The sequence below is a fragment of the Betta splendens genome, chromosome 2 (assembly GCF_900634795.4).
Source record: "Betta splendens chromosome 2, fBetSpl5.4, whole genome shotgun sequence".
Classification (NCBI taxonomy): Eukaryota; Metazoa; Chordata; class Actinopteri; order Anabantiformes; family Osphronemidae; genus Betta; species Betta splendens.
In genome coordinates this window covers 2,978,428-3,100,323 of record NC_040882.2, presented here as the reverse complement: position 1 = coordinate 3,100,323, position 121,896 = coordinate 2,978,428, and the positions used below count along the sequence as shown (strand labels likewise).

Sequence of the window (121,896 nt, the reverse complement as noted above, 5' to 3'; positions counted from 1 at the left end):
TGGAATAATTAGCTTCTTGTGACAAATAAGCAAAGTTATACTTGGAAGGGAAAGAAAATCCACAAAATACAGCATAGATAAACAGGTACCTGCAGATAAATGAGGTGGCAAGAATTGCCACAATGTGGTGGTTCCTCAAGTGAAATAGCTTTTTCCTCTGTAAAACTAGAATTGATATTATATTGCACACAATAGAAAATAGACAAGACAGTTGAGTTAAAATTTGTTTAACATTCTGACGATGTAAGATTTGTCATGTTACACCATTAAACTAATATTTGCTACATGAAAAGGTGCGAAATAGCTGAAGAAGGATGTCAGACCAAGCCCACACATGGCTTCAGTGCAGGCTTCATCTCATGGAGCTCCCACAAAAGTCTCAAAGAGCAGTGTGAACCAAACCCCAGTGAGAACAGGGCAATGAAACTGGTCAGATGTGACGGCTCCACCGTGAGGGGACCCCACTCCACAAATGACATTCTTCTCTTCTCAGATCACTTGAGTGTGACTTTGCTCAGTGTGGAACCCATGAGTCCTCGATAACAACACTGACAGGTATTATTGGCATGTCACTGGGTTTTGGAGAGGCCCACGTGCATCCATTCGGCCGCAACAAGTGCTCCCATACATGATGTCAGACATCACAGTCTTCAGAGCAAAACACACTCCCATCTGCAGGCCTGGATGGACACAAAGGAACTTATCTGAAAATCGGCTCAGGGGCGACTGGTGTCAGCTGCTTTAACTGCTTTGTGCAGAGAGTGACGTCTTCGTGTGATTTGAAAGCCAACAGGATTTTACATTTTAGATTTACTATGTGGCTAACGTTTTTACACAGAACAATTTGTGCAGAAAGATACTAAAGAATCTGGGAAAGTACTGTACACACTACACATGCATCCCTCTGAAATTTCTATTCCAAACCCATTCACACAATATCAAACTTTACTGATCCTTTTAGCGTCATACAGAAAATTGTTCAGCTGTAAGTGTTTAATGTTTTTTTGTCTATAAGGCTTTGTTCCTTACCAACACAACGAAATCCAACCACCCAATAATTCTAATAACCACAGTGTGGTTATAATCACATATTAGGAAACTGTCAAAGTGTAAATTAATTAAATAGCAAGCTGTTTGAAGTATAAATACAGGTAATGATAGCAGTGTATGCACATATTTTTATGAGACATTGTTGAATCATTTAATTGTTGTAACATTTAAAACAAAAACCTGCTCAATACTATATGACTTGATGACTTATTGGTGTTTAATATTTCTATATTCAAACTTATGTTTCAGTAATAATATAAATCCTGTAGTTTAGAAGTTGTGTACTGCTGTACACTGTATATTGGAATATGTCTGATGCACTGCATGAACCATTACAGTGCTGTAGGCAGCAGAGTTGAAGATGTGGAAGTGACTTTGCAATAACTGGTGGTAGGAGTTTTTTGACTCAGTGCAGGGACTCAGCAACACCACTGTGATGTCAAGTTACTGCAGCAGTAGAAAACAATGGTCAGTGACGTCAAGACGGACAGCAAGTAACAGCCTTAAACAAATGGAAACTAAAGGAAAAAGGTCATCAACTGATAACGTTTGTGTAGTACAATTCAAAGCTCTGCAAAAAGCCATTTATTGAATCTAGATTTCAGACTTGATAGAATATTCAAGTCCACACTGCTGTTATTTGGAGTTCAGATGGCAGAGATGTCACTGAGTAGAGTGCAAAGATGAATAAACAGCCTCAGACCTGCTGTGTGTGAATGAATCTGTGTCATCAGTTAGACAGCGAGACAGGCAGAGGCGGCAGGGGAGTCTGTGTTGACTTCATTGTCCCGTTGGACAGTAGCTGATGGATCTCTAAAAGACTGACAGGGTCCAATTGGCCCAAGGCCAACAGACACACACACACCGTCACATACACATTTACATACAAGCGGCACCCTGCACCGCTTGGGAACTTTTGGGGCTGCTGGTTACAATGAATGGATGACAGAGATGGAGAAAAGATTGTCGCAGCATTAGCATTGAACATGGGATTCAAAATTTGTCCCCCACCAGCTAATAATGTAGGAAAAAAATGAATTTATTTATTTTGGAATAAAATGTACCTGTAGCGTTCTGTAGTGGAAGTTGAAGCTAACACTCTGTATCTAATAACTGTAGTTTATATATTCAGATAAACACCTTTTATTCTCACAATCACGCATCATCTTGAGACGTGCCATGAAGAGTATGCTCAATGTTAATAGAGACCAAAGAATTTAGGTTACAACCTCTTTCCTGTTAGTTTGATTCTGACATCACCACCCCAGCTATGTGTGCAACATTCATAACTGAGCTGAGGTCTGTAGATGAATCTGATCACCAGAATTAATGTCAATAGAGAGGGCTGGTCAGTCATAGCAAACACAGAGAAAACTGAGCTCCAAATTCATTTACTTAAGAAAACCTTAGGTCAGAGGGTTAAGCAAGAGGTGGCAGATGAGTGGTGTTATTTCACCATTCAGCATATCTGATTTAATACGCATCAGAGCAGGGGAAGAGAGAGAGAAGGTGGGATGTGGCAAATAAACTCAGCGGATATTAAAGGTCACAAGGTTGAAGAACATGTGTTATTCTGAGACTGAAAAGTAAAGCAGATAAGTTGCAGCTGACTGAGACATCACAGATGGGGAAGTCAAAAAGGAGACCTGTTTTTCTCCTGAACCATTTAATCTGGTGCAGTGTGAGAGCACTTCTACCATATTAATATCCAGTAAAGAGATAAAGGAATATTTGCAACTTTGTAATTAGAAAATAGCCTCAATATTGTACTGACAAAACAAATTCCTACTGTGGCTGAAATCCTTCGGGGTTAGACAATTACATGTTCTGTGTTCACAAAAACAGTCAGTCTTATACAAGTACTGTACATCTACTGAAGCTATGAACCTTATCCTCATCACAATATGATCAATTTCTAGATTTTTCCCACACTGGGAGTAAGTAATGTCTCACAGTCAGCCTTGCAATGTTAAGATTTTCTCTATTACCACTGCTGAATTGTTTCCATATGGTGAATGTGGAAAGTTACACAGTATTTTTTTTTTACAGTGACACTTTAACTGATGTTATCTTATTTGTATTTAATTAAAGCAAACTCATATTTGTGCACTTGAGCCAATGCAGACTGCAAATGGTTACTTCTTACCTTTAAAGGTATGGAACTATAGAAGATATAATATATACAGTATTGAAAACAATGCAAGAAACTACTAATAATTTCCAAGTTGTAAAATATAACTGGGTAATATGATTGTGCATGTAAGTTTGTAAAATAAAGTAATTTACAGTAATATGAAAAAAGAAGAGAAGAAGAGAAAAGTCAGGAATGTGAGTATATAAGCTAAATATTTTGAACTGAAGAAAAAAAGCCTGGAATAATAAAGAATAAAGTTGGACATTTCTGAAAGTCAAATGAAAATATGTGGCTTTAATTTGAGTATTTGGAATATAACTACTATAAAAATGCCAATGATGTCTAATTATTCTGAGAATAAAGTAAGAACTTTGTAACAATAAGATTAAGACATTTTTAAACCAAACCTTTTAGCAGTGCCTTGATCTGTAGTTGAAATATTCAAAATCAAAATATACTGAATGAGTTTAGAATACTATAGGAATATTTAACTCATTTATATTTTATCCTAATAACCTTATTATATATAGATTTTGTATGAAGTTTTATTTTTTTATAGCATCTTCTGCATCCTGATCTGTGGTTTCTCATTTAACAATGTTTGATTTAACTTTTCTTATTAAACGCTTTCACCAGCAGGTGACGGTATTACACTATATTCCGGACAAGGGTATTTTTTCTAGATATGTTTACAGCAGGTGACACAGAAGGGAAATTAAAATGAATGCTTTATGAGCATACTTATGCTTACATTGATACTTATTTTCAATATATATTACATGGAAGCATTGTTATTTTCAAGCAGTGTATTTTAAGATAGTAAGAGTTGCAGCATATCTATTAACTAACACTTTACACAGGTAAAATATCAGCTCATTTGAATCTGGGACTGATAGGTAAATATTTTTAAATACCAAGAAACTGCACTAAAGTAAAATAGATGATGAAGTGTTATTTTAGAAAATGTGTTACCATAAAAAGCTACCCAAGAATATGGTGTTTAAAGCATCCTGCTCAGTGCTTGAGTACAACTCTCACTCACTCACCAACTACACATATTAATCCTCATAAAGGTAAAAGGAGGGAGTAAATATTCAGCACCTACATATTATGAAAGGCAAACATATATTACAGAGACTGTAGGGTAAAAAAGAATCATGATTAAAACTTTTTATTTAAAAAAAGAAGTCACATTGTTGCAATAGAAATAACGTTTTGTTCCCTGCTGAGCACATAAAAGTATTGCAATCACGATGTTACTTTTCTTCCCAAAAAGTAATACTCAGATCAATAAATTCAGTTTTGTTTGTATTTGTATTTAAAACAACAGTCGTCTCAGGGCACTTGCAACAGAATTTACAAAACAAGGTTTAAGGCCTTACACAACCATGTAGAAAAGCCACCCAAAGTGTTCCCAAGATAAACCTTAGAAGGCCTTTGTAGCCAAGTGCCTGCATAGCTCCAAGTCTGCCACTAGATGTCAGGATTTCATATGGGATGACTGAATGCGACATGGGACCCAGCTATCGGACTTAGCTACGTAAAGACAAAGCTGAAAGACAACTTACTGTAGATAGTGAGGTTCACTGGAATATGTCGGTTATTTCGAGTAAATACAAGTATGATGCATATTCTCCATCCTGCATCCTTAAAAATATTATTACTTATCCTACAGTATGTGTTCTCTGGCCCCTAATTGGAATTCAATTCAATCTAAAGCAAGTCTACAGCATTATACCATTAACTAACCATATAGTCTAGGCTATAATTTCTTTTAGAGTTGTCAGGTAATATTTCTATATTTATTATTGGGGGCTGGAATCCTGAAGTGTATGTTAAGTAAATGTCATTTACACTATGTCAAGTTGAGAGTGAAGAGAAACGCTAACAAAAAGCAAACAACTGATAAACAATTAATAATAAATATATTTGTTGTTCTCCAATAGGATTTAATGTGATGTTCAAGGTAATTATGTTATAGCTGACCATAACGAGACGAGGAAAAATAGGATTAATTGGATTTTCTAAATTCTATATAACTTGGCGTCAAATGAAACTGAACTGAACCATGATTTTAAAAAATGAACGCAAAACTTGCACAATAATTACGGTACCAAAATCTTTGATTAACTGGTGTCAAGCGTGATTTTAGTAAATGCGCCACACTGTTTTGCAGCATACGTAAATGTATGCTCAAATAAAAACAGAGGCGTGATATGAATATTTACCTTGACAGTGACATCAATGGACTATGTTACATATGCACTTTATCTGTTGGTAAATTCTTACGTCTTATATATACTTGATTGATGTTTTAGATCTTGGTTGTAGTATAAGACTATCTGACAGTCAGAAAGCATAGTCTTATAGTGATTTTTAAATTAGTTCTCATTATGTTCTATTGGTCGTTGTCGGACATTTTTCTTAATCGGTAATAATGGAGAAGTCCCGTGTGAAATCAGAAGGGGGGGGGGGGGGGGTCCGTCAGAGAAGGGGGGAAGAAGTAAAGTGAAGGGAGAGAACTGGGCACAGTGAAAACAGCGCATCCTGGAGTCTCAAAAGCTCTGCAGCATCCCAACAGCCAGCGGTGAAAAAGTTGCGTGTACTCACGTCTCGATTCACACTCCCAGTTTAAAGTTCTCATCCCCGGGACGGACCAGCGATGCCGACGAACGCAGAGAAGTGAACTTCCCCGACTCGTGTCGATGCTCGTCCATGCTGTCTGCACGGCACACTCATTTGGGAATACTTTTCCAAAGTCCGCGCCGCGCTGCTCCTCGCGCTGAACAGTGGGATTTCACGTTTTTTCCAGGAGATTTCTGCGACGTGTCGATTTTGTTTCTTGGTCACTAAGAGGAAAAAAAGTTTGAAGGAAGATTGAAGGAAGAAGGGGACGCCGAGAAGACGGAGAGCTGCCCAGACAGATAGCGGAGCAACTCGGTGAGTTGGAATCGGTGCCACATGACCTCGGGTGAGAGTCATCATGAGGAGCGAGCGAGAAAATCGAACAGAACAACTTATATTAACATTTTCTTTCAGATGATTTGCCACCTTGGTGATACGGTTGTATTTGGTGAAGAATTTAAATTTGTGACACCATCCCTTTTTTCACTGACTTCTTAAATGTGAACTCACTAACTGTTATCGCTTTCTGATCTTTCAGAAAACACAGCACAAAGAATTCATGACGACAGAAAATAAATTTTAGGACGATAGAAAAGTGTAGAACTACTTTTTTAAGGTTTGGAGTGACCCTGGGATTTTAGGAATTGGACTTTGTTATTTTGAATATTCTAAACCATGAAATACAAATTAACTTCTGCTCTATATGCAAAATTTGCATCTTGTCATTATTAATTCTGATAGTTAAAGTAGACCTTTAAAGCTTTATAGTTATTAGAGGTCACTAGGTTGTATTCCAGACCATTTGAATCTCATAATACAAATGCTAAGTAGCTAAATAAATGTTATAAATACATTTTTTTAACATTAACTCAAGAATTCTTGCAGCTTTGCAGCACACCTACAACACCAGGAAGTTTTTAATAAATTTTCTGTGTTGTACATTGTATCTAAATTACCAAAGGAACAAAGTAAAAAATATATATTAATTATAATTAATACAATTAAAAATAGTGTGTAATAGTAAGTCGAACAATCTCCCTCCAAATATTATGCTGAATAAGTGGTTGCATTCATTTGCATCAGAAAAAAGTTTTAGTGCACTTTCTATTGTGCACAGTGAAACGGTACAGCAGTCAGGGAGCAGGAGGGAGCAAAAGAAGTGAAAAATAATGGGGCCCTTCACATTATTCATGATGACACCGGTTCTTCCTCAATCTGTGATGGGGGATGTCACATTTTCTCACTGTCATTGTAACCCTTTTGAATCTTCCATGCCCCATTTGCTCTTAATTACTGATTGTTGCTTTGATTCTCTGGCAGATCTGTAGGTTTAATGACTAAAAGCATGGATTCAGTGAGGAGAGAGCAAAGGAGTCTGGCAGGCAAAGGCAGGGTGGAATAAATGTGAATTGGAAGCGAGTAAAGCGCCCCGCTGTGACGACTCAAAAGTCTCTTATCCAACAAAACAACAAGTCCACACCAATTACACCATGTGGCCCTGGGGCAGTTGTTCTATGTGGGTTTTGTAGAGAAAAGAGCTTGGGAGGCTTTACACAAGCAGAAGAGTGGATCCACGAAACTCTGAGGTTAAAGGTTCCCTGCATCTTTTAGCTTTTACAATCAAAACCTCCAACTTTACTTAAGCGCACAAATTTAATATTTAGGAACACAAACAGAGCAACAGCAGATCAGAATCTCTTGTCATTACAATGTAATTAACTCTTAGTTATAGCAAAAACTAACATATAGATTGAAATGTAGGCTCGTACATGATTAAATTAAGACTGGCCATCCTAATTTGTCTAAACTGACATCGTCCTGTACTGTAAGTCCAAAGTAGCAGAGAAAACCATCAAATTGTCTAGGATGCAAGCTGGAAGCCAGGAATAGTTTTGGTATGTTTCCCCAACTAATCTTTTTAATTCAGTTGTATTTTATTCTGTACCACAAAACATCAACACTCTTCCCTCCTATATACAGTAAAAGCCCCTTTATATATTTTACAACTGAGCTCACCAGGCATCATTAGAAATTAAATCTTGAGATAGGACATTATTATCTTTCTAAATTCAAATGATATTGGGCATCATTCGCAAAATGAAGATACAGTCACTTATAAAAAATATAAAAATGTATTTAATAACTAATAATTGTTTCATCATTTAGCACACTCAAGTAATGTCTAGTTTCAGCTCATGAGTTTGAACTGATATGCTGCAGGTGCATTTTATGCTGATCTCAGTCTTTTGGTGAATACGCTGTATTAGGACTTAGTTGCTGTATTTAGGTTTGTCACTCAAACCACAAAAGGTGCTTGAGGTCATTGATAACCAACCCGTTTTCATCATGCCACACCAGGCCAGCATCCTTGGGACTTTTCTGGACTGCTACCGTCACAGATCAGAACTGTTATGGCTTCATGTTTAAAGGACTTACACTGGCATATCTCAGTGATCCTCCTAATCACAGACTGACAGGTTCCAAGGGATAAAGTTGTACTGTTTGCTTATAAAGTAAAATCATTTCTCACACAAACGCCTTCTCTGTCTGTGAAACTCTAGTCAGTTATTCTACTAGTTCTTAAATGGCACTTCCTCCAACAGAGGAAAACAGCTATCAAGCAGCAGCAATTAAACATGATGAAAGCAGAGCTGTGTTTAATGCAACACGGTCTCACACACACAGACACACTAAAACACACTCACAGAGACCAAGACACATCAGAAATCAAAGGTCCAGGGGTCGCTGGGGGCCTGTAGTTCTTCCTTTTTTCTGTGTACCCAGAGCTCTTTGGGATCGGCTTTGATGCATCTGTTAATTAACTCCTGAAGGGACAAGGGTAGCGCCACGATTGGCCCTGACAGCCGCTGAGCACAGAGCAGGGGAGCTGATGTGTGCCTGTGTAAATGCGAAGGGTGGACGTGAAGGAGGCCCCACGCTGTGAGGAGACACGTCCGTGTTGACATTTTGACATGTTGTGAAAATGAATGATCCCAGATCTCATAGAAGTGTTCGGCTCTCCGACAGATCATCTGTCCCATCCGTCACCAGGGTCACTTTGGTTATCACAGGGTGGTTACCACCAGATCGCAGTACTAAAGCTGACTGGTTGCTTCTTGATGAAAAGTCTCTCCCTTTTCCTCATCTGACAAGCTGAGAATTTCAAAACAAAGCTGGAATCCTCCAATACTTCTTGTTTTTGCAACATTTTAACATGCTGTCCATTTAAGGCCTTGTAGTATTTTTTAGCAAATAATCACCCCCCATTCTTGTCTTTCAGTGAGTTAAATCAGATCATGAGGAATCTGTCTGGACCCTTGAGGTCTACTGTTTATCTTGTGCAATCTTTAGGGAGGGAGGGAGGGCACTTGTCAGAGGCTGGAAAAAGACTTGAAGACTTTAAAGGAAAAGGAAGAGTAAAACTCCAACAACCAAGCTGAGGGCGGGCAGCCGTCTGCCTCGACAGTTGGGGTGAGGAGATAGAGAAAAAAAGAGCAACAAGCAGCAACAAAACAAAGACACATTAGTTCGTGCGACCATACAGTACCTGTAGAAAGGTAGAGAGGTAAAGAGAGAGAAGTGCAATGTAGTGACATGCAGTACAATAGTGGCATGTACTGTAGGTGGATAAAACAAGCAGCGTGAGAAAAAAAGAGGAGTGTAGGGAATCAAGAAGGTCCATCAGCATCTCTAGGAATACCTTCATAGCCAAATCACTCTAAAGAGAAGAAGGTTCGATGTATTATGTTGCATCCTGGTTTGAAATGTTCATACAGGTCATTCCCACTGTATGTACTGTATGCAGGCAGTCACAAAGTTCTGACTTCACAGTGTTTTAGTCAGTAAAGGTTTGATTACAGCGACGTTCAAACCTGTTAGCAGAGACAAATTGATTTGATCTAAAATGGAAATTTTAAGGCTTTGTCTAGTTCTTCTTTTGCATCTCATTGCTAAGAGAGAAATTATGCAGTATACTGTACTGTGTATTTGTGTCAGCCCCATGGGTCATGGGTAGGTCATTTTTTTAACTAAAAGTTTTTTGCTTATACTGAGACAAAAAGTATCTGAGTGGGCAACAGACAGGTCAAAGCCGTCAGTCCCCCTACTGTTAATTTTACACCAAAATATTAGTAAAATATATATTTCGTCTTTTTAAATATACTGTATAGATTTTATTTAATATTTCTTGTGCTGCCTGAATTAAAGCTTAACAGGAAGGTAGTTTAGGGGAAACAGAGTTAGGTTAGAGTCAAAGAGGTTCACACCGGTCAAAGAGCTGAATTATCCCCTAGTGGGCACACACATTCAGAAAGGAAAGAAAGAAAGAATCTTTGTGGTATGTCTGTCTTGTTGGCACCTCCTGTTTATTATTAGCTTAAGCTTTGTAAAATCACTCAAACGATGATGTATCATATTAAATTTGATTCACTTTCATTTATATAGTGCCAAATCACAACATAGTTATCGCAAGGTACTTTACAAGGTAAAGTTTAAGATCTTACACAATAAAACGCAACAATTTCCACATACCGCAAGCCTTTAATTGTAATTAATTACAAATAAAATTGTTTAGTCATACAAATTGTTATTTGACAGCAAAAGTGGAGAAGAAAAACTCCCACTCTAATGAGGAAGGTACCTCCAACAGAATCAGGCTGAATGTGGGCAGCCATCTGCCTCGACCGGTTGGGCTGTGGGGAGAGAGAGAAAAAAGCACAGGCAGGATGGTTGGATCTGCAGCTGCCCATCACAGACACAAAGCTCTGAGTCTGATGATACTTGTAAGTGAGGACAGAGTGGGAGAGAGAGAGAGGGAGCAGGGGAGAAGCACAACTACTGGAGAGAAAGAGACATGGTTAGTTGAACATAGAACAATTATGAGAGGTTATTGGACAGAAGAGATAGAAAGAGGAGGTTAGTGTATAAATTAAGTCCCCCAGAAGTGTATGTCTTTTGCAGCTTAACGAAGAGATGGTTCCTGTGACTAACAATCATTGCCAATTACCTCTCTAATTATAAGCTTTATCAAAAAGGAAGGTTTTAAGCCTGATCTTAAAGGTGGAGAGTGTGTCAGCTTCTTGAACTTGAACAGGGAACTGGTTCCACAGGAGAGGAGCTTGGTAGCTAAAAGCTCTGCCTCCCGTTCTACATTTAAAGAATCTAGGAACCACAAGTAGCCCAGGGCTCGGAGAACGAATGCCCCTTTCCCTTGTGCTCTGCTTTTAGCTTTCAGTTTGAGGGTTTTAGGTCTCATTGCTGCTCTTGACATGAAGAGGAACAGTTCTGGGAAGTGGGTATAAATTCAAATGTCACTTTTAGCCTCTATTTATGCATCCACTCCTGGCACAATAATAACACCCCGATTTTGTCAAAGCTATATTCTATTTTGGACTCGCCACCAACCTGGGTTTCTTTTACGGGATAGCTATTATTCAAAGCAGAATAGGTATAGGGCCCAACCATAAATTCCAGCAAGTGGCCCTGAAAGAGATGCATGCAGAGGAATTGACTGCATGCTCTGTGATTTTCCTTTGGTATGCTGTGACCTTTTGAGTTTAGACAGAGTCATTTGTTTACTTGACAAGAGCTGCTGTAATAATTCAGAGGGACACTGGCTGCTAGTAATATTCAGTGATGTGCCAAATTGTACTCTTGTAAGCCAGCTATATCTAGAAGACAGAGGCATTTGTTTTCCTGATGCAGGGAATACCCGTCTCTACAGGCTGTGGCCCTCTACAGGACTAATATACAGTATACAATACATGTCTGATAGGCTTTAGTTACAGTAGGTTACACTAGTCAAAGACAAGTCAAAGGTGTTTTGCAGCAACTTAATGATATTGTTGGAGCAATTTCTACATGGAGCAATCCTTTGCTTCAAGGGCCTCCATTACTCTCTGTGAAACAAGAACAAATTTAGGTGAATGCATGTAACACTTTTGGCAAAGCAAAAGAGCACAAAGGGGAAACAGAGCATTAAATATAAGTTTTACAGTGTGTTTAAAATAAGAGGGACTGAGAGAGCAAACAAACATTTAAAATGACAATGACATAACAAACAGTTAAAATGTTAAAATGCTTCCAGCATTCACTGTTTAGTTGTTGTAATTTTTATTATTATCATTCTTCTGTGTGTTTTTCGGCACTTCAGACCCGCATGCTTTCAGCTACAGAAACCATTCAACTATCAAAATGTCCAGCTTTTACAGAGAGGGGTGCCGTCATTTTTCTCAGTCATATCTTCAATATGTTTTAAAATATTAAGCTTTTTTCAACTTTTTTTGCCATTAAAATGGATGGAAAACCATCTTCAACTACTCTTTAAGTTTGTCTTCTTTCAGCTTTAACTACGTCAGCATACTTTAGGCTACAGAGACCATTTGAACTACAAAACAATCTATATATTTATGGCATATTAAAATTGCGAGTGTGGCCACAGTTTACACTCCTTAAACTTAAAACTCACATCCCTTGCTTATTGAAGCCTTGGGATTTATAAAGTGAAGTTATTTTTGTGATAACCATTATGGTTTTGCGGTAATAAGCCTGTTAAGCAGGGGTGCAAATCAATTGATCTGTGGAGGTTCCTGCTTTTGGAGAACCGTCTCCATGACAATGGTGCAGCTGCAGTAGATCAGTGATTTGATCAACAATATGACTGACAAGTCAAACTCCTACTGCTCAGTGTCCGCAGCAGCTCTATGCATAGTACTGATGAGTTCATCACATGGTTTAATTATTTAATATTTAAGCACACCCCACCTCTAAATGCTTTCAAAATAAAAGCACTCAAAAAAATCATAGTATTAAGTATTATTATTAAACATTATTAATGCATATGACTAGTTAATGAGACTATTTTTTAACTCAACAATTACCTATACACATTTCCTCCAAATCCATTCAGAATAAGAACATTAATTAAACTCATTTACTTTAATAATCCAAATCCTTTCACAATATTTAGATTCAGCAGAATCATCAAAATCTAATCAAAATCTTTAGCTCAAATTGCACTATTTCTGCTTCTGACAGATTAATTATCATTAATTAATAGACTATTTTACTCTTCAGCAATTATCTGCAGATGCTTCCTTTAAAGCTTTAACCTTTCACAATTTAAATTCAGTTACTCCTTCTTCAAATACATTCATCTATGCTTTAAATGCGGTTACTTTCAGCTTTGTTTTAAATGTTTCAGCTAGTTTCATCAATTATTCATCAATACATTCAGCATGAAAGCATTCGCTGTGCATATTCCCCTGGAAATGCTTTATCTAGTTATTATTATCTTTCTTCCTTAAGTTTTTCTGCACTTAACTAGTCCTGCATACTTTCAGCTACAGAAACAATTCAATCACTATCACTATCAAAATGTTTAACGTCTTAAGGAGTGTGCTATTGTTAACTTTTCATATCTTTCATATTTTTTTCATTTCAATTATATTTTGAATAAATGGGAACAATTTTTCTTTATTCTTCAAGCATTCATCTATTAATTATCTAAAAATCTGTCAAATATCTTTAATAGTTTCTAATTTATAGCAGTTTAAATAATGGGTGATTTTTGGTAGATTTTCAGCTTTCCGTTGCTGTGTATTGCGTGAGCTAGAGTGCGTAATGTCACAGCTTTAGTGTGAGGGCACGTTTTTTTAAGACAAAACTTGTCACTACAGCGACAATTTTTAATATATGGACATCATTTTTTCACTCGTTCGTAGTCATACTCGCCTTCTTTCTAATGATGTGTCTGGTTATCTGTGAGACTTATTCAAAGAAACACAGAAGTTGAAATTGTGACTGTCACTGCCACAATTTTTAGTCTTCAAACATAAAACTCATACCAGTCGCTCATTAAAGCCTTGGCAAAGTAAAGTTATTGTTTGATAGCTATTATGGTTTTGTTGTAACAAGCCTGTTTAGCAGGGGTGCAACTCTGCTTTCTCAGAGCAGAATGATCCTGATTTTCCCGCCTTCTGTCTCCAGCTGCAGCTTTGACAGGTCAAACTCCTGATGCTCAGTGTAGCAACTGCATATGACTGATTAGTTCATTACACTGTTTGATTGTTTAGTAATTAATCACACATTTCCTCAGAATCATTTCAAAGTTAAAGCACCAATCCAAACCTTTAGCTTTATTTGCACAAGTTTTGCTTTTGAATGGGTAATTGTGACTAGGTTATGAGACTTTTTTGCAGTTTAGCTATTAAGTACACACCCCTCCTCCAAATCCTTTTAAAATAAAATCATCAATCCAAACCTTTAGCTTTATTTGCACAAATGTTGCTTTTGAATAGGTAATTGTGACTAGGTTATGAGACTTTTTTGCAGTTTAGCTATTAAGCACACACCCCTCCTCAAAATTCTTTCAAAATAAAAGCACCAATCCAGATTCTTTAGCAATATTTCTGCTTTCAATTGGTAACTAGTTTATTATATGCAGTTGAGTCTATTTTGCAATTTAGCAATTACGTACACACGCTGCTACTATATCCTTTCAAAATAAAAGCAACAATTCAATTCACTAGCTTTTTTTAGTCATCTGAATGGGTTATGACTGCTAATTGATACTACTGTTTTACAGTGTAGCAATTGCCTATGCCTTCTCCAAATCCTTTCAAAATAAATTTATCTAAAAGCTCCTTTTAAATGACTAACAACTATCAACTAATATTGCAATAAGTTAAAAAGAAACTTAACGTTTTAAATCACTCACATTGTTGTTTCAGTATTTTAGGCTACAATCAGTAATATTAAGAAAACCATTACAATTTATTTATTATTGTGACTTTTTCAAGCATTTTTGTCTTTCAAAACAAATTCTTCATGTTCTTCTAAAACAATCCATTATTTTAGAAGTTGTGTCCATCCATTTAACATTAATGATATGGATGGTCTACTTCAAGATGGCCCTTGTCACCTGTACTTTATACTGCCCTTTAACACTGGGATGCTGTGTTATTGCTCAGATTGCTAATCACAAATCTAAATGTACTAAAAGTGTTACTGTAAGTCCTAAGTATAAATGATTGGCAAGGACAGATCAGAGGATTGCAAGTTTAAATAACTGTCATTATAATCCCTTCAACTAAGGGGGCTTTCATGTGTATGTGTTGTGAGGGGCCTCCCATGAGGCTTTATTTCTGGCCTTTCACACCTGTTACACATTTATCCCCAGCTGAGCTGTCAGAACCTTGGGTGCTGAAGAGGCTGTAAACATAGTTTGATCATTCAAGTGTATGACCTACAATGTCTGTTGTTGTATAAAAAAGAACATAGTTACTCTAAGAGGTGTAAAGTCCTTTTAAGTTTTGAAGGAGATGTCTGCGTTGTGTCAAAGTAATAAGTGTTTATGATGCATCCTCACTGCCCTTTCTGATTTAGCACCTCATTACCTCTATACATTGTTTAGTCAGTCATAATCTGTAGAAAGCTTCACAACAGTGCTTGGTCTAAATCCTATCTAACTAGTTAAGGTAAGATAAGATTACGATACAGTAGGATAGGATAAGAATTTACAGTATTAATCGCACGATGGGGGAATTTTTTTTTTGCAACAGCAGCAAAACACAACAGACAAAACAGGACAGAAAAACACAATATTAACTATGCAAGAAAAACTAAAACAACGGACTCAAGTAAATTTAGAATCCAGAAAAAGCATTTTGTGCATATTTACAGCATCTACATGTATGTATGAAAAAACGAGGTATTGCACCAAGTACACATAGTGTAGAAATATAGGAGATTCACATTTGTATTGTGATGTTATTGCGCATTGTAGTTGTTGTATCACTGCATTGCTGTATTGTAGAGCCTAATGGCTGAGGGGAGGAATGACCTGTGGTAGTGCTCCTTCCTGCACTGTGGGTGTAACAGTCTAGTGCCGAAGGAGCTGCTCAGAGCCTCTACAGTGTGGTGTGGGGGTGGGAGGGGTTCTCCATGATGGATGTTAGTTTGACCAACATCCTTCTGTCCGCCATCTCCTCCATGGACTCCAGTGTGCAGCCCAGGACAGAACCAGAACCTTTCTGAACCAGCTTGTTGAGTGTGTTCATGTCTCTGCCTGTACTGCCCCCCCAGCACACAACTCCATAAAGCACTACTGAGGCCTCCACAGTGTCATAGAAAGTCCTTAGCAGCTGTCTGCTAAGGACATCAGTCTCCTCTGCAGGTGGGGGTGGTTATACCTTTGAACAGCCTTAAACCCAAAGATAAAGAAGATAAAATGTGAAATTAAAGCTAATTGTACATGAGTACAACAACAGGAAATGTGATTAAAGTGAAGGAAAAACTTTGTTGCAATCTCCTCAAACAAATATAGATTTTACAAACTCAAAGAACCTAAAGCAACTGTTACTGATTATACTAGTCTCATTTTGAATTAAGACTTTCTTTCCACATTATGGCCCTCCAAATGTTCTTCATTTGTTCAGCATTAACAGCTCCTTTTGTGTTTTTTTTTTTGTTTTTAGAGACCATGGAGACATCAACATCGAGGGCAACTGAGAAAAAGGATAAAATGGACGGCAGCAATTTTGGCAACCTTTCAAAGAAACCCTCACCCTCAGAGTTGAGAGGTAACATGTTTTTAAAAACCTTCTCAGGTGCAGATACTGGATCTGACATTCATGTCTAGCTTGTTTGCTGAGCCTTTGCACTATATCTGAATGAGTCAAGATGTTCAGCTAGAGGGCAAAGGGGAAAGATTATGACCAAAGAAATACACACTTCACAGATAAAATGTCATCTTGGGATCCAGTCCTCGTGGCTCTCCTCAGGTCTGATATAGTACCAGCTGAAGTCAGAGGTGACTTACTGAAGATCTCTGATGGGAATCTTAAATATACCTACGCCTTGAAAGAGCATATTTAATGTATGGTGTGAACAGTCAAGGAGTGTGGCATCATTTCAGCCTGTAAACACTGATGAATGGATAACATGACAAGGGGAGAGGAGGAAGGGTTGGGGCAGGTGAGAATAAGTGTTTGTGTTGTTGAACTAAATGAAGAGTAGCATGGATCCTTTCTTGCCAGGGAAAGGCAGGCGAGAATACATGTTTTAAAGATGTCAGTGAATGTATGATAAAAGCTCAGCATAATGAGATTGAAAGACCTTGCTCTTACCTCCAGAGTATAAAGCAAAAAAAGAGAGCTGGGAATGTCATGGAGCTCCAGAGATTGACAAAGATGCAGACTGATGTGCTGCCTTTGAAATTAAAATGAAGAGTGTGATTTAGTGATATTTTTGCAAGTTAATGCAGGACTTAGTGGCCTGTCATTATAAAAAAACACAAATTAATAGATAAGAAACCAAGCTGAAAACAAAATTGCATTGATACAACCCCATTCCGAAACACCTCCAAGTTTATTACAACCTGTGAGACCGAGTGGAGAGCAAGTTGCTTGTGTGACCTTATTACAATAGCTTATACTCTCAAATACTCTTAAAAGTTGTGTGACCGGTGAAAAATGCAAGTATACAAGACCAATAGATGAACATGTGGAGACCATGGAAAACAAATGTCAATCAGCTTGCAATCCCAATAAATGAGTCAAAGCACACGGCAATTACTGCTCTTGTAAATATATAGTTGCATTCATTGTGTGGCACAGAAGACACCATTAAACGTGTGGGCCATAATTTCATAATAACTTTGGTCATATTGGGATCCTATCAGGGTGGCTGTTCGGTGTGATTAGGCCCTGTGAATTGAGCAGTTAGAATTCATGCATGCTGGAGTAGTGAATGGATGGAAATCTACAGTAGAACCTTTATCCGCAACTAGTGAAACACAAAATAAACAATGAAAAGATAAACAGTACAGCAGGCCTTACTGTAGGTAAAAGGAAGAAACAATGGGGGAGGGGAATTACAATTCAAAGCGAAGCTCCACAGCCTAATGAATTAGAAGCATATTAGAACCATACATAAGTAATAAAGCTTGGTGTTTTCCCCTATAATAAGTCCTTTTGAAGTAAAAAAGAGCTTAGGCCATGATTCGCCCCTTAATTTCTTTTCCAAAGTAGCAAATAATAATCCGCCCAAATCATACCCAAAATTTAATAGTAATCCTCTTGGGCAAAGTCTGTACTGTAAATTAACAAAAACCAAAACACCTTGATGTGAGAGTATGGGAGAAAAACCTTATTCTTATAAACTTTGACCAAGAAGTGGCTAAGATGATGTGGATGGTCAGAACAATCACAAGAATCATGAAAGGGTGCTTGGCGCTTGGCAATATGAATGCAGATGATCTGGTGATTTCCTTGATAGAGATGGCTCTGAATACTGTAAATATAATAATAAGCACAGGTGAAAGGAATCGAGTAAAGGCGTAAAGCTAAGAATTGTGGTATAGATGGAACAAGAGTGATTACCCTTCAAAGCAAAAACCTTAGAGCGGAAGAAAAGCTTCTCATTGTTATAATTATACAGGGGACAATTCTGGACAATTTCTTGCAATGTTTTACTTTTTCAGTCTAAATAAAGGACACCAATACTTTAGCAATTGGTTCCTTAATTTGTCCAACACAGGGTACACTGCCTAGTTCATCACTTGAATGAACCCACGGTTATGTGTTTTTAAGTCTAACAAAGTAGGGTTGAAAATGATAAGAGAACTGTGGGGGTGTATGCTTTAAATGTGACAGTGAGTGTATGATGAAAGCTCTGTCTAATGAGGTTAAAACACCTTGCTTTTACCTGCTCAGTACAAAGGACTGAAAAAAGGCCAGTGAAGCGATGCAGCATTTGAGAGACTGACATGGATATAGAATGACAGGCCTTTTTTGAAATGGAAATCAGGGCAGTGGTTTAGTGACATTCCTTCTCTTTAATGAAAAACTTGGTGGCCTGCCATGATGAAGAAATCAGACATTAATTGCTGATAAAAGAATATCAGTGTAGGACAGTTCTACGTGTGTAGCTGGCATACAGACTGCTTTATTCCTCAACACTATCTTCAATATTTAACAAAGCTGTAAGGCAAGATCTGTTTTCTCCACAGATATAAAGTCCCTATAATACTTTTTACCCAAATTCTGCCCAGTTTCAATTTGATACCCAAGAATACTGTATATAAGATTTATGCAAAATTCCAATTAAAGGATTTATGCGTCAGTCAACAAACTAACATGGCCACCACCTTATTACAGTAAATTGTCAGTTATGTAGTTCTAAAATTTGATGGTTTTCCATCATGACTGGACAAAACAATCTTAATATGCATTAATTTCTGACAATTCAACAATACATCAGAAAATAATGACAGAATATAAAATTTAATTAGCAAATTTAATCAAAATATTTGCCAATTGCAGGGACATGAGGCAAATTTAGATTAATTCAAAAAGATTTATTAACACGTAAAAAAGTAACAATAAAAATAGTAACCAACATGGTGACAGTGGTTCAACACAGCTGTGACACTTAGATTATTAGCCTCCATGATATTTTGCTGTTTAGACTTTGCTGTTGAAACTCTTAAATTTAGGTTACAGTAGATTAAGGGAAAAGGTTTTTGTACACTGAAAATAGCAACATGTTAAAAATGGCTGTGCTGGTGAGCATGGATGAATTAAATCCCTGTGCTAGAGTCTAGGTATGATAAATAGATATTTATTGTTTAAAAGGTACAAGTTCTAAAACATGATAGTGCTGCGTTGCTTTGGAATTTACTAATACTTGCAGTTTTTATACTCAGTTAAAAAGAAAAAAAGAAGGAAAAGAACTAGAATGTGTGGTTCTTCTAAAATTGAATTATTACTACTTTACTACAGTAAAGGACACCAATACTGGGATGTATTCATTTACAATACGAACCTTTTATTTCAGTGTTTTGTTAGAGTCAAAGTTAGAACCTAACCTAGTGTTCAAAATCTATGCTGTTTGACAGTGAAAAAGTACTCAGTCTATTGAAACAGCACACAAATAAGTGTTCGTGACTAAACTACAGGCTCATGTATTGATTTTCATTCCTTTGACCCTAAACGTAACCTCAGCTGAACATCATCTCTGTTGTATAATGTATATTGTTTTTGAGTTTTATCTTCTCATGCCTACAATGAAAACTTTGTCCATAATTCTTCCTCTCTATCAGCTTTGGAAGAGCCATGTTTTTTAACATTAAATAAACAGTAAGCTTAGATTTACAATCTCCACCCTTTCGTGCCTCAACCAGTCAGATATCAACTTCAGAGCCTCAGTTCTAAAAAGCACCACCGTCTGCCACCATGTCGAGACAGAGCAATTACTTATCACAATAATATGCATTATTATTCCTGTTGCCAGCTCCTGATAAGTGAATATGCACCATGAAAGCGAAGCAGATGGGGCAAGGTCCTTGAACCTGAGGGCTTATACAAAAACGAAAAGCTAACAATTCTAATATATTGCCACTGTTCGAGGCTACCTTTTATTGTCAATGTTTTACTGTTGGCTGCATAATTCCTGTCACCTAATTTGTGCCTAGCATGCGATATAACAGCTCGCCCTGTTTTATATTCGCTTCCTCTGTTATTTATTTAGAACAATTTCCTCTCTATCAAAGGACATGGCTAATGTTCAGTTTTAATATGTTATTTACACATAAAAACAAGCTATTTACAGCAGTGTGTGTGTGCAAAAGGGAGGAAAATGAATGGGCCCCCATGCCCCTATACGATCTGTTATATCACAGTTTAACAATCTGGATTGCTAATAGAACCATTTATCATAGAACGGTCATTTATTTTATGTGAGCAACCCAGGTCTCGTTCCCAGAGGCCTATGGAAATGGGGTGTGCATATAATGAAGCTCAAGTGAGAGTCACTTTGTTTAAAAAGTGGATACACTCGGCTCCAAGTCAATTAGAATGGACCCAGGTGCTCCAGTAGCTCCTATCTGCTTCTTTGTGATGAACAGACCTCCTCCCCCTCATCTTTTTGTTTTGTCCACTTTGGGACAAGCTCTGACCTCCTACATCATATTAATTTTTTCTCCCTCAGAGGCTTTAAAAGGAAACGATGTACAATGACTTCTGAGCATTAGAATTATTTTGCAAGGAACAACAGTGGCTGTGCCAAGGTGCTTGGGCCTCTCTCTCCTGCCTGAACCAGAAGTGCCACTGTCCAGTTAATAGATTCAAATGAGTGCTTGCATTTCCTCTGACAGCATGCATCTGTCAGATTATACAGGCTGGTCTACAGTGAGCATATTTTTGCCATCTAAGGGACGTTTATGATTTTCAAATTTGTTCGTAATGGCTAAAAGTACTGTACCTTGGCTTTTTGGTGCATTTGCAGAGTTTTGCTCTGCTGAAATGATGGCCATGGGTTCAAATCTATCCACAGGAGTTGCAAATCACTGACTGTGCTGGTTTCTTTTAAAAAAATGTATTTAAACTAATCTAGCGAGTCTGATTGTTTCTGAGCACTTTAGAGACATTTCTTCAGGATTTCTTCAGGATTGAGAAAAAAAGAGAACGTCTCAACTCAAAATTCTGCTGGTGCAGTAGGTCCTCTGGAGCTCTCAGCCATGATCTTCTACAGTTTTCTCACCTGCTCTTTGCAAGGTCACAAATGAACCCAGAATTGTTCTATATGGAAGTCATTTATTATTGTTTAACAGTCAGGCTCATGACGAGTAATTAAAAGCATTAAGATAATTTAAAAATGAATCTTGACTGAGTAAGGGTAGAAGAAGTCTAAGCAGTTTCTCTACTTCAATCTATTTCTGTAAACTAGGACAAAGGAAACTGATGCCACTTATGATTTGATTAACTGTTTTTCATGACACACATCTTGCTGAGAGTGAGTTGTCATTTGAGAAGAGGTTGATGTGCAGCGCTCAGCAGTCACCCTCTCTCACTTCCCCTCCATCCTTTCCTGAGGACTCCCAAGTCTCTGATGAGTTGGCACCATATATTATTAAATAATTAAATTAGTTAGTATGTCATAGTTTTGGGTGGCAATAATGATAATGTTGGTCTTTAAAGCAGGGAATGATTAATCTTGATAAAGTATTGTCTCAAGATGCAACTTCCGTAAATACTCTCATGTCAATCCTAAAAAAACAGCATTCTTCAGGATGTTTAAAGCCAATAATGGCATGTTCTCCAGTAAAGTAGGTATGGCAGACAGCACAGACGGCTGTTGGATGGGTATGCAAGCCCCCACCACAAGCCAGTTAAATGCACAGGGAGCACTCTGGGTCAGGCCCGCTGGCACAAAAAATGCGAACAAAAACGATTTAGCGTCCACCTCCTACTTCGAAAGGACAACCACTAATCTTCCTGAGAAGAAGAAGAAGGAGGAGAGAGGCGGCAGTTCTTCTCTTTTCCTCTCTCTGTGATACTTAAATGAGGCCCTGCCCATGACGCAGGAACAGAAAAATATCCCCCTGACATTAGCACAGGCATGCTAAAAGACAAAATACCTTTTTACTGTCAGTTCAGTCTTGTTGCTCTGTGCTGCTAAAATTAGTTAAGGTATGTGTAATTTAGCAGAAAAAAGAAAGTGTTTAATGTTTATTCTTTATATAGTAGTTTATTCTTTTTTTATTCTTTGATGTAGTATATAGTGATACAAAAACACATCATAACTCAAAAAAGACACTTTTAAACATCCCAGGTTCTGTTAAGACATTTATAATTACACATTAACCAGCTGTACACTATTGTGCTAATCCTTGGCCTAGTCATCACTTCAAAGTTTGCTTAATTTAGGTATGACATGGCATTTTTGTCTAAACAGCTGGAATGAACAAAACTAATTTTGTTTGCTGTAATCTTTTCGTTGACAATTCAGTACTTGAAAAGATCCCTCAAGTGCAAGTCAAGGAGACCAAAATGCAACATGTCCGTTCATAGGCGGCATTCAGTATAAATACATTGATCACTTTCTCTGGCTCTTTGTATGTTGTACATTTAGCTTGATGACTTTGCAAGATGCCCTCATCAAGTATTACTAGAAGTGGAACTTGGGGAAATAACTGGCGTGAGAAACTTCAAAATTAGAGTTACAAAAAGAAAACTCAGTTTTCCTTTTAGATGTCTATTTAGATAGGTGGGAGACAGATAACTGGAAAATGGTTCACAAAATTCTTTGAACTCAGTTGCTCCTTTCTTGTTAGTTGATTTGATAACGGTTAGTAAGAAGCATTTTAAGAACATGGCCTACTATTCTAGGTGAACTGCAAGTTCAAGACCAATAGCGATACAGTACAAACAAGAAAATTCACTTATTGGTGGGGGGTTGACATTTTTAAATGAAAACCCACAAAGTAGCCTTTACACACACTAAAATGCGACAAAACTCCCACTTTCATTAAATAAAGATGAAAAGAAAGTAGAGTACACAGGTAGAAACAAAGGTTCGTCACACAGACAACCACACAGCAGTGAAAAAATAATAGATAATGTTAGAATCAATAAATAGAGTGTGGGCATCTTTGCTACCTGTTTTTAGGTTAAATCTACTTGCAACCAATGTGTTGGTTTCTTGGTTTGACTTCATAATTTGGTGTTTTCTGTTACGCTGCCTGAATATTAAAAGTGATGTTTCTCTACATTTTTAATCTGACTGAAGCTCTCAGTTAACTCCCTGTCTGATGGTGTTGAAAATGCAACAATCACTGACATCAGCCTCTTAAAACCGTTAAGGATTCCTTGCAGTGATTCCAAAAACAACAGGCTACATTCCAGAGATTTACAACTGTGGGGACTGAAGGGCTGGGAGCGATATATGGTTGTTTTAGAGGATTAAGCCACAACTCCCCCACCTCTTTTTTTCCATTTCTCTTTTTGGTAACCCTCTTTTCCCTGTCTACCAGACTGCAAATTAGTTCTCCTCCCCCTGAGAGGTGGCCTTTGAGGTTTAGGGGCAGGTTCCAGGTTTTTCTGGGTTTAGCACACAGGCACTTGGGTAGCACTACCTCCACAGGCTGCAGATTTAAACATGAGCTCTGTCAAAGTGTCAAAGTCCAGCAAAGACAAAGATTAATTTTACAAAAAAATGTTCATGTTGCGCTGTACAAAACTATGTAATTTAATTGCAGCATCTTTGCCCATTAAATTGATAGATGATGAATAAAACATTGACTGCAAAGGGTGTGTGTGTGCCACAGAACAATGTGACAAAACAAACTTACAGGACATGCTTGTCACGGCGCTCTAGGTAGCGGACCCACACGCACAGCGGAGACAAGGCTCAGTGAACAACAGGGTTTATTCGAGCTCGTGGTCAGGCAGGCAAGGGTCGGTACACAAAGACGGCGGGTTTCAGTACAGGCAAGGATCTGGCAAACGGTGGTCAAAAGACAGGCTTCGGTTGGACTTACGGCAAGGCGGTATCACAGGCGAGGCGGAAAGCAAGGTCAGGAAAACAGGATCGGTAACGAGACAATATGTGAGTTAACGCTGGATTGCTGGCAAGGACACAAAAGACAATCTGGCAAGGTGCTGGGCTTAGAGGTGGTGCTGAAATACTAAATGGTGATCACTAAATGACAGACAGGTGAGTAGATTAGAACCGGGAGCAAGGCTGACTGAAAACTAACGATGACTGCGACAGGAAGTGGTGACAAAATAAAACCGGAAATGAGTAATTACAGTGACTAAATGATCTAGACTGTGACAGAACCCCCCCGTCTAGGGCGGATTCCCAGACGTCCCACAGAAAACCAAAAGGAGGAAAACACAACTAAACATGATGGGTGACGGGCTAGAACAACACATAATGATCAAGGCACAAGAACTGAGTGGCAGGGAACAGAACAAAGTCCATGAGGTGAGTCCATGACAAGAACATACAAAGTCCAGCTATTCCCTCAGGGAGGGCGGAGGCGAGGAGAGTCTCGGCCGTGCAGCCGCCAGGCCGGGACGGCACATCTTGTGCCCGAGGGCAAGGCTGGAGTCCTAGGAGGCCAACGTCGGAACAAGACGCCTCCAGTGGCCAAACACATGCACCGGTGCTCTCCAGACCGGGGGTGCTCCAGGGGACTGAGAAGACGCGGCGGTCGGCAATGGCGGAGCCCGCGCCATCGTCGAGGCGGGAAACAGCGACCTCCAGGTAGGTGGTTGCATCCGGAACCAGCCAGCCGAGGTGGCCGACGACGCAGGAGGCAGCGCCATCCCTGCCACAGGATTCGCCAAGGACCTGGCCCTCCGTCAGGCAGGTAAGGCGAGAGCCGGCGGGGAGCCGGGAACAGCGACGAAGACCGGCGTGGAGACGAGGCCTGGCGTGGAGACAAGACCGGAACCAGAGGCGAGGACCGACGTGGAGACGAGGCTGGGACCAGAGGCGAGGACCAACGTGGAGACGAGGCTGGGACCAGAGGCGAGGACAGACGTGGAGACGAGGCTGGGACCAGAGGCGAGGACAGACGTGAAGGCGAGGCTGCCGAGGAGCCGACAGGAACTAGAACGGCGTCCTCCTCCGAGGAGCCGACAGGAACTAGAACGGCGTCCTCCTCCGAGGAGCCGACAGGAACTGGAACGGCCGCTACTTGGCCGACGGGGACAGGGACTGGAACGACCTCTACTTGGCTGACGGGAACAGGAACTGAGGCCTGGTGTGGCTGGCCAGGGGTGTCCACTAGCTGGCGTAAAGATGAAGCTTGAACTTGGCGTGGCGTGGCGGGGCCGAGGCTTGAGCTTGAGCTGGAGCTGAGGCTTGAGCTGCTACAGGCTGAGCTGAGGCTTGAGCTGCTGCAGGCTGAGCTGAGGCTTGAGCTGCTGCAGGCTGAGCTGAGGCTTGAGCTGCTGCAGGCTGAGCTGAGGCTTGAGCTGCTGCAGGCTGAGCTGAGACTTGAGCTTGACGTGGCTGAGCTGAGGCTTGAGCTTGACGTGGCTGAGCTGAGGCTTGAGCTTGACGTGGCTGAGCTGAGGCTAAGGCGGGAGTTGCTGCAGCCAGAGACGCTGGGGCCAGTGATGCAGCCAGAGACGCTGGAGCCAGTGATGCAGCCAGAGACGCTGGGGCCAGTGATGCAGCCAGAGACGCTGGGGCCAGTGATGCAGCCAGAGACGCGGGGGCCAGTGATGCAGCCAGAGACGCGGGGGCCAGTGGTGCAGGCTTAGACGCTGGGGCCAGTGGTGCAGGCTTAGACGCAGGAACGGGTGCAAGCTTAGACGCAAGAACGGGTGCAGGCTTAGACGCAGGAACGGGTGCAGGCTTAGACGCAGGAACGGGTACAGGCTTAGACGCAGGAACGGGTGCAGGCTCTGACGGGGGTTCAATGAAACCCAGGGCCTCGCGCAGTGCCGGCTTCCGCGCGATGAGCAGGGCGGCTTCCCGGAAGTGATGCTCCTTGATTACCGGGTCGGTCTCTGCCTCGGCGGAGTTCAGACAGTGCGCAAACAGGAACAGGACTGGAGGGGCGCATTGGGCACGGATCCGTTGGAGGATGCTGTCCGGGATGCCTGCGATGGACCGCTTGATTTCAGTGGCCGAGTCTTCTAGAGCCTGGACAGGGGAATCCGGCTGTCGTCGACGCCGTCTGGACCTCCGACGACTAGCTGTGGGCTTCCCCTCCTTAACCGCCAGGGCTGAAGCAGGAGCTGGGGCCACGGTATGGGCTGACTTGGACTGGGGAACTATGGCGGTAGCGTGGGCATGGACTTGGGCCGATGAGCTGGTGTCTGGAACGGGAGCTGGATCTGCCTGAGCGGCGTCTGGAGCAGGGACTGGATCTGCCTGAGTGGCAACAGGGGAGTGAGCTTGACTCGACTGAGCGGCGACAGGAACGTGAGCTTGGTTCGACTGAGCAGCGACAGGAACGTGAGCTTGACTTGACTGAGCGGCGACAGGAACGTGAGCTTGGCTTGACTGAGCGGCGACAGGAACGTGAGCTTGGCTTGACTGAGCAGCGACAGGAACGTGAGCTTGACTTGACTGAGCAGCGACAGGAACGTGAGCTTGACTCGACTGAGCAGCGACAGGATCTCTTTCCGGTGAAGCAGGAACAGCTGATGAGACGCTGGCGGGCGCCGCGCCCAGAGCGTGTGCCAAATCCCTCCGCACTACCTGGAGCCTCTCAAAAAGCGTCTGCACTTCCGGGTAGTCAAGCCACCAGAATTCCTCCTCCAGGATAGCAATAGCTTGCTTTATGACGCGGAGCCGCACCTTCAGACTGGGGGCTTCCGCGTAATTCTTCGCAAGCTCCTCGAAGCACCAGCGGAGGTCCTCCGGCAGCCTCGCGCAGGAAAACACCATCGCGACTCTGCGTTGTCCAAGTACACAATAACAAAAAATCCCTTGCAGACCTTAAACAGATGCAAGACGCCGGCTGGGTCCGAGTCTGGCCAGATTGTACTGTCACGGCGCTCTAGGTAGCGGACCCACACGCACAGCGGAGACAAGGCTCAGTGAACAACAGGGTTTATTCGAGCTCGTGGTCAGGCAGGCAAGGGTCGGTACACAAAGACGGCAGGTTTCAGTACAGGCAAGGATCTGGCAAACGGTGGTCAAAAGACAGGCTTCGGTTGGACTTACGGCAAGGCGGTATCACAGGCGAGGCGGAAAGCAAGGTCAGGAAAACAGGATCGGTAACGAGACAATATGTGAGTTAACGCTGGATTGCTGGCAAGGACACAAAAGACAATCTGGCAAGGTGCTGGGCTTAGAGGTGGTGCTTAAATACTAAATGATCACTAAATGACAGACAGGTGAGTAGATTAGAACCGGGAGCAAGGCTGACTGAAAACTAACGATGACTGCGACAGGAAGTGGTGACAAAATAAAACCGGAAATGAGTAATTACAGTGACTAAATGATCTAGACTGTGACAATGCTTAGAGTCCTTAAACACAAATAAAATATAAAACCAAATGTTCCACAAAAGAACACTGCAGAGGATCATTCCTCCCTAAAATGTTATTTTCATTTATACTTTTCCTGACTACACTTCATACCCAAAACTTAGGTAATCAAGTCTCACTAGTGTCAAGTGCTTGCATGCACAATGCTGGGTTAGTTTAACTTGTGACCTACAGTACTAAGCATATTAGTATATATACATTATATATTATACATTATATACATATATATTGCAAGTATTAGGTTCATTAAGTTCAGTATGCCAGCTGTCCAGAGGAACTGTCCCCCTCATCCATGCGATGTTGCAGATGCTTTCACCCAAGACAGCCCCACAACATCCAGAGACTTGAGGTACTCAGGGCGGATCTCATCCACCCCTGCTGCCCTGCCACAGAGAAGCTTACAAACTAACCTCGTGACCTGAGTTCCCTGCCTCTGCTTCATCAGCAGAAGGCGTGTAACTACTCCTTCCATCGTCCAATAACATCCCCAGCCGAGGTCATCAGCTCCCCACCTCCACTGAAAATAGAGTTGCTGAAGAACTGCCTCCCCCTCCTGAGGCGGTGAACAGTTTGCCAGAATCTCTTTAAGGCCGAGCGTTAATCCTCCTCCATGGCCTCCCCGAACTCCTCCCAGGCCCGGTTTTTGCCTCCGCAGCGGCATGGGCTGCAGCACACCTGGCCTGTTGGTCCCATCAGCTGCCTCAGGAGTCCCACGGGTCAACCAGACCTGATACAGTATGACTCCTTCTTCAGCATGATGGCGTCGATTACCTCCGGCGTCCACCACCGGGTTCGGGGATTACCACCACTACAGGCACCAGAGACCCTGCGTCCACAGCTCCGAACGGCCGTGTTGACAATGGAGGTGGAGAATATAGTCCACTCAGACTCTATGTCTCCAACCTCCCTCAGAATCTGGTCGAAGCTCTCCCGGAGGTGTGAGTTAAAGGTCCGTCTGACAGAGGGTTCAGCCAGACGTTCCCAGCACACATTCACGTTACATTTGGGCCTGCCAAGTCGTTCCAGCCTCCTTCCCTGCCAGCGGATCCTACTCACCACCAGGTGGTGATCATTTGACAGCTCAGCCCCTCTCTTCACCCGAGTGTTCAAAACATATGGCCAAAAGTCAGGTAAAATTACTAGAAAGTCAATCATCGACCTCCGGCCTAGGGTGCCCTGGTGCCATGTGCGCCGATGGACACCCTTATGTTCAAACATGGTGTTTGTTATGGCCAAACTCTGCCTAGCACAGAAGTCCAATAACATAACACCATTCAGATCAGGGAGGCCGTACCTCCCATTCACGCCTCTCCAGGTATCACTGTCGTTGCCCACGTGGGCATTGAAATCTCCCAGAAGAACGATGAGGTCCCCAGGCTCCTCTCCCCCGGTGACGTAACATTCCATGTCCCAATAGCCAGATCAACAGCCAGTTATCCAGTGATTGGGTCGCCTAGGCTCCCGCCTTCAACTGCTGCCCAATCCCCTATGCACCGGCCTCCTATGGCTCCTCCTGTAGATGGTGGGTCCGCCTGAGGACAGTCCCACGCCGCTCCAGGGTGGGGCCCTGGCTGCGCCATACCGAGTGACGTCTGGGTCCTTGCTGGTTTTCCTTTCATAGGGGGGTTTCTGAACCTCTCTTAGGCTCTTAGTCTGGCCCGTTACCCAGGACCTGTTTGCCTTGGGAGACCCCACCTTGGGCATTTAGCCCCCGCCAACATAGCTTCCGGGGTTAAACTCCTCCACCACGATAAGGCGGCGGCGGTTTAAGGAGGAGTATGTTGATGAGTGTGTAAATATATTTGGGTTGTATTATTATATTTTGTATATTTAGTGTATATTAAAAGGGATTTGTTTTAAGGTGGCACGGTGGTGCAGTGTGTACTGTAGCACTGCAAGGCCTGAGTTTGATTCCTGGGGCAGACCCGGTGCCTTTCTGTGTGGAGTTTGCAGGTTCTCCCCGTGTTCATGTGGGTTCTCTCCGGGTTCTCTGGCTTCCTCCAAAAACATGCATTATTATTCATTGGTCTCTCTAAATGCCCGTAGCTGTGTGTTTGAATGGTTGTCTGTCTGTATAACTAAGACATCCTGAAACTACAGTGTATGTCTTCTTGTGTTTTTTTTTTTTTGAAATGCATAGTAAGAGCATTGACAAGGGATCAAACTCATGCCAACTTACTATAGTGAAGACAGTAGTCATCCAGCTTAACCACTGCGCTATGACGATGTAGAATGACTAGTCATGGTTAATGTCTCAATTTGAATGCGACAATGTTTATTTGAGAGCGAGCTGTTACGCTTCATACTCCCCACATTTGAGCACACAAAAGATACTTCATAGTAAAATGGGTTTGGTGCACAACCGCAGAGTATGTGTGTAGGTTTGAGTGTAGCACTACACGGGGCGAGCATGGGCATACTTGAGCATGGGCATACTTGAGCGAGAGAATGGGTAAGTGTGAAAGAAGGGTGAGGATGGCTCTGGCTGTGCTGCGTGTGGCGCCTGGGCAGTAGTGCTGTGGTCCCTGGGTCTCGGCTGTCTCTTCCTGGCTGGGGGTTGTGGGGGGCGGTGGGATGGGTAGCAGAGCCAGTCGGGAACCTGGCTCTGCGGACCCTGGTGCTCTGCTTCCCAACTACATTTCTCCACATTCATCCACTTAGGTCTGCAAGGGGCGTCCTTCTGATGGAGGGACCGGTGCTACCGGGAAGTGGTTCCGTCCCTCCCAAGTAGGATGCTCTGCAGTTTTAATTGCATTAGCCATACACAATCGTCCAGGAATCTGGGGGCTCCTTCCGGGGGGGCCAGTAGACGGAGCCTTCCCATTGGTGGCTCTGCCTGCTGGACCCCTCGGAGAATTGGCTATCTCCCAAAGTTCCTCATACTTAGCCACATACACATACATTTAGGGCCGGGGGTGGGCTCTATCACTGGGGCCTGGGGCTGAGGCCAGTTGTGACCTCGCCCACTGGCCCTGCTGGAGAGATCACCACCCAGTTTTAACTGCAAAAAGACATTTAGGGTGAGGGGGTGCACTGTCCGGGGGACACACCGTCAGCCAGCGGTCGTGCTCCTGGAGGTGTCACCCACCTTCAGTGCACTTTAGTTCCACACACTCACGTCCAAGCTGGGTTGCAGGGTTCTGGGGTACCTTTTCTGCTGCCCTCTGCCTCCCCCGGCTTGGGGGGGTTGGGCGGGGCTCGGGAGGAGCTGCGGTCCCTGCCTGGGGCCACATGGAAAGCAGGCCGGAGACCTACCCTCCCCACGAATGTGATCGAGCGAATGGTGTGGGAGCGAGAATGTATCTGAGAGTGCATTGGTTCACGTATGATTGACTAGGTTGTTGTGAGAGAGTTTATGGTGTGTGTGTGTGTGATGATGTGTGTTGTACATGTGCGTGGGTGTATGCGTCTGTGTTTGTGTGAGTTTGTATGCGTGTGGTGCGGTTGGAGTGTGGGGGGTCCGGTTTTCCGCCCGGGGTACGATGATCGTCTGCCTGGGTGGTCTCTTTTCTGCTGACCCCACCAATTGCTGGCCTTGTGCTGCAGGCCGCTGTGGTGCCAGGGGATGAGGTCGGGCCGATGGGGTAGGCCCCGCTCCGCTCGTGTAGGGGTGGAGACTAGTGGCGGGCCCCACTCTGGGCACGGGGGTATCTCCTGGCGGGCTCCCTACGGACCGTGGGTCCTCGGGCTCTACTCTTTCAGGGCGACCCTCCCACCGGGGGGAGTGTTTGCCTCTGGTTCTCATGGGGCGGACAGCGTTGACCCACGGTGGCCCACTCTGACGTCGGGTGCTGTCTCTGTGGCTGCTGCAGCTCTGCCTGGGGGGCTCTGTGTGGGCGGCTTGGGTCACAACACCTGCCCTCCTGGAACTGAAACTGTGTGGGCTCCCTGGCTGCTAGGATTCTTTCCTCTGCTTGTTGGATGGGCGTAGTGGCCGAGCCCCTCACATCACCCTGGCTTCCACAAGTGGCATTGTTCATGCACCAACGTCTGCCTCACCCTTTGGGTGAATAATATCAAGCTACAGCCTTACTAACCTTGTAGTGGGACACTTTCCAAATCCAACTGTAAGTATTACTGATACTTATCACTACCAATATCTATAATGTGTGAATATGGAAATTGTGATGTTGTATGTCATGAGTTTTATTAAGTAGTATGGGATATGTATGGGATATGTATAACAATGCATATATGTATGTGATATGTATATGTTTGTATGAGTATGTGCACACACCTTAACACTATTATTGGTATTAGTATTAATCTCCAAGGTAAACCACAGTACAACAGTTGTTTAGTTATGAATGTGTTAGCCTAAGGTACATCCCTGCTTTTTATTTATTTTGCTCCGATTGTTTACTTAACAGATCTGCTTGGTTTCAGCAGCTGTTTGCACCTCTTACCCCCCCCCCCCCCCCTCCCCTTTAGGGTGTGCATACACACCCTAAAGCAGAAACTTAACCTGTCCACCAACACAGCAACATCACATATTTGGGATTAGCTAAATAAACTATTAAATAAACCATAAATCAAGAAGAGTATATATATATTATATATATACAGTACTCCTCTTGTTAAAGCAAAGCTGTCCATCACAATATGGCATTCAGCGTACAGTAAGATATGCAGCTTGCTAAACTGCTGGACAGAACAAAAAAAAATGGGTTTGGTGTAATATATGTATTTTACAGGTAGAAACGAAGAGCTGGACCTGAGTCACGTTGTAGTCCATTGGAGGCTTCTAAACCACAGCGCACCTTGCGCAGTGGCGATGCAACTGTACTGCAGTAAAAAAGGTTGTCACTTTGGACTGCTATCACTGTAGTACTCCAACGACCCTACATGGGCTTAAGCAGTAGACAATGGATGGATGGAAGGGATTTGTTGTGGTGGGTGGGGCCCATGGCAGCTCATCAGCAACTCCAACCAGGTGTGCCTGATCTGAACTACTTTGCTGGTAAGGGCTGGGCGCTACCAACGAGAGGGTGAGCTACAGACCGAGACCATCACATCTGACAACTTTGTTTGGAGTCTGATTTGAATATTTGTTTTTTTGTCTTTCCTATTTAGGTGATGTTAATTTAGTATAACACCTTTTGCAAAATTTGGCTCATGTCAAAACTCTACACACAAGCCAATCAGACATCGACTTGGAAATTAACAACTCACACGTTTACCAAAATTCAATCAAAACTTAACACTCCTTTCTAAAAATGATATTTTTGCAACAAAACCTTGCACGCAAGCGCCATTTGAATGACACTTTCTTATCACCAGCACTACACTGATGGGCTTTACTGTATATAAAACACACTAGTCTTTGTGTTTTCATTTTGAATTGTAATTTGCTCAGACTTCTTGTGTTAAACTCAAAAGTAACATTTTCTGCAGTAATCAAACAATAGTTTTTACAAAAAAACATTGTTACAGAAATTTATGAACAAAGGGTAAAAAAGAAACAATGACGTGTGTGCATAGGGGGTTATGGATCCGGTCTTCTGGCCTGGCCACAAGACCTCATGGACGTCACAGCGGATGTCCCCGTTCTCTTCCACGTCCGACTCCTCTCTCTCTCTGTCCTCCTCTCACTCTGACTCTCATTGCCTCCATGTTTACATCGTTCTCTTACCTGGGGCCTGTTTGTAGCGCTGAGGCTCAGTCTGACTGGCTGTTTTTTGTGCAGGTGCTTTCAGATGTGTATTTGAGTGACTACAATTGCCAGATGAGCATTGCTTTTTGAGTGTTTTCCCAATGATAACTGGTGATTTGGGTTTTGAACTAAGTGTCTAATGTCATACGACGTGTGTAGTGTTTCGCAATAAGGTTACTGTACAGAAATGAGACCAAAGTGCAAACTTAAAAATGTGTTTTAGCTATGGTTACACTGTGCTACAAGAAGTTAAGGTATTGAGGCTTTGGTCTAAGCATTCGCTTTTAGTGTGTAAGCAGTAGGCAAAAGCTGTAATGATCGCTTTAATCATGAAACTCAACATTGTGTAAGCAGTTAACACACATGCCTAAACAGCTGCTTCAATGTCAAAATGGCTATGCAACAAGAGCAAATTTTGCCTTTAAACAAGACAACTTGCAAACAAGTACAGAACACATCCAATTAGTCAAAACACAGTGGACAGCAAAATACAAACCACTGCGAGGTGGCAATACATGTAACGCAGTTGGTGTGAGTGAGAGAGTGCATAGGTAATTGGGAAGCCTTGTAAAGCGCTTTGGAAAAGGATGTATTACAGTTTTTATTTGGTTGCTTTGACGCAGCCGTCCAATGAAACAACACATTCTTGTAACAGTTCACACAGGCCTAAACAGCGACTCCAGTGTTATAATGACACGCTTTGTTTGCAAAGCCGTCTAACCGTCAAAACACTGGAAATATGCAGCAGAAACTCAATTTGCCTTAAATACAACTTGCAACCAATTACATCAACACGTCCAGTTAGTCATAACACAGTGGACAGCAAAATACAAAACACTGATCTCAGTGTGAATCAGTGCATAATTGATTGTCATTGTAGCCTGTGTCAAATCTTTTGGGTTTCAATCACTCAGTCTGACTTTTCCACAGTGAATATTGACACAGACACACAGTTACAGTATGCTGCATTTGTGCTTGTTTTGCTGAAATATGCCATTTAGTCAACTTCTAAAAACTGTGAATTTTAGTATAATCTCGAGTTGAGTCTTCAGATTTTGCTCAGCGAATCCATCCTGAAGAGTGGAGGCCAAAAATAGGATCTTGCTTGTCCTGTTCCCGAGAAAGGCTACAAGTGAAGCTATCAGTGTGGTGGGTTGTAAATAAAGGAGAGTAAATATAAATTAACAGATATGTTTCAACTAATGACTAATGACTTTCACTAATTGCCATTAGTGAGGTGGAATTGATTTAGTGGCATTCCACCATGATTGGGAAAACCAAAACTATTTGATTTTTGAATGATGAATGAATTGATTTTTTTAAATAGGTTGGAATCATGGGCTGATTAAATCAGTCCACAAGCAGCGATAGAAATCCCAAAATTCATGAATCCACCTCCATCTCCTGGAGATCAGAAAGCAGCAGGAAGTACCAGCAGGCTGCAAAATAATGGATTCAAATGTCAGGAAGTAGGTGTAATTACAAATGTCTTACGTATAGGGAAACTGATGTGATACCTCAGTAGGCGGCTTCTTGCCCAGTTCACAATGAGCTGGGCAGTTAGAGGAAGGAGGTTGTCCCTCAGCTAATCTCTCATTTCCTCATCATCATCCTCATGGGCTACTGTAGTATCACAAATTGCACAAAATAATGACAAGGTTTCTGAGCTGTTAACTATCAAAAAGAATAATCATAGTACCGTAGTAAGTTACAAAGTATTGACATGAGTAAAGGACCCAGTTCAGTCATTCAGTCATTTTATTTTATTGGCATTTATGAAAAAAATATTGTTTGAAGTGTTTGAACCAAATCCCACCAACTCAATTTACAGTATCAACCTATGTATGTAATCTGTTATGTAATGCCATCTTTTGAGAAGGAAAGAATGCAGGTGGTTAAATTATACATTCAGCATCAGATACTAGATAATACTGTAAAATCCCATGTATTGTCCTTTAATTTTAACATATTGTACATGTCATACAGTAGATATGTTGTCTTTGAAAGCCACAGGTCTGTGATTTACAACATTGTTTTATTTTAAGCACACAGCTTGTAACATATCACATGTACACTTTTTTGTCTAGGTAATTTTCTCTATATTTGGGGAACATATTAATAACGTATAAATATGTTTGCAGTCTTTTATGCATAAGGTTATTTAACTAATCTGTACGTAAGGTAATAAGTAATCTGAAATCACCATGACTACTTGCATATGCAGATAAAATGCTAAAAATAGGAATGCAACATATTAAAAACCTTAAAATTAAACATCACATTTAGTGATTTTTAAGGTTTACTTTACAAACTACTACTTAAAAATGTAGTTTGAAATATGATAGATTTATTTCTTAACCAGCTTTTGTTGTTTTCAACAAGCCGCTGTTCACTTTTCATGCAGAACCTCTAATCTGGTGAGAGAGCTAATAGCTCTTTTAGACTAATTGCTGCCCTGATGTACTTAGTCTTGAAGCCATTGGTAGAGTTAGCATGAGCTAATTAAACCACCAAACCAGGCCATGCTTGGAGAAAATAAGGCCAGGAAATATGCATAGTAGTGTTGTGCTCATTTGTACCATCTCTGATACTAGAGTCACAAGGATTTTAAAGATTAATCACTGACTCTAAATACAAAAGTTAGAACTAAATAAACAAACTAAATAATAGTTTAAGAAAGATAAGCTAAGAAACAGACAGTAGCTCGAACCAACCATCAGAATCAAACACAAGAAAAACAGAATGAAGAAATGAAGGATAGGACAAACGTAACTACTGTACCTGAACAAACTAGAAACTGGGGACAGACTGTCAGAGAAGCAGCTTCCTGCTTGGGGCGTACTGCAATGTGAGGTATATTATGCTATAGCAACAAGTTTCCAAATATTTATTATTCTTTTTAGTTTTATAAATCATACATAGGTTTTAAAAAAAATCACCATCCACAACTGTCACAATTCTCATTAACAATATAGAATTTAAAATTAATCACTAATGTTTTATTTCTTGCAAACTCACAAAAGGACCCAAATGGACCCAAGACAACCCAAAACAAACTTACAGTAGAAAAAATAATATTTGATTAATCTCAAACAAACAACCAAGTACTATACAAAACAAACTTGTTAGCAGCCCAAGAACCAAGGATCTCTGCAAAGCAGGGAAATAAGCTCAAAACAGAAATGTAATAACTCACTGCACAGTTGGAAAACCAAAATGACCAGGAACTCAAAACACTGCTGAAGCAGGAACAAACATATTATTGAACAAAGGACATACTGTACCATTTATAAACGTCTGAAATGAACAGCATGCGAAGAGGATTCAAATGAATCAAATGAAGCGACTAACAAGGGAATAAGAAGAACCAATGAGAAGTGTGTGTGAGGTCCTATGGGATAGGGAGTATGGGATATGGAGTCTACTATAGGAGTGGAAAACTATAATGATTGGTTAATAGACAAACATGAGGTGATGCAACTGTTACATAAACAGAAAACAACAAACAAACAAACAAACAGAAATATACTTCTGCAGGCCAGAGGTGTAAACTGTAACAACAACACAGCTTCCCATGAAACACAAAGAATTAAGCTGGCGTTTCGAGGCTGTTTTGTTCTGTTCTGTTTTGGTAGAACATTGTTCCTGTTGGCGTAATGGCGCTAACACACATTAAGCATGAGAAGTGAATGACGCAGTTGCAGAAACAGAATGGGAGGGGTCACTGGCTACTGGCTATGTTACAAATATACTGAAAGCTCATAACCCTCCTGACCCCTCCTGTGGAAAAACGTTAAATACAAAACACAAGTTCTGAGGCCATAAAGCCATTCTGACATCTACTGGGAAGTTACATTTGAAATGTTCATCAACATTTAAGTGTAGCCTTATTGCTTATTGCTTATAGTTGTAGACATTTGGCCACACATTAAAGAAGGAATATATCCACAGTGCTCTGTAGATTTGTGTTTATATTGGTTAAAACCATTCAGTGACTGAGGCTGCAATTGGCAAAGACTGCTTGTGTTCATCAATCACAGGCATCTTCAGCACATGCAGCATTCTAGTATTCTAGCTCTACTTCTCATTTTCTGCAAATGCTTTTGTCCTGTTTCACTTTGCTGAGACAAGATTTCAGAGTCAGCATTTAATTGTTTGCTGTGCTTTCATTATATGAATGTCCAGTTCATCGCGCACACTGAAGTGTTTGCCAGACTTTGTAGCTCTCATCGCCTCTATTCAGAGGTCAAAGGTGGACCACTAGAGATGAGAAGCAGGAGTTGCTTGCAGTGTAATCACACCCATGGTCCATTTTCTTCTATTATATCTTTGGAGAATTTGTATTTATAAAATCTTTAGGTTCATTTTTTATTATTACAAACCAACTAAAAACTTTCAAAACAAACAATTCTGAGCTGATAACTTCTGACTAACTTGTTTATGAGAGAGTTGTTCTAACGTGTCATTGCCCCATGTCTAAACAAATACTGTAGGAGTTCAGGTGTAATTTTAGATCAAAAGTGATGGGGGCTCTGTGTTGTAATTCTCCCATCTGGTGTTTAAGAACACAAATAAACAAGTTGAATGTGATCATGGGAGATACTGTATGCTATTGCAGTTGGATTTACCTGTTTTTAATCTGCTGTGTGTTTTATTGGCTGAACACCGTTAACAGAATAAAATGTTAGTAAATGTCAATAAATGTGTGAAAAAATAGGAATTATGCGAATGAAATGTTGCACCATATCTACACTATATAAAAACAGTCCCGTTAAGTATTCTGACCTGCAAGCCAACAGTGGGAAAGTGCTAATGAGGATTAGGAAGTCAATTCCCTTTAGGGTTTTCTCTATTGTTAACTTTCAAACAGTGGCCCACATGCTTCTCTTTAACATAGAAAAGAAGGAGGACACAGTAGAGAGAAGCATTGTTAAAGAGAAAAGTCATTTAGAAATGTGTGTGAAGAGAGTTTTGCATTGAAACAGGACATGAGTCCAGAATCAAAGACAAAGGCTGTAATGGTGGTGGAAGTGATCGCTGACGTATGTTTTCTACCAATTATTCCATTTACACAGAATTCAACACTTTAACAACAAAATTGAATTTACAGAAAAGATGATTAACTGACTGAGTTGTGTCTCACTATGATGACTTACAATTGACTCAAACCCTAGCTCCGGCACAGAAACATTTTGGATTTGCTTTTTATTCAGACTTTGTGCCAACCCCAGAAAAATGTAATGCATTTCTGAGCACAACAACGAGTGTGTCACACAAAAGACGCCTGTGTTTTTTCTCCTACTTTGCGCAAACATCTGTATCTATAGAGGCCTCCACCTCATTAAGACACCACAACAAGAATCTTGCAGAACCAATGTGTAAAACTGACCTGTGCTCAAGAGTTATTCATAGCTACGTTTTCCCTATTTCCTCACCCTCCTCCCTCATTTTGGAGAAAAAGTAGGTCTTTGTTTAATTTACAAGTGGACCAATTCCCTATTCAGCAGCCCCAGTAGTCCAGGGTGAGGCATAATCCCAGGCGCCCCCCTAGCAAGGGTGCCGGCAGGGTAATATGGATGTTAGCTGGGAAGCACGGTGACAGCCCCAGAAGCAACAATTTAATTCATTGTATTTTAATTATCGCTCTTATTCGCCAGCTACAAGCCCTTTCTTTAACTCTGCCCAACAGAGTGCCTTTATCAATGGCCCGTCGAGGAAGATAATAAACTTTTGCTTTAAGGTAATTACTTAATCTGGACAAACCTGAGTGTTAAGCAGTGCTATTAAGCAAGGAGGTGATAAATCAAGCGGGCATTGGAGGTGGCTGATTACTTGACAGTGCAATCAGTCTTTGAACTCTCACAGTCTTTTAAGTACCTAAATTACACAAACAGCATGCTAACAACAGCAAGCACAAGAAGCCCATCAGAGCTGCTACCTTGCAGCTTGCTGCGTTTTGTTATTGCCAGCCTCTGTGCACTCACCTTGCCTGGTGATGCATGGTGGTTATTAGCACATGGCCTGAGCCCAGCTGTCGAAGCCTGATAAGTAGCTCTCCCTTGTGGTGGTTTGCCACAGATGCCATCATGCTGGAGACACAGACGTTTTGCCCGAATCGTACATAAATTTATCAATGGATGAATCGCAAACAAAGCGACCACACCCAAACAAAAGTTTGGGGTAAAATGTTATAAAAAATATAATACTCAGCAATTCATAAGACCATCAGACTGTGTACATTTCTATCCCAGTGTGTTTTAGATGATAGTGCCCACATACTAAATCCAGATGAACAAAGAAAATCCAAGGAAAAGCAATGAGCAAAGAGGAAGCCCACAGAACAAAATCTGATGTTACTAATTGGCCAGGGTTCATCACTGATCTTGGGTTATCCACAATGACTTTGGTAAACATAAGACTTGATAAAGATAAATAGAATAGGTAAAGGATGGTTCAAAACATAAACTTTCAACTCAAAAATTAAAAACACAGATAAGTAAGGAAGAGAAAAACAACACTACTTGAATTTAGAGCTTGGCAGAGTCTTGTCTAACGTCCTGAAAATCAAGGTGGATGACGCAGCAGGTATCAGGCCCTCTGTGATATTCTGAGGGACAGTTTGCTTTTTCTGAGGGGGGTTCATAAATATTATATACTCCTCTTGGTTAATGGTAAAGTCTCATTAGTTTTAATGAATGTCAGCCTGGGAGTTAGTGAATAGGTTGGGTCTGTGTGTGTGTGTGTGTGTGTGTGTGTGGGGGGGGGGGGGGGGGGGGGGGACTGGTGTTGGTGATTTCCGGAGGGGAACACCACATCACACACTGGTGAACATCCAGGGCTTACACATAGAGACAGTGGACAGTTGTGACTGAGATGACTGAGTGTTCACCTAAACCAGGGGTGTCAAAGTGCGGTCCCCAAGGGCCGGTGTCCCTGCTGGTACTGTATACCAACTCTCCCTGCTGATGACCTTGAACAGTTGTGTCAGTTGGTCCATGCATGTGCCCATTGACTTAATACACCTGTTCTAGGTAATCAGCAGGCTCTGGGGAAGGCAGAGTTAAAAAAACAGTAAGGGACTGGTTTGAGTTTGACACCCCTGACCTAAAACTGGTCTGGACTAATAAAAATAATGCCCTGTGTAAAAAAAGTCGAACTTGCCTCCACCTTCTGAGGAACAATTCATTCATTATGAACTACAGTAATCTTTTATATGACTCGGGAGTCCTCTCAGGGAACGACTTGTTTAGTTCCATGCAGTATCCTCACATGGCAGCAGCTGCTGAAGGTCAGTCAGCAGGACAGGGAACAGAAATGATCCGTTAAGGATTCACTCAACTGAGCGTCCTTACTCAAGGATTCGTTCTTTTGTCATGTGACAGCCAAAACGCGCAGGCTCTGTACCGAGCAGTAAATGCTCCAAATCATTCCTGATTTGTTCATACGGATCTCTTATAGATCATTCCTTCGTTTGCTACCAAGCGACTGTCGCGCTGTTACTGTAAACAACAATGGCAGGGAAGATGCAGGACATAAGTCATGTTAATGTGGTGCGTATTTGCTAGGTTTTCACATGGCTTAAATTGCTTGTGGCATTTTGTGACTATAATTTGTCCGCTGAAGCAAACCATGTTGTCTATAGTATATAGTGTTGGAGAACCGCGTCAACATCCACATCGCCACCTGCTGTAAATTAACAAAATGAACAAATGACTTGAAATGATTTGTTCACTTTACTGATTGAGAGTTAAATATACCAGTCAGTTAAAAGAATCAAACTTCCTATCTCTAGTGCGCAGCCCATGCCCCTGCTAAGGACATTCTATAACTGAGCCTCTGTTTCACTACTTTGTGGTCTGCTGGGGAGCAGGCAGCACAGGAAAATACTCTCATTCACTGCACCAGAATGTGGGAGCTCTGAGCAGCTCCTTCAGTGGAAGACTGGTCCACCCACAGTGTAGGAAGGAGTGGTACAGCAGATCCTCCATACCCACCACTGAGAGCAAACCACCTTTTTCCCGTCGAGAACCATGGCCTCAGACTTCAGAGCAATTCATTCTCATCCCATTCGCTTTGCACTTGACTGCAAACCACCCCAGCACATGCTGGAGGTCCCAAACCACCCCAGTCCAATGAAGCCAACAATGTCATCCTTAAAAAAGCAGAAACACAATCTTTGTGGTCCATGAACTGGAACCCCTCCGGGCCCCGGGCTGAACCTAAAAATTCTGTCCATAAAAATAATGACCAGAACCGGTGACAGCCCTGCCAGATGCCAACATGCATTGGGAACAGGTGAAAAACCACATTGGTCCTCCTGTATTTGAGGTCCGACTATGCAACGGATTCTCCTTTCAAGTACCCTGGTATGAACACACTTCAGTCATAGAGGAGGCTAAGAAGTGTGATTCCCCCTATACACACTCTACTGTCCCCCTTTTTATGAAGAGGGACAACCACCCTGGTTATCCAGTCCAGAGGAACTGTCCCCTACTTCCATTCAATGTTGCAGAGGCTAGTCACTCAAGACAGCCCCACAACATCCAGAAACTTGAAGTACTCAGGGAGGATATTATCCACCTCCGATGCTTTGACACTGAGTCCTGGTATGAGTCCTTCTTCAGCTTGAAGACGTCTTTTATTTCCCATGTCTACCACCGGCTGCAGTAGTTACCACCACGACAGGCACCGGAGACGTTCCAAACAGCCACGTTGACAATAGAGGTGGTGCACATGGTCCCCTTATACTCAGTTGGGATCTAGTCGAAACTCTCCTGGAGGTGAGTTAAAGATCCCTCTGACAGAGGGTTCAGCCACATGTTCCCAACACGACCCTCACAATACATTTGGGACTGCCAAGTCGTTCCAGCCTCCTGCTGTCAGGAACGCACAGGTATTGGACCCACATGCACAGCGCAGACAGGTTGGTGGTTTAAGTGATGACAGTCTTTATTGCTCAATTGAAGTCAAGGCAAGCAGGGTTAGATACTAGTGAGCTCAAGAATAAATACAAGGAGCAGGCAGACTCAAATCTGGGGACAGGCAAAGTTTGTCGACAGGTGAACACGGCAGAGGTACAGGCAAGGATCAGGCTTTACTCTGGGTCAGACGATCAGGTACGTTACCGGTGTTTCCACAGCGAAAGTACAGGCAAGGAGCAGGCTGGAATCAGGAGTCAAGGTTCGAATAGGATCACAAACAAGGAAGCTATAGGGTAACACTGGTGTGTACTCGCGACAACCTGGCGTCTGACTGGTGTGTGCTGTGGTGGCTAAATACTGGTGCTTGATTACGAGATAACTGTCAGGTGTGCGTGATTAACTGGGAATGGCATGGAAACAGCTAAAACGTGGGTGAGACAGGAAGTGCTTCAAAATAAAACCGCAAACTGGTACTACATGACAACATGAATAAAAACAAAGTCCGATAAGATAAAACCGGGACATGACCAGGAACATGACACCTGCCAGCAGCTCCAACTCAGCACCAGAAGGTGATCAGTAGAAGGCTCAGGCTCTCTCTTCACGCGAGTGCCCATAATATGGCCTAAGGTCCGTCCATCCATCCATTTTCCAAGCCGCTCATTCCCTAATGCGGGGTCACGGGGGTGCTGGAGCCTAACCCAGCTGGCTATGGGCGAGAGGCAGGGTACACCCTGGACGGGTCGCCAGTCCATCGCAGGGCAACACAGAGACATAAAACCATTCACACACACACTCACACCTACGGGCAATGGAGAGAGTCCAATCAATCTAATGCACATCTTTATACTGTGGGAGGAAGCCGGAGAACCCGGAGAGAACCCACGCAAACACAGGGAGAACGTGCAAACTCCACACAGAAAGGCACCAGGGTCGCCTCCGGGAATCAAACCCAGAACCTTCTTGCCGTGTCGCCCTGGCCTAAGGTCAGTCTATGAATGGCCAAATGTAACACCCAATAACATAACACCACTTGGGTTCAGAACAATAAGGGCCGTACCTCCCAATCACTGCACTCCAGGTGTCACTGTCATTGTCCACATGGGTGTAGAAATCCCCCAGCAAATCGATGAGTCCCCAGTTGGAGCGCTTTCCAGTGGAAAGTGGGTCCACATGAGGCTGGTCCTACGTCGCTCCTTCGGGCTGTGCCAGGTGCTCGCATGCAAGCTCCAAATCCGGGCCTGGCTCCAGGGTGGGGCCACGGGTGCGCCATACCATGCGCTGTCATACTACATGTTTTCTTGAAATTTTGCATAAGTACAGATCTACATGCCTGAGCTGTAAATATGTAAATATGTTTTATGTTTCCGTGTAATCCTGCAATTTCTTGCTGTCATCATTGAACAAGTTGCAAATGCTTTGGATCCATGCAAATGATTATGTACAATTCGCTATTCGCTGTGATGTGGAAGAGAATTTGTGGCCCAACATACAGTGGTAGTGGTACAAAGTGGTAGGAAGACAACACCTATCTTCACATTTTTTGTCCTTTGTTTCTCTTTGTATTTGAGGTTCGACTATGCAACGAATTCTCCTTTCAAGTACCCTGGTATGAACACACTTCAGCCATAGAGGAGGCTAAGAAGTGTGATTCCCCCTATACACACTCTACTGTCCCCCTTTTTATGAAGAGGGACAACCACCCTGGTTATCCAGTCCAGAGGAACTGTCCCCTACTTCCATTCAATGTTGCAGAGGCTAGTCACTCAAGACAGCCCCACAACATCCAGAAACTTGAAGTACTCAGGGAGGATATTATCCACCTCCGATGCTTTGACACTGAGTCCTGGTATGAGTCCTTCTTCAGCTTGAAGACGTCTTTTATTTCCGATGTCTACCACCGGCTGCAGTAGTTACCACCACGACAGGCACCGGAGACGTTCCAAACAGCCACGTTGACAATAGAGGTGGTGCACATGGTCCCCTTATACTCAGTTGGGATCTAGTCGAAACTCTCCTGGAGGTGAGTTAAAGATCCCTCTGACAGAGGGTTCAGCCAGATGTTCCCAACACGACCCTCACAATACATTTGGGACTGCCAAGTCGTTCCAGCCTCCTGCTGTCAGGAATGCACAGTTTTTGGACCCACATGCACAGCGCAGACAGGTTGGTGGTTTAAGTGATGACAGTCTTTATTGCTCAAGGGGATAGTCAAAACAATTCTGAAGTCAAGGCAAGCAGGGTTAGATACTAGTGAGCTCAAGAATAAACACAAGGAGCAGGCAGACTCAAATCTGGGGACAGGCAAAGTTTGTCGGCAGGTACAATTCGCTATTCGCTGTGATGTGGAAGAGAATTTGTGGCCCAACATACAGTGGTAGTGGTACAAAGTGGTAGGAAGACAACACCTATCTTCACATTTTTTGTCCTTTGTTTCTCTTTGTTACTGTTTGCAGTGTTTTTTTCTACATTGGTATGACTTGATCTGCCAACAAATTACATTATAAACAATAAAAGTGTAAATGTTAGTCTTGTCCAGTCTCTTGCAAACAAACAAATAGGTGTAACTTACATTTTACAATAATTGTCATGAAAACTGTAGCCATAGTTTAATGTACATACGAACCTCCCTCCAAGGTAGACAGTTATATTGACAACATGACTAAGTAATTTGACTGTCTTGTTTATAGACAATGACACAATGTTTTTATGTCATTGAACAGGTCAGTGCCACATTCTGATGGCACTGACATGTTCAATGACAAAAACTTAGTTTTGAAAGATGAACTAAAGACTCTGAGCATTTACAGGCTTTTGCAAGAAATCTATAGTGTTTTGCTTTTCGTACAAATTGTTTTGAGAAATGCACACACATATTTACAAAAATCAATTCTGATCTGAGAATTGTACTAATGCAACTGAGAAAAAAACTAACATACTGTATGAAAAGGGTTTTCTTCCTTCCTAAACCCTAAAACATTTTTTCTGCAGTGTGAGGATGCCTATGAAGAACTGTAGATAGACCACTGCAACACTCCACAGACAGTGAAACAAATGTTATTGAGCAAAAGACTAATAGGTGGTTGGTGTCTAAGCGGGGGCAAGGCATCACTGCCTTAAGCCTTGGATGCCCAGGGGGGATCAGCGCCCAGTGAATCAGGTAAATGTGGCCGTTGAACTCTCACGAGCGCTCGCCTTTTGTTCTTCTTGTGCTGGCAGAACAATGGAGCTGCCTCGATGATGGAATAAGCCTGCCTGGTCCTTCCCCGGGCCAGGACTCAAGGGCTGGGCTGGCTGGCCCAGGCCCAGGCCCACAGAGGAAAGCTTAGCCTGAATTACTGGATTACGGGGTGCATACCTGACAGGCTGACAATGACTCTCTGTATTATTCCCTCCAGGTCCAACATTTTTAAACTAGAAGTCTCACTGAGTAATCTGAGACCAGAAACTTGCATACTCACAGTATACACTCCCCATATGGCAATTTTAATAGTTTTGTGGTGATTTATGTGTTGACTCCTACAGTATGATTTAAAGTGTTTGTGGCACAACAAACAAAAAACAATATTCACTATTATCATTTTTTGGCTATTTCAGGACATATTGCTTAAATACTGCATGCGATAAGACATGCGGGAAAATGTTTTGGGACTAATTTCACCTTTACATCATATCGGCACTGTGGTAACAGCCTGAGGCTAAATGATTTCTTCTTCTTCACGGGGAAACTGACCATTACTTTTTAGTGACCTAGATTTAGCTTCCTTTTGTGTCCTCCCCTCTCACCCATTTCTAGTAACTGACCCCCAACTGTGTGTGTGTGTGTGTGTGTGTGTGTGTGTGTGTGTGTGTGTGTGTGTGTGTGTGTGTGTGTGTGTGTGTGTGTGTGTGTGTGTGTGTTATACATTCTACATTGTCTAAGTTACAATAGAGCAGAGATAGCAGACAAATTAGTCAAGAAGGAAGAAAGGCAGACTAGAGTGAGTTAAATTTCTTTCTTTTTCTTTCTGGGAAAATTTTGGGGGACATAACACTACGGTACCTCTGTAGCGTGCTCTTAACCTGAAAAGCCTACAATAACAAGTTTTTCAAAATAAGTTTCAGGATACCTTCAGACTGAATTTCGGAAAAAGCTGGGTAGAACAGCAAGATAAAACGAGTCCGCTACAGATGATGGAAGGCATTGGAGAAGCAAAATTCAGCATCAGGGGTGAACAAGAAACGGACCTGACCTGACCCAACAGAGACACCAGAAGCAGTTTAGGTTAAAAAAAAAGTTAAACATGCAACACATAAAAGGACCCCTATTGACTCAGCATAGGTCAGGCTGCAGTGTGTTGGGGCATATTACAGTATGTTGCCAGAAGGACTCTCCAGTAGCTTGACACGGGCTGTGGCACTGTGTAGAGCATACTGTAAGTTAAGTAAAGAGGCAATGTTTTGCAGGTGTTTGGGGAGCCAGTCTGTCTGTCAGGCTGTCAGGGTGCACAGTGATAGAAATAGACTTGGAATGCTGACTCACAGGTCCCAGGCTCCTGAGAGCCCTGCAAGGCCCCGTTATTCCTGCCTGAGAACACATAATGATCCGTGCCCATGACCCCTCTGCTCCTAAATCCCAGGTCACTGGCAAGATTCCCACTAGAGTGTGAGAGCATGTCGGTGTGACACAGGGAGAATTGTAATGCAGTGGCGAGATGAGCTGGCTAACCTCACCCTCTTGGCTCTCCAGATTTCTCTTCTTGTTCTCTCCAATCCAGCAGCTCACGAAAGAGACATACCAGGTTGTAATTAACAGGATCTAAAATGAGAAATGTATGAAGAAAGAGACAAAGTTTAGCTTAAGCTAACTTTTGAAGTCTTTGCAAAGTAAAAACCAGAGGAAAATGTTAATAAGAAACATGGCTATTTAAACTTAGCTAAAAAACACAAAAGGTTTCATTTATATGGTTGTAAATCAAAGATATGACATCATGGCAAATGCATTATGTTGAAGGAAACCTAAATGATGAGAAGAATTCTAAAAACCTATTACTGTACATACAAGTGAATAGCTAGTTGTACATGTATTTTCTGTCCTGCTGCTTAGGGAATGTAAAACACTATACTGTAACTGGATAACTAGTTCGAGTACCAAAATATTGGGGTGCTGTCAGAAGAATGCAAGCCAGCTGTGTTTCAGTATTGTCAGTCCTGGTTTGAATCAGGACTGTATTTTACATCTTCACAGTCGCTCTTCCCATCTAGTTTAAAGAGCATCTAGCTGCAGGTCTTTGTCCACAGCCATGTTGGATATCTTTTATGTTCAAGGTGTAGGGTTTCTTAGGGTGACTTTGATTACATATTTATTCCACTCCTCTTGAGAAATAGTGCCAATGTTTAACACGAAAGCACTCTTGCTCTGACATTCACACTGCTTTATTGTAGCCCTTTTGTCTTTGAAATAGCTTTTTTAAGTCTTTTCCCTCCTCAACTAACTCCTTTTTTCTTTTCTTTTGTGCCCTTGCAGCCCCCCACCAAATATTCCCTACCTTCCACACGCCAATTCCAATTGACTTACGTCATCACGAGGGACGATACTACTATGAACCACATTCACTCCATGCCATGCACGGGTAAGCAACCTTCTTTTCATCTGTGAGAGGTTTTACAGTAACTGTCAGATTGTTGTTTGTTGAATCAACAGCACGGAGGCAGTTTTTCTTTTAAACGGAACATTCAGATGATCTGCATTGAGTCAGCATACAATCCAATTACAAAATAGTGTTAGTATTGGCATTCATTTAAAGCCTGTGACACACTGTGCTGATGGCCTGCTGTGAAGGAAGTGTTCAAGTACTACTTGACAGTGTGTTCAAGTGCTACTTTTATTCTCACATTTGCTGAATCTATAAATATAGATAGAAATATATTACCAATATATATATATATATATATATATATATATATATATATATATATATATATATATATATATATATATATATATATATATATACACCTGCTTTTTTCCTGCATATTTTTATGTCTAGTATTTAAGCTATAAATAATATAGATACAAATATAATTTGTATTCATTGTTGTGGTTTACAATTTAGTTTGCTATCAAACATAATAGACAAAAACCTGACTCAGTGGTTACAATGCATAATCTTAATCTTGAACTAATCATAATTACGTTTGTTGTTCTAATATTTTGCTGATTAAATTGAAAAACACTATATTTCCCAGTGAACCATTAAAAGAAACAAAATGCAAATGCTTAAGTGAACTGTAAAAAAAATACATTCCAGTAATTGTAGAACTGTACATATTTATTTTGCAGTTTCTTTCTTAGATAAATAAAAACAACAGAAAATGCTGTTTGGATTCTATCAATCTACAATTTACTCCATTAGCAGTGATCAACAGAACCAGATCCATCACTGATGACATAATACATCTAACCTCCATCCAGTACCTTTTTATATTCATTAAAGGCTTGTTGTGTAGCTAATCTGTGTAGTGCAGGCTGTGTTGCCCCCAGGCTAGAGTGGTAATTAAACTCTAAGAGTATAGAGGTCACAGTAGAGGCTTCATGTGCAGGTGCAGTGCTGGTGGTGAGTCCCACTGCCAGGCTGCTGTTGGGTTTAGTTAAACATGCAATACCATTTATTTTTCTCTGGGAAATTCAGTTTGCAAAAAAAACAAATAGATTGTGTTATTAACAGCAATGTGTAGAATGTGCCTGCGTCCTTGCCTGCGTGTTGTTTGTCTTTTTTTTAAATTTTGAAATTTAATTTTAGACCTCTGTTGCCTAAAGGTCTATAAAAATGAATTCATATACTTCATATACCTGTGTGTATGAAGTATATGAAGAAGCAGAAGCAAGTTTCTAAAGGAGCTGTTCAAAGTTGCTTTATCACAAAAGAAAAATTGGTGCCAGGACAAAAAAAGTCAATAGAATTCTCCAAATAGTAGTCTTACATTTAAATTCAGAGATTTGATGGTGATGCATATTTCGCGCCTCGCGAAAGCAGGGCTATTTATCACGCCGGCTGGAAAAGTGGAGGTTGGAGGAGGGGAGGAAAGGGGGGTGGTTGTCCATGGACTCAGCCACCTTGATTAATGTGATTTGATCTTGACAGTGGACCCCTAATTCATCAAGACCTTGATCTAGCTGTCGCTCCTCCCTGCCTGTGCCAAATTCACCTAATTACAGGAACATTGCACAGCAAATTAAGTGTGCTGTCATTTGTCGCCTAGTGCAACACTTTATTATACACTCCTGGCAGTGAGTCAGAGGTCCCCTCCTTGATTGTTTAACATGACATCTCTGCGATGTCCCCTTTATCATTGTTTGCATATACCATAATGAGAAGGCTGGTTATTTTGTCAAGCCTGTCATGAAAAGTAGCTAAGAGGGAGCCTCCTTTTTCTTTCTTGTTATACCGGATAACATCGCCTGTGACAGTGCAACAAGGCAGTTGAGACCAAGCAAGGCAGGATAAGGACACAGTGGGAACCCTACTTCTTTTGTGATGGCCTCTGTGAGTTGAAAGAAGTCTGAAAACAACCATCAACTAAAGTAAGACGCCCAAGGCAGTAAAACTTCTGGAATTTGAGAAAAAGTCCAACAATCTAGTTTATTATACTCAAAGCTACAGATATCTTACTGTCCAGAAGCAAACCCACTTGTTACAGAAATGTGTTTTATTTAAATATTTTTGTAACGCTTTAAATTACAGGCCAGCTTACTGTGTAATTAGATCAAATATTTACAGGGTATCTTTATCCATTTATATTCTACAGCATTCTACATGATGTAGAAGTGTACTTGTGAGGAACTTGTCTAGAATTTCCAGTGTACTGTAAGTCACATTTATGTTAGGTGTGTGATGTGGACATTTATACTGCATTTGCTGCAATTCTTCAGTATGACAATAGAGAGTTTATCTTGATGCAAAAGTCAAAAAATAAGCAGAGGTTATTAACAGTAATCAATACATTTCCAAATAAATGCAGGTGAATTGTTTGGTATAAAGTTTGGACCAAATGACCTCGAGCGAAAGTACAAGTCTGGAATGTAATGTAGTTTGTGTCCTGCCATTGGTTTGTGGGATCTAAGTTGAAAGTTTTTGTTTAAAGCTTGTTTCATACGACAACACAAGTAAAAAAAATGGTGGCCTGTAAACTAAAGCGCAAAAAGATGAGAGACACATGGTTTGTATTCACCTATAGTGTTCAGTGAGAACAATGAAGACAGAAATCCATGGCATGAATAAAATAGGATGATGTGTTTAGCACCAATGGCACTTCAAGATCATACTGTAGTCCTGTGGGCACAAATCTAAGTTTATGAACCAAATGATAGCAGATTTACACAGGCTTATGTGCTGTGAATAGTGATTTCAAGCAGCAACTGATAATATAACAATCATTAATTACACATATGAACAAATAATCATCATGGCATCCAACTTACAGTAACATTATTTAAGCTACTTTCTGTTCTCAGCTCGGATGCTATTGCCTAATTTTTCTTGCTGATAAGAAGAATGGAGACAAACTATACCAGCATCTTGATACAATCACAACTGTTTGCCATGTAGACACACATAGCAATTCCACTTTCATGTACAGTAGTAGTAGTAGTAGTGTGCTGGTGTTAAGATCCTCTGCGGGACTATTCACCCTTTTCTAAACTAAACTCTAAATGTAAAATGGGGCTGTGTTTTAGGAAGCCATGTATTGGTTCTGGTGTTGAGTGTCCCACTACAAGGTTAGTAAAGCTATGAAGTAACGTTCGCCAGAAAGATGAGGCAGGCGTTGCATGAACAGCGACCATAACCTGGAACCGCATCGGGACTGCAACACAAGGCTAGCAATTGGTGGAGTCAGCAGAAGAGACCACCCAGGCAGCAGATCCACGCACCCTGAGTGGAGAACAGACCCCCCCATACACCAACCACACCACATACTGTACATTGACACACACTACCAAATACACTTCCACAAACATCATACGTGAAGCCATGCACTTTACCATACTGTACATGCTCACACCCACACCATTCACTTCTCAGTCATGGGGAGGGTAGGCCTCTGACCCATTGCCCGTGCGGCCCCAGGCAGGGCCCACAGCTCCTCTAGAGCCACAGCCCCCCCTCCCCAACCAGGGAGAAGCAGGGGACAGCAGGAAACTGACTTCATCAACAAGATACGAAAACAAAGAAAAAAGGGACTTCAGCTCTAGGATCAGCTATTATCTGCTATAGGGCTGCATTCGTAGTTTTTTAGAGAATTACAGAAACTCTTCTTTCAAAACTGTTGTTTTGAATTATAATTTCATAAAAACACAGGAACAATATGTAAGTAAAAAAATCTCCATCCAGCTTAAAAGACACAACTGGAGGATTGAGATGATAAAATTACTTTAAGGAGGCCATGATTTGCAGCATCTGTTTGTTTGTATCTAGGTCATTTCTTCCTTTGCAAACAAGTACAGGGGGGAGGATGTTGGGTGTTTGAGGCATCTGCTTCACATAGCGGTTTTATAAACCTACAGTGGGAGTTTATTCAGCTGGACGATGTGATTTATCAAAATCAGAGAGCTCCCTGAGCCTGACACTGGAGACGAGACTCGCTGTCACACTGTAATTCATCTCTGGTGTCACTGGTGTCACAAGACACACACATACATTGTGTAGTAGTATAGAACATACCAAAAGAGACTGTATTATATGCATTCTAGTTCTACGTCCTCTCACACCTTGAATATATCAAATCTTTATACAGTAATCTGACTTCTAGCTGACAGAAAAACTCCTGTTTTAAACGAGATCAGATTTGAAAGTTTTAATTTCACGATTAGAACTTTGTGATCAAAGACAATAACAACAAAGATTTGAGGGTTTTTGTATTTTATTTTGGTACATTTAAAGGTATAAACAGATGGCACCAGATATGACATAATAAAACAATGAATGAGTACTATAGGGTTAAGCTTTACAACTACATTTACCAATAGATATTACATAGTGTACACACACCATAAGCAACAGTAAACTGCTTTGGCTCAGTGGATATAGACACAATCATTTATCCACCATGGTCTAGTGCTAACAAAGCTGATGTTCCTGGGCAGCTATTTTAGTCACACATAAACAAAATACGCCATCACAATCCCCACTAGTTTTCAGACCTTATAATCAATGCAAACAAAATGTGTGTCATGTTCCATTTTGAACCTGAGCTCAGTTAAACTGAAAAAGATGCAGTAAGAGCAGGCTGACCAGTTGAGCAGTATTTACTGTATGGCAACAGGGTAAACCACGTCAAGTGATCAAGTGCAATACTGACAGCGATTGTTCTAGATCAGTCCAGTCCTGTTTATAACATACTGTAATCAAACAAGAGAAGCTTGTGTGGGCTGCAAATCTGTAACTGCTTCAAGCGGAGTGTTTTTTGTGCTCCGCTCCGCAAAAGTGCTCAAAGTGAAAAAACACAAAAGCTGCAAGAATAAAAGACGGACTATGCCACTTGCCAACTGGTGTTGGCTAGTGTTGTATGACTTACCTTTTCAAATTAGTGTACAGTAGTTAGATATCTGCCTATTCCCCCTTACCAAGGCTACAAAACAACTTAATTATCTTATTAATGTTCATAACGTGATGCCAGACTGGTCTGGTCTCAGAGCTCAGCTCTGCTGCTTCCAGTTCAGAACAGTATTTGTATTTGCAGCATCTTGTCTTCTCTCCTGCTTTTTCTATGCAGTGCATTTTATTTTTTTGGTTTCTGTTATGATATTCTGTCTCTACATTTGAACTGTAATGAGCTCTATGAACACACTGCACTGAACAGGATGCAGCTTCATACACAACAGACAAAAGAGCTTCTGACTCTTTGTGCTAGAGTGGGGGAATGTGTTAGTGACACTGTTTTCAAGTCTTGAGGACAGCTGCCTGGCACCAAACCCTGATACACTCTGAAGCCTGGGTATTGTGCTTGCCCAGCAAACTCACCTAGAGCCGGCCCCTTTTCTGAATAAGGTATGATTTATTCACCCTGTTCATTTCAAGTGTGCCCTCCTATGCCTTATGCCTAAACAAAACTTTTCATGCTGGATATACAGAATTACTGCATGTATAGTCTTCATATGAATCAGACTGTGATTGGTAGAGGAGCTTGTTATCATGGTCAACAAACCCTCCAAGTATTGATTCAAAGACAGAGAAGGCCAACCTGCAGGGTGGTACAAGATAAGACCATTAAATATTAAACCAGACTGAGGGTATGATTATGTTTTTAGATTATGTTTAAGATCTTTATCTGTTGCACAAAGAGAAAGAACAACACTGGCTCACTTGTGATGCAATCCAGCAGCCAAACTGCGAGTTAGTGAAGCCTCTGTTGGCTACTGGATGGTACAGATGAAGAGTGCATTTTTTAATAAAAATATAATGTAAATAATAAAGTTGCCAGGTTGGAGACAGACTTAGGATTGGCTAACATCTTGCTATGTATGACCTCAAGGTACAGTGTTTTTTCGTTTAACTCTATCGGTAAACAGAATATTCTATGGGAAGGTACTGATCTATAAACTAAATCTAAAAAGTAAAGACATTCAAATTACTATAAATACATAGTGTGAGATACAGGAACAACCCTCCTCATTACAGTGTCAGCTCTACATTCAATTATTAGTCTAATTTTCCAAAACTCACAGACATTTGATGATTTGATCCCACAGCATTTTGTCTCCAAAGATGAGTAAACTTACCGACACCGACCCATGCTCTGTGAATGCACGTGTAATCTGGAGAATGGATCTACTGTACTCATTTCTGTTACCCTGATCTCACCTCTTCCTTTGAATGTGCTACTTCAAATGCTTGTCACAGGAGCCCTGTTAGACGTGATCTCACTCTCAATGCTATTTGTGTACACATGGATGTGGAGGTTAAGAGCGTCAGGTTAGCAGTTAGTATTACTTGGGACACTTGTCAGAGACGGTTGACAGGTAGGAAGGTACTGTAGTTCAAAACGTGTTTCTTAGAGATGGCACACAGAATTTAAAGTGCAGAAAATCCTGCTTCGAGATATTTCCTATTCACAGAGAGTCTTGGTTCCAGAAGCGGACAGCTCTTAGTCCTGACCTGACCTGAACACAAAGCAGCTTTTATGACTCAGCAAAATGAGTCTTTTTTGACTCATTCCAAACATGTTTAAAATGATTAAGAACTTTTCCCCTCTTGTTCAGACCTGCAGCTTTGGCTGGCAGCCCTGTCATCTCTGACATCTCCCTGATTCGCCTTTCACAAGCCGCAGTGGCAAATGGTGATTCCCCCTTCAGCCCGCCTCACCAATACATCAACCCGCACATGGAGCACTACCTGCGCTCTGTGCATGGCAGCCCCACCTTATCTATGATCTCAGCAACCCGAGGTCTCAGCCCAACCGACTGTAAGTTGCCAACTCCCATTTTGACCCTGTTTACACTATACACACACGCACACACGCACACACGCACACACGCACGCACGCACACAAACACGCACACACACACGCACACACACACACGCACACACACACACACACACACACACACACACACACACACACACACACACACACACACACATATATATTGTAGAACAGTAAATACGTTTGTGAATTCATGCCAGGTATGGTAAAATTTGTGAAATTAACAGTGATACTCATTAAAATCTATAAATTCCTTATTGTATGTTGCTGTGTTTTCATCACTTGAAAACATAGGTTTATGCACATTCATTTTAATTTTTGATTTGGATTAGGGTTAGGAAGAACCCAGTGCTCTGTAACTGCATTATAAGACAATCCTTTGCAGCAGTCAAAGACAAATGTTTTCATGGTACTCGGAAGGTTGCAGGGACTTGAATGAAGTGTGAACAAATGCCACTCCATAACTGACCTTGTAACAGAAGAACTTTGACCTGTAAGCTTAAGCTTTATAATGCTAAGAAATAAAATGGCTAAAAACTAAAAGAGAACTAGCAAATACTCAAATTGATTTTATTTAGATTAGAGCACAGCAATGGGATATACTGTAAATCTTCTTTAACAATCTGTCAGTGGTAATGTGGCAAGGTTTATAAATCTAAATAGGAGGCCGCACATGAGATCTGCCAGTGAAGGCGTCCCAAAGAAAAACGGATGGGGAGATTAGTTGTAGTGGATGGAATGCAAATAGCTTCCGAATAGCTTTAAATATTTTCAGCAGACCTTTCATCATCACTCCCACATCCTGTCATGGTCTATGTCTACATCTGGTTTTGCTGCATTAGTGTGTTTAATTCCATTAACATTCAATTATATTTGTTATTGTATTATTATTGTACCTTGCACAATGACAATGATGTTGAAGCTAATCTAATTGTGTTTTGGGAGGCCTAATCTCCACTTTAATAACAGCAGCCAATGCTTTTCAATTTCTGCTGCAAGTGAGCAAGTCTAGCAGCCTGTAAGTCTCATCATTTGTAATTATGAACCCTGTTAGTTAACCAGGGTAAATGTATTGTATCTGAGACTTTGCTAGCTTGTTGCACTTTATAACTTCCCTTGTTAGTCTGTAACATTATTTCATCTCCCTCCCTCCTTGCTCCTAATCCTCCCATTTCTTTCCTGCCACAGTGTCCCATGAGCATTTGAAAGACCATGGGCTTTTTGGCCTTCCTCCTCCTCATCCTGGGGCCACTCCAGCAGAGTATTATCACCTGCGGACCAGCCACCGGAGCCCTTTTAGTGAGCTGTTCATGCAGGGGGCTGGAGCCACCACAGGGGCCCACCTGTCTGAGTATTTTAGCCCCATTGATGGTGAGTAACTGAGAATAAAAAGTGTCTCAGCTGTTTGAGCAGCTCTGCAGGTTAGCCAGTCCAGATGTTAACAGTTCCTACTGTAATTGGTTTCACTATGAGCCTTTTGTTTCCTGGATGTTCTCGTCCTCTGACTCCTCCTGATGCCTCCCACATCATTGAGGTCCCTGAAGCAGCTTGACCACTGGGATGGGCTCTGCATCGCTGCTGTTGGAAAGCCGACCAAAAGGGCTGGCTTCCCCTTTGGACATGGGGGCTTTCCTTGTGGGCTCGCAGGCTGTGTGCACACAGGCTTGAATTCTTAGGGTTGGTCCTTTAATTGGGGGGCTTTGTCGTGGCTTTGCTGTGGAGTGCTTGGTCCGGGTGTTCTCTCTGCTCCTGCTAGAAGAATGGTAAAAGTCCATTTTAGTGATTCACAGCCTTGTGTCTCCTGGGTTTCCTCGTCCTGTCTGCTGGAACTCAGATGGAATAGTCAGCCACTCATCATTCTGGTTTCACTAGTGGCATATTCATGCACCTGCACAAATGCTGTACCTGTTGTCTGCTCGCCTCCCACACATTGTGGAACCATTGAGGACCCTTAAGCAATGAGGCTTGACCACCGGGGTGGGCTCTGCATTGTCCCTGTTGAGGAAGAGGACTGGGTCAACATGGTGGGCTTTCCTTCTCGCAGGTTGTGTGCACACAGGCTACTTTCTGCTACCATTTTTACTGTTATCATTATCATTCTTGCTGTCATTTTTAGTGCTTAGGTTTATTTTTAATCTTGCCATATTAAACCACAAATAAAAATAAACAGCGATTACCCACCATGAGTAGACTACATCCTAATTAGACCTGGGCAAAAAAGCAGACTCCATTTGAAAAAGCAAGACTGGGGAAATAAACAAGCTTTATGTAAATATTATATATACAACAAAACATTTTAACAGATAAAACGCTACATCTAGTGATTATTTTCCTTTATTCATTAATTGCATCATTATTCTTCTATCTCAGCATAAATGTGTAAATTACTGACAAATTTTCTATGAAAATGTTTACCGTCTCTACACTAAAGCACCAACATGACAACTGGGATGCTGTTAATATTTACAGTATTCAGTAAGTGCAGACATAAATAAAGCAGTTGACTGACAGGCTATGACTCCCTACTGTAGTAGTGGTTAATGAGAGGACTATTTACCTTGCAGCTGTGCAAGTCCACCAACAATGGAGCATGCTCCCACATTATGCAGCTACTGTAAAGGAAGATTGCATCTTTGCTAGCTTACCCTCCTCTATTGAATGAAATGCTTTGACACTGATTAGGGAGAATGAAATTCCTATAAAGGTATTGAGTCGAGGTAGGTGATGAAACAAAAATCACAGAGGAGGCATATGAATAAATAATTCCTTGTATACATTTTTCATGTCAAATAACTTCAAACGATCAATGGCCTTAAGGTGTCAGCTCCTTGGTGATATTTATCGCTGCAAATCCTCTGGAAGGATTTTCCATCCATCTATTGTTGTGATAATGCTATTACAATTCCATCGCATGGTATATATATTATACAATACAAGTATATTCCTTGGATTGTAAAGAAGGCCTACATTATTCTGCATGTTTCCTACCACCTTAAAACAATAGCCGTGTCTGAAGGGGAGACTGATGTGGAGAGTAACTCCAAATATTGTCTGAGTCTCTGTGATGTTACATTTCAATTTCACATCGACAGATCTGCTCTGTCTGTCTCATTCAGATGTGTAGGTGAATGTTGGTTTGAGGGATGAAAGTACTAAAACAGTGAAGCGTTATTTACTGACAAAAAAGGCCTTTTTAGTTGTTTGCTTCCTGTTTTTTAGAAATAGTTTTTTATACTATGACCTTAATGCCATAGGCTATGGCTATATACAGTAAATCTAAACGTATATCTTGATTAAACGAATACTACCAAGTAACTAGTTACTTCTACACGTCTCTTTATCACATAATATAGGTAAGCATTATATTCTCTATTTTCTATCAATCTTCTCTGGTTTTCTAATATCATATTGGTGCTACACATAAATAAAGTTTATTTATTTTTAATAAATTAAAGTGGCATAAAAATCCAACAAATCAAAAGTGTGGAAACAGCTGGGCAACAGATTTTTCAGACTAAACATTTGCTGTAGTAAAATCTTGCTGTACGGGATGTTGTACTAAATTTGGGGAAGGTAGAGCTTTAGGGAAGAACTGTTAAATTATTCATTTTAAGGCTGTATGCCAAGACAAAGAAGTTTGAGGATATGATTAAAACAAGTACTGGATTCACTTATATGCTGACTAAACCAAACAAGTGATGCAATGTTACTTGTGAACTTGTGAAGCATGTCTGAAGCAGATGTAAACAGATGCACATTCACTCAAATGAAAAAAACTGCACTTTTCCACCAGGTTTAACAGACAGAGTGCAAGGGTGTCGAGGGAGTCGACAATGTTGTGGTGTGCTGCTGAGAGTGATGGTAGGCTGGTTGCAGCATGACGCTGGCCTACCAGGCTCACTAAAGTTGTCATCACTTAATTTTCAGCTGTCCCAAACAAGCTGAAGCCAAAACAGACATACAGTACAGCATGTTTTGCGACGTTCTGCCAAAATGTCATTGTTAAGTACAGTAACTAAAAGCAGTGGACATGGCTGCTGGCGGCAAAGATCAACTGTACTGTAAAACATGCAAAATAATTCAGCTTTTGTTTTATAATGCAATGCAATTATGAACTTTTATCTATTTTTATTCTCAGACGAGCTACTGTAGAATACACATATGCAATATGGGTTATAATATTTGTGCAAAGTATATAAAACCATGCAAAGCACAGAACACACTGAGAATTCCTGTGGTTCTTTGGTTTCCTTAGTAGCAACAGGAGCTGTGTACACACACTCCAAACCAATCCTTTTCCCCCTCTCTCCTACCCGACTCTCCCAGTTGCGACTGCTGATATAAATCACAATGAGGAAGGGGGGGGGGGGGTGAGTTGAGCCGAGCAATTCCATTGGTCCATTTATCAGGGGAAGTGGCACATTAATAAACACATCTCCCCAGAGGTGAGAGGAAGTAACAGAGATGAATACGGCTGTCAGACCTGAACGGCTTTGTCTGAGTTGCCACAATCACTGATAAGCCAGAGAAGAGCCCCACCACCCCCGTCCTCACCACCTGAGCTACATCATAACTTTAGCTGGTTAAATGTCCAAATTAGTGTCCCATGACGCCAGCTGCCTAAATGTGAATGCTGCTGGTAGTAAACCTCCTGAGCCGAGACATCCCTCAAGAAAGAAAGCACTGATGTTTTCTACTTCTGTGGGTTTTTTTTAATCATGATTCAAATACCATATGTTGCAGGATAAGGAGATCTCCCTCTCCACAATTCTCAAAGTACCAATTTCTAGAGATCTTTAGTTGAAACTGAATATCTCACCACTGCAAGTGAACGTCAGACTTTCTTTTCAAAAAAGAATGTTTCTGAAAGTATGTGACGGAATTGAAAATGTGATTCTGGTGGTTTGGTGATGTGGTTTGGCTACCACCCTAAGCAGTGCAAAACCATTCATTTGGAATGTGAGCTGCTGTTTGTTGATTAGTTCTGAATATAGCTAAATTGTTAGCTATCTTTCTCTTTGTTTTAGCTTTATTGCTGCTGCTAGAGGTTAGCTGGAAAAAGGTTTACGTTTAAACGAGCCAACTCAACCACTCCCTACAGTACAAACATTCTCTTTTATATGCAAACCACATTATTGTACCATAACACATTAAGGGCTTTATAGACTAATTGTACAACTACAAGTTTAGATCAGTCAAACTGAGGGCAGAATTCCTTATCTTATTTTACATTTTAGAGCTGATATTGATCGGGTCACTCTGCATACTTCTACTTGCAGTTGAAATCAATTCTCTTTAAATTGCCCTCATTTAACATCATGAAGTACAAGCCAGTGATGTTTATCTGAAGTAATTACAAGGAATTACTGTGGGAAGATTTATTAGTTTTGTCTGAATCTTAATCTAAACCTGAATGTCAAAATCCCATTGAGTTAATGCACCTTTTGTTTGGAAGACTTTAAAGAGGATGTCATGCTGTTGTCTGTCGAACACTTTATGTCGATGAGACCTTAATGTATTCTGTAATATCCTCTGCCAAACTCAGTTTCTATCACTGTGAACAAATTGTTTCTTATATTAGCAGTGAATCAATCTTGAACACTTATTGATAGAGTTGTCCTGTGACTGGGATTTAAATGTCGCTGGGTGGATGTTTCGGCATCAATCACACTGATCCCTCCCACTGGAGAAAAACAAGCTTGCTCGCTTCTCAACAATTTAAAGCCTCAGGTCGGAAATGGCGCTTGCAAACAATGTGTCTTTAGAAGACAAGGGGAAGCGAGAGTGATGCCTTACATATCAGGAGTCATTCTTTTAGATCGAGAGTATTTAGAGTCTCCATGTCTGTGGATCGGACATTAATGGATGCAGGATCACTGTGGAAGGCATGACGTGTTTATTATCTGTGGAACATTTAACAGAATTAAATCTAATTTATTAATTATTTATATTTGTTTATATGGTTCAGACTACTATTAATTTTTGTCTTTTAAATTCTTATTTTGTCAAATCAATCTGTAGTGTTTATGTTTATTTTTATAATATTTGACACCATGTTGCCATGTTGTCCCTGGTAAATTATCATTTAAAAAATGCTGGGAAAAAATAACAAGGGGAATAATTACATAGGATTCATTATAAATATTATTTTGTTATATTATTTTGTATTCAGGCTATAAAAATAAGTGCTAATAATTTTGTGTGAAAGCCAGTAGTACAAAAGTCCAAACAAGCATGAAGATGCATGGCCTGTGTTGACTAACTTTTCTGTCCACAGTGTCGCGGTTGTCCAGCCCCAGGCTCACTAGGAAGAGGGCTCTGTCCATCTCGTCGCTGTCTGACGCCAGCATCGACCTCCAGACGATGATCCGCACGTCACCCAACTCCCTGGTGGCGTACATTAATAACTCACGCTCTAGTCCAGCTGCCAGCAGCTCCTACGGACACCTGTCAGTCGGAGGACTCAGGTACGTCACCTGGAGAAAGCCATCAGTTCATTATGTTCAGTTTTAAACATATGGTTGTTTCCATAAAAAACATGAGGATAAACTAGAAAATGAGAACTACATTAGAGAATATGAATGTGAGATGAATCTACAGTACAGTACAGTATGTTGATTGCGTCTGTGTTTGTTACTGTACTTACATTTAAAAAGGGTGAACAGGTTTATTCGAACACTGTGTATTTCATATACCTGATGGGTTAAAAGCTGAATATTTTTGATATTTGAATGGTTTCTGTAGTTGAAAGTATGCTATACAGCATTCACTTTAATAACAGATAGGAGCAAAAGTGGCCAAAGAAGTGCAAGATAAAACGTCCACATTCTTGGTAAACAAGAAGAAAGCAACGGAAATTAAAATTATTAGTTTTTTTCAATTTTGCAGCTGGTGAGAACCCATGACAGGGAGTAAAGCAGAACAGAACTAAGGCAGACAGGAAACGAAAACAGGAAGTGCCAAAATAAAACCGGAAACTATACGAGACATGATCATGGTGCTGGAACTGTGACAGTTCAGCAATTTCCTACTTTACTACTGCAGCTACTTTCAGGTGTATTAAATATTTTGTATTAAATAGTGTATTAAATAATTTAAGCTGTTCCTTCAGCTCTTGAATGTAAAACAATTTAATTTAAAAATAATATTTAGCTGTTTTGATACATTCAACTAAATTTTATCAAGTTAAGCAAATCTTCACACACTTCCTTCACTTTCATCAGCAAATCTTTACTCAAAACTTTCCTCAATTTGAAATTCAATTGCCTTTTCTACAAATATTCAACTTTCTTTACACAACTCCCAATTCTTTTTAGATACATTTACTTGTGCTTTTATGCTTCAGCTACTTTCAGATATGTTTTAAATGTTTCAGCTACTTACAGCAATTCCTCAGCAATACATTTAGCAGGACAGCATTCATTGCATTTTCATATGCAAATGCTTTATCTAGTTTACACCTTATTACATATTTTTTCCTCATTCCTATTCCCTTTTCTTACTTGTTTTCCTTTGCCATGTTCATCCTGAATAACTGTATCCAAAACCGAAGCCGTTTTTTTGCTGTTTGGTCTGCGCAGCCCGTCTTTTCCTTTCCCCCATCCCATCAACACCATGGCCTACCAGCAGCTGCTCTCCCAGCAGCGAGGGCTCAGTGGTTTCGGCCATACTCCTCCCCTGATCCAGCCTTCATCAACTTTCTGCAGCCGCCAGCCAGGCCTCCGGGTTTCCCCCCTGCCTACCTGCCACAACAGTGACCTAGCATCAAAGGTGAAAAAATCAAACAGGTCAAACACTATTCAGTCTTAAAATGCATGTTTCAGGCTGAATGAGTTGTCTTGAAGGACATTTCAAACATTTCATTAGGAGAGACCTGAAAAGAAAACAATAATATTTCCCCATCATACCAGATTAAGGTAAAAGTTTTTGTCTAAACAACTTTTTTCCGCTTTAACTGGCAAAATAACAGATATTTACTACATAATGCAACAACGTCTGCTACTGGTGCACCTAATTTTATTGTGGGATGGATTTTTAAGATAACAATTGTTTGTGTTTTTTAACCCTGGAGTAAGTGTGGAATAATCCTTGGAGGTAAAGACTCAGGGAAACCCATCATTTCCTCCACCTACATAGCTTCAAATATGTATATTTGTCTTTCATTCTTTCAGCACATCATGTAAACTCTGACTCAAACTGAAATTATACAGTTGATGACAGGTCAAGTGCAGGGAAAGATGGGGTCACCAAAACTACAAAGTCTATTTACCAAAAGGATGTCAAATAATTTTGATTATGGTTAAAGTGCAGAAACAAGCTTTTCATTGTCTTACGATTACAATTTCTTCTCAGTAGCGTAAGGGACAATGTTTCTAATGCAGTAAATAAATACATATTTCATTTTAACTGACAGCCATTTAATTTAATCAGAATTCATCCGATGTAGTCTATATTGACTATTTCCTCCAGGTGTGGAATTTTGCATTGACAGCAGTTAAATGAATAATTATTTTATTTTCACTTAAGTATGATATTGTTTTTGTTCCTTTGCCAGAACACTGGTAGTGACTCAGCCGTCAGCAGCACAGTTGACCCCTTGATCACCAAAAGGTTGAAGGTCAAGACCGAAACAGAGGGACTGAGGCCTTCTTCTCCTTGTTCACCAGTAAGAGAAGAACCCTTTTTTGATCACTCTTTTGCAGCATTAATAATTACTTATGTTGATGTGATAAAATGATGTTTACCTCACAGAACGTACTTTGAAACACAAGTGGGTTTTCAGTAATGAGCTTACTGTGCATATAGGTCATATCAGCAATTTTGAATTGGTTAAACATACAATACCGGTGTAGTCTATCCTATAAATCATATTTTAAGATATCAGGCTGTTGTGAAAGTTAGATTTGATTGGTTTTGACCTTTTTATTGGTTTTTAAAATATTTTGGAAATTAAGACTAATAGGAAAAATACTTATCTAAAATGTTTTTGTAAAGAGAGAACAATTGTTTGAAAACATTTTTTTTTCACAATAATGTCATGTGCAAGTCACATGATTCTACGTGTCTTTTCCTGCTGTTTGGTTGGTGTCCTAATCCACAGCATGACTCACTGCCCCAGGGAGCAGGAGCCTCCTGTGACCCCCCTTATAAAACACATATCAGATAAAGAAAAACTCCACATAAGAGCTTTGCATCCATTTGTTTAGTTACTCCTTCTGCCCCTTCTCCCTCTATGTCCCTGGCCACTGTAAACTGTGCCAGAGCACTTCATTTTCATGAAATATTGCCCGGGCTTTATTGTCATCTGAGGAGCCTTTTTCTCTTGCTTTTGACAAATTTGCAGCTCCTCTTCGATAGCGAGGCAGGTTTGGGCTTGATGCATGTGGTGGTGCAAGCAATCGTCTTGGGGCCAGCAGAATTGATGAAGATGGTGTGTGTGGGGCAGAGACAAACATGCTGTAGTCAGCAGGTTTTGTGTGTGTGTGTGTGTGTGTGTGTGTGTGTGTGTGTGTGTGTGTGTGTGTGTGTGTGTGTGTGTGTGTGTGTGTGTGTGTGTGTGTGTGTGTGTGTGTGGAAGGTGGGTGGGACAAGCTACGTGTCACTTTCTGTCTTAAACATGCACCATGCATGTGTGCTACTACACATCTGTCAATATGGGAAAAATTTGAGTTAAAGACAGTAAGGAAAAGAACTGAAAGTCTGAAATGGATGTTTGGACCTTGTAAAAAAGTGAAGACACTGAATGTAAGAGTATTAATATGTTCGGAAAATTGGGTCATTATAAATTTTGGATAAAAATTGGAAAAGTAATAAATTAACTTTGGAAATCAAGAATAATGAAGATAGTGAAACTGAAAACGTCTCTTGTTATCCTGTGTTTGAGTGGGTTTGTTGTGTTGATACATTTAGAAACTAGAAACATTTGACAAGTATATATTTTTTTCAAATATGAGTTAAAGGTTGGATTAAATTGAATACATATTTTCTGATTCTCCTATTTAAAGCAGATCTGCATTTAATTTTGAAGTTCACTTAATGCTGTTATCTGACTTTGAGCGCGTCTACTATAACTTCTAGTGTGTTTACACTTTGATCTTTTTGTTCAGGTTGTGAGGTTATTGTCTGGACCGCATGTTCACACGGCCCAATTAAAATGTATTTGCTTTCAAACATATAAAACGTATAGAGCAAATCAACATATAATTTCAAATGTTTGTTGTTGACTTTCAATAGAACCATCATCTGTTGGACCTGAAGGATGATGCGGACCGAGATGAATGTAAACAGGAACCTGATGCTATTTATGAGACCAACTGCCACTGGGAAGGCTGCAGGAAGGAGTACGACACACAGGACCAGCTAGTCCATGTAAGTGTGGGAGGATGTAAATCACTACACATAGTGTATTATCCTGTTGAAAAAGTTTTTACCCCAAACAAACAATGTTTCTCATTTGCATACTGGGCCACTTTAACCAGGCCTCCAACATTATTTAGATGTCTGATCATCTGTGCCTGCATATATACAGTACTGTTTATTCTGAGCATGATGGCAGGAGGAAGACAAGCGTTATATTAAAAAATAATGACATTTATTTTGTGCAAAAAGAAAAAATATAAAATTACAAAACATAAACTGTATGGAAGTTTATCAGACTCAAAATTCAAATGGCAATGCATTTGTCAATTGGCAATTCAGTATGCAATACCGTTCCATTTGTATTTGGCAATTTAACTTACAGTAATTTGGTCATGTACAGTAATTTGAAAATGCATTTTACTGTTTGCAATTGAATATTAAAAGTGACAATTCAATACCCAGTTTCATTAATAAAAGTTTAAATAAAAACTTAATGAATTGCATTACATTATTTGATGGTTTAGGAGTGTCTTCATTCAAATGCGACAGCAGCTATAATGCATGGGCACACGCTCTAAATCACACTCAAATCCAAACTTTTCATTCAAACTGTCAGTCCTTCATCAAGAAGAGACCACAGGTGGACCCGTCCCTCATTGGGCAAGGTTAAACAACTCTAACAATCACAGTCCACTATTGCCCCTTTTGCAGACAGACAAAATGGCAAAGCCACAGTGTTAGGTTCCGACAGCCAGATGAAACATTTGACAGAGTACAAACAGCATTATTCCTTCACCGTCAGGGAGGCCTGGATCACTGGTGTTGTGTCTCAAGTTGATCTGTCCAAACAGCTATATTCAAATGAGAAATCAATATAATAAAGAATATCCATCCATCTTCTACCGCTTATTCCCATAGGGATCTCGGGGGATGCTGCAGCCTATCCCAGCTGCCTTAGAGTGAGGTGTAGGGTACACCCTGGACGGGTCACCAGTCTATCGCAGGGCCGTTAACCGAACCGCATGTCTTTGGACTATGGGAGGAAAACCAACACAAACACAGGGAGAACATGCAAACTCCACACAGAAAAGAACCCAGGCCCTTCTTTTTGTGAGGCAACACTGCTACCGACTGCACCACCGTGCCGTGCTAATAAAGAACGAAACAAGCAAAAAACTCTCCCCTTAATTGATGTGGAGTGATCACTGGAGTCAACCACTGTTCACCAGTGAATAAAATGTTGGTTTTTCCTTGGGTACACCCTTCTTTAGGCCCAAAGACTATCCACCACTACCAACCTCAACCAGTAACTTAAAAAAAATCTACTCTCTACTTGACAATCCACCAGTTATGCTGTTATAATATGCAGAATTATGGCCTCAAAAGAAACAAAATAAGGGGCAGATTTCGAATTTACGAAGGCTGAGAAATATGTATGTTTATTATTGAAGTTGTAGTGGGTGTTGGATTAATACTGGAACACATTAAATTTTGGACTTCAGTCAAAAACTCAAATTTCATCTGTGGTAATATAAAGAATTTAGACAGTTCTAATTAGTCTGGCTGTAACATCATTCACTCAAAGGAAAGCTGAAAAATCCTGCCGACAACACCATGAGAGCCTCTTAGTGGACAACTCTCTCTAGAAAAGCCCTCATTTCTCTCTGTATGTGTGTGTCACACAGCACATCAATAATGACCACATCCACGGGGAGAAGAAAGAGTTTGTGTGCCGCTGGGAAGACTGCTCGCGGGAAAAAAAGCCTTTCAAAGCTCAGTACATGCTGGTGGTTCATATGCGCCGTCACACAGGGGAGAAACCACACAAATGCACGGTGTGTATCTAATGGGCCAATGGGCCTTTCAGGATGACAGCACGCAAGCATGAACGTATTTCTGTACATCTAGATCCTGTAGGTCCTTTACACAAAGATACACTCATGGCAATGTTAAACATTATCTTATTCAGACTTCTAGTCAATATGTTTTTGTTTACATGGCTTTGGTTGGTTTTTCACTCTTCTTACAGGGACATAAAGCTACAAAGATATATGCAAATATAAATAGTTAAACAAAGACAAACTATACAAAAGTCTGGAGTTTCTTCTAGCTTATATTTTAAAATGAAGGACCAATTTTCACTACATGTATAATGAAAAATGCGAATTGTTTTGTGAATATGTCAATGTCTTGTCACATAAGACATAGCGTAAGTAAATTAAAACATCCTTTCAAATAATGGTTACACTGTACAGTACAGTTAAATATTAGTTAGTTTGTTTGTTTCTTTGTCTGAACCAAGATGTAAGATCTGTCCATTTTCATTTCATTTTTTCCGCAGTTTGAGGGCTGCTCTAAAGCCTACTCCCGTCTGGAGAACCTTAAAACCCATCTACGCTCCCACACTGGTGAGAAACCATACGTCTGCGAGCACGAGGGATGCAACAAAGCCTTCTCCAACGCCTCTGACCGAGCCAAACACCAGAACCGAACACACTCCAACGAGGTACAACAATGTGACATTTCACTTGTAGTCATTTCAGCCCAGCTGGACATGACAGATCTATTCGCTTATAACACATAGGGATTGTTAATGGACAGTTGTTGATAGTACTGTCTGTGTATGACTCCTGCATGCCTGTGTACAGTATGTCTGCAGATGAGATGTCGACATACTGTCCTGTAATGAGCACAATGGCCCACAATGTATTAGTAAGGTCTCATGCAGAAAGCCAATATAAAAGAAAGCCTAGAAGCATTACAGATTCCTACACAGTCAAAGGCATTTTTTTACTACACACAAATCCTGTGGTTTTCTTTAATTTAATTACAGTAAGTAATTGCATGACAATCACGCAGGTGTTTTAAACCATCTTTGTCAGAAAGTTTGACTTAATGGAATACAGAAAAGCATATACAGCATTGCAGCTAGTTCACATTGAACACCATAAAACACATAATCTGATGCTTCATTCACAGGTAAAATATCCAAAGATCATTTTTGAAACTGCAGGTTTTTGTTGTTGCATAACGTCTCTTTATGCAGTTACAACTTAAAGGTTTATTTAGGTTTAGTATTTTACATACTCTCTAGTCAAGTAACCCATATAACTATATGAACAAACCTTTATAAGGTTCCATGAAATCATGTTTTTGTGAATTGGTGTTAAATGTAACTGCTGCACTTGTGTCTTTCTGTCATCTACAGAAACCATATGTATGCAAGATTCCCGGGTGTACCAAACGCTACACAGATCCCAGCTCTCTCAGGAAGCATGTGAAAACAGTCCACGGCCCAGAGGCCCATGTTACAAAGAAACAGCGCAGTGACCTGCTGCCCAGACTATCCGTGCACAGAGACAATGGTGAAAAGGAGACAGGTTCTAGAGACAGAATCCAGCGAGTGGAAAAGCTAGCAGACAACAGCCCACAACAAGGCGTGGAGGACTTCCGGCATGTCAAATCCATCAAGACAGAAAACTCTATGGTAAGATCCCTTAGTTGTTTTTGCCAAAGAACTGACTAAAATATTTGGAATTTTAAAAAATGCTTTACATGGAAACTAATTTTCAAGTAAATTTAGAAAAGGTTTCCTCATGCTAACTACAGTAGTCTCTAATTATTTGAAACCTGAAGTCTGCTTACCACTTGACTCTTCATTTCTTTCTCTTTTTGACTTTCCTTATGGACAGACCTTGCTAAGGTGAGCTCACCTGTATCAATCATTCCTGTCAAATTTTGCCACAATTTATGTTTTGCATATTTCACAATTCAATTATTTCATTCATTCAGTTTCATTTAAATTAGGTAATTACAAATAAGAACAAAGAAAAAGACTATCACAGCATCACTAACACACAAATTGATAAATTGCTTTTCCTAAAAGGAAAAAAGCAACAACTCCTCATACAGTATTAAAGCAGTGTGTACTTTGGTTTGTGACAGAATGCATCAGTTAAAGTTGCTGATCTATAGTCTGCTGATTGGACCTGTCATCTAGGACATCATGTACGTGGCATTTCCTTTTCACTGGCATGTATTTGTGTAGTGGATAGTAGGGATGGGACTAAGCTGTAGAAGATAGATGGATGGAGAGAAGAGACATGTCAAACACATAGCCAGAGATGCAGAGCATGATAAAAGGCATCCCAAGAGCAATATTCAAACAGTGTTGGGGTCTCATGCATACACAGTCACGTATCAAGCTATTAAACCATAAGCTTCTAAGCCTTATCCAGCGCATGTAGGTTTGTAAAAGGCATTCCCCAAATTAAAGTGGCTGTAGGAGCAACAATATTAAGCTTGATGTCACTGAAAAGGAAACTCTTAGTTTTTAACGAAATAGACAGAATCACCCTAATACAATCCTACTAAATTATTATAGGAAACACCTAATAGTGATATTTCTGCATTGTAAACAGTATAAGGCTGGCCGGATGAGGAGGCCGATAAATCATGTACATTTATATAAAATATAATAGAAAAAATTATGGATATATTCTACCATAAAAAAAATTGGCGAAAAACAACCATTGTAAATAAAGTTTTTTCTTCGTACCTTGTCAGCACAGGATGATGACTTTGTGGCTGGGAGTGGCAAAATGTGGTTAACGCTAACATGTTTACATGTTGGGATTCCCCCTAAGTCTGTGGGAATCCCAATGTGTAAAGGGGTTAAGGTTTCCACACAGAACAAGGTATGCCGTAGCAAGCTTCCTATGTTATATACTGCAGAAATGTTTCAACTTCGGAAGATGGAAAATAATAATTCATATACTGTATTAAAGTCTATAAGAAAACAGAGGCTTGATAAGGCTGATTTGGGGAAACACTGACTGTGTATCCATTGAAATGTTCTACTATATGCAACAATTTAGGGAAAAATATTTTAAAGGAGAACTACAGCTAAAGTCAAATCACAGGTCTGACATGACACATTTACTGTAAGTGAAATACTAGTGACAGTGGTCAAAGAAGAATTTTGCTTAAGCTTGAATATCAAAAAAGTGGGATTTCAAAGTGTGAGCAGGATGTTTTTTTTTCTTTTGCTTTGCATTTTTTCATTTTAACTTGCATCAAATATGAAACTGAAAAAAAGGAAATAAAAGGAATGGCTAGAAAGAAAACCCCAAAGGCTATTTACTGTAGACCCAACTGAAAAAAGTGAGTGTGACAAGCAAAAAGTTGTGTAAATGCTCGACAAACCTCCACTGAATTTATTTTATTTATTTATTTTTTCTTAGTTTTAAAAGGATCAAACATAATCACATTTCATGATGATTGGCCTTGCACTCTGGCTCGAGTTCATACAGCGTTTTATCCTGCCCATTTCTAATTCACAGACAGACTAAGACAGCTTGTAATCTGTGGCGCTTCCCCACCTCCTCACCGCATCCAGAAAACACTCATTATTTACAATTAAGCTCAGAGGATAAAAGTGTTAGTGATTTACTGTTCTTTGTGTCATGTTCTACTGTTGTACTTCTATTAAAAACAGATTTTCTGAACAAAAATGTGTCTTTATTGTTTGTTCTTTCAAGCTTTTTTCTTGCCCAATGTGTTTCTTCTTTCTCTCATTTTCATTAAAATTCCTTTTCTTTCCATCGTTTCCATCTTTCCATTCTGATTTCCAGATGTACCAGTCCAGCCCTGGCTGTCAGTCATCATGTAGCAGCAAACCATCACCACTTGGCAATACCACCAACAATGACAGTGGAGTAGATAAGGCAGCGCACAATGGGGGAAGCGTGGGGGACCTCAGCACCCTGGACGATCTGCCCTTTGTGGTGTCCTTTGGCTTTGAAAAACTCACTGGCAGCATTGATGTTGTGGGTCCCCACATCCGAAAGCAATTTGGCATGAGTCAGCATCTGAAACATCTCAAGAAAGAGACGCTGAAGAATGTGGGGGACTCGTGTTGGTGGGCCAGCAAACAAACATCCCCAGGTCTTGGCTCCAAGCTTCCATCCATGCGAGCAACTGGTAAGGATAAAGACAGGCGCATTAACACGTTGGTTAATGAGTAGATCAACAAAAAATGTCTTAACATTAAATACATGTTTTATGTCATCCAGATAGTGATAAGGTTCCCCCAAAGCTAAAATATTCATGGAGCTGTCCATTAGTTTATAATTAAGAAGTCATATTTTTATCTGGTATTTCACAGGGTCCCTGCTACAGAGTCGGAGTATGAGTGGTCCACTGTCCTTCCCTGGCTCAAGCTTGGGTGACCTGAACTCTGGTAAGATGGAAGAACTGGGAAACCTTTCAAGGCGCCGTGACAGCACTTCCAGCACCCTGAGCTCAGTTTACACCCTCAGCCGTCGCTCCTCAGGCATCTCCCCCTGCCACTCTAGTCAGCACTCAAGCCAGGCCATGCAGTTCCGTGCCAACCGCCCCAGCAATGTCGGCTCTGCTGACTCCTATGACCCTATCTCTGCGGATATCTCACGATGCTCCAGTCAGGCCAGCCAGTGTGGGGGAATCAGTGGAGGTGCAGAGTCTGGAGGAGGGGGGCAAACTAGTCCCCTTAGTCTGACCCCAGCCCAGCACTACTGTCTCAAGGTGAAATATGCCTTTGCCAATGGGGCAGCACCACCTACACCACTACACCACACACACCAAATGAAGAGTAAATCTGCCCTATTTGCAAAATCCCAGGAAACTTCCTCCATTACAAAAGGCCTGCCTTCCAGACAGTACATCAGCTACACTATGCAGAGCATGATAGCCCTTGAAGTCCCATGTAGCATACCTTGCAGAGCCAATGATCCTGTCAGACAGGTAGTCACAGATTCACTTAGTCAGCCACAGCTGCAACGCTATAACAGCATGGGCACATTTGGTGGAGTGGTAACCATGCGGCCCAATCTGCCCCTTGCACCAGATCACCGACGCCTAACTAAGCATAACTGGCTGAGTTCAGAAGGTCTCTACTTCTACTCAAATGGACTACAACCACCCAGTATTTCAGAGAATGTTTCTTTGGACTCATTGACGCTCAAGATCTCTGAGGATGACCTGAACCTTACTGACCTCAACACTGAGGACAGAAATGCGTCTAATCAACAAGATTTGCAAGAAAATTTCCATCAGCATTTAAACTATCAAATAATAATAATGGCTATTTTGAATAACAACATAAAACAGATAAATCCAAGGCAGCAGCATCTGTTGATTCCATCTTCACTAAGTGATTATAAGGCTGACGCACAGACCAATCAGTGTAACAGAGTCTCTTTTGGACTCATGGATCCTACCCAATACTATTCCAGGCGACAGGTTCAAGGGTCTGTCCTCCAGCAAAAGCAGAGCTTTAGACAGAACAACTACAATCAGCAAATGACTAGCTCAACACAGAGTTTGAAACAGCAAAATGGTGAACCTGGACCAAACTGATTCCATTTGTTGTCAAATCTTAATGAACCAATTACCGCTCAGTGCAGGTTTGATCAAAGTACCTCCACTATTGGTACTACTACTACATCATTATATGGAAGTCAAGTGCGCCCCAGCTGCAAACAGGAGACAGTTTGCATGGACAGTGCTGACATGTCCTTTGCTGATGCTAAATTACAGCATGTGTGGATTAAAATTGAGAATTGTGAAAAATCAGTCATGATTACTCCTCAGCCTCTCGTAATATGCCAGTTCAACATCAGAGTCATCTCCTACCAAGACTACAAACACCACCTAAGTCTATAATTAGACACTTTTCAGAACCGAAGGGGATCCTACAAGCAAAGCATATACAGTAAGCAATGCTAACCCTGGATTATTTAGTGGTGGAATATCAGGACTCCAATATAGCAACAAGTCTAATGACAATACTATGTGCTATACAGAACAGATTCAAGTATTTCAACAGGAACTTGGACCATCAACATGTTTCTCCTTTGGGGCATGTACCCCCTTTTGAAAATGATGTCAGTTCTCCCAGTTCAGGAGACAGGGTGTACAGAGCTGTAGACTCATGGGCACAGATAAACTTTGACTCTATGCTGAATGGTGATGATCACTCCAGCCTCGTGTCAGGAGGTTTAAGTCGTGGTCCACACCAAAATGCGTCCCACCGAGTTCCATTGGTGTGACAACACCCAGGAACCCAAAGACTTCTGTGCCAGCAAGGCCAGGGAACATGGCTATTGAAGACATGAGCTCACTCCTGACTGCTCTAGCAGAGGAGAACAAGTTTTTTAATGTAATATCTTAACCATTAATATATTTGCAAAACTGACCTCTGATGCACAGTAACATTTATCTAAAAATTCAAAAAGGATTGTTGTTTATTGTCTTAGTTTGTACAGAACTATTTGTCAATTAAAATGACATCTTTCTATTTTTTTAAAAGCCATATGTTTGTTTTTGCCTTAGATAGAAAATATCATGTGAAGTCCTTCACTTGTTGTACTGTACAGGTCTGGAGTTAATTTACCAAGTGCCTGGCTTAGCCAAAACACATTGTGACTTCAATCAGTTAAATCCGTCTGATCACTACATATGTACAGTGCTATCATCACAAACCTGTTGGGAATGAGTTGACCCAATTTTTGCTTCATATCATTTGAATCTTCCGCTTAATAAAAAAAAACTATTTAAACACAAATTTGTGTCTTATCATAACGTTTGAAGCTGACAGTTTACAACCATTGTTTGATTGTTGCATTGATTCTCAGAATAACTGTGACATCTTGGCAATGAGTATAAAATATATGACTGATGACTGAAATTACGCACTGATGCATTTGTTTTAGACGACAGCACATACTGTAATAAGAATCAAGCATTTTCCTTCTGTATATTTGTGTGCTTTTTTGTTGTGCTGGTCATATGTAAATACAATTTGTACAATTTTTGAAATACAAATACCCACAGATTTTTTTGTAAACATTGTTTGTTGTTTGTGTTGTACTTCATACAGATGTTATGTTTTGTGTTTAGTCTGTCTACGTAGATGGTTGATAAGAATAGTAAAAGTGTTGACAATTACTAATTCTGACTGTGGAAACTAGTCGTGAGCTACAGTAAACACTGGTCGTTTCTCAAGTAAGTATATGATCTGCTCATATTTAAACTATAATGGCACTTTACATATGTAGCTTGATATTGTGTTTGTAATTTGTATAACTGTATGTGTGAAAAGTCCCTCTTACACATACAGGATAACATCAGTCACTCTTGCAATGCAATGGATCAAGGATTGGTTCTGCCTGAATGAGCAGTTTGTGTTACTTACAGAAGCAGGGAGAAAAGACTTCTGGTGTCGCTCCTTCAGACGCTTACTGTAGGGTGTAACAGTCTAACAGTCAGATCACAATGTTCTAGTTTCTATGCTTTCAAACAGATAATCCTGAAAGACTATAAACTTGACAAAACAAGAGGACAACTATATTAACTGTGAACATGTGTCATGAACTGGGAATCCTTTGTCTTCAAAGCCACGCTCCTGCACACTTGCAGACAATGCACTTTCTTCAGATGTTTCTTGTTGGTTCTACACATCCTTAAGACATTGTGCGACCTCTTTTTAAGGCAGCTTTGAAAAATCTTTCTCTGACCTCATCTTACCTCGTAAGCAAGAGTAGGTTTGACATAATGTAATTTCTCACAGGGAAACTTGATAAAAAAGAATGCTAAAAAGACCAGACGTGTGCACAGCAGCCTCTGCTGCTACACCTAGCCTGTGTTCACTTCACTATAAGCTCTGACAGAGCGGCCCAGAGGACATAGCTGCAAGCACATAAAACAAAGCAGCTGAGAAGAGAGGTTCCTGAGATGCCGCGCTGAGCGTTAGCAAGAGGAACAAACGATTTTCGTCTGTCAGGGAATTCAGCTGAGGATACATTTGAGCCAGAGTTTGTGATTGCTCCTGCCATTAGAATTCCTTATTCAACCAGACATGTGAAGTGGGAGAGAAAGCAGCCTGAGGCTGTGAAATCCATGCAGGCCCCAGGGCCTGAACAAGAGGTACAGATAAGACTCATGCATGGGCATAAGATCATACATCATCAGTACAGTACCTTCATTTATTCTTCAAACTAAACAAGATGGAAAGATGGGTCTTAGCAACACCTAAATTACAGTCATGCAAAAGTTATTACCGCTTCTTTTAACTTTTTCACCTGAGTGAGTTGGGCAAATACAACTGTTTCACATTTTGCTAATTAGTCCAAATATTCAGAATCTTTTACCCTGTCAACATGGACTACAGTCTGTGTTCACCCACCTTGACTCCAAAACATGTGATTGTCCTCCAAAACGCGATGTACCAGTGGGGTCTATTGAGCCCCGGTTCGCATTTCCATGCTCAAACCAGTCATCAATATAGTGAGTGGTTAATAAGTTTACGGTAACAGTAAAGTCCAAGAGATCCTTTCAGTCATGAAAACAGCGATTGCTTCATGAAATGAGATCATCAATGACAAGAAAGATGCTGCGTCCTGACCTGGCCTATGTCACATGCTGTGTGTGGGGACCATGTGCAAAGTAAGCGACACTCTTGGGGTCACAGAGGGCTTGGAGAAAACATTTTCAGACAAGCTAATAGAGGCAATCTACAGGTGCTTGAATACACCTGGCACTATACCCCACCCATTTAAATCCTTTATATGGTCTTTGGGTCATTTTGACCCACCTTTACACCATGTCATCTGTCCAGTGTGTGGTAGTCCTAAACATTCTACACATTAAACGTTTTATCACGCTATACAGTATGCCTTGCACCTGCTCATCAATCACAGGGGCCAGTAGAGAAGCTTCTACTCTAATATGACCAAACAGTTTTTGCTAACAGGGAGCTTTGGAGCTTATATTTAAAGTGAGTCAGTAACACAGTGATGCACAAGAGGGAAATGTCTCAGGAAATGAAGATAATTTAGATATAAATTGAGATTCTGAGCAAGAATTGGAAGATGTCACTTAGAATGAGCAGCTTGGTAAAATGGTGACAGACAGAGGTCTGTATAACACAACCTACTCTGTTCATATAATGTTCACGGTAATGTAATGTGCCATAGCCGAAGATGATGATGAGGACATCAGAGCCAGTTTCTATCAAAATATTTTGCCTTCTAAAGTCCCTGCACAAGAAACATAAACCTCAGTTATTATTATTTTTAACCCTTTTTAACTGGAAAATAGCGAAGCCATGTTAAAGATGGGTATATCTCTGCAACCATAAGGGCTTTTTGAATGCTTTTGATGTCATAATTGATAATTTTGATGTCATTGGGGACACTTAGTGTACAAATTAGTGTAAGTGTTACTGATGCAACATTTATGACTAATAACAATTACATTTACAACTCTGTCTAATGAAAAATGCACTTTCAGGATGAATATCTCTGTACTGTAAATAGAGACCTCAGCAGATCCAAACTTCCATAAATCGTTCATCCATTAATCCATTTTCATCCGCTTATCCGGGGTCAGGTCGCAGGGGCAGCAGTCTGAGCAGAGAGTTCCACACTTCCTTCTCCCTGGACACTTCCTCCAACTCTTCCGGTGGGACCCCAAGACGTTCCCAGGCCAGCTGAGTGACATAGTCTCTCCAGCGTGTGCTGGGTCTTCCTTGGGGCCTCCTACCGGTGGGATATGCCCAGAACACCTCCCCAGGTCGGCGTCCAGGAGGCTTTCAAACCAGATGCCCGAGCCACCTCAACTGGCGCCTCTCGATGTCGAGGAGCAGCGACTCTACTCCGAGCTCCTCCCGGGTGACAGAGCTCCTCACCTTATCTCTAAGGGAGCGCCCAGCCACCCTGCGGAGGAAGCTCATTTCGGCCGCTTGTATCCATGACCTTGCCCTTTCGTTCATGACCCAAAGCTCATGACCAGACGTTCCTACCCTTACCTCCATAAACCTATAGCACTATTAATTAACATTAACTCAGAAAAAAGATGGTTTTGATGAAGTGAAGCAGTTCAAGTTATAACAATTTTAGTATGAACAGTCAGATGATTCACTTTGTAAACTAGCTAGCATGCTTTGGCACATATCCTTAGATTTCTTAGAACCTTATCTTAATTTTAGCTCCACAGATTATTAAATTCAGATAAAGTATTGTAACAGTAGAGCAACAAATGCGTTGTATGCTGACGTTAGCAGTTAACACAGGTGACGCTTAATGTAATCGGTTACTGAATCCACATTACCCTAGCGAAGATTTGAACTGGAACAGATCCCATGGCTGTAATGCAAGTTAATTTAGATTAGATGCTGTAGACCTTTATTAGTCCCACAGCGGGGAAATTTCATCAGCAGCCAGCTTGACCGGCGCTAATCCGAAAGTGGAAGCAAGTTCCAATACAAAACAATACAAAACCAAAAACACATGCACATACAGTGACACACAGTACAAATGGAAACCTTGCTGGAATTTTTTCTTGGGTTCATCAGGACAGATAGATAAGGTCGGAGAGCAGACAGTGAGACTGTAAGGTAAGGTGGGGGGGGGGGGGTGTATCTGCATTAGTGTAGTGAAGTGTTGTTTATAGAAGTATGACTGAGGCCGACCAAGATGTTTACATGCCAGTCCAACAGTTGTCTTTGAAGGGAGCCACAACAAGGGAAAGCGGACAGATAGAGGCACGGCTGGTGAGCTAGATTGGACCCGGGAAGGGAGGGGTGAGGGAGAAGGGACAGAATAATACACAGCCAATTGTAATACATTTTGACAATTCACGACTAATTTGTCTGGATCAATACTCCAATCGGTCAGAACTCAGGGCTTCTTCGCCTCTTGTGGGACCGTGGGTCACCCGTGACATCTCCTCAAGCCTGTCAGACAAGGCTGTCACCATATTCACCAAGTGTTCAGTCTGTCTGCAGATGTTATCCCTCAGTCTCTTGTCTTCCTCCGAACGGGCTGAGATCTTATTAGTCAGTCCTGCGATCCGGGCATCCGAGCCGGCTGAGATGTTACTAATCAGTCCCTCCATCTGGGTCATCCTCTGATGCAAATCATCCGAACGAGCTGAGATGTTACTTGTCAGTCCATTAATCCGGGCCAACCTCTGGTGTAATTCCGTCAGCCGAGTAACCATGGCCCCCATACTGTAGGTGTTTGTAGCTCCATGGCCGGTGGACACGCCAATAAGCCAGCCGCAGATTTTCCAATCTTCTGATAAAGCAGGGCACCACCAAAGCCAATCATGATTAGCCTCGTTATCAAAGTCCAAAATATGAATAGATCCTCTGCATCCTCAATGAACAGAGGCTCCAGATACACGGGGCACCAGGAATGCCACGCGTCCCGCACGTAGCCGGAGGCAAGAGTCCCCGAGTGGCAGAGTGGTTCTCCCGGAGATTCTTTTCTTTGTTTTATATACATATTCTTTTTTTCTTGAGAACATTTTGTCCAATGCGCTGAGTGACCAGTTGATTAGCTCCATGTTCAAAAATATTATTCCAGAATAGCAGATCAGGGTGCACTCCTCGAGAGGCGGAAGTAGATTTTTGATAGTTGATAGAGCCATCAAAACAAACTACTGTACTTCTCTTTCAGCTTTTCCCATCAGGGGTCTCCGCAACTTTTTCCATCTTCCAACCTCATACAGTTCCACAGTTCCTCCCTTGGAGTGCATCAACATTTTCAAACCAAAAATGGCATCATTGGTGCTTTTGCTGCTGCTCAGGCTTTCTAAGCCTGGCTTCCACTACTCTTTCCCACAGCTTCATTGAGTTACTCATCAACTTTATTCCTCTGTAGTTGCTGCAGTTCTGCGTGTCAACCTTGCCCTTAAAGGTCGGCACCAGAACGCTTCTCCTCCATTCCTCAGGCATGTTCTCGCTCTGAAGAATCCTGTTGAACAAGCTAGTTAGAAACTCCACGGCTGTATCTCTCGCTGGAGACATGTGCTGTACTTTAAATTCCTAAAAACACTGCCCCAGAGAGATCAGTGACAAGAGCCTTAGAAGGCCTTTAGGCCCTCTTCAAGACTATGAATAGTGAGTACTCAGAAATTGACAATCCACTGAATGACTGGATGAACCGTATCTTTGGGAAATGAAAGGGTATGATCTTGTGACTCTGTTTGTGTGCTTGTGACTTGTGGTTGCTGTTGTATTCCATGTATTCACTCCTTATGTAATCGCTGGATAGTAACTGAAGTAGAGGGGAAACAGTGTTTAAAACACATTATGCCTCACCTTGTGAACGGTCCTCTGAGCAACGTACAGTAGATTATTATTGTTTATTATTACACTATTTGAATTAGAGAAGAGATAGAAGCTTGCTTAAGTATTATGGAAGGCAGGATGTGTGTTTATAATACTTAAAAATTATAAATGTGTTTTATTAGGGGCAGGAATCGCTTTTTTAGTGTAGAGAGCACCCTGAGCAGCGGCGACACTGCCTGGTGTGGGAACCGCACCGCTTCGGACCACAAAGCCCAGCACATTGTGAGAACAGCTGAAAAGGTAACTGGAAACCCCTCGCCCCCCACCAAGGCAATCCATACCATAATCACACTCACCTCAGTAAGACAGTATACACCTAGTAATACTTGTGTTGCACTATTTAGTCGGTGCTGCTAAGTAGTTGTGCACTTTACTGTATGTTTTTTTTTTGTTTTAGCTTTTATTTGAAAAGTCTTAGCTCTAGAGCTAAGATTTAGAGCTTTTGTTTTATTTTTTTCAATCTTTTTAAGAACATGTGTTGTGTTTTATGTCTGTGTTGCACACTGTGATTCTAGAGGAATGTCATTTCATTTTACTCTACGCGACTGTTTACTGTAGATTAACAATAAATGACAATAAAAAACCTTGAAACCGTCTCTTCTATTTTTTTGTTTCGCTGTAGAGTCGCATGGCTGCGCGTTTAGTGCAGTCACCACAGCTGACAATATGCAAAGTGACGAGTGGGCCAACATGAAGTCTGCCAGCTCAGTTAGACTGCTGACAACCAAAGCAGGAGATGCATGCTAATGTAAAGGAGACCAAGCTCTTTTCTGACCTTCGCCATCCTTCTCCTTCCTCCCCCTGTATGAAACCACATCACTACAGCAGGGCTCTGGATTATTGTGTTATTATTGCACATGTGACAGTCTAACAAGGCGAAATCCCTCCTCCATCCCCTAGTGTCAGGGCAGATGATGGATAATGCTCCGCAGCCACTAAAGCCTCATTCATTTCTATTAGACAAATATGTAAATTCCCTACAGAGCTCAGCTTCTGCCTTCAGAAGCTAGATATTAATTTCTGAATCAATTTCAAAGCTTGTGGTCAAACTGGCAGCTGAGGACTCTGTCAATGTCTATTTGTATCTTTCTAGTGACGATCACACATCATGCCATCAAGAACATGATGGCATGTTCTTGGACAAGCATATCCACATAGTTTAGGTATGTAAATGAAACTGTTACCAGGAAATGGAGCAGACTCCTGGATCAAACCTGTAAGAGTCTGTAACACATTACAATTTGTAGAGAGGACACACCTTTTTTTGCATGAGTTGCCCCTGTGAGAAACATGTATTATTTAGGTGCAGCTTCTCTTATTTCAATAGGGCCACCTGCCTGCCAAGAGAAAGCACTGTGGCCCCTGTGTCAGTGCCTGCTTAATATTAATCCATGCCCTCAGAATAATCTCCTTCCTTGAAACTGAGGTCAAGCTACAATAAAGACTTAAAGGGCAAAAACACTGATATGATCCTTTAATAAGACACCAGCTTTACAATTTAAATAGAGAAACACTTGACAGAATGAAGTGATTTCATCGGTTCACAAGAAGGTTTTGATTCTCCTGACTTGCATTAACAGAAAACTGTTTGGCAAATAATGTGGTCAGGTAGATTTTAAAAATGGTATTTGAAGTTATAATTGTATAGCAACAGGTGAAGGTGATTTATTACTGTAGGTGCCAGAAATCAGAAAGGAAATAATGTCTCCGTGCAACCAAGGCAATCATCAGAGCTGAACCGAAGCCAAAGCACCTCCAGCAGGACAGAATGCAGAACGGTGACATCGTAGGAGAAGCTCGTTTCCATTTCAGTCTTCTCTAAACTGTGTTCAGATGTCACAGATGTAATTAAATTCGAAATTTTATAAACTGTCTGGGGTGAACCATCTGATAAAATATAGTTTTACCTACAATTAAAAAAAAAATTCAATTACTGTATGTGATAATGACCTGGAAATATAGAGTATGTCCACCCAGGCCAAAACTTAAAATTGAAATTAATTTCTTTAATACAATTTACCTGATCATGTTTTATTCACCAGTAGACAAGAGACAAAGGTGAGAAAAGACAGCTGTTGTAAAAACCTTCTTGGAATGCAGTTGTGGTTGAGTCAGTTCTAGGCTGTATGGGGTGTTGCTAACCCTCCCGCTGAAGAGGTTATTGGGGTTTTGGAGAGTCATACAGTAGTTGCCAAAAGCAGCTGAGGGAGGTCAGAGCCACCGACTCCCTGCTCCACTGGCCCTTCAGGTCTCTCCTCTCGGGAGGTTTAAGAACGGAGGTCCTCATTAAATCCTCTCATCACTCTGCCCTCTCCTTCTCATCACCCAGTGGTAGTTCTCTGGAGGATTCAAAGTGGTCACATGTGGAAGCAGATTATTTCACCAGCTTCTAATACAAATTAACCTACGAAAAATTGTATAAAAGTTTATACTGTAGGTGTGTGGTCAGGTATAGGACCGCAAACATGGAAGACGGTAGTATTTAGTGCAAGAATGGCAGCAACTCGATTTCTTTATGAATGTATCTGAAAGAACAAACAGGTTTACTTTAACATGTATCTTTGTAAAGTGTACAAGAAAGATGATGATGTTGTGGTTTAGCGGGATGATGCTGGAAGCAGTGGACACAGTCTTCCTCTGCTTAAGACTCAAAAATACTTGTTTCAACTGCATTAAATCAAAAAAATGATGTATGACTTCAAGAAATGCTTTCCTCCTACCAACAAGCACTGATTAAACACTTGTTTTTTTTAAGGCAATGTACAATTACTAGCTCAAGTTTGTTGTTGACACACTGAGTGTGTGTGACACTAGCTTAGCATTAAACATCTCAGTTTTAAATTATATTTTGATTGTTGTCATTCAGTTTATTAGTTTACGTACACAATTTGGTAATTAAGAAAACAGATTTGCTTTCATTACATACAGTACATTTCTACTTTTTGCATGGTTGAAAGTATGTACATTGTTGCAGCTATTAGATATAACTGCAAAGCCATATCTATTTAATTATTCTCGATCTTTATTCTTGTTCATTCTTTAATTAAAGCTGCTTTGTTGCGTGCGTGCGTGCGTGCAGGATTTCCTCCCAGTCAGGCAAAGAAAGCACTTTCTCCTAGAGGGAAGTTCAGCTCTTCTTGCTGTTTGTTCTCTGCCAGGTAAAGGCAGAGAACAAAGCAACTCTGTGCATTAAACCCTGTTGCACAGAGAGTGTTTGTGTCTGAAATACTAATGTTCCCCTCCTCTCCTGCATTTTGCCAAAGACACTGCTTTAGCAGAGAGCAAACATCTCTATGTGAAGGCAGAAATAAGAGCTGCACATACATTTTTATCATTATTTATAAATACCTGATCTTCTCCCAAGACCTGTCAAAAGACTAATCAAAGCAAAGAAAGTTTTTACACCTTGTTTAAAAAGGTTTTTTCTATTAATGCTTTGCCATGGAGACTACGACATAAAACATTCACCACTTGAAGTACTGGTATTGAATGGGCTTACGTTTCTGCCAAAAAACCTCCAAACATTGATTATCTTAAAAACACTCGGTTTATAAACCAACCCTTGCTCTTTGAAGGACAGGGGTGGGGAGTTGTTTTCTTTACAATCTGGTTCAGTAGGTGGGAAACACAGCATAATTTTCCATTACAATTAAGAACGGAGCCCTGATGGTGAGGCAGTGCCCGGTGCCAGCTCTGTGCATGGCTCTGGCTCCTTCCAGCCATTAACTGGAACGACTTAACAGGCCCCACTTACATGTCTTGGCTTGGAGTTCAAGCTAGAGTAAGTCTCTACTAACAAAATCCAGTGCTTCCTCGTTGGCTGTGAACCACGCACAACATAAAGGGAGGCCTGCTGTGATAATTAGCATGGTGAAGAACCCCAATATGCAGCCAAAGTTTGTAGAAACAAAACACTCCCCTCCAACTGCACATTAAGGTCCATTTACTGTATGCAAAGCATAACTCGGTCTGTCAGCAGCTAATCATTACAAGGATGATTGATTGTGTTTATTCTCCGATGATGGCATGCAACGCCCTGTCTCATGATAATTGTAATAAAAAGGACAGATCGAGTTGGCAAAGTTATTAAATTATCAGACCATAATTTGCATTAATGCCACTGCGGAGATGCAGGGGTGTGGGGGGTGGACAGAGACCCAGTGCCAGAGGGAGAGTCCACCTTGAAAAGCTCCCTGTGCCCTTGGCCCCCTACAGATACTCACAATGCGCAAAGTAAAAAGAAACAAGACATAAAACGGAACTGTATTTGTATTGTGTATCAGTTTACTGCAGAGTTTAAAAAATGCAAACTGACAAAACAGACATTAAAGAAAAAGACATTCAAAAACTATTCAAAAAAGTGTTAGAGACAAAATGACTACAATTTTAAATTGACTCTAGAAAGAAATAGTATACAACATGGCAACTAAACCTTAAGACATCCGTATATAACTACATAGAATGTTCAATGTGACCAGGCCATGAGAACAAATTATTTTTACAATGTATTAAGAAGAAAAAAAACAAAATTCAGATTTTTGTGACTAAATCTTACAGGTTCCCCAGCACATGCAAAATCCATTCTGATACATTTCTATGACAATCTGGTTCATGTTAACACACAGTGTTAGAAGTGCACTTGCTACTTGTTTAACATTTTGCTTCTTTAGCCAATCTCGTCTAAGCCTCATTTGTGCCGTAGTTCCATTTTTGCCTACGTTGACAGTAAACAGGACTCTCAGAAGCACCTGTGGTCCTGTCCAGACAAAATACCAAAACAGTATTTTTGACGCACTCAACTGGACAGAGTGGAGCTGCAGCACAGCCGTCTATCACAGACAGCAACGTGCTCCAGCGACACAGCGCTAAGCAGCTACTGCCGTGTTACAGGGTTCTGTGTGGGCTCAGATCCTCTACAGTGTCACACTCTCCAGCTAGAACCATAAGGTCCATTCAGCCTCCTCTAAAACTTGCGCGTATCAACTAGACGGAAGTTTGTTACTTCTGTGTGAGTGAATAAATCCTAAATAAAGCAAAGCTGATGATTATCTCTTCGCACTTCATTTCACAGAAAAGGCCCTTTCAGGCCTGAACTCTAGTTCACGTATCCCTGTACTGAGTGAGGTCTATGGTCACTCTCACCTCAGTTGGATTTTCCTAATGTTTGACTGCGTCTGACTGACTGAAGACCAGGACCTCACGCCACAAAAACAGCTTCTTCCCCACTGCAGTCAGTCTATTGAACTGACCATGTGAGAAGTCCTTGGCATTCAGTCAACACAGTGGCACCAAGAGATTCCATTCAATCTAGCTTCGATGTCAAAGGATTTTACGGTGTCATGGCACAGCCCTCTACAATCACAATGATTATTAAAACCCCAGTTTATTACTTAACATTTCAAATATGAAGTTATCTTTATAAACACAAGTAGTGCAAAGATTTGCCAAATTGATACAAAAGGACTTCTGTCCCTCATGCCAACAGGTAAGTGGCCCCAGCAGCTCTGACGCTTCCTCTACTGTTTCCAAGTCAATTAACTTCCCCATGGGAACAATTCAGGTGAACACACATGAAATCAAATGAGAAAGGACAATGTGAGTATGCAACAGATTTTTATCAACCAGTTTTAGGGAGTTTTTAATAAAATCACTGAGTAATACTCTATATCCAGCTTTATCTTGTATTTTATTAGAGACGATTTAAGCCTTTGGAATGGATTAAAGAAATTCACATATAGGTTTGAAAAGGTGTTTGGGTGCAGAGAAAGACCTTACTGATCCACTGAAGCATCATGGAGCACATACTGTACTAGAGGTAATGTGATAAATGGCATTTGTTCTCGTGGTGCTTTTCTTAAACTGGTTGCTCAGCTGTTACAGTGAATTAAAAATCAAGGAAATTAAATACCTCTGTTAACGCCAATGAGTAAATGTGAATTCAAACCTTAGTAAACCAGACGAACGCAGTTACATCCAGGCAGCAGTGCAGGTAAATCCTGTTCTGTTAAATAATCATGTTGAATAATGAAGGTGCGAGGCAGCCTGGCAGGCTTCCCCTTCTGGGCAGACATCTAGTGTCAACCTGACAGGTCTCAGAGCAGCTCGAGGATGAGGGGGTGATAAAGTTGTCTCCATATTAAGCAGGCAGATTAGACCTATTAATGGAGGACATCCTGAAGAGGTTCTGTATGTGAACCTCCAGCCACTGCATCTCATCAGGTGAGGCTGGCCTGCGTTAAATGGGTGGGGGGTCAGCGCACAAACTGAATGCAGGGGTCAGTTCCAAAACTTGAACCGACCCTGTGCTTCTGCCAGCCTCCGGAATGGCTAAGCCTGGCCCTTCCCATCATGCACAGGGGCTGCAACGAGCTCCCATGAGCCTCAGCTTGTTCCCTGCCATCTGCTGTGATTTATAGAAAACGGCCGATGATTTATGGGCCAGTCATCTCACAATGAAGTTGTTCTCTTTCATTTGTGCGACCTCCCGACCTAGCCGCCACTCCCAGCCAGGTTGGGGAAATGTGCACTAATCATACACTATGAGGGCTTTTAAACATGAGGAGCTGGAGGTGGAGGGGGTGGTGGTGGCTGTGGAGGGCGTTTAATGAAATTAATTTTCAACAGCATGTGCATACTGATGAAACAACGAGGCCTCTGCGATGACACAGGGCCACCACTGAGAGATGCTAACGAAGGCATTTGGAAGGTTTGATGGTAAGGAGTCCTCCACAATGCAGCTTTGATCTTCCAATAACACACCCCATTAAGAGCCAGTGATCCAGGAGATACGTTTAAATATTCATGTATGAATCTTTAAACAAAGCCATGTTGGCGTGAAGCTCCACAATGTTTGAAAGGTACAGATCATTTGTAATTATCAATTTAACCAAATCACATCAGTTCAACTTTGAACATCCTCATCTTCACCTGTGTCTGAAAAAGGAACCCGAATACGTAGTTTTCTACATGGCCCGTACATTTTTAAAATTCTGATCTGTTTTATATACAGTTTATACTTATTTTTTCTAAAATCATGTAAGCGTTTTTATAGATACTATTCAATTTATTCTATTACATTCATGAAATATTGTTTTTCTACAATAGACATTTAGATTGTTAGAGATTATTTTTTAATCATCTGAAGCATCTTGGAAAAATATACTAAAACATATGTGTAAGTGTTTTTCTTGTTTTAGATGAATCATCTCATAACCAAATATATTAGGTAACCCTTTAAAGTGTACAGTAATACAATATGGCTAGAATATGGTCACAGTTGCTCCACTTCAAGCAGCAACAAAAGTAAGAACATAAAACTCAGTATTAATGTATATTATCAGAAGGTGCATTTTACTGCTGTAGTATTATTTTTAGTTATTCTGAAAGAGAAATCACAAGATGTCAGAAGTTAAAAAAAAATCTAGTTGTATAGTCCACCCTGTCATGAACAGTGTTATTTCATATCATTATTGTAATGAAATAAATGTTTAATTTAGAAACTCATATTTAATTTAAAAATTAGATAGGGAAAGCACAAAAGCTAATTCCCATTAGCGAGCACATAAAGCCAACTTGCTGCTGTTATTTAATCATATAAAATAGGCAAAGATAGGAAATAATACAGTAAGATACTAGCTACCTGGGGTTCACAGTTGGGATAATGATCTAAAATAGAGCAATACTGTTAAAGCATGAGAGGAAAACCCTCATTGGTTTGAAGGCTGGCAGCACCATCTGCTGGTGTTGCTCGTTCTCCAGTGTTTTTATTTCTCAACACTAATTCCATTTCTATTATTCTGCACTTATTCTGTTTGTAATTGTAACTATTGTGTATCTAAGGTTTGCTCCACTGGAGCTTGTAACAACATCAGATACAGTACTTCATTCGCCAGCTTCTCATTTAACTGCCTAAAATTCAGTTAAAAGACTCATTATGCGGAATATTCTTATAATACAGTTAATTATATATTCTTGCATTTATTAATTGCAGCTGGTGAAGGTGGATTTAACTAGTTCTGACTCTCTACAACCCATAATAAATATAAGCATTTACTTGAAAAATAGATAATTATAAAAATCAATAAAAGAAAAATGACAAGATGGGTGACGTTGCTTTATTAACGAAAGTGAAAAATTGACAAGAGAAAACTGAAAAATACAAAAAAAAATCTGAACGTCTACAGAGAAAGTCAACAAACTATGACTTGCTTCTCCCCACTGTCATCAGTAGACACAAAAGTATTTGCTACGTTACCTTGCCTCACCTTTAAAGCCGGCGTGTAGCGGCCGAGCTCCTCTCATCACCCTGGCTTCACAAGCAGCATCGTTCATGCACCAACGTCTGCCTCACCGTTTTGGTGAATAATGTTGTATTACAGCTTTACTAACCTTGTAGTGGGACATTCAACACAGGCTTCTCAATCTTAGCTGTAAGTATTACTGTCATTTACGCTCATCACAGTTAATAATGTTTGATCATGGTATATATGTATAGGTGTATGAATGTATGTATATGAATGTGTTTATATATGAGTATATGCACACACCTTATTAATATTAATTTAACATCTAACAACATTACTGCAGTTATTTAGTTATGTGTTTCTCTAAGATGTATATTTATTTATTTTGTGCCTATTCATATTTTATTGTTTTGCCTCATTGATTTGTTTGGTTTTAGCAGCTGTCTTGCACTCTCTCTTGTCCATCACAATACGACATTCAGTTTAATACATGCTGCTCGTTAAACTGACGGACAGGACAGAAAAAAAATAAACCAATTACATCTGGTTATCACACACATATAGCCCTCTTTCACTTAAGCAATTTTGTTTGATTGCTCATATTAGAATATTAATATTTTTTAAATTGGTTTCAATTAAACCGTCACCATTATGTTTAGTATTTTTTGTTTATTAAGTTTTAATTTGTTTGAGGCTGGGGGTGAATGGTGTCCAGGCCTGAATAAGGCAGAAAATGGTTCGTTGGCATGAACCCCTTTCTCCAAGGGGAGAATTAAGATTTAAGTTTAGTTTGCCATGTTCTTTATCATATTCAACTGTCTAAAACTGTATATAGTTGGAATAATTTGGATTTACAACTGACTTACTGTACTTGTTATGTTTCAATGTGTTTTATTAGATTATAAATATGTAATATTTGAACTAAATGCCAATGAACCATTTTCTGCTTTCTTCGCGTCCTGCTCATTCTAATGGTCTGATCAGCCATTATACTGTATACTGTATATATTGATTGGTCACTGTGAATTGCCCCTACTGTAGGTGTGAGTGTGTGTGAATCTGTCTGTCTGTGTGGTGCCCTGCAATGGACTGGCGACCTGTCCAGGGTGTACCCCGCCTCTCACCCACAGACAGCTGGGATAGGCTCCAGCACCACCCACCTTTTATGGGCCCAGTTGGTTATAATTACACTATTTTTTCTTTTTGCACAAAATAAATATCATTATTTTTAAAGGATCCACTTGTGTTCCTCTTGCCTTGCTGCTCGGTCCCTCTACTAGTAGTAGATAGTAGTATCTAGTATCTACTATAGAAGAAGAGATACAACACAATATGAATGCTACTGCAAGGGGGAGGCAGGTCAGAAGGGGAGATATCACCAACCTCTCCACAATAAGACATTCGGTTCCAAGCCCCAATAGTAACAGAGCTTAATGCATGAGCAGAATGGAGATCATGGCTAGAAAAGACCCCTGGAACCCCCCCCCCCCCCCCCCCCCCAAAGCCGGTTACCAAGAATAAGTGAAGCAGTGAACCTCCTGAAAGTCTGCTAGAAGATGTCAGTACTCTTGGTCTGGTGGGCTTGAACCTGGGACCTTCCTCCGCCACCAAGGCACCCAATTACTGTATATATTGGCAACTCTAACTATGACTCCACTCATAACAGACAGCATAGTAGCTCAGAAGCTGCAGCCACCATATCTCTGTAGCTGTGGTGAGCATATGTGTTTGTCTATTAAGTTGTTGTGATTGATTTAGATGTAGTTTTGTCTTATGTGTAGTAGACTCAATCTAAGGTTTGCATCTGATCTGCAGCTGATCAATGGACACCACAGTATGACAAAAGCCTGAGAGTTTCTGAAGTTATGAAAAGTCTACTACTATTAGTTTATTAATTATATTCAGTTGAGGAAATTTAGGAAATATACTGTAGCTTTTGGGTAACTAAAAACTAAACCGGAAAATATGACCATTATGACCATTAACGGGTGGAACGGTGGTGCAGTGGGTAGCACTGTCGCCTCACAGAGGGGTGAGAAGGGCCTGGTTTCGGTTCCCGGGGCGGCCTTTTTGTGTGGAGTTTGCATGTTCTCCCTGTCTCTGCATGGGTTCTCTCAGGTACTCCGGCTTCTTCCCACGGTCCAAAAACATGCGTTCAGGTAGATTGGCTACTCTGCACTCCTCTTAGGCCCTGGGGGAGAGTCACACCTATTGTACCCCTCTGCTTCCACCATCTTAGGGTGAGGAGTTGTGGCCTGTGAGTATGTGATTATTGCTAGCTGGTATTATTAAGCATTAGTAATTATTTCATTATACAGTAGGTGCAGTTCAAATATGACACAAGAAGCAACACAGTAGATATTTATGGTGTTTATTTATTGCTAAGGTCCAAAGGTTAAACACTCTTTCACACTTCATTCCTTTTCTAATGAAACTAATAATCACATATTTTACAGTTTATCGGTGGTACTGTATTCTCTTTTATATCAGACTGTCAGTCACTGTCAGATAAATATTGGCCATTGTCATATGCTGCTAGAGTTCACATTTTAAATGTCAAAGTTGCAAAATGTTTTACATTTAATTTAGGAACAACTTATGCAAACACAGTTCTTCAAACAAACTAAACTGTTAAACCATATTTTAAAACAACAATACACGTATTGGTGAGCTCCTAAGAAAAGTATATGCATAAATACAGATTCAGATTAGATGATTATCTTGACATTTAGATTACATTAAATTTAATCTAAGATACATTTTTGGAACAGTAGTCTTCACTTGTCAGCTTGTTCAGCAATTCTCAAGCATAAAATAGTAATAACCTCAGTTTAAACTGAACAGTGCCTTTAAATTTGCATCCTTCTAAAAAAACAATTCATAGGAGAACACCACTGCTGTCATTTCAGGAGTTTGTTTGTTTTTCTAAATATCTACTATAGAAATAACAAAAGGGATTTGAGGGGACCTTTTACAGTTTATGACAGCCAGTGAACATGACAGCAGGTCCATATCAGTTTTATCTTCCATTCAAAAATAAACAGGGCTGCTGGAAATTAGATCAGTGTGATATTAAGATTTTGAACTGTCTGCAATTCATTTCTTGTCATATATTCCACAGAAAACTACTATATACTAAGAGTTAACAGTGTCAAAGACAAGATTTGTATCATTGACTTTGGTCTCACTTAAATTCAAGGTCTCCTAATGTGATCATTAACCTACTTTGGTGGCAGAGCACTAGCTTGTGTAGACTAAATACTTTTAATGAGTTTATTTTAATTAATTAATATACACCTTTTAAATTGAGGCTGAATCACAAAGGCAAATGGAATGTTTAACATGACAACCATGATGTTGCGACTGCAATAAAAGTTAGGATAATATAGTTATAGACCTCCAACTTCAGAACTATTTGTGATTTAGTCCAAAATCTTAATTTCACCTTTTCTAGAAACATCCAGCATTTAATGATTGTATTTTTAAAAAGAAAAAAAGTAATAACTTTAGATTATTTTCTAATAACACTGATGTCTTCTACTAGTTCTTAGGCCCAATAGATTAGGCTTTATGAAATAAAAACTGTTGAAAATTTGGTTTAGTGTTTTCAATCATTGGCCAGCCAAATGATTCTTCAGGATAAACCCACATCAAAGCTTTGACATTTTGAACAACACTTCCTAACAATAAATTCAACAGCAGGATGAGGGCTCCAGCTGAATTTCACTGTTCAGTTTGACCCTTAATTTGACCCTCAATGTTTAACATTAAACTGCTTAGTACAGATAAACATTTATTCAATGTACATGTTAAAACTGGAAAATATCCTTAAGTCTTAGAGACTGATCCACAGAGGAGGCAGTAGTTCAAGAAGAACAGAGTCATTCAAAGCTCTTTACATTCATTATATGAAAAAGTTTGATGTGTCAAAGCAAAACAAGGTTCTAAAAAATGAATTAAAAAGGTACTAAGCATAATTAAATATGCTTATTTATACAGGTATGTTACTCTGAAAAACACTGTCTCCTGCATTCTATCCTTCAGATATACTTCAGCACCACTCTAACCCTTTCAACAGATAAATACATGATTTTTAAGATAAACATAGTGGTTAATAAGAAGGAAGTAGCAAGAGAAGATCTTAGGTTTAGGCACACAGCTGCACCAATTTGATCATGTTTTCCATGGTCACATTGGTTCCATTGTGGCAGACAATAATATTTATTAATAATAATATTAATACAGTATATATATTAAAAATAATAATATTTAAGGCTCATAAAAGTGTGGAAGAGGATGAAGAAGAGGCTTAGTGTGATGATCTGTTAAATGCCTACGCTGCCATGGTCATTTCACCTCTAAAAATAACCTAAAGTAAAGTTGAAGCTGGATAAAGCAGATGGAACCATGAGAGCATGATCCCTCCAAAACCAGTTCAGCTTTATCAGCAGGCAAAACTATGAGAAATATTGAATGTTTGTTAGGGAAAGCCTTGATCCTAAACGTAAGCATCTGCTGGAGTTAGTAGGAGGAAATGTCAGAGGAGCTGCTGCTGTTGCTGGTGGATGTCTGGGCTCGCTTGATATACAGGTTGAGCAGCTTCATCTGTAGGAGAGAAAGAACAGAAGCATTAAAGGGCGACACCTTACTTAAAATACTGACAGTAGGGTTTAGTTCAAAATGCAAAAGATGCATGATGGCCTTTTTTTTATTTTGGTAATTTCATATGGAATCACACATAAGTCTAACACTCATATCTGTGTGAGGCAGCCTTGTTTTTCTTTTAACAATAGATCCTGTGGTTCAGGTGGTTGGCTCTATCCAGGTTGAAGGTTTAAATAGAGGAGTTCAAGCTATTTGTTCAAAAGTGAGGAAATGAAGAAGCGTGAGATCGACAGGCGGATCAATGCGGCCACTGCAGTAGTGCTGCAGTAGCCGCATTGAACCGGCCCCGGATAAAGCTGTTGAAAATGGATGGATGGATAGATCCTGTTGTAGCACTGATCCTTAGATGTTTCAACAATGTTTCTGATATTGATGAACATCAACATCAACATTAGTCAAATACATCTGTCTTAACTCTTTTAGACTACAGATGAAATTCACAACAGATGACAGAGAGTGAGTGCACAGTACCTTGCTGCCGGTCAGCTGAGCAAGGTAAGGCTTCAGCTCCTCCCCAATCACAGAGTAAATGGCCACCAGGCAGAAAACACTGGCCTTTCTCACACTGCTCTCTGTGTTGTCATACCCCTGCAAAACATTATACTGATGAAATACTAACAACAGTACTAATAGCATATACAATACACTACATTACAGCCTTTCTTCCATTACTACTCTGAAGACAGATTTGTGTCAACAGGGTTAATAACATTTAAAGGGGCAAAAGATGATTTCACTGTACAGACAGGAAGATCGACAACGCTGACTGGATCCACATACAGCTTACTACACAGAACAAACTTACTTCCTCGCATGTAACTGTTCAGGCCACCAGAGGGTGCTACATCCATTAAAAAAGTTTTTAAAAAAGGTTGGCTTTTTTCACCTGCAGGAGTCCAGGTATGATATCGGGCAGTAGTTGGTGGAGAGGTTCCTTTGTAATGCGCTCAATGGCCCTTGTTTGCATCTTGATAGCAGCCAGGTTGATGGGGTAGTCGGCTGTCTGCACAATAGGGCAGAGGACCTTGATGCACTGTTCCGGGTGGATGGAGCCTGCAATCATGGAGGCTGCTTCCTCTGCTGCTCGCACCACCTACAGAGAATGAAGATAAGAGACAGAGTAGTAATTTAAAAAAATTATAAAATAAAAAAAAAACTAAATTATAATACAAACAGTATTCCCAATTCAACACAAAATAGGATGGGTTTTTGTAAAATCTTGCCTCAAAGGATTCTCACCTCCTTATGTGAATCTTTATGAGCTTCAAGTGTCTTCATGATAGTGAGCTCAGCGTAGTTCTTGAAGCGAGCTGGCTGGTTCCTCAAAATCTCCTTCAGGACACGTAAGGCCAGTGCACGGATTGTGTGCTGAGAGCGAACAGACTATTAATTCATTTGTTGAAAACAGATATAACGAATCAAAAAGGTAGTTTTTAGGCCTCCAGTCCTCACATCTTTATCTCCAAGAGTCTCAAGCAACAGCAGCAGCATGGTCTTAAAGTGTTCCTCCCAAACCACCAGGCTGTCCTCTCGAGCCACCTTCAGTAGGTCCAGTAGGGTTCCCCGCTGGTCTTCAGGTCCCTGCTCCCCTGCCTGACACTGGGAGAGCTCCTTTAGCAGCTCCCCCACTAGCTTCAGCTGCTCAGCTGGACCTGCTAAGGGTTAAGAACAACTTCTTTAGTCAATAAATTTACCATCAAGAAATTTCACAATTTAAACACTATTTGCTTCAAGTGCAAGTTGAGTTAATCCGGGTTATGAAAATTAAACAAAACCTGTCTTTATTAAATTCATATGTATTTTGGATGCTGTTCCTTTCTGTCATTGATTATTTCTTTACTTTATTTCTACTTTACTAACAAAAGTTTCTCCTCTAATGTGTTACTTATAACATACAGTATATATGCACAGTGTGTTCTGGAACACATTTTATTCTTACTTGGGAAGCTTTTGGGGTTTAGGATCTTGTTTTCAACACATTCTTGCCGATGTCCTGAAAAAGGTAACAGAAACAGAAACGAAAATATAAAAAAACTGAACTGGACTAAGGATAAAAGCACAAATAAGGTACAGAAAACAAATTCTCACCATCTCGAAGCTGCTCTACGGCACTCTCATATAGCGCCTCTTTCAAAGTAGCTTTCTCTACTGTGCTGATGCTGTCGGTGTAGTTGTACGGATTGTATTCTCTAAAACGAGGCCCGGCAAAAGATCGTGGCGAAGGTGTGTTAAGCAATGAGGTCTTGTTGTCCAGAGCTGTGCGTCCACCCTCCACAACATCAGCACCACGCCAAGGGGAAGAGTCTAAAGATGCTTCAAATCCAGACTGAGGAACCACATCAGAGGAAATAGGAGAAATTCAAGAGCTTAGTTGTTCATAAATGACATATGTAAGTTGTCATTAGTGTTACAAAGTAACTTGCTTTCTTCCCCCTTTAGAGTTCTCTAACTCTAATGAGGGAAGAAAGGGAGCATAGGGTTACCTGGGTGAGTTACAGTGACATCATTTCAACTAACCATGCTGTCTCTCTTGCTATCCCGTCTCAGCGGCTCCATCAGGTCTTCTTGACTGCAGAAGCTGAAGTTTTGGATGGCCTCAGTAACACCACGCAGAGAACTGTAGATCTCCTCTGAGTTCAGGTTCTCACTGTCATAGTCCAACATGCTGCAGCATGGTAGGGGGAAAAACACATTGTTTGACAACATAATCACAATAGAGCAAACAAAATCTAAACCTTTTCAAATGTTTTTATCTCTGGTGACTCATACTGTACTCTCATAGAAGACAGTAATTTTATAATTATGGATTAGCTCTGCTCTCTTTAGAGCTTGTGAATAATGATCAAGGGCATTTTTTTATGGACATGGACAAAACATATTACTGTTATTCTGAAACTATTTTGGCCTTAATTGTCCTTTTTAGGTCTTAAATTTTATTTATTGTTTGTTTTTTATAAATCATTAAATCAATTGTACCAATTTTTAGTGTTAGTGACATTTAGAAACAAACAAAATTGCACAGAGTTTCAGCCTGCAGATTAAAAAAAAAAGAATATCTTCAGATCATGTGAATAAAGCAACTTCTAACTGAGGCTACAGTAAGTTTTAGTTAAGCCAAGACAGGTAACCAGGAAAAAAAGGGGGAAGAAAGGGAGGATAGGGTTACCTGGGTGAGTAAGCACGCCGCAGGGACTTGAGGGAGGAGTAAGCAGCAGGTGGAGGAAGAGGGGAGGGAAAGGATGAAGGAGGAAACTTGGGGTGGCCCTCTGTGCCTTTACCCCACAGCCGACTGTAGCCAGCAGTTAGAGGAAGGGGGGGGGCGTAGAAAGAAAGGAAAAGTGCAGCCCAGAGAGAAGATTGGATGTGAGTAAAAAGAAGCACTATTTTCAGTTACAGTTAGTATTGAACAAATTTTTGCTGGTTACCTTATATTTTCCTCTTGTGGACATAATATCATTCTACTTCCTGTACGATCATCACATCAGTTTGCTAAAAAGCTTAGGGTAGCTTATAAGCCACAATCAGGTTTCTCTGTCTGTTCTATTACTGCAGTGTTTTATGACAGCTTTGAAAACATTCCCTAACGATCCTTTACATTCCACTCAGTTTAACAAGTAGATAACTAAAGGAAGGATCAGTCTTTACAGGGAGTAAGCTTACATTTTGTTGTATCCTTTACAAATTAAGTATAATATTTTTAGTATTAATATTTTAAGTTCCCTTTTTTTTACACATGAGCTGTGAAGCCCAGTTGCTGTGTGGTATTGAGGGTGATACTATGATGTACCTAGGAGAAAGACCCCCATGGGAGCAGTTGGTGGGTGAGGTGAGCGGGCTACTGTGGGTGCTGGGCTGTCGAGGAGGGGTCCTCCCTGCCGAGTTATTTGGAGACATCTGCAGAAAAGCCAAACACATCATTTCAATCTTAAATGTTGCTTTACAGTATTTACTTTGTGTGTAAATAAAGTAAATACTAAGATCAGGAGCTCCTGAGCTTAGCTTTACGCTGTGAAAAGGCTATTACATCAGATTTTCACCATTCCATAACATTCCAGTGGGCAAATCCAGGCCCCCAGGGTCTCTGTGGCTCAAGAGGAAGCGCGAACAAAAGAAGCAAAACAGGGCTGCAGGGGTGGCCCGCTAGCGCAGCTGAAGAGACGAACATTTAAGATGCCACTTCCCAGCATTTTCCTCTCCAACACCAGATCCATACCCAAAACTTGGCTGCAACCTTTTATACCAGACAGTCCATCACCAGGAACTTGACTCCGATAATAGCAGAAGAAGGGGCTGTGTGTCTACATCAAGGACAACTGGTGCGGCGTGCAATGACTGTGGACAGCTATTTTTCCCAAGACATGGAGTATTTGACTATTACAGTAAATGCAGACCTCACGAGTTTACCATTGTCATGATAATGGCCTTATATGTACCGCCTGATGCTAACGCTAGCATAGCTATGGACGTGCTGCAAAAAGCAATAAGCAGCCAGCAGAGCTCTTAATCTGACACAGTGCACATCATTGCTGGGGACTTGAATCATGCTGACTTAAAGTCTGTATTCCCCAAATTTTACCAACATATTAAAAAGGGGTGCAAAGACACTGGACAAAGCCTATAGCAATATCCAAACAGGCTATAGAGCAATTCCTCTACCACATCTGGATCTGTGAGACCCTATGTCCATGTTGTTGATTCAAGCATACAACCCCATCAGGAGGAGAAGCCCCCCAGTGACAAAGATTGTAAAGACATTATATCAGCTGCAAGACTGCTTTGAGGACACAGAGTGGAGTGTGTTTGAACACCAAGACCTAGAGTAGCACACTTTATCCGTGCTCTCTTCTGTGTTGACAGCGTTACTGTAGACAAGCGTCTCTGGGCATACTCCAATTGGAAACCCTGGATGACTAAAGAGGTCCAGGTCCTGCTGAAGAACAGGACGTCGCCTTTATATCCGGTAACAAAGCACAATACAGCACAGCCAGGGCTAACCTGAAAAGAGGCCAAGGCAGCTTAGAGGGACAACAACACACAACAGGTGTGGCAGGGAGTCCAGCACCTAAGGAACCACAAGTCCTCCAACACCTCCATGGCTGTGGGTGACGCTGACACCATGCTCGCAGAGGAGTTAAACACCTTCTTTGCACGCTTTGAGGTGGACGAACCCAGGGCAGCTGAAGCTCGAACATCAAATTGCAGCAGCTCCAATCTCACCAACAGATCAACAGAGGACTCCATCGCCACAGCGCTCCATGCCACCATTTCTCATTTAGAAACACAATAGCGTTATGAAAAGTGCTATTTGATGACTTTAGCTCTGCGTTTAACACCATACTACTGGACAGACTGTGAGCAAAGTTGATGGACATTGGACTTCCTCCCACCTGCCGTTGGATCAGAGACTTTTTTTTTTCTCTCTGACTGAGTACAGAGAGTCAGACTGGGTCCCCATCTCTCCACAGCTGAGATTAAACACTGTTTTCCCACAAGGTTGTGTGCAGAGTCCTTTGCTGTACACCTTGTACACGTATGACTGCGTCAGTACCCACTCAGACAACGTCATCATTATGTGTGGTTTTCAAGCTGCACCATGGCACACAAGAAGACCAAAGACCATTGCTCACCCTTTGCCCTCATTAAAGAACCTCTACAGCACCAGCTGTCTCAGGAGGGCACACGACATCCTGAAGGACTGTACACATAAGTTGCGTTGATGAGCGTTTTAATTACACATGCTAGCATCAGGTGATGTAGGTGATTGTGTGCATTACCGTGACAATGTCGCTGTTGCTGCTGGTGTTCCTCAGGTGGTTGTGCAGCAGCTTGGTGGTCCCGTCCTGGAAGGTTTTGGGCAGAGCTCCTAGCAGCATGGTGAACTCTGGTGTGTTGAGCTCAAACAGGGCAATCAGCACCACCTGGGCCGCCTGCACACCCACACACAAAAAATGTCATTTGAAGATTTTTTTACAATTTTCTCCTGAAACCAACAACAAACAGTGGGTTAGCCTTAAATGCTGCCATGAGTTGATTTTATTACCTTCTACAACACACTACCCATGTTAAACAAATTATAACATTGTTTTCCTTACTACATTGAACAAATTGTTCCAGTTCAGTAAAGTATCAAGAGCTGGCACCTACTATTTTATGTAGCATATGTTTTATATAATGTTTAAAACAGCAGAATAACAAACATACAAATATACATGAAATACAAAGTTTGTGAAAACTGGGCAAAAGGTATTATCAAATTTAGTATCATAAACACAAGAGCCACACACGATTGAAATCTAAAATGTTACATGTTTCAAAGCATCTTTGATGAAGTAAACATGCAAAGTAAACAAGTCCACCTTCTAACACACTGCATCTGATGAACGTTTGAAAAAAAAAACTTTTGGGCACTGCCTCAGGAAAACGCTCATACAATGCCGTGTAGACTGTAGTGTAGACTGGGTCCTTTTGATGGACATAACCATACGCTGACTATAACCAACTATAGACATGACTAACATCAAATTAAAAAGTACGATTCAGGGTACAGTACTACTGTATATAAATGTATTTTTACATGCATCAAACACAGCCTCGGTAATAAACAAATATATAACACAATAACCAACAGCATGTTAGCTGCTAATGTTAAGATGCAACACATTTGAGACTGTTGCACTACGACACTTTATCCGAACCTAATAAATTAAGGCTCAAATGAAAGCTAAGATGTTAAGATTCGAACAAAAGCACGTGCACCAAAGCATGCTTGACAGTATAGATGGTAAGATGTGAGCCGACGAACGACAACGCTAAGCTAAATGCTAGGCGTATACTTTTATTTTCGTAACAAATTTTGATATCTAAAGTTCATTTTACTGGCAATTTCCTGTTATTCCTACGTCCTGAGAGATGCGTCAATCGGTCTGGCATCTACTAGCTTTCCCACAAACCCCTCCTCCAGGTTTTATGGTCCTGGCAAATGGCCATGATCACGGGCGGGGGTACTTAAGACAATTCTATGGGCCCACAGAGACCAGCTTAATTAATAACAACATTATTACCACTAATATATTACATATTACAAATTTATCTATAAAATAGTTATAAATAAAACTAAATTATTTCTGCCTCTCCAGTCATATTACACCCCTCCTACTGTTTACTGCAAGATTCCGTCTGTCCACCTGGATCCTATAGACCACATGTCGAGCTCCAACTCTCCCTGCTGATTACCTTGATCAGGTGTGTCAGTTGGCTTTTCCAGCTTGTCATTGACTGAACACACTCGGTCAAGGAAATCAGTAGAAGCTGGGGCAGGGAGAGGTGGAAAACCAGCAGGGCCCTTGTTGCCACTCACTCTCTGTGTGAGACATTTTCGCGGTCCACAAAGTACAAATCCATCACAAACGAAAAAAAAGAAGAAGAATTACAAGTAGTAGAACATACCGTTTCTCCTTCTTACTGCTGAAGTTAGCTTACAAAATAAATTTGACCAGAGCGGTAGGAGCGCTCAATCCAACTACTAACCAAGATCCAAGTATAAAGCTCTCACTCTGACAGGTTTACAGAATCAACGTTTTAACACTTTTCCTCCTCACCTGAAAGATATCACACTCTAAAGTTCTCAAGTTTTTCACTATTGAATGTGAAAGTACCACTGAATTCTGATACGCTGTCGTTAAAACAAATCTGTAGTCCTGCAGCTAGATTTGAACCTTGATAATACCAAGGTCACACTAACTAGCTGCACCAACAAGCTAACCCCGAGGTGGCCTCTCCTTGTGGAAAAATACTGACCATTTTATCGAGACACCTACCATATATTTAGTAAATATGTAAAAATAACCATTATTTGGGTACATTGATCACTTCTATTGCTATTTTAGGTGCTATAGTAGTGGAAAAAAAACTCAGACCTCATTTGACTGCTTGCATTAAAAAAATCATAAATTTGTCTTTGCCTTAAATTCACTGGAACCATCTTTTGCTGAGTTAATGTTTAATAATTGTGCTATGATTTTACAGAGGTCTGAAGCTGCTTAGGGACCTAGGGATTTTAGAGAGGTATTTATCCTGAAAGTGTATTTTTCTTTTACGCGGAGTTGGAAATTTTTCACTTGTGGTGTGTGCCAAATTCATAAACATTTCACCAGTAACACATACACTAGCTTTTACACCTCATATAACATCTCAACAAATGTCCCCTATACTGTATGACAGCAAATGCATTCAAATAGCCCTTGTAGTTGCAGAGATATACCCGTCTTTAACATGGCTATGCCATTTTCTGGACGACCCCCAGAAAATAAGCTTGGAGTGCCATGCAGAGCTCACAGAAAAAGAACAGTGGTTAGGTTAAAAGCAGTTACTGACAGACCTCAGCCACTGAAACAGTATCTAACGCCAAAAACAAACAATCCTGAGTTAGTGTTAAAAAGCAACTGTCTAGTGACCCCTGTTACTTTGAGGCTGACTGCTGTCAGTCTGACTGCACAGACTGACAGCAACTTCCAGACCTTGTCTGGACTGGATTAGATTACGCTGTTTACTTGGCTCATGCTGTTTGATGGCGATTGTACCTGCTTGCACCTCTCCTCCAGGCTGCCTTCTCCTGGCAGAGAGGCCACAGTGCTTGGTCTACCTGAGAAATCCTCCCCAGCCCAGTTATGAAGTGTCTGGGGGAGTAGGTTGATGACAAATAAAGATTGAGAAAAAAAAAGATGTAAAAAATAAAAACAAAAAAAATATAATAAGATGAAGAAACACTGAACTTACAAATGAAAAAGAATGAGAACTGAAGGAGGGAAGCTGTGTGAAAATAATGTTATTACTGTAACCTGCCCTCGTACCTTACGCACGTCAGAGCTCTTGGGCTCTGTGGTCCATGTGATGATGCGTGAGACGGCAAGGCGTGTTTCGCTTGAGTTGACAAAGTCAGCTGGGTCCATCTGACGGGCTAGAGCCTCAATGTAGCGCAATATGGCCACCTTCACTTTGAGGTTGGGCGTCTGTGTTTGATCCACGATGAAACGGATCAGGATATTGAATTGCAGCTCATATGAGAAAGACTCCCTAAAAAAGAAAACTGGTCAACTATGAAATGTACTTTTTGAAGTTTTTAATTGGAAAGGTAAAAATTGATTAGTAATCTACAATAAAATAGGAAATACCGTTATAAATATATATTTTTTTAATTCTTAATGGAGTGCTGCAGACCTGGTGACTTCCAGGGCCTTCTGGACTTTTGCCTGGACAGAGCCCAGTAGGTCAGCCCCCATTTTCTTCAGCAGCTGTGTAAGAAGGACAAAGAGCCAGTCCTGCAGATCATCTCGGTGTAGCGTGATGAAGTCCACCAGAGTTTCCAGGAACATACTAAAGACCTGAGGCAATGGTGAAGAGGTGAGAAGAAGGGAGAAAAAGGCAGTCAACTAGAAAAACAAGGGGAAAAAAGCAGTACTTTTCTATTCTAAACTGTGTCTACAGACTACTGATTAATTACAGCGTAGCTCATGAGCGACACATAGGTTGACAGTTGAAAAGGAGCAACTCGTTTGATCAGAAGTTGAGTAAACACTTACTCTCTGGTGTTTGTTGAGTCGACAGCAGTGAGGAGCATGCAACAAAAACACATCTGTTAGCAGTTAGTTCAGACACTATTTATTTTGACTACCAGTTGCAATAAATCCCAAATCTTGAACTAATTTATTTTACAAGCATAGATACGTCATATTATTTACACATTAAATCTTAGACCTTGGGTTTTTGAAGCTTTAAACCTTAATGACATTTATCCCCTTAAAACAAACAGCTACCGCTTCATCATATGACAGTGGTGTTAGTGTTAGTATAATCAGCCGTGTAAATCATGCTCTTTACTACAGTGGTAGCATCAGATCTCACCTTGCTGTGAGGGTCTGCAAACATCCTGGTGAAGATTTCGCAAAGCCTCTTCAGCTCCACGCGACTGTCCAAAAAAAAACAAAGAAACACATTCAATAAATGTGATTAACATGATTAATAATCTTATTAATAAGGTGGAATAATACAGAAGTAAATATTTGCTAAAATCTACTTTACTTTGTAATTTCAACCCGAAACTCAACATCCCAAAGGTTGATGCAAAGCAACAGTCAAAGGTCATATGTATTACGTGTGAGAATTTTCACAAAGGAGGTTGTTTTGCCTTCCTTTTTCACATCAAAAAAATGAGGGGATTGAACCCGCAACCTGGAAAACAGGAGTTCAATGCAGTAACCACTGTGCCAAACGGCCAGGTCCACAGTAATAAATGAAAATAATAATTATTAAAATTATTATTAGAGCACACCCAAATTTGAAAAAGTTGTGGTTACTTTCATAACAATCTACTAAATGTTCCTTTTGTTTTACATATTATTTATAATTAACATTTTGAATTAATAAACACTGCAGGCTAAGAGTAAAAAACAAAAATAGAATAAATCTAAAATCAGGTAAATATAAAATTCACAATATTTCACAGATCCAGCATCTTAGCCATTTCTCTGGTTTTATTTTGTTTCCTTCTGTTTAGTTCCTGTTTCACCTTAGTCCATCCTGCTTTGCCATCAGTCATGTCATCTATCAGCTGCTGTCAGTGAGTCATCTAGTATTGTATTTTAGCACCACTATTCATCCTAGTCATTTGCCAGAGTGTGAGTGTTCTTTTGCCTGCATTCCAGCGTTTATCTAGTAGCCTTATCCCTGCCATACAGTAAGTACAGAAAGTATACAGACCCCCTTAAATTTTTCATTCTTTGTTATATTGCAGTCATTTGCTAAAAACATTTAAGTTCATTTGTTCCTCAGTAATGTGCACACAGCATTCCATATTGACAGAAAAAAAATGTTGACATTCTTGCAGATTTTTTGAACAGGAAAATCTGAAAAATCACATAGTCATAAGTATTCAGACCCTTAGCTGTGACACACATATTTAACCCGGTGCTGTCCATTTCTTCCAGAAGGTTCTATACCTTTATTTGAAAACAACTGTGTTTGATTATACTGATTGAACTGGATTAGGAAATCCAGATACCTGTCTATATAAAACCCTACAACTCAAAATAACTAAATAGAAGGAACTGCCTGAAAACTTCAGAATTGTGGCAAGGTACAGATCTGGCCAAGTTTACCAAATCAATTGTGCTGCACTTAAGGTTCTTAGGAGCACAGTGGTCTCCATAATTTGTAAATGGAAGATGTTTGTAGATAGTCGTAGAAAGTCAACCATCACTGCAGCCCTCCACCAGTTGCACATTTATGGCAGAGTGGCCCATGAGAAGCCTCTACTCAGTGCAAAACATATAAAAGCCTGCATGGAGTTTGCTAAAAAACACCTGAAGGACTGCAAGATGGTAAGAAATAAGATTCTCTGGTCTGATGAGACCAAGATAGAACTTTTTGGGTTTAATTCTGTGTGTGGAGAAAACCAGGCACTGCTCATCACCTGTCCTATACAGTCCCAATAGTGAAGCATGGTGGTGGCAGCATCATACCTTAGACTGGGCCGAAGGTTTGCCTTCCAACAAGACAATAACCTTAAGCAAAAGGAGTGGCTTCACAAAAACTCTGTGACTGTTCTTGAATGGCTTAGCTAGAGCCCTGACTTAAACCCACTTGAGCATCTCTGGACAGACCTGAAAATTGCTGTCCACCCAAAATTTACCATCCAACCTGACAGAGAGGATCTGCAAAGAGGAATGGCAGAGAATCGCCAAATCCAGGTGTGAAAAACTGCATCATTCCCAAAAAGACTCATAGCTGTATCAGGCCAAAATGGTGCTTTTACTAAATACGGAGCTAAGGGTCTGAATACTTATGACAATGTGATTTTTCAGATTTTCTTTTGTATTCTTCTTCTTATTCTTCTTCGTATTCTTCTGTTCTTTTGTAAATCTGCAAAAATGTCAACAATTCTGTGTTTTTCTGTCAATATGGGGTGCTGTGTGTGGAAATGAACTTGAATGATTTTAGCAAATGGCTACAATATACTGAATACTTTCAGTACCCACTGTATACTCCCATAATTAACGGATTTGTTGACTTGCAATACGTTTACACTCACCTGAGCATTCTTTGGCTCTTGAGCAGGTTTTGCAGCCCCAGCAGTCCCTCTTTCCTCTCAGACCAGTTAGTGCTGGCACAGTGGTTAAGCACCTCTGCCATGTCCTCTGTCTGACGTTGAAAGTGTGGTGTCATGCCTCCATTACGAGAGCTGAATGAGCGCTCTGAGCAGGCGCTGGAGGCGTCACTGTTGGCGTCGTCATCAGAGTATATGCCCGGGGACTCAAAACGCCGCCTCACTGGCCTCCGCTGAATGTTAAACATAAGATTAAAGTTGTTAATAGCATTAACACATCACTATCAATCATACAGATACAATTTTCTGTATTCACAGCAGTTACTGTATGCAAAACTAAAAGAAAGAAAGGTTTAGTACCATGCAGCTACACAGGAAAGTCACATGCAAGTTCTGGTGATGCTGTATACTGCAGGATTAACAAGGTGATAAAATGCTGGATGAAAAGATCATTTCAGTATGTTGTCTTGATGAGGTTTTTATTTAAAGTTAGTAACAGCCAGTGCACCTACCCTACCTACTGAATGAGATATACACATGACACTGAATTTATTCAAGCTTTAGACTTATAGAAAAGTTTCTATGACTAAACAGACAAAACAGAAAATTAATGAATGGAACGAACTGCTAATATCTACACTTTCTTGATGCGATGCATTTGCATTTGGTACCACTTGTGCCACTTGGGCAATATAAAAGCCACATTTCAAGCCCATGCTCTCCATGCTCTGAGGCACATGTACCTTACTCCTCGAGTCTCCTAAGAGCTGAAATTTTTAAAGTCCAGAAGAAAAAAAACAAAGGAAATTACAGATCAAACTAAAAATGTACTTTTGATTTATTTTGATTATTTTCCATTAATTCTTACCAGAGCATCTGCAACAGCAGCCTCAACCTCTGTGCCTGTGTTGAGGATTCTCATAGCATTCACAGAGGCTGAGATCCGAGCCTGATGGGACAGCCGATCTGAAAGAGAAGAGGTCAGACATGTTTATGAACACATTAAGACCAATACTTCCATGACTTCTGAAATTAATTGTTTTAAAATATTAGCTTTATTATTGTTGTAAAGAATGACTAAATTAATTGATACAAGTTGGAGTGACTTGTGTCTGTGTTTTCGTCTATGTCAGATGAGATTCAATTATTTAGGCATGGTTTTAAAATAAAATGTTTTGTAATTTTCTTTTTGACCTTTATTAAATGTTCTCTATAAAAATAAAATCAGTCTGCTGGAACAATGCTAAAGAGCAACATCCAAATAAATGCAGGTCACAACAAGGGCAATAAAAAAGCAGCAAAGTGCCAAAGAAAATGTCAAAAAATGTACTGTAAAATTATACATTTTTCACAATTCAAAATCAAGTCATCTGTCAGGAGCTGTATAACTGCAAACAATGGGCTGTTTGGTATCGACCCCTTGTAGTTTAACATGGCAGCTGGCAGGCTCTATCTGACTGACCAACCATCACTTTGGACAATTACTGTAGACTTTATTTGTAGTAGTAAGTATAATTGACGTCCATGACAGCTGACTTTAGCCATGCACACAAAAGCCTCAACAAAGAAAAAGGCATGAATGAAAAAAACACAGACAGAAGGGTTTAGTTTAATGGGCTAACTAGGAAAAACCTCACTGATCACCTGAGGCGCACTCTGCAGAGGACAGGGCGCTGGTTGAACGGGAGTGAGAGTGAGAGCGAGTGGCTGGAGGACGACAAAGTTAGAGCACAACAGAAAATACTGAAGACATTACAGTATGTATTCTTAATTATCTCATGGATGTGTTTTACAGTGCCATAAAATGAACCCAATTTAAATATCATTATCTAAATCTCCACATGATATTTTCACGGGGGCACTCTTCAATACCATACTCACCCAGGGGGGAGAAACCCCTGGCAGGGCTAGTGTCACGGCTGCTCTCGCGACTGGTTTCGCGGCTGCAGCCCTGACTTATGCTGGGTCGAGGAATTCGACTCCGAGCTAAAGACGCGAGGCACAGATAAACAGACACAGAAGCGTAGGAGGAGAGTTTAGGTTGTAGCACGCCCAGCTAGGCAGTGACACACTCAAAGCTCTGCAGCGATGGTTAGTTAGGCAGGACACAAAGAAGAAAAAGGCTTGCAGGTTTGGTAGTAGTAAGAGGAAACAATAGGAACCAGGACTGTTGCCGTCTTGTAGAGGATGCAAATTTATACCCAAATTACTTTCGCATAACTTGCTTTTCTAGTGCCCTGGGATAGATTTCCTTTTTGCTTTATTTCTTAATTTTGAAAAGGGTCATACTGTAACATGTAAAAAATTGAAAACACAGCTGGCCCTTTGAAGACTGTTATACTACGCTAAAATCAATTTTGACGTCTTTCCTCATAGGTTAACTTGTTCCTCACCTGTGCCTGATCTGTTAGGGCTGGTCTCTCGGCTGCAACCATGGCTGCGGTGGCCCTGTGGCCGACTCTTGTCACTCAGCCCGGTGCTGTTGGGAGCAGCGGCAGTTCCCATCATCCGCCTTGGAGCCCTGGCGTAAGTTGAACTTAGCAATCGTCCAGGAGAACCTGATCTACTGCCGGCTGAAACAATATTAGTTTTTAAAATAATATATAAATTAAGCAGATGTTTGGGTTGTTTTTCTGTTTTGTATTAGGTCATATTTGTTGCTTTCCTATAACTATGCACACATATAATTCCACATTTTGTCCAATAGATTTTCCTTTGAAAAATTATTATAACATTGTTACATTGACGCAGTAGAAACTCACGTTGAGACTGTGAGACAACTTTTCCTCGACTCCGACTGCGGTTGTCTGTCACAGCTGGACTATTTCCTGAACATGACTTCCTTGTTCGTACTCGACCTGGAGGTGAAGACAGGCAACAAAAAGAAGACAGAAAAAGACACTTCAAGACTTGTCAGAACACTGTTGTTCATTTAAACAGTCATAATTCCTGTCATGCAGAAACAGGGTGAATAGCTGAAACAAGGAAGGGAAACATGACAGAATATGAAGTATACATACTGTAAAGAAATAGAAAAAAGGTCCCTCGAAAATTTCACCAAAACAAAACTACTGTAATGTGTTTTTTTACTTATAGCCTTCAGAAAATACAACATAGGACAGAAAACACCTTTGTTATATTGCGCATATTGGTCTCTAAAGCAATTCCAGTACATACAAAAACATGACAATTCTCAAAAAAGGATTCACCAGGTAGAAGAAAAAATTGTTTTATGTTAACAGCCACTTACACTTCAAGACAAATGGGAAACCTGTGTGGGCTGTGAGGCTGTGGAAATGTTAAGCTTCACAACAAGTTAAGTTGAAGAGAATGTGGATGTAACAACTTGAGAACATTGGCCCAAAAAGCTGAAGTGATGATAGAGCAAGAACACAATTCATCTCCCCACCATAGCGGAGATACTGCCTCAAATAATAGGGATATAATTTAGACAAACCTTTGAAATGGAGATATATAAAAGAAAGCAATCCACACAGCCTTCTGTGTGTTAAATTTTGCACCTATACATTGGAGGTGAGAATCCAACCAAAAGGTTTCTCACTCACCTTGTTATAGACACACATACATATTTTTTCTCCAATATAGGGGAAAATGTACAGGATACCATGCGTCGGCAGTCCATGCATTTACATTTCCACCACATATAACCAATAGGGATGGAGGAAACAGACAGACTGGAGGACATAGGAGGCATGTAGGCAATCATACCCCTGTTTGCATACACATGGAGCTTACCATCTGCTATAACAGACCACGAGCCGCCTGATAGAAGGGTGAGTTCAGGAAAGACAACAGGGTTTATTGGTTAAGAGTAGAATGTGTTTGAAAAGCTAATCAAGACTGTGTCATCTGTGTATCCTAGCAGAGATGGTTATTATATAATTAAAGACAAATTGACTGAAATAGATATTCTACACGGAGGAATATTCTCTGAGATGTATATCTTTGATTTAACGAGATTTACATGAAAAGCTATGAGATAAATTTAGATCAAGCTAAAATTACTGATAGGTCTGCACTAATATGTTAAGAATAAATGTAGAAGGGATATATATTTTAAGTCCACATAAATATTGTGACCACACGTATTTGTTTACATAGCCCAGTCAGAAATTAGTTAATGTAATATGACAGATCTTACCCAGAGAAGCATAAGATCCAGGAGGAAGCGCTGAGGCTGAGCTGAAAGCTGTTGATGGTGACACAACAGAGGGCACGGCAAACATCCGTGAGCGCGCTGTCGCTGCGGTTGCGGCATTGATGTCCACATTGCTGCGAGAGCGTTGGAGGGAACCCGGAGTGGAGGCTGTAGCTGGTGTCTTGGAGTTATGAGTGGCTTTGGCTGCAATAGCAAGTACAGCAGCTGTTCAACAGTTTAAGCTTTTTAAATGTGTGTATGGTCAAGGTCATATTACAGGAGATTTATTATACTATTTATGTAAAAAGTTAAATGTAACAAAGGCTCTTTCTAGCACTAGACCTATTCATTTACAGCATGCTGTCTGTGAATACGAGTGCAACATCTGTTCTTACATTTTGTGCTGCTTCCAGTGGTGCATTTTACAGACAGTGGCCGACTGATGAGACAAAGAATAAAAGACAACGTGTGGTTACCAACTATAAATAAAATAATGAGACATTACACAAACGTCAAAAGTCAAATAAATACTTGAGACGTGCCCAAATACTGCAAATAAAATGTCTGAAACACTGATCATTAAGCTTCAACACACTATAAACACTCAGTTTATTATTGTACCTGCCATCCACCTGATATCTGATACCTGAGATCTCAAAACCTTCAAGATCTCTTTTGTAAAGATTTATGTATTTGCTGTTCCAAGGGCGTTACAAACAAGTTATTGATCCAATAAATCATCAATCAATCATCAATCTTCTTCAGTTTTGTGTGAAGCTGAAGAAGTCTAGTGCCCTGAAGACATTGGGACATTAGATCTGTTTTTCCCAGAACGCTTCATAGTTTTTTACTTTGTGATCCTTCATTCTTCGTTGCTTGGATATTTGGTTTAGTTTTTCTAAGGGTCACAAAAGTTTATGGTATTAAACTACTCTGGTTTAAGTCTACGTTCTTGGATCCACTCACACTGACGCCACACTAACATCATGTTTCCACCACCAGATAGTGGTAACGTGACACAGCTGTTGTGTGTTTTTCATTTTTGCATAATTATTAATCTTAACCTGATTAATGGCTTTGTCGCAGTGATAATACATACTAATTACTAGGCGCCATTATATTGATTCCACTATAATGTCATAATTCATTCTGTGCCTTATCATATTCCATGTAAACCAATTAACAATTCATCGGACAGAAAAGGAAGGAGCAAACGTCTCACTTTAAACTCTCTTGAGAAGAAGATGAGGAGCGATCAGAAGCTGGCAGCGACATCAGACTGTCTCCACTCTTCAAGTGAGCTTGCAAAGCTTTCTGGTACGATGACTCCAGGCCCTGGAATAACTGCTCTGCCTCCCGACTGAAGTGGCCATGGAAACCCCAGTAACACCTGCAACAGCATGTCAAAGAGCCATAACAGGTCATTAACATTTAAAAAAAATTATTTATTATTTTAGTGTAATGCACTAGAACGGGAACTTACTTTCTGGCCACAGAGCGAGCCTCTGCATCTGCATCATGAATTCCTTTCTTTATAGTCTCCATTAAAACTGATCCATATCTACAGGGGTTAAGACAAATAGAAGAAACTGTAATTTTTTATCTCACAGTGATGTGTGTAATAGCAGAGGAAGATACACAAGTCACACCCAATATCAAACATTTAACAAACATTTAGAAATGTGAAGAGAGTCTATGATTTTGAATAAAAAATCTGCCACTGACGCTCTGTTATTACAAACTCATGGCTGGTCAATTACAGAGTGAAAGGAGGCAATGGGCAGTATTAGCTACACCACTGCCTGTTCAACCTGCTACTTGCACTGTACTCTGGAATTATTAGTCATTATTAGTTATTAGTCATCTTTCTTACTTCCTACATGAAGCAGCATTTAGTCACACAACCAAACAATAAATAAACTAAATTATAAATATTTTAGGAAAATTTTGTATACTTGACAGAATTGTCTTTCATACATATTCCTTACTCACTGACAAGTCTTCAGTCATCTAGCTGAGCACAGTTTGTAATATGTAGAATCACACATGGATTGACTGACTGATGAGAACCAGAGAGCTTCCTGGGTATGGAGGGGTTTCTCCCTTGTGGCAGGATGAAGCAGTGGGATGGAAACAGAATACGCCTTTGAGAGGCAGAAAGAGTCCCCCCCCCGACATTGCCAGGAGAAACTGCTGACCTAGACCTTGTGTCTTGTCAAGTCAGCATGTAGTGCTTTAAGCCACTCACAAGCTACTGCTGGTAGCACTGTCACTTTATAATTGTTCTACAGAGGTTTATGTAATATGATGCTATTACAACAACTAATTCTAACTCTGACTTGTATATCTAATTATTAATATATAATTCATTCATACTTACACATTATAATAGCACCTTCTATTGTATTATTTCTAATAGTGATCTTGAAAGTCTACTTTTCTGCATCTGATTTTCTTTTTATAAATTTCTTTCTTACTTTTCCAGAGAATTTGTCTGCCACTCCTGTAGCTGCAAATCTAGGAACTCAAAGCAACGTCTGCAAAGAAGAGAAAGAAAATTTGATAACACACAAACAAAACATCTATACTCTATATATCTATACATATCTTCTATTTCTAATTATTTTAGGGGTTGTGAAGCTGCAGAGAAGCACCATCAAATCTAAAATACATTGTATGACCATATCAATATTAAATAACATTTAAGAATGAATATAACACAAACACACTGAATACATATTGTATTATTACAATGGAAAAAAATAAATAATAAAATAAATAATAAAGATTAAAACAAAATACAGAATACCAATAACAAAAAACTTTAATATTTAGATTAAATGAAAAAATAAATAAAACTGTATTTGTGTGGCTCACCTTCTGACAGCCACAGATTTGGAGGTACAGTTGCTGGTGATGATGGGGATGAGACGTGGGTAGTGGGTGTGCTGCAAAATGCATGATACTGGTTTTAAATGTGGGAACCGACATTTTAAATAACCCCATACAACAGAAATGTATAAACTTACAAAGCCATTTCATCTATGTTTTTCAACCCAGTGCTTTTTGTTCACATGAAACATGATTTGCAGAAATGAATCTTTTTTGTAAAAATCTGGTTTTAGAAAAGTAATTGGAAATCAATTTGATCTTTCCTTGAAAACATGTTATGTCCCTGTTCATGACTGCATGAATTTAGAAGTGAAATCTTTTTTACCTATCTGGCTTTCAGTATCACTGATCCTCACCATAACTGCATGTATAAGTATTTTAACCACACAAATCCTTTACATACTCTGAGGATGAGCCGTATAGCTGCCACACCGGAAGTGGCCATGACTTTGGCACTGTTGGAAACCAGATTGAGGAGGGTTGGCATGATGGCCTCTGCTGTGTGGTCAAACCGGCTGCCAAGCACTGACGATAGGTGACTGGAATGGAATAGTGTGTAGAAGTGAGTATAAGGTGCTAGAGGAGAGTAATACAGTGTGGTATTTCTTAGTTTTTCATGCAGTAGCAGCAGATTTTTGTGGCCTCACCCCAGAGTGATGCAGGCCTCTCTCACCACCTGAGAGCGGAGGTCCTTGGCAGACAGTTTGAAAGCTGGCTCTATGACACGCAGCTGCTGCAAAAACCCGTCAAACTCAGCTGCACCGGCCAGGAGCAGTGAACGCACCTTTTTAAGCTGGAAGAACACGGCAAAACAGGAAACAACAATGCCTAAATACGTCTTTGCTACTACATGCTGAGTTGACAGAAATGTAAGGATTTCTTACAGCTGCCACTCTGAGCTCCCAGTCCTTCTTCTCATCTGATAGCACATCTCGAATTTTGGTCAAGGCCTCATCCACCTCCCTGTTAGAGTAGATCTGTAAAAGGAGAAATGAAAGGACAGATGAGAGGGAAACTCAACCAAAGAATGTTTTCATAAATATAATAAAAATAAGGAACATAAAAGAGCAAACCTGCACTTTGGGAACATCCTCAAAGGCCTGGATAAAGTCCTCCTCATCCACAGCTCCAGCACCAGACCCGTCTCTCCCTACAGACAACAGCATGAATTTAAAGCCAGACAAATGCTTATAAATGCATAAAGGATGGTAAATGATTCTCTTATTTGTATTAGATTAGATTAGATAAAATTAAACTTTATTGTTATTACAATTAGTGATATAAGCAGTAAGTGCAGGAGAAAAAAAATGGATGATACAAATGGGTAGTTAATATCAACTATAGACAATGTGTTGTTTATAATAGATGAACATAGATTAGCGTATATATGCCGTTGCTATAGTAATCAGGAATATGCAAATAGATATGGACTATATACACAATACAGACAGAGTTTTCTTTATTTTCATGACTATGAATATTGTATATTCACAGTGAGGGCATCAAAACTATGAATTAACACATGTGGAGTTAAATACATAACAAAAAAGTGTGAAACAACTAAAAATATGTCATATTCTAGGTTCTTTAAAGTCACCTTTTGCTTTGATTACTGCTTTGCACACTCTTGGTCTTGGTCTAAAGTTTGGTCTGTACTGTATGCAGTAAATGTTGCTATTAGCTATAATCAAAAATTTATAAATAGATAAAGATGTATATTTGTTCCTACAATAATCGTCAAAATGCAAGGAGATATAAATATGATATACAGTTGCAATTTCCTATAACCTGGAATCGACACTTTTACATAAAAAGGTGACACTTTTACATAAAAAGGTGTCTTTTACATAAAGAGGTGTCTAATATGACATTCAGACAGTGTTTGAAGTAAATGTTTCAATTATATCTTTGATGTGTAATGATAACAGTCAGTGCCAAAAAGAGTGTGGTGATTGTTGTGAAGATGATGTCAGTTGTAGATCAGACTCTGACCTGTAGACTTGGCGCTGGCGGTCGAGCCAGGACGTCGAAACGAACCCATGCTCACCGTCTTCCTTCCAGACAGTGAGGCTCCTTTGGACAAAGATGTGGATTGGCCGCCATCCACTGAGTCATCGTCCTCAAAGTTTTTATCTAAAGTAGGAAGAAGAAAGCACAAAAGACCATCAGAATGCTCTAGTCACATGACTAAACAAAGACAATGCCACTGCTGAGAACCCTGGCAATACACAACAGATAGGCGGGCTCTGGCATTTTAGCATTTTTAAGATTTAGCTGGTGGTCAATTGACACTGACCCAATGATCACAGCACACATTCCCACAACCCCATAACAGGCTAACAAGCACTTAGGAGCACTTAGGACAACAAACTGTAGAATGAAGGTGAATTAAAAAAAACAAGGCATCAGCTTCAATTTGAGGTTGAAATGCATATTTACAGTTTACAACCACCTTCAATATCACAGCCCTTATATGATATAGCCTCTGTTTTGATGCTGTTGTGTGAGTAGGGGACATATTTACAGGTTGGTCTGCTGAACATCTGAAAAAAAAAAGCCACATATAAATTTCTCCCCTCTCCTGAGTGCCCTCAGCACATGACTCTGCCTGGCTAGCAATCAATCGTCTTTCATTATTTAAGGTTGACACACACACATGCGCACAAGTATACACACCGAGCAGCAGTGCACTTTTGTCACATATTATTACGTATAATACAACAGGATTTTGTATGAGCTGTATGTGTATGTGAATAACAACAACTTCTCAAATCGGCTCAAGTTAAACAACTTAGATCAAGACAATAAGCCAGGGCAGATAATAGCAGCTGTTTCATGTCTCTGTGCTAAGAAAAGCTAATGAGTTGCTGGCTTTATATTTTCATGTTTTCATATGAGACATGTGGTAGTATTGATTTTCTCATCTACATTATTATTAATTATTACATTTATTATTGTTATTACCTTTTTACAAGTAAGGGGACTGAAAACAGTTACTGATGAAAATAATGTGGAGTGAGCACAAAAGGACAAAATACAGGAGAATTTGGGAGAACTTCCTCCAGCCCATTTCTCTTTCCTGTCAAAAACTAGCAGCAGGAATAAAGAGCATTCATAAGTTTAACATTTGTAACAAATCAAAAAGCAAGTTGTGACCATGCAGCAGAAAGGAGAAGAAAAATAGCTGCACATTGGTGAAGCAGCAAAATCAGTCTTATAAAAGGTTTCAGTGTCTAAAGGGAAAGGGCAGACATTTAATGTAAGGACGAAGTACAGTATACGGGATGTGCCCTTCAGCAAAATAAAAAGCTACATGCATAAATACTGCTGCAATCCTTACAACCACAGATGTTGTGCATCAATTTCTCAAGCTGTCTTTTTTTCTCATCTGTAAATAAATCATAAAGTAAGGTAAAAAGACAATGGATTTCCCTTTAACTCTCCAGCACACAGACCGACTCTGTCCTATTTCTGAAGCTTTGTGACATTAACTTTACTCAGAGAAAGACAATAGGACTACGTCCCATCCTGTGTAATATACACACACACACAACAATTCAGCTGAGTGCAGGCCAGAAAATAACCCTATAGTGTTTACACTTTAGACGATGCCTCTTACACACAGTCACACCAGCCAGACCATAACCATCCTTTCTCCCGTCAACTCCATTCATAATTGATTAGAAGCTAGCAAGCTTCATTCAGTCCCTCTTTGCTTTTAAAGGAAGCAGCAGCAGCAGCTTACAAGAGCAGATCCGCCTGCAGACTAGTTTCCTCAGCATGCTGGCAGACAAACAGACAGTCAGGTGATCCTTTGGTCCTCTGTGGCCATCACATCTTTTTACACAGCTGAGCCTTCACCCTCACAGGACACAAAACACGTGCTTTAGTAAGGTCTTTCTACCTGCCTCTACTTTAGAGGACACACACAGACAAGCCCACGACGAAGAAAATGAAGAGAAGTGATGATAAAAAGCAGGAGGAAGAGGACAGAGAAGTGTGAACCAATGAGAGGAGAAGGGAGGGATCATTGACAGAACAAACCCTAGAGTTCCGCATGGGGGTGGAGCTGGTGGGTGGAGTTAGAGATGAGGGACAGACAGGGTATCAGAATTACTTACAAAACCCAGAGGAGATCCTCTGTTACTGTCACTGTCATCTGTCAGAGTGTGCAGCAGTTTGAGTTCATTTTTCCTCACAGCATGGTCATGAAATGTAACAAAACTTTGTTCAGTTCATTGTGATACGAGCCACATTCATAAAAAAACATGTTGTAAGCAGTTGTTTGTACTTTTAATAGACAAACAATGTTCCCTAAAAGAAGCCGTCATGTGCCTAAGTCACCTGCTATGTATGCAGGTCATGCAGAGTCCATCTCGCTTCTAAGCATATTAATCACCAGCTTATATGATCAGAAATCTCAGTAAGGCTTTTAATAGTGTCTCGGCTAATAAGACATTCAAACATTTGTGCTTGTAAAATAACCTGTCAAGTTCAGAGAAACATCAGTCCCAGGGATGCGAGCCAAAACTATATGGCTGATGATGGTGCAGCTTTACTGCACACAATGTGAGACTGCTTTTTCTCCATACAGTAGATCATAAGTTAAATTAACTGACTCTTTTAAATCATCAACATCACAAATAGTCCCAAGCTACTGTACATTGACAGTTTCACAAAGTCTTTGGAAGCTCATATACAGAGTCTGACAGATGAACTTATCAAAGCAAATTGACAAAATAAACAGTGAGAGGTGAGACATTAATGATCGCAGCTTAAGTTTACAACATTTTCTCTCATAAGAAGCATTTTTTACAAACCTTTTGCTAAGAATGGTAGACATTAAATCACAACTTTAGTGGAAGCTATGAAAATAAGATGATTTATACCAGGCCAATAATGCACTTCCAACTGCTTTTGCTGTTTAAACCCTACACTACTTTAATTTATTAAGTAACTACTGAAAAAATGTATCTGTTTGCGTATTTCTAGCACAGGTCAATCTTAATTTCTTTGGAAAGAAAATGTTTCCTTTTATGTCGTCTGTAGTGTTACGTGTCAATAGTTTAATAAGACAATATTAATGATGTAAAGCTGTATAAACTGAGCTCAAACGCAGCTAGCCTAAATTAAAGACAGGTGTACGCTGCGTTTTAAGTGGTCCTCCTAGTCTGCAGTGGAGAGAGACTAGCTGCTGTGTACTGCATTCTCTTTCTGTCTCTGTATACTTTTCATTATTTAAAAGGTTTCCAACAGTGCAACCTAAGTCCTGCTAGAAGCGAGTAGCAGGCGTCATCACTCAACACCCCCTGCACCTCCTGAAGTGGGGTGATACACACAGTCAGGTCAATATTTATCTAACCCCAGCGCTGGACTTAAGCAGTTCATCACCAGAAAAATATGATACTAAAACATAACAGAAAACAAGACTTGTGTTTATAGTTCATTTACAGAGTTATAGTAGGACAAAATAATTCAAACATCCACCTAACAATTCTTTCCAGAGGTTGCAGCAACATTGAAATACCTTAGAATTGTATTTGGACTTAGATAGTTTGTTGTTTGTTTGTTTAAAAAGGTTTGGCTCAAAATACCCAACAGTTACAAAACAGATACAATTACAATAGTCTACTTATGATCTAAAACATTTTAAGCAAAAGCCACTGTTTCTATATAATGACTGGAGAACCATATTTAATATTAACATATCTAAGAGACTCAGTCACCACACCCAGCCTCTTCTTCGCTTTTTCCTAGTCTTCTATGGGAGCAAACTAACTACCTAGATGTCTCTACTTATCCTGTTAGCCTCAACAGGTACAAAGCAGAAAGACAAGCAAAATGCAGAAACATCCAGGTTTTAGAAACAATCAATTCTCCTAATACAACTTGACTCACTTGACATTAGTTATTGTCCATTTAATTTTAAAGTTACTGTCAAAATAAAACCACAATAGTAATATTACAGGCACAGCTGAACCACCGTTACCTAAGTATTCAGTTCCTAGTTATGTATTCCTTAGCATGAGATCCCAACAAATCATAATTTAAAAATATCAATACCTGCTAGTATGTGTTGAATCTTCCTGACAGCAAGATGATGCCTTCACTTGTGGATCAACTGGAGAAAAAAAACTATCCTGACTCTAGCTCAGAGTCGATGCACTGCTGCCTGACTCCTCCTCTCCTCCACCTCTTGTGACTTTGGAGACAACAGTTGACAGCACTGCTACACAATAAAAGCCCGTTGACTGCCAGAGTGCATGGCCTCAACTGGTCCTTTTTTAGTTTCTTATGTGTGCTTCACTCTCATTATAAACCTTTCTCTCATTTTCAGGTCACTGTGATCCTTCCCACCAAGTTCAGTTTACACAATCCTATCCATTACAGTTATGTTATTTTCAGCTGAAACTAAAGCAGTTTTCATTCCCCTTTAAACCAAAAAAATTGTCACTTTACTAAGGTGAAGCAGCTGGAAACTCCTCAGCACACAGAGTACAAAGAAACAAGCTCAGGTTGCCTTCTGGCTAAAAGACATCAAACACAACCCTTTGCATAGGGTGGAAACCAAGAACTTTCATAGCCATCAAAAATTCATAACCAACAATGAGTGAGAGCACTCTATGTATAACTGACAAATCTCTGTTTTAGCAGATTTTAAAATAAATAAAACAGCATGTTTTAGTATAAAGACTTAATGCAGTTTGGATGAAACATCAATTGTTTGTTTCCTGAAAATCTTGACGACCTCTTTACACTGTCACAAATGCCTGCCAAAAAAGAGAATATACATTCTGCACAATCTTTGTATGCAGTACTGGTTCTGTCTTTTTTAATTCTCAATTACCCCTCTATAATTCATTAAAAGAGACATAGTTCAACAACAACAGCTCACAATCAAGAATGGGGGAAATAACAACCAAATTAGAGGGAGTATTGCCCTAGTAAAGACCTATATATGTACACATATGGTGGTACAAGCTGCATATAAGTAAACTAAGCAGACACAGAAACAAACAGTGGTCTACCAGAATCATCAAGCTGTGATGAAGCATTACTTAGTCTGCAAAGAAGGGAACAGAAAATGAGAGCTTACCTGACACAGGCGACAGGATCATGTTTCCCAACCTTTGAACTTCATCAAATTTGCTGAAGATGACGTTTAACCTGAACAGAGGTAGCAGATCATTCAAATCAGCTGGTGATGTTATGGTAAAAAATACAGCATTCATAGCAGAAATATGCATATATATAGGCTACTTAGGGGTGGGCAATAAGGCTGCAAAATTATATTTGATATTTCAAGGAACTCTGAAATAATGATATGTATGTAAGATAGAAGTTAAAAAACAACATTTTATTCATGATTGCAGCTCACAGACAGAAGTGTTTATTAGTGCAAACAGAACAAAGGGCATTTCCATCCTTGTCCTTCAGTGAAATAGTGTCACTGATGACAGACAATCTGTCTTGAGGCTAAATCCACAGTAAATAAACATTTAACACAGCAGCACTTTAGTTTATGAATAACTAAAATAACTTTAGGAATGACATCAATGAATGACGGCTGGTTTGATAGCAGTTAGTTATACCTTAGTTGCACCTTGACTGTAATTCGTTGCTATCTAATCAACATATCACAATATGAACCTTTTTATCATGTAGAAATGAATACTGGTCATGGGCAGTATGATATGGCACACCCCTAGGCTGTCCTACGACAAATCTATCTAGATCAGTAAAATATGCTAACTCTGCAGCTAATATAAAAAGCCAAATAAAATTCAAAACAACTTTTGTTGCCTGTGAAACTTTGTCTGAGAACATCTGAACACACCGTGACTGAGGCAGGCCCTTCTTTCCCAGGTCCATTCTCACTCGTTCTCCAACATGCCGGTAGATCTCCACAAGGCAGTTCATGGCTCCATCACGTACCTATACGGAAAACAGTTACAGATAAATACTCACTGATAATGATGTTGCAGCTAGTGCTTCGCTATGGAGCAGGGGTCAATGAGCAGTTACTTTTTTACCCTGCAGAAAGTTGTCAATTTTGTTGTACTTGTTACAATGACAATAACGACTATCTCTAAATACAGTAGGATTCTCTTAAAAACAGTCAACTTAGCACTTTATTAGAATCAAATGATTATTTTTTTTCCTATAAGGGGTACGATACGTTTCTGGTCCCTGTTTCCTACCTTGTTAAATGATTGTTGTTTAAGGGAAAGTGTCTTCACATATATTAATCAATGATTCATTATATATATATATTCAGTTAATATGTATATGCATGCATGATCACTGTGATAATAATGGCCTGTATCACATAGACCAGTGCTTCAGTGCAACTAATGTATTTTTGGTTTTAGGAAGGGAAATTGATGGGCATGGCTTCCTGACACCAGAAGGAAGTGTGATTTCAGTGATGATAGAGCTCTGCAGCTTGTCAGTGGACAGCAAATTGCTGAGCTGATTAAGGGGATCAAGGGGCTGGGAGTTAAGAGAGCAGGATCTGTCTCTAAGGACACAGCACTGATCCCTGCTCATGTGTGTTATAACAGTAATTTTTTTAAAGAAAAATTCAAAGTTTAGAAAAACAAACAAGGAAAAGCGTCAAACGTCAACTGTAATGTTTGCTTTTGTCCAGCAGAGGGCAGCCAAGAACCAATAAAACTGCTGCATTCTGTTTTACAATTTTTAAATAAATGTCTTTCCAGTTTGACTGGCAAGCACACATCCTGATCTCATTAGCTCATACCTGACTTGTGGGATCTCCAAGGAGGCTGCAGATGTGAGGAACAATTTTACTGAGTGTCAGGCTCTGAGATCCAAAACTGAAAAAGAAAAATACATGATGCTGATTTCAGCGCAAACCTGTCTATTTAACTGTCCCTAAATCAAGTGAAAATTATTTAGTGCTGAAACAAAAACATTTTACTTGTTCGCAGCCATTTGGCAGTATTCATATTGTAAAAAGTTGAAACATAAGAATAAATGCATTGGTCTATGTAAGATTAACAAAAAAATCAATTTTAGTAACATTATTATACTTTAGAAATAAGAGGCTAATAACAATCACAGTGCCAATTTTAGCAACCAGAACCTCTGCTACAGTTATTTTTGTCCTAAATGTGATTATTGTACAAACATGTGCAAAAACTACATAGACGATTTTATACACAAGGAACTTTTAGTTGTATATCCCACACTACAGGAAATATCCTGTTTTGCCCTTCTTGTGTGACCTATCTACAGGAACATAGAATAACATTTTGAGGGCTGGTTTAAGTTTTCCAGAACAAAAAGAAGACAGGATAAGTGATATTTTGTGACACAATTGCTTGATTATTAACTATGACAACAAATGACAACACACTGACATTTGGTGCAAATAAATTATTTCATCATCAACACATATATTGTGGAATTATTTGGCTTGAGATGTTACATTCACTTACACATTTAAGGTTGAGATGAGGCAGAGGCAGAGTCCTTCCCTGGTCTTGTTGTTTTTATGTTTGAAGCCTCCCATCATTCGCTCCCACATGTACTTAAACGACAAATTTAAAAACAATGTCGCTTTTACATTCAGTCAAATATTGAAGGATGTTGATTGATGTTACTGTGGTAAGGAATTTTGTGTTTTTGGCATTTAGCTTAAGATAATAATTTCGACACTACTACCACATATAAATAGAAAATCTAAAAATATTGTGCTAGGTGTAGTTGTGTAGGAAGTACACTGAAATAATGTAAATTGCTTCTCTGGTATTTAAATATACAGTGGCTTTGTTTTACGTGACACACAGTGGAGTTATCTGAAACCCTGGCTTTCTTTTTATGATGTTGCTTTTCATACAGTATGATGCGGCTACACACTACTAGAGAGGTCACAACTCTTTCTGTGGTTCACCAAACAAACCCATCCAGGTCTGTTGAGAAACAATACCACTGGTTTCAGTACCAGTACCAATATCCAGATATGTGCCTGTTGATAAGCACCTGAGGGTTTGCAGCCTGGTCCATAATCTTTAGCAGAAGTGCTTGGTCTTGTTCTCGAACTTGGTCCCTGGCATCTCCCATTCGATCTATGAGGCTAGGCAGAACTGAACAGGAATACAGAATAGAAAGTCACAGAAAGTTCATAGAAAAACTAAAATGTTTACTAGAATAAAAAAGAGTAGTGTATAAAATGAATAAAGTGAAACAACCTACCGGTTCCAACCTGTGTCCTGAATCTCTCCTGCAGTCTGTTAACCAAAGCTGACAGAATATCCATCCCCAGTAATACCACCTATTACATGATGTGTAACAAACAAAAAACAAGCAAAGATAAAGATAGAATGGGTTAAAGTCATTCAAAACCCATGATAGAAAAAATAATTGAGTCAATATAAGCTACAATTGTCAAAATAACTAGAGATTTTGAATGTGGCCTGCAAAGCATTATGGGTAATGTGCACAAACAAAGGGGTTTCTACTTAAATTCCCTCAAAATATTTACAGTAAACTCGTTTTATGCATCAAAACAACAAAATAACCATTAGCCCTTTACTTCTATGGGGTAAAACGTAAAACCTAAGTGGCACCATGAGTAAAGTCAGTACTTTGATGTTACAGTATCCTTTCTCCACAGCCAACGGCAACTTTCCTTGTC

The 121,896-nt window shown here is 40.4% G+C and overlaps 2 protein-coding genes and 1 non-coding gene across 24 annotated transcripts in view; 2 read left to right on the top strand and 1 right to left on the bottom strand.

The window, feature by feature from the left end:
* The first annotated feature begins 5,712 nt into the window (after positions 1 to 5,712).
* LOC114845644 (zinc finger protein GLI2-like) lies at positions 5,713 to 72,765 on the top strand. 2 transcript variants are annotated; one of them, XM_029133912.3, is made up of 14 exons: positions 5,713 to 6,124; positions 16,285 to 16,389; positions 47,687 to 47,792; positions 54,419 to 54,621; positions 55,831 to 56,013; positions 60,920 to 61,109; positions 62,223 to 62,412; positions 63,197 to 63,307; positions 64,876 to 65,010; positions 66,687 to 66,836; positions 67,343 to 67,507; positions 68,210 to 68,488; positions 70,635 to 70,983; positions 71,168 to 72,765. In XM_029133912.3, exons 2-14 carry the CDS (start codon positions 16,290 to 16,292, stop codon positions 72,397 to 72,399), a joined length of 3,393 nt encoding a protein of 1,130 aa, XP_028989745.1. In that variant the 5' UTR covers positions 5,713 to 6,124; positions 16,285 to 16,289; the 3' UTR covers positions 72,400 to 72,765. The 2 variants fall into 2 exon arrangements, with proteins under 2 accessions (XP_028989745.1, XP_028989738.1); XM_029133905.3 differs by lacking the exon at positions 5,713 to 6,124 and having other exon boundaries at positions 16,006 to 16,389.
* A 17,012-nt stretch (positions 72,766 to 89,777) lies between these two features.
* LOC114845472 (CLIP-associating protein 1-A-like) overlaps positions 89,778 to 121,896 on the bottom strand; it is a 35,481-nt gene continuing 3,362 nt past the window's right edge. The window contains exons 3-42 of one of the 21 annotated variants that reach the window (XM_055506395.1): positions 121,455 to 121,533; positions 121,242 to 121,345; positions 120,698 to 120,789; positions 119,998 to 120,073; positions 119,074 to 119,171; positions 118,333 to 118,403; positions 113,229 to 113,369; positions 112,310 to 112,386; positions 112,121 to 112,213; positions 111,884 to 112,029; positions 111,640 to 111,775; positions 111,222 to 111,292; positions 110,822 to 110,881; positions 109,828 to 109,905; positions 109,567 to 109,734; positions 108,740 to 108,783; positions 108,348 to 108,548; positions 107,942 to 107,968; positions 106,948 to 107,043; positions 106,579 to 106,758; positions 106,067 to 106,171; positions 105,830 to 105,892; positions 105,054 to 105,151; positions 104,929 to 104,952; positions 104,171 to 104,418; positions 101,986 to 102,049; positions 101,302 to 101,465; positions 100,935 to 101,157; positions 100,665 to 100,760; positions 97,860 to 98,012; positions 95,873 to 95,979; positions 95,252 to 95,374; positions 94,603 to 94,750; positions 94,174 to 94,411; positions 94,025 to 94,078; positions 93,538 to 93,737; positions 93,325 to 93,453; positions 92,972 to 93,178; positions 92,557 to 92,673; positions 89,778 to 92,025 (exon numbers count right to left, since the gene is read on the bottom strand). In XM_055506395.1, the coding sequence (XP_055362370.1) occupies positions 91,942 to 92,025; positions 92,557 to 92,673; positions 92,972 to 93,178; positions 93,325 to 93,453; positions 93,538 to 93,737; positions 94,025 to 94,078; positions 94,174 to 94,411; positions 94,603 to 94,750; positions 95,252 to 95,374; positions 95,873 to 95,979; positions 97,860 to 98,012; positions 100,665 to 100,760; positions 100,935 to 101,157; positions 101,302 to 101,465; positions 101,986 to 102,049; positions 104,171 to 104,418; positions 104,929 to 104,952; positions 105,054 to 105,151; positions 105,830 to 105,892; positions 106,067 to 106,171; positions 106,579 to 106,758; positions 106,948 to 107,043; positions 107,942 to 107,968; positions 108,348 to 108,548; positions 108,740 to 108,783; positions 109,567 to 109,734; positions 109,828 to 109,905; positions 110,822 to 110,881; positions 111,222 to 111,292; positions 111,640 to 111,775; positions 111,884 to 112,029; positions 112,121 to 112,213; positions 112,310 to 112,386; positions 113,229 to 113,369; positions 118,333 to 118,403; positions 119,074 to 119,171; positions 119,998 to 120,073; positions 120,698 to 120,789; positions 121,242 to 121,345; positions 121,455 to 121,533 (4,683 nt within the window). In that variant the 3' untranslated portion in view covers positions 89,778 to 91,941. Of the gene's footprint in view, positions 92,026 to 92,556; positions 92,674 to 92,971; positions 93,179 to 93,324; positions 93,454 to 93,537; positions 93,741 to 94,024; positions 94,079 to 94,173; positions 94,412 to 94,602; positions 94,751 to 95,251; positions 95,375 to 95,872; positions 95,980 to 97,859; positions 98,013 to 100,664; positions 100,761 to 100,934; positions 101,158 to 101,301; positions 101,466 to 101,985; positions 102,050 to 104,170; positions 104,419 to 104,928; positions 104,953 to 105,053; positions 105,152 to 105,829; positions 105,893 to 106,066; positions 106,172 to 106,578; positions 106,759 to 106,947; positions 107,044 to 107,941; positions 107,969 to 108,347; positions 108,549 to 108,739; positions 108,784 to 109,566; positions 109,735 to 109,827; positions 109,906 to 110,821; positions 110,882 to 111,221; positions 111,293 to 111,639; positions 111,776 to 111,883; positions 112,030 to 112,120; positions 112,214 to 112,309; positions 112,387 to 113,228; positions 113,370 to 114,981; positions 115,397 to 117,299; positions 117,853 to 118,332; positions 118,404 to 119,073; positions 119,172 to 119,997; positions 120,074 to 120,697; positions 120,790 to 121,241; positions 121,346 to 121,454; positions 121,534 to 121,896 lie in introns of those variants that run through there. The other 20 variants (XM_055506394.1, XM_055506397.1, XM_055506408.1 and 17 more) reach the window with 20 other exon arrangements.
* LOC114851592 (U4atac minor spliceosomal RNA) overlaps positions 121,885 to 121,896 on the top strand; it is a 130-nt gene continuing 118 nt past the window's right edge. Inside the window, exon 1 of the small nuclear RNA XR_003785207.1 lies at positions 121,885 to 121,896. This exon is cut by the window's right edge and continues 118 nt beyond it. This is a non-coding gene — a small nuclear RNA (U4atac minor spliceosomal RNA).

What these genes read in the sequence shown, in the direction of transcription:
- LOC114845644 (XM_029133905.3), top strand. Translation starts at nt 16,215, where the DNA reads ATGGCCCTCCAAATGTTCTTCATTTGTTCAGCATTAACAGCTCCTTTT. An exon ending in CTCACCCTCAGAGTTGAGAG is followed by an intron (nt 16,390 to 47,686) that starts GTAACATGTTTT and finishes GTGCCCTTGCAG; the next exon opens with CCCCCCACCAAATATTCCCT. An exon ending in TCACTCCATGCCATGCACGG is followed by an intron (nt 47,793 to 54,418) that starts GTAAGCAACCTT and finishes CCTCTTGTTCAG; the next exon opens with ACCTGCAGCTTTGGCTGGCA.